At 35.9% G+C, this 137,680-nt stretch overlaps 8 protein-coding genes and 1 pseudogene across 18 annotated transcripts; 3 read left to right on the plus strand and 6 right to left on the minus strand.

Annotated features, from left to right (window-relative positions):
* The first annotated feature begins 1,073 nt into the window (after positions 1 to 1,073).
* Positions 1,074 to 6,309, plus strand: LOC148306591 (uncharacterized). Its single transcript, XM_088264689.1, has 4 exons — positions 1,074 to 1,433; positions 2,711 to 3,049; positions 3,646 to 4,758; positions 5,398 to 6,309. The coding sequence occupies exons 2-4, from the start codon at positions 2,743 to 2,745 to the stop codon at positions 5,790 to 5,792; spliced, it is 1,815 nt and encodes a 604-aa protein (XP_088120815.1). The 5' UTR covers positions 1,074 to 1,433; positions 2,711 to 2,742; the 3' UTR covers positions 5,793 to 6,309.
* A 3,357-nt stretch (positions 6,310 to 9,666) lies between these two features.
* On the minus strand, positions 9,667 to 13,343 carry LOC148306592 (uncharacterized). Its single transcript, XM_088264690.1, has 2 exons — positions 12,365 to 13,343; positions 9,667 to 11,902 (listed from the first exon to the last, which is right to left on the minus strand). The coding sequence occupies exons 1-2, from the start codon at positions 12,759 to 12,761 to the stop codon at positions 10,926 to 10,928; spliced, it is 1,374 nt and encodes a 457-aa protein (XP_088120816.1). The 5' UTR covers positions 12,762 to 13,343; the 3' UTR covers positions 9,667 to 10,925.
* Positions 13,344 to 15,925: 2,582 nt separating this feature from the next.
* On the minus strand, positions 15,926 to 17,790 carry LOC148306593 (uncharacterized). The gene is made up of 2 exons (XM_088264711.1): positions 17,511 to 17,790; positions 15,926 to 16,627 (listed from the first exon to the last, which is right to left on the minus strand). Exons 1-2 carry the CDS (start codon positions 17,680 to 17,682, stop codon positions 16,074 to 16,076), a joined length of 726 nt encoding a protein of 241 aa, XP_088120837.1. The 5' UTR covers positions 17,683 to 17,790; the 3' UTR covers positions 15,926 to 16,073.
* Positions 16,684 to 17,465, plus strand: LOC148306594 (uncharacterized; annotated as a pseudogene).
* A 2,553-nt stretch (positions 17,791 to 20,343) lies between the features above and the next one.
* LOC148306595 (uncharacterized) lies at positions 20,344 to 23,944 on the minus strand. 3 transcript variants are annotated; one of them, XM_088264700.1, is made up of 3 exons: positions 23,802 to 23,944; positions 23,225 to 23,614; positions 20,344 to 21,561 (listed from the first exon to the last, which is right to left on the minus strand). In XM_088264700.1, the coding sequence occupies exons 2-3, from the start codon at positions 23,604 to 23,606 to the stop codon at positions 20,513 to 20,515; spliced, it is 1,431 nt and encodes a 476-aa protein (XP_088120826.1). In that variant the 5' UTR covers positions 23,607 to 23,614; positions 23,802 to 23,944; the 3' UTR covers positions 20,344 to 20,512. The 3 variants fall into 3 exon arrangements, with proteins under 3 accessions (XP_088120826.1, XP_088120823.1, XP_088120825.1); XM_088264697.1 differs by having other exon boundaries at positions 23,225 to 23,646; XM_088264699.1 differs by having other exon boundaries at positions 23,225 to 23,658.
* A 578-nt stretch (positions 23,945 to 24,522) lies between these two features.
* On the minus strand, positions 24,523 to 27,957 carry LOC148306596 (uncharacterized). Of its 4 annotated transcripts, none has more exons than XM_088264710.1 (3): positions 27,733 to 27,957; positions 26,787 to 27,324; positions 24,523 to 25,794 (listed from the first exon to the last, which is right to left on the minus strand). In XM_088264710.1, the coding sequence occupies exons 2-3, from the start codon at positions 27,319 to 27,321 to the stop codon at positions 25,211 to 25,213; spliced, it is 1,119 nt and encodes a 372-aa protein (XP_088120836.1). In that variant the 5' UTR covers positions 27,322 to 27,324; positions 27,733 to 27,957; the 3' UTR covers positions 24,523 to 25,210. The 4 variants fall into 4 exon arrangements, with proteins under 4 accessions (XP_088120836.1, XP_088120835.1, XP_088120834.1 ...); XM_088264709.1 differs by having other exon boundaries at positions 24,524 to 25,794; positions 26,787 to 27,379; positions 27,733 to 27,956; XM_088264708.1 differs by having other exon boundaries at positions 24,524 to 25,794; positions 27,492 to 27,956.
* Positions 27,958 to 28,658: 701 nt separating this feature from the next.
* Positions 28,659 to 31,273, minus strand: LOC148306597 (uncharacterized). Of its 2 annotated transcripts, none has more exons than XM_088264705.1 (3): positions 31,137 to 31,273; positions 30,286 to 30,945; positions 28,659 to 29,846 (listed from the first exon to the last, which is right to left on the minus strand). In XM_088264705.1, exons 2-3 carry the CDS (start codon positions 30,860 to 30,862, stop codon positions 29,230 to 29,232), a joined length of 1,194 nt encoding a protein of 397 aa, XP_088120831.1. In that variant the 5' UTR covers positions 30,863 to 30,945; positions 31,137 to 31,273; the 3' UTR covers positions 28,659 to 29,229. The 2 variants fall into 2 exon arrangements, with proteins under 2 accessions (XP_088120831.1, XP_088120832.1); XM_088264706.1 differs by having other exon boundaries at positions 30,286 to 30,916; positions 31,137 to 31,257.
* A 2,090-nt stretch (positions 31,274 to 33,363) lies between these two features.
* On the minus strand, positions 33,364 to 38,412 carry LOC148306598 (uncharacterized). 4 transcript variants are annotated; one of them, XM_088264703.1, is made up of 4 exons: positions 37,862 to 38,412; positions 36,274 to 36,899; positions 34,917 to 35,316; positions 33,364 to 34,503 (listed from the first exon to the last, which is right to left on the minus strand). In XM_088264703.1, exons 3-4 carry the CDS (start codon positions 35,299 to 35,301, stop codon positions 33,614 to 33,616), a joined length of 1,275 nt encoding a protein of 424 aa, XP_088120829.1. In that variant the 5' UTR covers positions 35,302 to 35,316; positions 36,274 to 36,899; positions 37,862 to 38,412; the 3' UTR covers positions 33,364 to 33,613. The 4 variants fall into 4 exon arrangements, with proteins under 4 accessions (XP_088120829.1, XP_088120830.1, XP_088120827.1 ...); XM_088264704.1 differs by lacking the exon at positions 36,274 to 36,899; XM_088264701.1 differs by having other exon boundaries at positions 34,917 to 36,899.
* A 1,535-nt stretch (positions 38,413 to 39,947) lies between these two features.
* Positions 39,948 to 87,012, plus strand: vlc (disks large-associated protein 2). 2 transcript variants are annotated; one of them, XM_088264696.1, is made up of 6 exons: positions 39,948 to 40,153; positions 71,861 to 72,792; positions 75,473 to 76,524; positions 78,430 to 78,526; positions 78,627 to 78,784; positions 80,824 to 86,873. In XM_088264696.1, exons 2-6 carry the CDS (start codon positions 72,063 to 72,065, stop codon positions 81,061 to 81,063), a joined length of 2,277 nt encoding a protein of 758 aa, XP_088120822.1. In that variant the 5' UTR covers positions 39,948 to 40,153; positions 71,861 to 72,062; the 3' UTR covers positions 81,064 to 86,873. The 2 variants fall into 2 exon arrangements, with proteins under 2 accessions (XP_088120822.1, XP_088120821.1); XM_088264695.1 differs by lacking the exon at positions 39,948 to 40,153 and adding an exon at positions 66,142 to 66,671 and having other exon boundaries at positions 80,824 to 87,012.
* The last annotated feature ends 50,668 nt before the right edge of the window (positions 87,013 to 137,680 follow it).

Here is a 137,680-nt window from a genome sequence, read left to right on the forward strand (position 1 = left end):
AGAGTAAAAAAATAATTATGGCATTTTCCCATTCATCACACTTTGATTTATTTATGTGTTATTTGTTTACAAAAATACACGTATTTCTGTATGGCAATGAGTCCCACATAACCTTATATCCGTAATCGCAGATTTTCATATTTCATCTAGTTAGGACAATTCCATACAAAAATAAAAATCAGGCCTGTCCTCACTCCGTGTATCTCATTCCATTTAAATTTGCCTTCACCGTGGATATTTGAATCGTGCTTCTAGAGCATGGGTCGGCAACCTGCGGCCCGCGAGACATCTTGGTGCGGCCCGCGAGATTCTCGCCGCAACGCACATGACGGACGATATCATACACAATCGAGTGAAAGGAAGCGAGAAAGGGAGCGAAGGGAATCTCATTGATTTTATTAAATACAATAAATGTCGTTAAAATATACACTTAGCGTTTTATTTTTAAAACTAAAATATTTGTACATAAATATTGTAAGTATACTTACTGCAAGTGCGGCCCGCACTGATCCCCATGAAAAATATTTGGCCCTTTTACAACAAAAGGTTGCCGACCCATGGTCTAGAGTGTTGTCGATTTACTGAAGAATGTGATTATTTGAATACGATGAAAGTAGGGTACAGGGGGGTAACAACCATCCTGATTTGTTTTTTTGTATGAGCTTTTCGTTGCCTGCACGAATTTTAAAAGCATGTTTAAACACGTACAACATTATTTGTGTGGGTATGTGTGTTTATAATATACTATATAAAGCTAATTATAATAATGTTTATACGTAAAAAAAGGTACTGTAAAAATTACATAACTAGTGCCATCTGTGTCGATGCAATCAAACCTTAAAGTCAAAGAATCGAACCGAAATGCTGTAATATTTGGGAGGTGTCAGAATCCGTCTCAAGGGGTGCTTTTCACACTTAAAATTTATCGCCTAGCAATCAGCCTTAAGAATTTTAAAATTCAGGTAAGTACTCTGTTTGAGAACTGGATAGGTACCGACTTAGATTCTTCCAAAACGGTGTAGTATTGTCTATGATAACTATTTTTTGTTTTTATAAATTAGCGTCTGTGATCTGTCAGTTGAGCTCACAAGCTCATTGTTTTATTATATTTAGTATTTCAACATACTAAGATTATTATTGAAATAGATACAGGGCTCCTTCTCATGAAGAAGGACTTTAAAAGTACTTGTGCGGATACACAATAACAACTGAATAAAATAAATTCAATACAATAACAATGTTTGTTAGAGCCAAAATCACTTGCAAACGAGTGTATAACATAAATAAAAAAAAACTCTGAACAGGTTTTAATGGCATGCACGTAGTATTAAGATTAACTGTTAAATCGTATCTGTTTTAACGTATGCGAGACGTGAAACATATGTGGCCAAATACGTGACGCGGATTCTCCCCTATAAATAAGAATTACAAAGGTAAGCGGTTCTTTCAACCTATCTAACGATATTTTTCAAAGTAGAGTCAATTTATTCCCTTTTATAGGCGAATAAATTGAAACGACGTGGTCATTTCCTATTGTATTATTTTCCGACATCTCAACATAAATGAAGGAGAATATGGAAGTCTGGGCATTTGCGTAGCTTACTGTGAAGTTATGAAAGGAACTTTCTATTTAGCAGAAACTCTTTTCTTTGTATTTGAAGTCTGAATCCTGGATTATAATCACATACATGAGAAACGCCAGAAAATATCCTTTTCATTTTGAAATTATGTCAGGTCCAAATGTAAACTGAAGATGAACGCTTAGCTTCCGAAACTAGTCGTCATAAAATAAACAAGTGGTAAAAAAACAAGTGTTTTCTTTAATAATTTCAACATGTCTTATCACAAAGTAAATGCCGAAACAATAAATAAAATATCACAATTATATAGTTAAAATGTAACTTTGTTTTAAAATCACTATAAATATTTTATTATAACATAATTATAATGTCAACCAGTTTCGAAGCTAACCGCTTCTTTATCAAGACTTAAGAAGAAGCGGTTAGCTTCGAAACCGGTAGACATTATAATTATGTTATAAAAAAAATATACAGTGATTTTTTAAAACAAATTTACATTTTTATTATAAAATGTAAAATCACAAAGTTAGTGCCTCAAATATAAATTATAAATAAAATATCCTGTTCATTTGATTATTTTAGCTTATAATTAGACCAGTTAATTCCTCTTCTTTGGTGTCAATCCTGGGGATTGGTCTGTAACAACAGATGACATCTCTTTCGCCATTCTCGCCTATTTTCGGAAGTACTCTTCAGCTCCTCATACGTCGAGCAGCCCATGTCTTCGTATAAGTCGCTTAGGTATTCGCGGCGTGGGCGTCCTCTGGCGTTTATTCCCTCGATCGTCCCCTCTTTTATTTGGTACAGGAAACCCTCCTGTCTCAGTACGTGGTCGATCCATTCGGCGCGTCTTTTGAAGATAGTCGTGAGTAGGGGCTTCCTTTCCTTGATCAATCGTAGCACCTCGTCGTTGGAGGTGTGGTCTCTCTAGGATATCCCGAGAATTCTTCTAGATCCACATCTCCAACACATTCAGCCTATTCAGTTTTTATGTACAACAATTTGAATGAGTCCAAATACTTGTACACAAATCTGGCTTGTCTCCAATTAACAGTAATCAATTAGTTCAGATGTCATAAAATAATATAAAACCACACTCAAAATGTATTTACTATTGTGTTTATTTGCAGGTTTATTGAATGACAGTTTGAAGATTGAACATATGATGGAGTTTGAATGCAAAACCGAACCAAGAACAGCCCATACTGGAGAAAGGACAGATTCTATAGGCAACAATGTGCCACATTTTACCATAAAGGAGGAGGTCATTTATACAGAGGTTCCTATTATCAAGACGGAACCGCATAGTAGTGATGAAGAAGGACACATTCTCTACACTAAACATGGTATTGCAACTAAACCAGAACCAGAGAGCAATGTTGAAGTTAAACACGAAGTACTGGATATTCCGTATCCTGAAGTCAATCAAGAGTGTGAACAGACCCCCAGTAATATTGATCGAGACTCTAGTAAGTATATCTGTCGATAGCTCTACTGTCCTTTCATATTTATTTTACCTCTGATTTATTTATATTCATATTTATTTTACCTCTGGTTTATATTTAGTTAGCAAACATAACAACTTGAGGTAAAATAACTGTAGATTCACTGTAGTGAGTGTTTTTGACTAGAATTTTCACTCATGAATTACATTAAACTGTAGTAACTTTTAACACAAAGAGTAAAGAGTCTGAGTTCTATTTAACATTAGAATCCTGACTGTCCATCAAACATCCCCCCTTAGTTTTTCCCTCTACCCCCTTCCTTAAACTTCCCATAAAGAACCTTGTCATCATCAGGGTTTAACATGTACTCTAAAACATTGTAATATTCATAGTTAGGTGAGTGGGCGAGTTTAAGAAATAAAGTTAGGTTTGGATTGAGAGAGGTGGGGATGTGGAATTTTTATTATTGTTATAAATTGTGAGGTTATTTATTTCATCAGATACATTTAAAAATATATAATTGTTAAGTTAGCTAAAAATCGTTGTAACACTATAAAATCATTAATACTCTAAATTGATTTATTTATTTCAATTTCATTTCACGTATTTCTTTGTTTTAGATGAAAGCCGCACCAGAAATAAAATTTCTAAAGACAAACCGTTCAAATGTCCAACTTGTGAATACAGATGTTCAGAGAACTATCGTATAAAAATACACATGTTAACTCACACAGGCGAAAAACCCTTCTCATGCTCAATTTGTGATTTTAGATGTTCACTAAAAAGCCAATTACAAAAACACACGATAATCCACACTGGTGAAAAACCGTTCTCGTGCACAAGTTGTGAATTTAAATGTTCTCGGAAAGCGTATATAAAAATACATATGTTAACTCACAGTGATGAAAAAAGATTCTCATGTGCAGAATGTGAATACAGATGTTCTCGAAAAGGGGATTTAAAGAAACACATTTTATCACATACAGGGGCAAAACCATACTCGTGCCCAAAATGTCAGTATAAATGCGCTATTAAAAGTTACATAAAGACGCACATGTTATGTCATACTAATGAAAAACCTTACAAATGTCCCGAATGTGAGTTTAGATGTTCGCAGAAACGATATATAAAAATACACATGACAACTCACACCGGCGAGAAACCGTTCTCATGCTCCAAGTGCCAGTTTAAATGTTCTTCGAAAGATAATTTAAACAAACATATGTTGACTCACAGCGTTGACAAACCGTTTTCATGTCCAGAATGTGCACACAAATTTTCACGAACGGGAGATATGCGGAAACACATTTTAACTCATACCGGCGAGAAACCGTTTAAATGCCTAGCATGTGAATATAGGTGTTCGCAAAGAGTATATTTAAAACGACACATGTTAACTCACAAAAGTGAGGAACCATTCCTGTGCTCTAGTTGTGAATTTAGATGTTCAGAAAAAGCAGAATTTATGAAACACACGTTAACTCACTCTGCCGAAAAACAAGAGTGTGATAATTTTACAAGGTGCATTGAAAGTGGTGGAGATGTGTTATTTTCTGCTGTAGATAATGAGATTTTACATCCAGAAGTTCCCATTATCAAGGCGGAGCCAGGAACCGATCCCGAATTAGGTGAGGTCTTCTATGCTGGAAAATACAAGGTGCCAAATACACCCGGGACCAGTACTGATCATTCTTTTCCAGATGTAAAACAAGAAACCTTGGAATCTCGTGACGGTAATATAAATTATATGTTAGATGTACTGTTTTTTTAAACGAAACAATGTAGATATTCGCATGTATATATTTTTAGAGAATGTTAGCTATTTTTGCAGATTACTATTTTAACAATTTTTCTTACTATTTCAAAGAAATTTACAAAAATATCTCAAGAAGGAGTTGTACATTATTAACAGAGCTGATCGAAACTTCGTTGGATCGATAACCTTCGAAGAATCGATAACCTTAAAAAAAGGTTTATCGAACGGTCAAAACAAATGATAGGCTGCAAAGGGGATCGATAGTAATCACCAAAACCTAAATTAGTTTAAACTTTTTTTAACATTTATCCAAAATTGGTTTTCTAACTATGAACAGTATTCATATTTTTACATTAAAAATATAGATTTTAATAATGTATTCCGTTACGCTTTAAAATTGTCATTATGTATTTAAGATATATGCATAAGTAATTCCTTTATTTTGTGAATGGTAAATAAACACCACATTCTTAAAGATCATCGATAAATCACTGACAAAAATAAAAAGGGACTTGTTTTTACTTCATTTACACATTTTGCACTTAAATAGTTGTTTGTCTAAAAAAAAATACTGTGAGAACTATTTTCCGTTGCATTGAAAGTTATCTTTTTTCAGATCTGAAGAGGACAATTAAAAAAATAACTGACGAGAAACCATTTTCGTGTTCACTTTGCAAATTTAGAACTTCACAGGAGGTTTATTTAAAAAGGCACATGTCGAATCATACTGGTGAGAAACCGTTCTCATGCACAAGCTGTGAATACAGATGTTCAGAGAAAAGAATTTTAAAAAGACACATGTTAACTCACACTGGCGAGAAGCCGTTCTCGTGCACAAGTTGCGAATCTAAATTTTCACAAAAGTGCCATTTAAAGACGCACATGTTAACTCACACTGGGGAGAAACCGTTTTCGTGCTTGCATTGTGAATTAAGATTTAAACAGAAAAGTCATTTGAAGATACACATGGAAACTCACCACGAACAACTGATAGCTGTTAAAAAGAATTGATACCTTTTTTATTTCTCAATTGAGATGAAGAAGAATATGGAAGTCTGGGTATTTACAGGACTTATGACCTGTCATAGGCTGGTTAAGTGATCACTTTACACACGTTTGTTATGCGAGGCATCACTGTACCACAAAATACAAATAGATATAACAAAATATTTTTAAACGAATGATAGTAAACAAATGTATGAGGCGAATGTAGTTGGTAAAAAGCAGAGGAAGTCCGAAGTAAACATGGCGTGATCAGGTATTTCAAATACTTGAAAGTGGTCGGAAAGGAGTCGGAACAATTGGCGGGTATGAATAAAGAGATGCATGAATGAAGAAGAGGCGAAAATTGTTTGCAAAGACAAATCGGTGTTCTATTCTCTCTGCCTAGCCCTGCGGAGAAGCGGTGTGATGGTCAGTTAGTTTTTCATTAGTGACATCATTAGGCATAAATTGTCATTATGGATTTGTATATACTTACTAACGAAATGGAATAAATGTAAGATATAATAAAGAATGAACCTGAAAAGGACCTTCTTTGTCAACTATTGTTAAATATAATTTGGCACGGTATGCTGCCCCCCAATAAAGAAAAAAATCACTTTCGGGGTTAGCTGCTAGGAAATAATTATGAAGGAATTTATAAATTAACTGTAATAATATTATGAGTATAAAAATGATATTACGAAAAATTCCACCGAAACCGTAGTATGATCCACTCGCGAGTTATTTTCCGACTGACCGTTAGAGTTTTGAATTACCTAAAGTCTAAGTGACTCTGAAATCTAGCTACGTCTTATGCAACACCGCTTATCATGGCCGTACTTAGGTTTCAACTTTATATAAGATTTAAGTTTTGTACTGACATTTATTGGTGGAACTGCATTTTATAGAATAAAATAACTATGTAATTTTTTCCACATTAATTTTAGTTGACCAGCAACCGAGTTTCGTCGTAACCGACATCGTCAGACTGGGGTCTTACGATATCGGTCAAATGAAATGGAAAAAAAATACATAGTTGTTATTTTATTATATAAGTTTTATGGCCCATGCCTACTTCTGGGTGGATTTACTCTTTAAGGTGGAGACTGACCGGAGCATTTCGTCGTAACATCGCTCGCGGCGAGCATCACCGAGCATCCGAAGCTATGGATGGAGCGCTCGGCTCGGTGTACTGATTGCCTGAATGCTCGCATCGTGACGTGTTACGTTACGACGAAATGCTCCGGTCAGCCTTCGCCCTTAGAGACCGACACTGTCGCTTGTACGTTGCGGCGAGCGGTACGAGACGGTTGGAGTGGGAGAAAGGCTTTCGGTGGAAATACACGGGTCTCGTTTGGTGGACCAATTAAATATACGAACAGTCATTAAATAAAGCAAGTAATCACTACAAGAAATCACTTTGGAAACTAACCACTCATTTGACTCTCATACACTTAAATTATTACACTCTGTTACAAATAAAATAATCAATATACTTGGGAGAGATGTGATGAAAGGTCTATTATCGATTATGTCGTCATTGACTCTAGATTGAGATCCGCCACAGTAGACACAAGAGTGTTCAGGGGGGCCGAAATGGAAACAGATCACTTTTTGGTAGTTTCAAGAGTGATTCTGTTCCAAGGGTGGAGGGCCAAAACGAACAAGGTGGCGGCTCCTTCTAGAGTCAAAGTAGAAAAGCTACAGAATGATGACATAAGAGTTAAGTTTGAAACAGACGTATGCAACAGGTTGATTGCGGAAGATGTAAATGAACTTAGTATAAATGAAATGTGGGAACATCTGAAAGGTAGTGTGTGTGAATCCGCAAAGGTAGTGTGTGGTACAGCGGTACAAGGAAGGAAAAAAGGCGATGCGTGGTGGGATGATGATGTTAAGGATTTAGTGAAAGAGAAGAAGAATGCGTGGTTAAAGTGTTTGGCAGTGAGGAATAAAAGCTCCGCTGAGTATGAATCGGTTAAAAAAGTATACAAGGATTGTAAAATGAAAGTTAAGCAAGGGGTGAGTGAACGAAAACGTTTGTTGAGGAAGGATGAAGGAGTAAAAATGACAAAAAATTTCCAAGAAAATATAAAAATTTTCTGGAAAGAAGTCAAAAACTCCCGAAGTCTAAGCTTGAATGTATGTACGAAATCGATTGCAGCGAAAGACGGAAAAATGGTGACGAATGAAAAAGATATAAAAGAGAGATGGAAAGAGTATTTCGAGGAGGTGTATGAAACACATACGATTAATAACGTTAGTGACGTAAGTACATTTCCCCGAATATGTGTGAATGATGTTTCAAGAGAGATAAGTATGGAAGAAATTAAGAATGCCACTAAGTCTTTGAAAAATGGAAAGGCTCTAGGATTCGACAATTTTGCCGCAGAATACGTCAAGAATGGTGGCGAAATAGTTCTCACATGGTTGCATAGGCTCTTTAACCGTTGTCTGGAGGAGAGTTATACTCCGGTGGATTGGAGAAGGGCAGTTATAATGCCTCTCTACAAGGGTAAAGGTTCTAGGGTGGAATGTGGGAACTATAGAGCAATCAGTCTATTGAGTGCTGTTGGCAAGATGTATGGTCGAATCCTTATTGAAAGAGTGAGAACCATAACAAAGGACAAAGTGTGGGATGTCCAGAGTGGATTTATGAATGGGAGAGGATGTACGGATCAAATTTTTGCCTTGCGCAACATTACTGAAAAGTTTTTGTCCAAAAACCAAAAGCTTTTCTGTGCTTTTGTGGATTTGCAGAAAGCGTATGACCGAGTTGATAGAACGAAGCTATGGAAGGTGTTATCTGAGTATGGGGTAAGCAGTAAACTTATCCAAGGCATAGCATCCTTGTACGAGGATAGCACTGCATGCATAAGGGTAAGTGGTTCATTTTCATCCTGGCTTAGCATCTCTAAAGGTGTTAAGCAGGGATGTGTAATGTCACCGTGGCTGTTTAACCTATACATGGATAATTGCATGAAAGAACTGAAAGATTTAAATGTTGGAGCCAGAATGAATAATTTGACTGTCTGTTGCCTTTTGTATGCTGACGATGCTGTTCTTCTTGCCGATAGCAGAGAAGACCTGCAGGCGTTGGTGACAAAAGTGTATAATGTGTGCAAGGAAAGTGACTTATTGATGAATGTTAGCAAATCTAAGATTATGGTTTTTGAAAGAGAAGAATGCAGATCTGAATGTGAAATATTGGTAAACGGAGAGATTCTGGAACAGGTAGATGATTTCGTGTATTTGGGTAGTATGTTTTCTAGGGATGGAAAGATTGATAAAGATATAGAAAGGAGAGTGAATGCTGGGAACAAAGTGAACGGTGCACTGAAATCAGTTATAGCAAATAAAAACCTATCAGCGGAAGCTAAACTGGCAGTGCACAACGGAGTCCTGGTTCCAACTCTAATGTATGGAAGTGAAACATGGAGTTGGCAAAAGAAGGATGAAAGTAGACTGAATGCAGTCGAAATGCGATCTCTCAGAAGAATGTGTAACAAAACGATGTATGATAGATGTGCGAATAGTGAAATAAGGAAAGAATGCAAAGCTGAGATAAGCATTATCGATAAAATTAAGAAAGGTGTGTTGAGATGGTTTGGACATGTAGAACGAATGAGTGAGGAAAGAACGGTGAAACAAATTTATGAGGCGAATGTTAGCGGGAAAAGAAGCAGAGGAAGACCGAGAAAAACATGGCACGATCAGGTATGCCAAATACTTGAAAGTGGTCAGGTTAGGAGTCGTAACAATCGGCGGGTATGTATGAGGAGATGCATGAACGTGGAAGAGGCGAAGAATGTTTGCAAGGACAGAGTGGTGTGGCGCTCTATTCTCTCTGCCTACCCCTGCGGGGAAGCGGCGTGATGGTTAGTTAGTTAGTTTTTGTTACAAATAAAGGTTAAGTGATGAAGAATTTTGAAATACATAAAAATTTTAATTAAGATAAAACATTAATTAATAATATACTGTTTCAAAATACGTCACCATTATTATCAATGTTTCCTTTTACCCCCCTCCCTTTATTTATTAACCTACAAATACACCTAAATACATTTTTGTTCGTTAGTTTTAATTTGTACCAGAAGATGAAAACATGTCGTCTTTCGAAACTAGTCGTAAATATATAAATAAAACTCATTAAAGTGGTTTATTCAAGTGTTTAATTTAATAAAATATTCACTACGAGCACTAAGAAACTAGCATAGCACCGGTCTCTGAGAAGTTAAAACCGAAGAGCAACGGAGCTATGCCAAGAACCGGTTTCTAGTGGCGAACACTTCAGAATAAATTTAAAAAATGAGTTTTATTTGTACATCACACCTGTTCTACACATCCATCTCGACCTTCGCTGAATCAAGCGGTCCTTACAACACTTCGCTCACTGCTTTCAAAAATATATCAAAAATCGTAAATTTTCAGTCGTGCATGTTTTCGGAATGCCCAGAAAATGTTTTATATCCCAGCAAAAGCGGCATATTTTTAACTTAATATATACCCGCTACAGGGCAGAAAGTGTTGTTTTTGCATAAAAATGGTTGGCTGAAGGTGCGGCGGTCTTCTATCAAGGCTAAGATCCCTTAGGATGGTAACTAACTCCCTTTCAGTATTACCTTAATGCACCACTAACAGGATCTTTGAAAACATAAGTAATCATTTTTATTCGAATTTGCGTGGTAATGAAAGTCCAGTTAAGAGCGCTTTTGTAATTATTATTAAAGATTTACAGTTTCACAGTTATAAAATTAATAACTTAAATATTTTTTTTAAAACATCTATGTATTCAACCGAAAATAATTTAATAAAGCATACATACTTAATCTAAGGAATTAAATTCAAACAATAAGGAATTGATTTTACTGACATCAATGGGAATCATAATTTATATAGTTTACAATACATTATTATTTTGATGAAAGCGTCACTAAGCAGAACCCGTAATGCGACGTAAATTTATATTTTTTAAAATATATATCTACGTTTAATAAATAACACGGTATCATTAATTAATTATTTAAATATCTGTTGCCTTTTGTATGCTCACGATGTTGTTCTCCTAGTCGATAGTAGATAATACATGCAGGCGATGGTGCCAAAGGTATATAAAATGTGCAAGGAAAGAGATTTACTGATGAATGTGTAGCAATACTACTACTTGGAATGAGTTAGCATGTGTATTTTAAAGTATCTCTTTTGAATGCATGTAAACTTACATTGTGAACATGAAAACGCCTTCCCAGTGTGAGTTGAAATGTGCGTTTTCAAATAGCTTTTTCTGGCACAGGTAAAACTACATCGCGAGCAAGAAAACGGTTTCTCGCCAGAATGTGTTATTATGTGCCTTTTCAAGTTGCTCATGTCGGAGCACGTAAACTTACACTTTGAACATGAGAATGGTTTCTCACCGGTGTGAATTAAACTATGTTTTTTCAAACTACTTTTCAGCGCGCACGTAAAACTACAATGGTGACATGAGATGGATTTCACATCGGAATGAGTTGTCATATGTCTGTCCAAATGACTTTTCCGTGCGAATGTTGATTTACATTGCAAACAAGAGAATGGTTTTTCCCCGGAATGCGTCAAAATGTGCCTCTTTAAGTATCTTTCCTGCGCGCAAGTAAATGTGCATTGTGAACAAGAGAAAGGTTTCACTCTAACGTGGGTTAAAACATGCGTTTTCAAATGACATTTTCTAGAGCTTGTAAAGTTGCATTCTGAACAAGAGAATGGTTTTTCGCCAGTATGAGCCAAACTATGTCTTTTCAATTGAGTTTTTTGTAAACACGTGAAATTACAATGCGCACACGAGATTGGTTTCTTGTCAGAGTGAGTCAGAATATGTACTTTTAAACGACTATGGGATGTACTTGTGAAATCACAATGTGAACAAGATAGAGGCTTTACATTGTGAGATAAAACATGTCTCTTAAAATTGCTTTTATCTGCGCTTGTATATTTACATTCTGAACATGCATGTAGTTTCTCCATAGACGGAGTAAGAATATAACATCCCAAGTCACTTTTGCTTGTCAACTCAGCGTAAGACGAAGACGATAAGTTATCTTGAGAATTAGATGATCGATTCGTTGTCTTATCAGAATATAATGGTTTCTGGTCCTTTCCACCTGAAACAATATAATGGAGTACACATGTAAATAAGATTTTCTATGATTCCCACATGCCTTACATTATATTGCATAACTATATTAAAGACACTTTCACACATAGAAAAGTAAAGTTACTTTAGTAAATACTGTAGTCAATATAATATGCGTTGTTGATCAATATCAGCGTAAGGGTGAGTACTTAAACATCATAATTATCAAAAACACCCCCTTCATTACATTTTTAATACTAAGCACATAGGCCGCCAGATGGCAGGTAATAGGAATAACTATGATAAGATGAGAAGAGACGGGGAGAATTTTAAAGGATTTGTTTTATATATAAGATACTGTAGACTGAGATAAATGCCCGAGACCGGATAGTTCAAACGTTCCCTTGTAACAATACAACATTGGAATTTTAGCGTGTGATGGAGTGCTCCATTCATTATTGGGTGTGGAAAAAGGATAAGGCGAACTTACTAGAGAGAGAAAATGCTAAATGTTCTTGTTTAACATCCGGATAAAAATCGTCTGCTTCAATGTTGTCCGAATCATTATGCATTTCCCCCACGTAGTACGGTGCTGCACTGGTTCCCGGTGTGCCTGGCTTCTCGGTTATGTATTTCCCATCGTTGAGAACATCATCGTATTCAGAATCAGAACCTGGTTCCACCTTGATGATAGGAACTTCTGGGTAAATAAACTCCTTTTTTACACCTTCGCCAGAGTGTGGAATATTACTAATAACGTCATCGGACTCTGGTTCACTCTTCAGCAGTATAACGGGGCATGTTGCCACCACGATGTCCCCAGTTCGGACGAATTCCCCTTCTACATCTCCAGATTCTACCTTGATCTGCTCTGTAGCGAGATCCATGAGTGAATGAACACTATGTATTTTTTTAATTACCTAACGTCCAGGTGACTCTGCTGAAATCTAGCTAAGGCTTAAGCAACATCGCTTATCATGACCCTACTCAGGATTCAACTTAAGATTTATAGCTTATGCCTACTCGTGAGCGGATTTACTTTTTATGTTTAAAGTTACTTTAATTTAATGTAATTCATTAGTGAAAATTCTAGGCGAAAACACTCGCTATCTCGCTAGAGGCATGAGTTTATACTAATGAACACTAAGAGGTGTACTCTGTACTATAGTATTGCGTTTGGACTACACTTAAAACCCGAACAACTATTATATTAAAGTGAAAAGCACTAATAACAATCACTTTAGTTATTTATAAACCATTATGACAACTGACACTTCAGTGTAAAAAAATACAAGTTGCCATAGACAATATAGCACCTACCTGATGGATTTCGGCACTTTACTTATTTATTTCGAAACATATTACATACCTAAATCATATATACATATAATATTCCCGATGAGTAATTTCTATTTCTCATTTTGGGACATGGGATTAAGGTTAACAAGACTGGAACACAAATAATAAAGTAACAAAAGTGTTTTTAATTTAAAATAATCAACATTATTTGCAGGGTAATCGAGATATCTTCGAGTTTTTTTTATGTTTAGTATAATCTAGATTTAAATCTATTCCTTAATTTTTTTACTACGAGCAATACTTACATGTCCCAGCTTATCTAAGTATCACTTAGTATACTTACATGAGCTGGGACATATAGTAAAATATATAAGCATATTCAATAACAACAAGTCTAAATTAAACAAACCATCATGCGGACATGGGTAGGCGATAGGCTGAGGGTAGAACCAACACCACTTAGTCTCTGTAAACATTATTCGCCTTGTTCACGTTCATTATACATACCCATCGAATATTCCGACTCTTCTTCTGTCATCATGCCAAGCCTTTTTTGCTTCCCAACTCCATTCATCTAATAAGGATGTTTTTAAACGTTTGTACTCACTCCTTCGTTCCACACATCCAAACCATCTCAAACCTTTCTGGGTTTGAAGCGATGATGAAAAATTATATCCACATAAACAAAGGTAGGAAAAATACTGTGGTATAAGGATCGTAATATATACATATCGTACCATTTACATTGAAAACTGACCATGTGTATATGTCGCTCACTCCTTTCAAGAACGTCATAAATCAAAAAACTAGATTTTTCAGAACATTTTTAAAATTTAAAAATATTATACAATAAATTAAAAATAAATATCAAGCCACTTATTGAACTTTTTAATGCGCAACAGATCTTTTTAGGTAAAACCTGAAGATTTTTTCTCCATTTGAAAAATATTTAGTATTTTTAAAAAAATAATAAAACAAAACATTTTCTTCAAAATGCAAAAACAGCACATTCTGCCCTGTAGCGGATAAATATTAAGTTAAAAATATACCTCTTTTGCTGGGATAAAGTACATTTTCTGGGCATTCTGAAAACATGCACAACTGAAAATTAACGATTTTTGATTTATGACGTTCTTGAAAGGAGTGAGCGATGTATGTAATAGAAAGTCAGAAAACTTATTCAAATTAAATAATTTAATTAATTCTTGTGATAAAGTATAAAATACTTTGTTCACGTTAGTAAACAAGTTATGATGAGAAGAGCATTAAAGATTTTAATAAAAAGTAATTATTAACGATAAAGATAAACGCAGTGCCTTATGGTGGGGACTGACCGCAGCCATTTCGCAGGTCGTAACGTAACACGTTACGATGCGAGCATTCGGACAGTCAGTACAGCGAGCCGAGCGCTCCATCCATAGTTTCGGATGCTCGCTGATGCTCGCCGCGAGCGATGTTACGACGAAATGTGGAGGTCAGTCTCCACCTTTATATATAGATCATTGAGATCGAATAGGGGGTTAGATTTTTTAAAGGTATAATCAATTGAAATGATGTTGCATTAATATAAATTTATTCAGTAAATACATAAGTATAATCATATTTATATAACGATAATGATTATTTTACAAACATTTTATGCTTGATATTTCTAAATAAACATATTTGATAATAACAACTTATTTCTAATAAAAGGAAACAAAAAAGGATTTTTATTTATACCAAGTACAAGAATATAACGTACACAATACCATTTAAAATTGTTCATTCCTAAACGTATTAATTTCCGACGTTTCGACATATAGTGCTGATTTTAAGATGTGTGAAAAAAGAATTTAAAAAAATTCAGAATCTACTCCTTTCCAAAATCGTTATATATGTATTTATTACAAGCAATGTATTCATTACTGCATCAAACTTTTATAGAGTGTAGTGCACAAAAGCGCTTGCGCACTACACGGAATTAGACTGTCCGGCAGTCTGTTTTTTACGTCCGGTGTAGCATGAAAAAACGGACGAATGGCTTGTGCACTTGCCCGTCTTTACGATCGTTTTTTGGATCGGTGCGGCGCAGTATAGGCGCTTGTGCACTGCACGGAATTTTACCGTCCGGCAGTCCGGTTTTTTAAAAATAAAAGCGACTACGACAATTCAGCGTGATCGAATTCACACGCACCGTGATCGCGCACTGATTTGAAGAAAAAAAAGACAAAAGCATAAGCCATTCCAAGCCAAGTATCCGTTTTATCATGCTAACCGGACTGCAGGACGGTAAAATTCCGTGTAGTGCACGAACGCCCTACAGCTCTCTATGAAACTACACATCACGCAAGCGTAATTACTCCTGCGTGACGTATGGTTTCTACGTACTTATGCTAGGAACGATGAGTTTCTTGGAGCGTCGGCAGTTCCTTGCTTTATTAAATATTTTAAATATATTCATATTTAAAAAGCATTCTGGGTTCATCCCCTTATAAATAAAAGGTATCTGACAGGGTCATTTTACATAAACTACAATAAATTGAGGCAGGACGGAAGATTTTATTTAAAAACTACTATCGGATGTCTACAGCTGCTTATGATTTTTGCTATGTTGCTTAAGCGCGTGGATCAAAACGCATGATACAAAATAAAGGCTGTGTGAACCACCAAATGAAATACTTGCTGTAACATTATAAGGTAAGTGTGTACAGTATTTTGAGTGAGCGAGAGGCGGAGTGAGTAGACTGGTGTACACGGCTAGAGTAAATAGTAGAGTACTCTACCTTTTTTTCTACAGTCTACGTTGGTATAGATTGTAGTATAAGTAGTACTCTACCCGTGTAAACTAGGCTTTTGCAAGATACATATCGCGTTTCTGGAATTAAGATATATAGTGTAAACAAAAAACTAACCTAAAATTAAGATTCAGGAAGCAATGGCGATGATGACGCAGAGCTGAACGAAGATGCTCGAATAGGATTCGTATATTTGCGAAGCAGCTGCATCACGTCGATTCTGAACTCTAGTCTGTCATCTTCGCGTATGCGTTTAATGGCTGGCAAAATAGACATCAAAAATGCTTTATCATCATCTTTATATTCATCCTTTCGTGGCTCATGACGTTGAAGCGCCTTTAACATCTCCACATCACATGGATTCAATATTCTTTTCCGGTTCTGAGTTAGTGACGTTACAGGCTGAATTCTGGATGAAAATGAATCATCTTGATAGGACCCTGGCGTAGAAATTGGTGGCGTAGAAATTAGTGCCGCTGGCATACCTGGTCTGGATTCGTTGTCACTATCTTGAGAGGAATTGTTAGAGATAGTCGAATCCTCTTTAATATTTTTTAATAAAAATATCAAATATTTGTGATAAATATATGGCTTTCTCTGGGCTTTCCCAGATTTCATTCTAAGAGATTTAATGAAATAGTCTCTCGTGTTATTCCATTTATTGATGATAGTATTAACTGAAATAAAAAAGTAATGAAATAATGTATTTGTTACAGGTACTTAGCCAAAGGAAATACGTTCAGCGATATGTTTTATAACTACCATTTGGTTATTAAAACAATAAGTGAAATAATCAGTTTAGTATGCAGTACAATATGGGATAAGTTAAGCAGTGAATTTCTCGCACCACTGAGTACAGATAACTGGAAATCAGTGGCAAGTGAATTTCAAGCCAAAGTAAACTTCTCAAACTGCTCAGGTGCCGTGGATGGAAAACACATACTAATTAAGAACTTACCCTCTGCTGGGTCTATGAATTATAACTATAAAGGCTACTATTCCTTAGTCCTTCTAGCAGTGACCGGTTATAACTATAAATTAGTGTTTGTCGATATAGGAGCTCATGGACTATTTTTCAGCTACGATGTTTAATAAGCTACTGACTGAGGGAAGATTACAAGTACCTAATCCAACTCCTCCGCATCCTTCTCTAAACTACAGCATGCCATACGTTTTAGTGGGCGATTAAACCTTGGACCTTATGGTGGAAAACATACCTATCGACTGTCTCGGGCACGCAGATATGTGGAATGTACTATTGGTATATTGGCAAAGTAGTAGCGCATACTTCATCGTCCACTAAACGTATCGAAATAATTTAGTGAAGACATAGTCAAAGCATTTTACACAATATTATTAGTGAAAGAGATTAGTACACACATAATGACATGTTCGTACGTGTTAATCACAACGGTTTGCAAGATATTCCCATCGCTACCAATAACGCCCAGGCGGGACGAACACCTAACGATATAAGAAACAATTTCGCAGAAGTCCCGCTGGATCCGTGCCATGGCAAATGTCAAAAATTTAAAACAAATTAATTAAATAAGTACTTACGTATGTCGTCTTTCTTTCTGTCATCAAAGCCCTCGTATTCCGGTTCGAAGAATAAACAAATTTCTCGCCATGCATCGTTTCTCTTATTTCTGTTTTTATACGCATCAATAGTTTTATCCCATAAACATGGTTTAGATTCAACAAGTTGAATAAGCGTAAAATTGTCGTACATGATTGTGAACTCGATCGCGCCAAACTGTCAAACTTCGTGGTCGCTTTTATTTTAAAGAAACGAGCGAGGCGTGCGGCGCGAGGGCAGGTTGTTGAGGAAGTGAGGGAAGGGGCAACGCAGTGTCCGGTCCGTGCGCCCCCCTCCCCCGCACCCGCCCCGTGAAATCGTAAGAGTAAAAACCGGTCCGGAATGGGGAAAAGTAAAATTCCGTACGGTAAATTTACGTATAGTGCTCAAACTAGTATATACATTTATATGGCGTGCCATATCGGACCGTAAAAACAGAACTGACGGAAAATTCCTTGTAGAGTACAGGCGCCCTAAATGTGCATTGGCTGGCTTATTACTAAGAAGCAATATCAACCTACTAATAACAAACAATGACACAGGTCAAAGTTTATATCACAAACGAGTACAGTTGTTCGTAATTATGGGGCAGATGGTACTTGTATTTAAGTAAAAATGATAAAATTATATATTGCAATGAGTAGCAGTATGAAAACTCAATGAAAATAAGAAGAAAAAAACAGAAACAGCGATCATGTGTGGTATTGAGGGCGGAGCGGTGGTGGAAAACAAGGAAGGTATGATTAAATGAACAGTTAGGGTTTTAAGTGGTATTTCAGGACTTTCTTGAAGGTGTCGTTTCTGCGAAAATATAGTCACAACTACTGCATGAGAACGGTTTCTCAGCTGTATGAGTAAACATGTGTATTCTCAAGTGACCCTTTTGTGTACATCTAAATTCACAGTATGAGCGTAAGAACGGTTTCTCCCCCGTATGAGTCAACATGTGTATTTTTAAATGAGTTTTTTGTGAACATCTAAATTCACAGTTTGAGCATTCGAACGGTTTCTCACCCTTACGATTCAACATGTGTATTTTCAAATTCTTTTTCCTTCTTCTTCTTCTCCTTTTTTAGGACTAAGTCCTGTGATTCTCCGGTCCGCTCCTGGGAGGTGGAAGACCAGCTATCCCTCCATCGTTTAGGTGGTCTTTCTGGGGGTCTGATTCCGCTTATGCTGCTGTCCGCTGCTATCCTCACCACTCGATCCGAACTCGCTCTTCCCACATGATTTCTCCAGAAACGTCTTCTTTCTCTTCCCCATCGCACAACATCTTCAACATCGCAGATTTTTCTTATTTCAGAGTTTCTAGCTCTGTCGCGAAGTGTCAGGCCTGCAATGGGTCGAAGAGTCTTCATTTCAGAAGTCCTAATAAGGCTTTTTGTTCTGGCGGTGTCCGCTTTTGTTTCTGTGCCGTATGTCTAGATCGGTCTTACGCAGGTCTTATAGATTCTCACCTTACTCTCTTTCAGCATGTATTTATTTCTATATACAAATTTTTTAAAGCATCCAGCAACAGCAGAATCCTTTTTTGCTTGCTCTCTTACTTCATTGAACAGGTTATTGCTGCTGAACACTTCGACACCATAATACTTATTTTACGAATTGCATAACTTGCTCCATGATTTCATTATTAATTGCAAGTTTGCATCGTATTGGATGTCTCGTATTATCCTGAATTAGATGAACTGGAAATGGTCCCACTGTTCATTAGGCCAAAGTGTTAATGGGTAACTAACTATGTATTTGGAAGTGCAGAAATGCAGAACTACTTACATTTATAATCATTCTTCGTAAGTGAGAATCATTCACTAATAACAACAACCCACATGATACGGACAAAGTTTTCTGGATCATGAACCTATATAATCGAAATTCTTAATTAATTCTATATTGGAAACTTAAAGCCAAACACGATCTGCAACTTTTGGAGAAAAACATACTACAGTAATACTAATAAAATATAATACATAAACATAAACATGAGACAGTAATACTTGTCATAGACTTCATAGTCATGTATCCTCATAGTGGACCTACCGCCAATAATTCAGCCTAAAATGGTAAATAAAAAAATGCTTTCTAATGATTGTATTGTGTAAGAATTTGGAGTAATATCAATTAAATTTAAAGTAGTGGTTATAATGTTTTCAGTTTTATTTTTATTTTCTCTCTTGATCAAAGTAATGTACAATGGTATGATGTAGGTATAATGAACATTGGAAATCTTAAATAAAAACATTATTCATAACTTATCTTGTTTCCGTAACATCTGGTTGAAAGAGATTATTGCCAGATAAGAACGAAAACGATGGATAAAATAGGTTGTGAAAGATAATACAGTAGGAAGAATTAATGAATAAAAAAGGAGAATATCAATGGCTACGCCATTCAGGGTTGAATTTCCATACAAGATCATATACATTGTATTAAATTAAGGTACCAATTTTGTCCGCCTCCGTAGTGTAATGGTCAGCACGCTCGGCTACCATTCTGGAGGTCCTGGGTTCGATTCCCAGGGGGGTTCAAAAAAATACAAGTGATTTTCTCACTCTAATATTTATTTAATAATATACTGGACTGGTACCTGAAGCGGAGGGCTGATCACCTTTCCTTCATGTGTAAACGATCAAGATAACACTGCGTTTATATGAAGCAGTGCCCTATGCACCATTGGGGTGCGGATAAGGGTTTTATATTTTGTATATATTAAGGTACCAATTTTAATTAACAATCACCAAAATACATATTTTTTAAATAGTCGAGACCATAAAAATATGTGCCCATGAACGGCAGAAAATAAAACCAGTAAAATATTATGGAGATTTTATTAGTAAAACACATTCAAAACTTTGGTTCTTTTATCTCAAAACAGTCACTCTTAAACGTAACATTTCAATAGGGTTTGTGTCGAAATACTTAATCGAACATTACTCCTTATTTTTTGGGAATTTTCATTCAAATGGGCTGCATAAAAACGGTTCTACGAGTCTTGGTGAATTAACATGTGAAATCTTAAACTCCCTTTCTGTGAAGATCTATAATTACAAATTGTGCATGCGAAGGGTTTCTCACCAGTGTGAGTAAACATATGCCTTTTTAAGTCGCATCTCTGTGAACATCTGAAATCACAATCAGAGCACAAAAATGGTTTCTCACCAGTATGAGTTAACATATGTCGTTTCAGTGTTCCCTTCTCTGTACATCTATATTCACAATCTGCGCATGAAAAAGGTTTCTCACCAGTATGAATTAACATGTGTCTTTTTAAACCTCCTTGGTTTGAACATCTATATTCACATTGTTTGCAAGATATTGGTTTCATTTTAATTTTACTTGACATATCTCCTTTCAGACTACCCTTATGTGAACCTTTTAGTTCATGTTCGATGGATTTGAACGGTTTTTCGCAAATGTGAGTTAACATGTGTCTCTTTAAATCACCCTTCTGCGCACATCTAAAATCACAATCTGAGCAAGAAAAGGGTTTCTCACCAGTATGCGTTAACATATGTCTATTTAACGTTCCCTTTTCTGAAAATTTATATTCACAAATTTCACATGAGAACGGTTTATCACCACTATGGGTTGACTCGTGTCTTTTCAAAGATCTTTTTTCTGAACATCTATATTCACATTTTGTACAAGAAAATGGTTTTTCTCCAGTATGAATTAACTCGTGTTTTTTTAGTAGGTGTTTCAAGGAAAATTTCAATTCACAGATAGAGCATGAGAGCGGTTTATCACCAGTATGAGATAACATGACATGCCTTCTTAAATCACCCCTTTGTGAACATCTAAATGTACAATGTGAGCATGCGAAAGGTTTCTCACCAGTATGAGTTAACATATGTCTTTTCAAAGAGCCTTTCTCTGAACAAGTATATGCACAATTTGTACATGAATACGGTTTTTTGCCAGTATGAATAAACGTGTGTTTTTTTAAAGATCCAATGTCTGAAAATTTACATTCACATTCTTTGCACGGGAAAGATTTTTCGCCAGCTATTATATTTGAACATCTGTTCATATCTAAAAGAAAAACATTCATTAAAATGTGAACACGATACATAAAATTCATAAGCGATTAAAATCTCACATTTTCGAAACGATTCAAAATCAGTAAGATATGATATCATGCGATTCTTCAATCTCCAGTGCGAGCGGGTATGCAACCTATAGCGACTATTCCCCATTGCTTGCATATCATAATGTAAGCAATGAAGAATAGCAGCTTTTAGGTTGCAGATTGCCTTATGCATATATAGCGTCATTAATTAACAGTGGTCATTGAATGGTGCAAACGCATTTAGAAAACTTAATATATACCATGGAATATCGTTTCAGTTTCTTATGAACATATGTGTAACAGCGTATGACCGAGTTGATAGAACGAAGCTATGGAAGGTGTTATCTGAGTATGGGGTAAGCAGTAAAATTATCCAAGGCATAGCATCCTTGTACGAGGATAGCACTGCATGCATAAGGGTAAGTGGTTCATTTTCATCCTGGCTTAGCATCTCTAAAGGTGTTAAACAGGGATGTGTAATGTCACCGTGGCTGTTTAACCTATACATGGATAATTGCATGAAAGAACTGAAATATTTAAATGTTGGAGCTAGAATGAATAATTTGACTGTCTGTTGCCTTTTGTATGCTGACGATGCTGTTCTTCTTGCCGATAGCAGAGAAGACCTGCAGGCGTTGGTGACAAAAGTGTATAATGTGTGCAAGGAAAGTGACTTTTTGATGAATGTTAGCAAATCCAAGATTATCGGTTTTGAAAGAGAAGAATGCAGATCTGAATGTGAAATATTGGTAAACGGAGAGATTTTGAAACAGGTAGATGATTTCGTGTATTTGGGTAGTATGTTTTCAAGGGATGGAAAGATTGATAAAGACATAGAAAGGAGAGTGAATGCTGGGAACAAAGTGAATGGTGCACTGAAATCAGTTATAGCAAATAAAAACCTATCAGCGGAAGCTAAACTGGCAGTGCACAACGGAGTCCTGGTTCCAACTCTAATGTATGGAAGTGAAACATGGAGTTGGCAAAAGAAGGATGAAAGTAGACTGAATGCAGTCGAAATGCGATCTCTCAGAAGAATGTGCGACAAAACGATGTATGATAGATGTGCGAATAGTGAAATAAGGAAAGAATGCAAAGCAAAGAGATAAGCACTATCGATAAAATTAAGAAAGGTGTGTTGAGATGGTTTGGACATGTGGAACAAATGAGTGACGAAAGAACGGTAAAACAAATTTATGAGGCGAATGTTAGTGGGAAAAGAAGCAGAGGAAGACCGAGAAAAACATGGCACGATCGGGTATGCCAAATACTTGAAAGCGGTCAGGTTAGGAGTCGTAACAATCGGCGGGTATGTATGGGGAGATGCATGAACGTGGAAGAGGCGAAGAATGTTTGCAAGGACAGAGTGGTGTGGCGCTCTATTCTCTCTGCCTACCCCTGCGGGGAAGCGGCGTGATGGTTAGTTAGTTAGTTAGTTATATGTGTAACAGTATCTCGAGTGAAATGTACCCTGACAAAACTCAATGAGGGCTCGTAATTGAAAATTGCAATTTTTAATTGTGTGTTTGATGAGAAATAAATTAATAAAGTGACTTTCAAAACTATGCTTCGTAAATGCAATATGTTATTTATAGATGTTATCTGATGATTATTCATACAACTTACTAGAGTTGTTTTCGGCGCAACGAGATTTCAAGCATTCTTGTTTGATGTCAGGTATCTCAATTTCAGTGTAGTGTGATTTTGAACTAGTCTCTGGCACAGCCGACTCCTTGTTCCAGTATTCCCCAGCGTAGTGAATATGACCATATTCAAAAACAGTTCCTGGCTCTGCCTTGATAATAGGAACTTCAGGGTAGATAATAGCATTTTCTTTAGAAAAATGTGATGCATCTTCACCAGAGTGTGCAATATTACTAATATCACTATCTGGCTCTGGTTCGCACTTGACTATGACGGAGAATGTAGTGTTCTCAGTTCGGAGAATATCCTGTTGTTCATCGCCAGTTCCGAGTTCTTTTTTTACTTTCCCTCTCACTAGCTCCATCTGTTATACTAGATGATACAAATATAAAATCTTACTGCACCTGGAAATTACCCTTAATTTTTTAAACCATTACGGCGTCAGATTTTTATCGATAAATATATATGAATTATAAATAAATATAATTATTTGACAGTTTGAGATCTTCTTGCAACGTCATTAAATCTTGTGTGAGGCACTATAATGCTAAAGATATACCTTAATGGTTCTCCTTCAAATACAGGAATCTTTAATTTATTATAATAATACTCGTTGCACAAATACTCGTCCCGAATAATATCAAAGTTAAATTATTACATTCAGGAACAGTAAGCTCAACCGACCGACGCCATTTTGAAAGGAACTCATAGACAATATCCGCCATAGTCAATAATCCTTCATTCCAATTATCAAAGTAGGTACCTAGATATTTTTTCGTAATATCAACCTATTTATTATTGCGATATATAATTTGTTGACAGACAGGATCTTCCTATTAAACCTGCTATATTTGGATCCTTTATGGTGGGGACTGACCGGAGCCATTTAGTCGTAACGTAACACGTTACGATGCGAGCATTCGTATAGTCAGTACAGCGAGCCGTATCACATCGTTTTAAAATTGGAACAAGAGAACGCTTTCATACTAGTATCATTTACATCTAAAATTACAAACATAGCACGAATAACATTTTTCACGAGTCAACATGTGTCTTTTTAAATGCACTTTCTGTGAAAATTTTGATAAACAATTTGAGCAAAAGAATGGTTTCTCACCAGTATGAGTCCATATTCACCATTTTCACAATATAAACGTGAAAATGGTTTCTCGCCAACATGGGCCAGCGCCCGTCTTTTCAAGTCCCCTTTCCTTGTACTTTATTCGCAAATAATACTTGGTTTAGTGTACAAGGAAATTCCCAGTTATTAATTAAATGTTCTTAGCTAAAAAAAATGCAAATTACGTTTAATATATTATTTTATAAAATTTACGTTCTAACAATAACAATGTGATACATTCTAACGCCGGTAACATCTCCCAACAAAAGCAAGTGCACTTCGTTTTAATTTTTTTAAGTGAAACTTTTTAGGCGACGATTCGATAATTGGACGGAAATAGGAGTGAAATTTGAAGAATTAGTCGCATTTAGTCAATGAAAGAGAAGAAAGATAAGTTAGGCAAAAGAGAGCGCCACAACGTAGCAAAAAATAGATAGAGGTTGTAGACGTACATGTCAGACGCTATATATGAACACTGAAGCATCACGCGTTGTGTAAGCAATATTTATCATGGTGTTTTAACAACCCGACGAATCAACAACTATTTAGGAACTACTATGGATGCAATTTTTACCCTTTATACCGAAAATATCTAATTACGGACATACATCTCTATTTTATTTATCACAAATAATTGATATCAGTATTACCAATAGAAGCGCTAATCAATGACAGCGTAAATATTGAATAAACAAAATATTTTTTTATTCAAAATGTGTTTTGTTGTATTTATTTTTAGATGCCATCTCTCACTTTCTTTATCTGACTCTCGCGCTAAATCTATTTTTTATTTTATTTAAGAAGTATCACTTTATTACGTGTAGAGTCTATGCGCTCCGCATTGTTAACTACGTGTAGTCGATTGCATCTTGAGATACTTCTTCAAGCACAACTAAGTCATCGTCACATGAATGAGTTGTATCGTTCATGGATCGTTGATTGGTCGCATTCTTCAAAGCTTTTTTCCGTTGTCTGTAAGCGCGAGCGCGTTCCGCTGGTGTTTTAGCGGTCTTTTTCGAATGTCTTCTCACTTTTTGGTTGTCGGATTGCATTTGCATAGTACTAGTTGACGGAGCCTCCGAAACCACAGGCAAATCTTGTTGATTTGCACCAAATTGTCGCTGATTGTCTCCCGCTTTCCGTTCATCTTGACTGCTCTGTCGACTGAGGGCCTGGTAAAGGAGCGAACGTTGATTTTCGGGCATATCAACTTGGTTGTCTTCTAGATTTTGTTGAGACGCTGTTTGAATTGATGTAACCTCAACATTAGTTGCAGGTCCACCCGCAGTTACATTCTCAAGAGCCCTTATTCGCGCTCTGTATTCACGAACGCGCTGTGCTCCCGTTTTCGCTACTTTTCTCACCTTCGGGAAATTTTTTCCTCTTCGATTCCTTCGGGGTCGTTTGATTACTTTTTTTGGCACGGCGAAATCTAAGGAGTAAAAAAACGCATGTAAAGGTATGTCCTTTCATTGTATGTTATATATAATTGTATATTAGTGAGAAGTTTTGCTAAAAAAGAGCAGTTTATTATGTCATATTAAGTTCAAGTCGATTGACGACGGTAAAACTATCAACGCAAAACGATCACATCTACCATTAGTTTTTGTTAGTGCGATGACCATTCACAAGTATCAGAGTAACACGCTTTGAAGTTGTTACGAATATTAATTTATTATTAGATTAAAACCAATATTTTTAGCTTTTCCACTTTTTTATTTGACCAGCGACCGGGTTTCGTCGTTACCGACATCATCAGACTGGTCTGATGATGTCGGTAACGACGAAACCCGGTCGCTGGTCAAATAAAAAAGTGGAAAAGCTAAAAATATTGGTTTTAATCTAATAATAAATTAAAAATGCAATTCCATCACGAAGTGTCAGTGGATAATATAAATCTATTGTTACGAATATGTATTTTAAAAAAATCATTAGTTCAACTTGTTTTTATCACGTGTCGCTTATATTGAAGGATTATGAATTATAACAGATTGAAGTGATTGTACAAAAATGTAAAATGATAAAAATCATGGTCGAAGAGTATCTGTTCACGAAGTGTTATATGAATATGTAAATATGACAAATAAAACAATAAAACAATCAACGCAAAACGATCTTCCATTATTTGAAAATAATATTTTTATTGTTTACTTTTTTATTTTCTTTCGTTTATTTTTCTTAAATTGTCAAATTATTGTAGGTGACATTAATGGATCCATTTCAACAAGAAATAATCCTTTATCAATTTCATTATTTGCTAATGATAACGATATTATTTTCATAGTAAAGGCACCTTTAGCAAGTCTTATTATGTCTGTTTACTTTATTTTTTAAGAACTTGCACTAATCAACTAATAAAGCCTCCATACGTCAACGATTATGAATGGTTTTATTAAGGAATGGACAAAATAACACTAGAGTTACCTTTGGCGTTGCGAGATTCCAAACATTCTTGTTTGATATTGGGATAAGTTATATCAATTTCAGTGTACTGTAGTTTTGAATTGGGTTCCGTAACAGCTTTCTTCTCCCTTATGCGTTCCTTAATATAGGGAGAATCATGGTATGAGGAATCAGCTCTTGGTTCCGTCTTGATAATGGGAACTTCTGGGTAGATAATCTCCTTCTTTACAGCAGAATAAGATACATTTTCAACACAGTGTGAAATATCACTAGACTCTAGTTCACTCTTGATTACGACAGGACATGGTGCCCCATTTTCAGTCTGAAGACGACCACCTTCTTCATTTTTTATCTCTTGTTTAGGTTTATTGATGGGTAAAGGGCAAATAACCATATAATTAACATCATTTTGTAGATAGGATCGTGGTAAATTGCAGCTACTTATGCCAGGTGTGAGTGTATTAGGATATGGTGCCTCCAGTTCATTGCGAAGAATATCTTCTTCTCCATCGCTAGTCTCAATTTCAGTCTTAACATGAACTGGTCTGTTATTCATGTTCTAAAAGCGTTAAATAAAAACCGTATAAGTATTTATTTCACTTTTACGTCATAACCTGCAATTCAACAAACTCTAATTTAAACCATGGTTGTGAGCAAAGATGTTTATAACCGATACAGCTCACTATTAGAGGGTAACTAGTTGAATAAGTTACAAATTTCAAATACCTGAGATTATGGATCAACACGGAAAGCTCAGGCAAAATGACACGAATATGAATGTGAAATGAAATGGAGGGGAAAACATTCTTCACGAAGAAAAATGTTCTCAAAACCCTCTTCGTGGATGCGAGACGTGGACGCCACACATCGCCGTCATAAACGGCTGGTGGTATGTCAACATACTTTTAGGCGGATTGACAAAATAACGATGATTAAATTCCTTGCCAGACTCTATTGATAGAACTACCTTTAAAATCCTTTTTGATTAGCGTGAATCCTTCATTTATTATAACACTCGTGACAAGAGATCAACATTGGTTTTAAGTTAAAATACTGCTTTTGAAATGTAAACAGTTGCGTCAATCGACAGACGCCATTTCACGAGAAACCATAGACAATACTACCCAAAGATCCTGGACGTACCTAAGTAGGTACTCATAGTACTTACCCAGTAGTAATTTATTTAAATTATTTCCGACACAGTGGAGTAATATCTAAACGGCATTACAAAACAACTTAAAGTTTTTTCTACCTTTTTTATTTCACTGGGTTTCGTTGTTACCAACATCATCAGATTGGTAAGAGGTTAGACAAAATTTTATTCATTTTTACACGAAAAAGATGATTTTACACAAACAAAATGAATGAATTGAAGAAATGTATTTTAATAATAAATACTAAACTGAAGCTCAACCGTTGTGAACAGCCAGTTTAATTCAGGAGTTGTATTTTATAACACAAAATGGCCGGCCCAAAGGGCTCATAAATTTAAATGGCACCTAAATACAGAGTGATTGGTGAATAATTGAGATGCCAAGTGATAATGCCATATATTTGTCTAATAATAACCTATTAATGAAAACCTCGAAACAAGGTGACAAAAAACGAAACAGGTCATGGATATGTGATTCTATCGCAACATATCTGGCCAGTTACCCACCTCAAACAAGCTAGAGAGCGTAGTGTATCTGGACACACCATGAGATATCACAGATACCAACGTATCTTGGAAATATTGTTGAGAAAATGGAGGGCATGTTGATAAGGTAGTGGTACAAAGAGTTGGCCTCTCTGCCCTGAGGAAGGATCAAGATATAACAGACAACAGCCAACTGGGTTTGATTTGAGAGCCACAAGTAAAATATTTAAAAGAAGAAGATAATAAAAGTTTGATGATTTTCAAATTGCTTTATTTTATTTCTTCAAATAAATCATATGTAAAGTATACCTACTTAGTTGAAAAAATACTAAAAAAAAACATGTTTTAAGGTAATTTGAAATGATTGAAACTTAAAAACATTAATTTACAAAATTAAACTTTATTTTATGTATGTAGAAACTTGAAATATACTTTAAAAAGCGGTAGACGATATTCCTATTCGATGAAACTGGCTTTAGAATTCATCCGTAACCATTTCCATCTTTGGGTCAAGTTTTGTCTAATTTTTCGGATTCTTTCTAAATGAAGACCTTTTTAATTTTTCCTAATTATTTGTGAAGCATGTCTCAGTGTAATTACCGACTTAAAAAAAATCTCCAGTTATTGTATTATTTACACTCAAATTTTACTCATTTCGTTTTAAGAAACCAATAAATATACAATTTTGGATAATTTGTAAAGCGCCATTTTCGTCAAACACTACATCAATGGCGCTTTGATTAGAGGGATGCAGATGATGTTCTTTAAAATTCGTAGGAGAATAACTGGCTCTTAAAAACTAAATTTAGCGTGTACACGAGTAGCTTATTTAATAGTATGAGTCAACATGTGTCTTTTTAAATGTCCTTTACTTGAATATTTATGTTCACAAATTGTGCATGAGAACGGTTTCTCACCAGTATGACTTAAGACGTGTATTTTCAAACCTCCTTTCTGTGAACATCTGAAGTTACAGTCAGAGCAGGAAAACGGTTTCTCTCCAGTATGAGTGAGCATGTGTCTTCTTAAATGCTCATTCTGTGAAAACTTTGATTTACATTCTGAACACGAAAACGGTTTTTCTCCAGAATGAGTTAACATGTGCGTTTTCAAACCCCTTTTCAGTGAACATTTAAAATCACAATCTGGACACGAAAAGGGTTTCTCACCAGTATGCGTTACCATATGTCTTTTTAAATGTTCTTTTTGCGAAAATTTAGATTCACAATTTGAGCAAGAGAAGGGTTTTCCACCGGCGTGAACTAGCGTGTGTCTCTTCAAATGTTCTTTCTGTGAAAACTTGGATTCGCAACTTGAACATGAAAACCGTTTTTCACCAGCATGAGTTAACATGTGTCTTTTTAAACCTCCTTTTTTAGACGACCTATACTCACATTTTGTGCATGGAAACGGTTTTTCTCCAGCTGATATGGTCTTTAAATCTAAAAAAAATGAAAATATTACAGGAAAAAGGTTACATGGATTTTTACGGCCACGCGGCCTTGGGTTCGAATAATTATATTAAATATATTCGATTAAAAGAAAAATTGTTGTAAGCAAATGTTTGACAATTGGCTTGTGGGTGTGTCTGCAAAACAACAATTTATCATAAAAATATAAATTAAACACATTTTAAAGGTTGAAACGTAACTTTGGACAAAGAATATGGTTAAAATGTTTTTATATATTCTTCCACGAAAGTTTCATTCACCTTTACAAGAGCATTACACGTGTATAAAAACGTGCGACAATTGTGCGAAACTGGATATGTCAATACCCTCTATCGACGTCAAAACATTTTTTTTACGATTCAAAATAAAATGTATCTAATATCTATTCCTTGTGTTTAGCTACTAAAAGTTTTATTGAATTATTACTCACTAGTGTTATGTCCAACTTCACGAGATTCCAAGTATTTTTGTTTGGTATTAGGATAAGGAATGCCAAAAGAGTAATGCAGTTTTGCGCTGGTCCCTGGTACATCTGGCTCTTCTTTGATATACGAAGTTTCAGTATAGTAAATATCACAATCTTCGGAATCAGTTCCTGGTTCCGACTTAATAGGTACTTCTGTATAGACAACCTCCTTCTTTACAGCCGAATATGATACATCTTCTCCACTATATGGGATATTACTCATAACGCCACCGGACTCTGGTGAACATCTAATTTTACCGGAGTAGTGCGTACCTTCACCAGTATGGAAAATATTATCATATTCAGAATCAGTTATAGGTTCCGCCTTGATAATAGGAACTTCGGGGTAAGTACTTTCTTTTACAGCGGAATATGATGTATCTCTATCACAGCGTGTAATGTCACTAACGCCATCGAGCTGCGGTTCTCTTTTGACCGTGAAAGGACATGGCGCCTTCATGGTGTCACCAATTCGGAGAATATCACCTTCTACATCGGCAGACCCGGGTTCAATTTTCACCCTCCCTCTTGCAAACTCCATCTGTTTTTCAATTCTTCAATACTCTATGATTAATTCATTAAACAAAAATTATTTCTTTTTTTCCGACCGTGCCAACCAGAAACCTGGAATGTTTCGATCATTAATAATAGAAGACTGTATGTTTTACGTTTGAAACTACATAACAACTGAAAAATACGTGTTTATAATGCCTTATTTCTCTTTTCACGTGCCAAAACAGATACAATAACATTTGACAGTTCTTGCTTTTTGACATCTTAATATCATTTAAACTAGTATTAATGAACAAGAGTACCTTTATAAAGCTTCATCATGAGCGAAAATCCTCAAGTAGTTACAATAATACTCTTAACAAGAGACAAACACTGTATTAGAGTTTAAATACTAGTTTTTATGTATGAGTAAGCTCAACCGACGCGACATACAATTAAGTAGAATTACATAGACAATAATATTTCATAGACAACGTGCCTTGATTAAAAGTAGGTACTCGGAAGGAACTTATAGAACTTTGAATTCCTACTCAAAGGCCCAAAGGACGAGGAATATGTTTTCAATTGTCCAATACTGTTTGCCTTATCGCAGATTACATGTCGATAGGGTGATAAGTCCTGGACTCCGTATTTCTGAAATGGAATATATTCGATGGGATGTAGATAAGCTATGTCAAGGCGTTTAGGGCATAAGACATCATTGCTTTATAGAAATTAATAGTAATGCAGGATATAAACAGGAATCTAGGAGCAACGGCTATGGAATTTGGGGATGCATATCCGTAAAGATACCGTTAAGTTGTAAGAATCCCTTAAATAGGGTGACTTTACGAGATCTCATTTCGCTGGTTGTTTTCTAGAAGTATTTTTCTCAGTAAAATGGGATGATAAATTAAGGTTTTAAGGTAATTTCATATTTGTTTAACTTTAACTTTAAATAACCATCACGTCGCTTCCTTTTAGGGGTAGGCAAAGAAAACAAAAACACCACACTAATTTCCCTTTGAGACAAAAACTTTTCAACATTTATGCATACCTTCGTACATACCCGCCGATTATTCAGATTCGTGACTTGACCACATTCAAGTTTTTTTTTAAATTGAACATTTCAAGTTTGTTTCGATATTTTTCTGCTTCTGTTACCAACTAATTTCGCCTCAAAAAATTGTTGTACTGTTCTTTCGCCCAATTTTTATATTTACTAACAGGGTTTCTCCATCGTCGAGTAAAAAAAATCAGCTAAATAATCTACTGCCTGCACCATTACTTTTCAATCTACGATTGGTAACCATAAGCGTTGTAGGACTATCTATTACTCACTGAATAATGATTCAGATGGTGATATTTTAAAACTAATTCGCTGTAATTCTTAAAATTATACCGCTAAGTCCGCCAGTCGCTTGATAAACAACCTGTAATCGACAAAACCTTTTCTTCTTCTCCATCTTATTCCTCATTACTGAGGGTTGCGACCATTGTGGAAGCAATGACTCTTCTCCGAGGCGCGCTCCGACAACCGAAGTACGTGCTGCTGACTTAACTTGATCGGTTCATCGTGAAGGGGATAATAAAAAACCTTTTACTAAAGTATAAATGCCATTTTCTTATATCTTTTTAAACTCTTACCCGAAATCAATAGTGCATACGGACTGTATCGTATCGACTCAGTATTTTCTGGATCGTAAAATAGTAGTGCTGCTCTTCCGGTTAAATATCTTTAGTGTTGTCCAATTAGCCTTCATGAGTTAAAATATAAGATTTTACCATCAGGAAAAGGTATCAACGGGGTAAATAAAACCCACCATTTTAACGCTTTAACGTAGTTTATACAGTGCATGAAACAGATTTGTCAGAAAGCTTAATATGCGTATAACATGAAATTTTATAATAGAAAAAAGATGGGGTGATTTAAGTGATAACAGTTATGTATTAAGTAAAAACACTCATACACATATTATTATTTAATTGCCATACACACTTAAAAATTACTTAGTTATGTAAGTTACCGAAAATTGTGCTTCATAAATTATCCAAAATTATTATCAAATTGCTGAATAGCATATCCAATATGTCGTGGGTGTACTGGCAAAAAACGATAACTCGAAAATATGCAATTTTGACTTAATGATGCATACTATAAAGTTTTCAACGTTTTATAAACGAGGAAAATAGACTAAGTAGTTTAAAATGTCACATATGTGTGGTTCAAAAGTAAATTCAACTTTAAGTTTAATAGCGGATATTTTATTCAGGCTAAAAGATTGAAATAACAAGGATTACTAAAACAGGGATTTTAGAGTTAACGTTTTTTACAGTATACCCACGATATGAATAATCTTCTTAAAATCAAAACATTCCGGGACTTAAAAAAGTACAAACTATTATTTTCGAATTTATTATTAGATTAAAACCAATATTTTTAGCTTTTCCACTTTTTTATTTGACCAGCGACCGGGTTTCGTCGTTACCGACATCATCAGACTGGTGATGTCGGTAACGACGAAACCCGGTCGCTGGTCAAATAAAAAAGTGGAAAAGCTAAAAATATTGGTTTTAATCTAATAATAAATTAAAAATGCAATTCCATCACGAAGTGTCAGTGGATAATATAAATCTATTATTTTCGGATAAGAAATATCTCATGTACACTATGATGACTTTCTTCTTCTTGCCTTTATGCACACCGAATAGAACATAGGTAACTGCACCGTGGCGAAGCAGTAATTTTGTTCGTTAAATATATGAACGTAGGGTGATCAAAACACGTGACGGTGATTTTTCACTTTTGAGGGTTATTGATGTGAATAGTTAACAGGTGTTTATTCAAAATACGTTTCCGAGAGCATTTGAAATCGCATACTGTGCAAGAGAACGATTTCTCGTCAGTATGGATTGACATGTGTGATTTTAAACCCCCTTTCTGTGAACATTTGAACTCGCAATCTGGACATGAAAAGGGTTTCTCGCCAGTGTGAGTCAACACGTGAATTTTCAAATATGCTTTCTGCAAAGTTCTAAAATTGCATTCCGGGCATGTAAACGGTTTCTTACCAGTATGAGTTGCCATGTGCTGGATTAAATTACTTTTAACAGAACATTTAAATTTACATACAAGACATGAGAACGGTTTCACGCCAGTGTGAGATAAAATGTGTCTCCTCAAATCCGTCTTCCGCAAACACCGATATTCGCATTCTGAACACGCGAACGGTTTCCTATTAGTATGAATTAAAATATGTTGATTTAAAATACATTTAAGCGAACATTTGTATTCACATACTGAGCATTTAAATGGTTTCTCAAGATCGTGAGTTAACATATGCCTTTTTAAACATCCTTTTGTTGAACATCTATATTCACACTGTAAACATGAGAACAGCTTCTCACCCGTATGAGTTAACATGTGTGCTTTCAAATGATGTTTTATTGCAAACCTCGATTGACACTTTGAGCATTTAAATGGTTTCTCGCCAGTATGCCTTAGCATGTGTGTTTTTAAAGTAGTTCTAGCAGCACATTTGAAATCACAATCCGAACATGAGAACGGTTTTTCGCCAGTATGAATGAACATGTGTTTTACTAAATCCCCTTTCCGTGAACTCCTGTGCTCACATTCTGCGCACGAGAATGGTTTTTCAACCGTCATTATTTTTTTGGTCGTCTCCAAATCTGAAAATAAAACTTACAATGAGATTTAAATTTAGAGCTATACAAACAATCGAAAAGAAAGATTAACGTGGACAAATGAATTGAAAACATATTGTTACTTTATTATGTAAAGTCTGTAAAAAAATTATTAACGAGAAGAAATAAAAAAAATCAACCTAAAAGATTGTTTGAGCTAAGCATTGTTTAAGCTAAGTCCTGAAGTTTCTTTCAGTAGAAAATAGCAACTCTTCGACTAATTCTGTCAAGAAATGCTTCGTAATTTATTTATTTCACAATACCAATGACAAAAAAACGATAGGGGAGCTGATGGAGCCTCGAAGCAAGCATGGAGAGAGGAATATATAAATGTAGATATCTGTGCTGTTTTCTTTAAGAATAATCATAAAATTATAAATATTACTAACTAGAGTTACCTTTAGTACTGCGAGATTCCAAGCATTCTTGTTTAATATCGGGATAAGTTATTTCAATATCGGAGAAGTGTAATTTTGTACTGGTCCCTGGTAAGGCTGGCTCTTCCTTTATGATTTCCCCAGTGTGCAGGATATCACCACACTCAAAATCAGTTGCAGGTTCCTCCTTGATAATAGGAACTTCTGGGTAATAAATCTCCTTCTTAATAGCTGAATGCGGTACATCTCCACCATGTGAAATAATATTAATAACGCCATCAGACTTTGGTTCACTTTTAAGTACATTGAGACATGGTGATCCCGTAGTATCCTCAGATCGGAGAATACCCCCTTCCACATCGCAAGTCCCCAGTTCAACCTTTACTATCCCTCTTACTAGCTCCATCTATTCTTCAATACTCTACAAGAGTAAAATACAAATTGGACATTTATTTATCTTGTATATCAACAACCCGAAACCGATTAAGGTTTTTACGAACGTTACAATGAGGAAAAATTTAACAATTTATTAATTTCAGGATCTTAATGCTTCGTTATTAAAGCATTAAAAAAATTATAGTGGTTTTTAAATAGTGGGACCATTTATTTATTCCAATAATACTCCAACCAAGGAACAAACATTGGTTTTGAGCTGAAATACGATTTGGGACGGTGAACTCAACTGACAGACGCCACTCCGCGAGTCACGTAGACAATAATATTTGTCATAGACAATATACCTAGTATATTACAATCCCAGTAGTAGGTACTTACTCAAATTATACATAATATGCGTACCTTCGTAACTACAAATTGACTGTTATTTATTGAATTTGATTTATTTCAAGATATTGTTTGCAAAAATCTCATATATAATATTCCCGAAGAGTAATTTCCATTACTCATTTTAGGACATAGGGATTAACAATGGCTGACGGAAGTTAGAGGTCAAAATAAAGTATGGAATAAAGGCAAAATGTAAACTGGTAAATGATCAAGTGTTAATTCTATGAAAGTTGTAAAAAAGTTTATATTCTCAATTTTCTCTGTCTTTTTTGCATGTATATTGGGTTAAAATGGATGTAAACAATAAAAAATGTATTTAAAAAGAACTCCAACGACAAGACACACACGGTGGCTTGGTGGGTCTCCACAAAAAATATTTTATTTGTTTTTAATTGTTCTATAAATAAATGTAAACTATTTATGTAAATAATTGTTTTTAATAAACACTGAAAAACAGATAAGACAGTAGGTAACAAATAAAAAAAACACAGGCACAATGTAAAATACAAAGAAATAAAAGGTACAATAAATAGGCATATAAAAAAGCAAAGTAAGTAGTATATTAAAGAAAAAAATTTAAGTAATCACTTACACAAATATCTTTCCATAAAGTTTTTTTTTTCAACACCCTTCTTATCATCCACTATTCACTTTGTATAATACCACTTTTATAAACTCTTATTCGTAACTATCGGTTTCAGAAAATCAATATTTATTAAACACATTAGGACATAATTCTTTTAGGTGGAGTCTACTGAAAATCCAATCAATAATAGATATCGACCCGTATGTCCCTTGAGTCTGGAGTCCGAAGTAGTTCATCGACAGTCGAAGTTGGAAAACCGGGAGTGAAGTGCAAGTGTGTCTCCAAAACACGAGGTAGCCAGCGTTACGTAATTATTTAATACGTTACGTAATAATTAAATTATGTTACATTCATCATCGTAGACCATCTAGGAACGCCAATGTATGCCAACCATGGCCGCCCATCCTTCCAGACGCGGAGAAGCCGCCACATCTTGGACATCCATCGTCACTACGGTACGCCAGGATCCTGCAACTCAATGACCGCTGTCCGTCTTCCGATGGGACTGAATCCCGGGACCCCTCCAAGGTTCCAATCGTAGATCATAGAGTATATCCCCGCCCAGGACATCTCGAATTAACAAACGACCCCCAAGTCTTTCAGCTGGCTGCCTTCCAACGGGCCGCCAAAGGCTAAAATCATGGTTCATCTCTTTAATACTGAAAACGGTTTTTCTCGAGCATGTGTCTGTTGAAATTCCGTTTCGCTGAATATTTGTAATCACACTGTGAGCAAGAAAATGATCTATTATCAGTATGAGTTAATGTGTTTTTCGTTAAATTCCATTTCGCTGAGAATTTATAATTACAAACTGAACAACATAATGGTTTCTCACCAGTGTGAGTACACATGTGCAACTTAAACCTATTTTCCCGTGGACTCTTATAATCACACTTGAAGCAAAAGAATAGTTTATTTCCAGCATGACCTGACATTTTATGTAACTCTGTATTCCGTTTATTTGAGCGCGATGTCGTTTTCCCGAGAATATTTAAAAGAGATTTACTTGTGAATTCTAAACATGTTGGTTTTGTTGACACCTTGTAGGCACACACAGCTTCCATAGGGGATTCTGATGGGTGGTTATCATTTGTATGGAAACCATATAGAAAACATGTTGGCACGCACAGCGTCCATAGGGTTATTTTAATGAACTGTGATTTTAAATACAGAAACCATGTTGACACCTTGTAGGCACACACAGTGTCCATAACTTAACACTGCACTTTTAACTTAATCTGAAAACAAAAATGGGATTTTTTAGTAAGGTTTGGAAAAAACAGGTGTTATTCAGATCTGGACCGTAGAACCGATCACCTCGCCTTCCTATAACTAACGATCCATGAAGTGCCTTATGCACTATTTGTGTGGGTTAATAGTAGTAAATCAAGAGGATTTTGTAGCCGAAAAGATGGCCAGTATTATGTAGCAATCGTTTAGACTTCATATCGAGAGATCATTTAGATCATATATTTGATAAATTTCATGACTTGCTGAATAAATATTTGTGGAGGAGAAGAATTTAACTTACTATTGATGTAGCTACAACAAAGATTTTTTAAATTATTATTTGCTGCACAGTATTATTACTTACTTTTATCGACATCATGTCTGGTTAAAGAATCCATGCATTCTTGTTTAACATCAGGATGGTCAATATCTATCTCAGTGAACATCATGGTATTGCTATATTTAACTTTGTATTGTAAATCAGCACTGATCCCCGATATATCTGGATCTTCGCTCATGTGTTTTTCAGTATGCAGAATATCAATGCTTTTATCATCCTTCCTGATTATTCCTTCGGGATCTCCCTGGTAAATAATCCCGGAGTACGACAAGTCGGCAGAACACTGTTTTACCTCTTCCCCGACAGAGAGTAGGAGAGCATCCTCTTCTGCATCATCCGGTTCAGCTTTGGCAAAGGATGAAATGGGCTCCACCTTACAGTGGAAAAAGATTTCTCGACAGGAAAAAGATTCATGATTATTCTCAATATGCTGGAACCAGTTTCAAAAGAACACTTATTGTCGTGGAAAAACAATCGTTTTCTAGATGGAAAATGTAACAGTTATTATGAACTTTTTAACAATGCTATGATTGTTCTAAATATTATTAAAACAATGACTTACATATGGTAAGCACAAGGCCACACAGCACAAACCAAAGATTAAGTAATGAACGTGATGGACCAGAGACAATACAGAACCAGCTCCGTCTGTAGCTGCCATAGACCACAATCATCTTGCAACTTAAAAAGAACATATCGATAAAACAGGTGTCTAGAAATCTTGCAGACGTAAGTTCTTTGTACATCTCTTTTATTTTATATAGTGCGAGTAGTGATGGCAATACTACAAAAGAAAATTACATTTACTCGTGTTACTGACAAAAGGCTATAAGTAAAAAATCATAAACGCGTTATTTGACGCAACCAACATTTCTGTAAACGCGGAATTTACTTACTTTGATCGTTAATTTATAAAGATTATCGATCCTTCTTCCAGATTCTTATATGAATGCGGTCACGAATTTTGTTAATATTGTGTTCATTTATTTTAGTTTAAATTATTTAATAAACAAATTATGTACCCTCATCCAAATAGTACATTGACGCCAGGTTGATTTAATCTTTATAACATAAAGGCATCCAGTACAATACATTTTACGAGATATAGTTTATTAAACAGATGTAGTTCAGGATGAAGGACATAAGTGTTATATGAAAAAGGAAAAAAAGACAATACTTTTAAATGGTAGTCGATGTCCGGGGGACCTGACATGATACGAACAGAAGAAGAAGAAACAGAGGAGGAAAAGTGCGTTGGGAAAGAAAAATATCAGTAACGGCAATAAGTAACTTGAGTTTTTTTACACAAAAAAGTAACAATACTATATTTTATCATTTCAACGAATTATATAAACAAAGATTGTAATCACGTAAGCACAAACACTGGGTCGTCTATTTTTTTTTTATGAGATATATTTTTTAATCTCTGTGAATAAAAGTGTCGGGGCGCCGTTCCAACGCGTTACATGAAAAAAAGTCCCAATTCTCAAGGTTGCATATCCGTTCTCGTATTAGCTCATATAACTTGTACACAGTTAAGGTGTACCTTTAATTAAAATTGCACGTTCATCGTCATAGAATCATAATTTTTATTGATATATGATCTATTTTTTTTATGATATATTTTTTTTAATCTCTGTGAATAAAAGTGTCGGGGCGCCGTTCCAACGCGTTACATGAAAAAAAGTCCCAATTCTCAAGGTTGCATATCCGTTCTCGTATTAGCTCATATAACTTGTACACAGTTAAGGTGTACGAGTACCTTTAATTAAAATTGCACGTTCATCGTCATAGAATCATAATTTTTATTGATATATGATCTATTTTTTTTATGATATATTTTTTTTAATCTCTGTGAATAAAAGTGTCGGGGCGCCGTTCCAACGCGTTACATGAAAAAAAGTCCCAATTCTCAAGGTTGCATATCCGTTCTCGTATTAGCTCATATAACTTGTACACAGTTAAGGTGTACGAGTACCTTTAATTAAAATTGCACGTTCATTGTCATAGTATCATAATTTTTATTGATATTTTTTTTTACACCAATTCTCTAGTAAATCGCAATATATTTGACTTAACGCTCTGTTTCAGAGGCAATCGAACAGCAGTTCCGAATTCCAAGATGGCGGAGAGCTAATATTTTTGACGTGTGATCGGGCGTGCGTGGACGTGTTTTATTCGTAAATTGGGCGTGATTTTTGCAACAACCGATCGGTTTAAAGTTAAATTGTGAAAGTGCATAGTTAAAATGATCTTATGAACGAGAACTTGTGCTCGCAGTGTGTTTATAATCGGATTTATTCGTGAAAACATTCGGTAAGTTCCGACCTGAGTATCATCGCATAACACCAATGAATTTACCTTTTCGGTCGAATATTTCTTTTATTTTGTTCTATTTGATGTATATATTAAATGTACGCACTCGTTCGGAATGTTTTATGTATATATTTATATTTTCACTGCAGACATTTGCGTCTTTTTGTATCGAATTGACACAGATTGTCCAAATGAACGGTCCGAAAGCAAAAAACGTCACAAATTCTACTTTTGAAAAGAAGTCAATAAACTTAATTCAATACTTTTATTATTTCGTCAGTATTGTAAATAACTCCTACACTAAAATATAGCCGCTATCCCAATGGTGCATAGGGCACTGCATCGTATGTATGCGGTATTTTCTTTAATCGTTGATAACCAAAAAGGTAAGGTGATCAGTTCTACTCGTCAGGTATAAGATAATAAATGCAATATATGAAAATCCGCCTCCGTAGTGTAATGGTCAGCACGCTCGGCTACCGTTCTCGAGTTTCCGGGTTCGATTCCCAGGGGGGGGGGGGGTTCAAATAAATATGAATGATTTTGTCACTCTAATATTTATTCAATACTACCCTGAACTGGTACCTGAAGCGGAGGGCTGATCACCTTTCCTTCATGTGTTAACGATCAAGATAAGACTGCGTTTTTATGATGCAGTGCCATATGCACCATTGGGTGCGGTAAGGGTTTGAATGAAAAAAATAAAAACTTGTATGAAAATATTTTTTGTATACATTATCACCGAAAGTTATAACTAGCAGTACACAAAGGAGTCCCGGTTCCAACCCTAATGTATGGAAGCTAAGCATGGAGTTGGCAAAAGAAGAATGAATGTAGACTGGATGCAGTCGGAATGCGATCTCTCAGTGCTGCAAAACCATGTATGGTAACGTTCCGATGGTGATATAAAAACGGAATCCAAAGCTGAGATAAGCTTAAGTTTTGGACAGTTAATTTTGTCACGATATTAATTATCATGTGTGTTTTTTTTAAAAATAAAATACAACTTAGTAGACTCAAAAAATCTTTTTTTTATTTAAAAATTCATACATACATTCTATATTCTTCTTCATCTATGTTGAGATGTTAGAATTTGTTGATGTTTCCGTTCTGTTACCCCTGCGTCCGGTGAAATGATCGTGTCGCACTATTTCTACGAAATTCTATTATCCACGAAATAATTCATTTTTACGTTCATCTTTCTTACGAATAAGTACAGTTAAACCTCAATATAACGGACTAAATTGGTGGAGGGGGTGTCTGTTAAAGCCAGTCCGTTATATTAAAATAGGTTTAAATAAATCATTCATTGTAACTGCAGACAGTTGTTAGAATTCCACTTAAAAATTTTGGGTAATATATTTAAAATTAAAGCAGGTTATTGGATTGAATTCTACTTTTATTTACATATATAGGGTCCGCCAAATAACTTTTTTTTTTTGAAAATGCTATAAAAAACATCGAGTGTAGCTTCGGCTGTGTGGCACGTAGCGCCGTCCTGTTGAAACCAAATGTTGCCAATATCCTCCTCTTCAATTTTTGTGAACAAAAATCCGTTCAACATGGCCCGATAACGATCGCCATTGACTGTAACGGCCACTCCTTGCTCATTTTCAAAGAAAAATGGCCCAATTATGCCTCTGGACCAAAATCCGCACCAAACAGTGACTCGTTTTGGGTGTACCGGCTTTTCAATGTATGCGTGCGGGTTTTCTGTGCCCCAAATACGACAATTTTGCTTGTTTACATACCCGCCAAGATCAAAATGAGCTTCATCCGAAAAGATGATTTTTTTGGCAAAATCGGCATCTTCTGTAAGTCGATCGCAGGCCCACTCAGCGAAGCGAAAACGCATTGGATGGTCAGTTGGCTTCAACTCCTGAACCAATTGGACTTTGTATGGCGTCATACCAAGGTCTTTATGCAAAATTCGTCTCAATGATGTCTCCGAAATGTTCAATTGTTGAGAACGACGGTGAATTGATGTTGATGGCGCTTCACGCACACTTTCTGCCACAACATCGATATTCTCGGGTGTACGCACTGTTTTTGGCTTTTCACGCTTTGGTTTATCGATGAGGATGCCAGTTTCTTTCACTTTTTTCACAAGATAACGAACATACGGAGCTGACGGTGCTTCTCTTCTTCCAAAAACCGTACGCAATTTTCGCACACATTCTGCAACATTACCATGATTTTCAAAGTAATGTCGCAATATTTCCCAGCGTTGTTCAAGCGTATACACAACCATATTCGCTCAGCGGAAGGATAAAACTAATTATCTGTCAAATCAGACATGAGCTAAGTGTTACCATTCACGAAATAAGCACTAGTTGAAAAAAAAAACTTTAGATGGCGGACCCTATATATGATAATATGTGACGCATTTTGTCTTATTATTTTGTAGTGTTTGATAATGCCCAAATACTTGTTCACATATCTTGTTTTCATCTCACCAATAGATGTCTCTAGTGAAGTTCTAGTGATTTTTAATTAATGTTTTACTTAGTAAATACCACTATTTCTTAAAATCTTCTGTGACACGTGTTTCGATGCATTCCGCATCATTTTCAAACACCGTATGATGCGGAATGCATCGAAACTCGTGTCACAGTAGATTTTAAGAAATAGTGGTATTTACTAGGTAAAACATTAATTAAAAATGGATAGATTTTACCACAAAGTGACTGCCGAATCAATTAATGAAGTTCTAGTGATTCAAGAACAATGTTTCAAAATGGGTTCATATACTTATATAAAACTTTCGAGAATTTGAGTAGTGTGGCTGTCAATAATGGGTAGAATTGGTGAATGTTACACGTGTGTAAAGTGATCACTTAAACCACCCTATGACGGTCGTCAGGCCCGTAAATACCCAGACTTCCATATTCTTCTTCATCTTTGATGAGATGTCAAAAAATAATGTCTTAAAAAGACGAAACGTGTCACATATTATCATATATACTCTCTTATGTAAATAAAAGTAGAATTCAATCCAATAACCTTGTTTAATTTTGGTTATATTATGTCGGGTTGTGGTCCCGTGGTTAGTATTGCGGACTCTTGAATCAGAGTTTCTCGGTTCGAACCCACTCTACCACAATTTGATACCTATTTCTAATAATGAGCCGCTTAGGCTCACATACATAGTATGAAATTGAAATATTTGTGTAAATAATAAAAAACACAAGTATTTCTCTTTTTAATTTAAAAAATAAATTAATAATATTACCCTGGACTGGTACCTGAAGCGGAGGGCTGATCACCTTTCCTTCATATGTTAACGATCAAGATAACACCGCGTTTATATGATGAAGTGCCCTATGCACCATTGGGGTGCGGATAAATGTTTGAATTAACTAAAGGGTGACAACTATTTCAATTTAACAAAAAAATTATCATCGAGATTCTCAAACGATTTTTCTACTCCAAAATGCAACACCGAGCAATTTCAGCAAAACTTCAAATATTTGCCAATCAAACATTTCAATAAACTCCCTAAAGAAATAAAAAAATAGATGATATAAAAATACTTAAGAAAAAATTAAAGCTCTATACATTTAAATCTAAAAAAATATATATATAAAAAACTATAATATCTTTTATTAAGTATATAACATTAAACCACGAGTGTAAGTCCCTCTCCAAGCACAAGAGCACAGACTCTTTTATGGAGAGGCACAGCGAATCGAAATATAAACGTTCTCCATATGTATAAATGATTCAAATGTATTATGTTATAAATAAAAATGTAAATATATTAGATGAATAAATAAAAATAAAAATTGGAAAAAAAAATACGTTTGACCAGATTTTTTGATTGTTATATCTGAAGTTCGTTGAAAAGAGGTCCGTTATATCGAGGTACGACTGTATCATTATTATTATTCTAGTAAAAGGCAACTAAAATTCAAAGCCCGACACAGCCGTTTCACTTAAAGAGCTCATCCATGGTAAATCCATTCATTAATCTTTCTCTTCATCATCGTGTGAAGTGAACAGATAAGATGTAGAAAGGAGAGTGAACGCTGGGAGCAGAGTGTGTCCAAACACTTGTCCACAAATCTGGTTTATCTTCAGTGGGGTATTATCGCTCGGGAGGAATATCTGAATTAACATACTCAACCTATAAAGGATTGATAACAGTCGATATAATCAATATTTTCATTCATCATTTTCTTTTGCAAAATTCGCCTTCGTAAACACGTTGTTTTCGTAAGTTGGTAACGAATGACGTCGCATAAACAAGTCCACACTGCTACTATTACAGCTCCACATAACACACGCGATGACGTCAAATTTTATGACGTATAGCGGTGTCCGTTCTTCGTTTTATTGAAATATCTAAAGTTTAAACCTCCATATCTCCCTTAGTTCTTTACAGATTTCAATAAGAAAGTTACCGATAGACTTGTGATTTTTCATATTAATTTATTACCCAATAAACCAACATCGTGAGAAAAATCCATTAGATGTAGGAGCTATTTTTTATATTATTTTTAATAATTTTTTTTCTTAAAGTTTTGAACTGAAATTTCTTATATCTATGTAGTTTTTTTCCACATTCATTTTATTTGACCAGCAACCAGTCTGATCATGTCGTTTACGACAAAACCCGGTTGCTGGTCGAATAAAATTCATGTGCAAAAAATTACAATACATAAGTAGTCGTTACTTTTTTATGTCGAACTAATAATATGTAAAATAACTCATAATTGGAGATAATCCAGATTTGTGAACAAGTATTTGGACACACTCTAAATGTTGTAAATAAATTTTCTGTTCTAATTATGAGCTAAAATAATAAAATTAAAATGATATTTTCTGAAGTAAATAATAATAAAACCCTTATCCGCACCCCATATAGGGCACTGTGTCATATAAACGCAGTGTTATCTTGATCGTTTACACATGAAGGAAAGGTGATCAACCCTCCGCTTACCAGTCCATGGTGATATTGAATAAATATTACAGTGAAAAAATCACTTATATTTATTTTACCCCCTTGGGAATCGAACCCGGGACCTCCAAAACGGTAGCCGAGCGTGCTGACCATTACACTACGGAGGCGGACATGAAGACTAAGGAAAAATTAGCATAATCAGATATAAGGATATCAAATACTAGGGCATGGTTAGGTCGGGTGTCGGAGTATTCGGCGGGTATGTACGAGTGCGGAAGAGGCGAATAATGTATGTATATATATATATATATATATATATATATATATATATATATATATATATATATATATATATATATATATATATATATATATATATATATATATATATATATATATATATAAATATATATATATATATATATCTTTGCGAATTATTAGCGCAGGATGACGGGCGGCACCCTGTTTAGCCTACCGTAACGAAAGTGCCATTCTAAGCGGAGGATAGACTGCCACACCCTTTCTGATGCTTCTACTAGAGGCAGTTATGCCCAATTCGCAAGTTCGCGTCTCGATGCGACATAAAAATATTCATATATATTTTTTAAATATACATATATACGTACATATCGGTCACTCCTTTCAATAGCGTCATATATCAAAAAACAAAATAAAAATGTTAAAGATTAAAAATATAATTAAACAAAACTAATACATGGCAAAATATAAAACAATAAACAGGTATAATAAATGGGCATATAAAAAACATAAGGTAAAAAGCATATTTAATAGAAACAATTGAAAAAATATAAATGGGAAAAATTAAGAAAGGTGTTTTGAAATGGTTTGGACATGTAGAACGAACGAGTGAGGAAAGAACGGTAAAACAAATTTATGAGGCAAATGTTATTGGGAAAAGAAGCAGAGGAAGACCGAAAAAAACATGGCACGATCAGGTATGCCAAATACTTGAAAGTGGTCAGGTTAGGGGTCGTAACAATCGGCGGGTATGTATGAGGAGATGCATGAACGTGGAAGGGGCGAAGAATGTTTGCAAGGACAGAGTGGTGTGGCGCTCTATTCTCTCTGCCTACCCCTGCGGGGAGACATCATGTCTTTGCAAACATTCTTGGCCTCTTCTACATTCACGCATCTCCTCATACATACCCGACGAATATAACGACTCCTGACCACTCTGTCCTTGCAAACATTCTTCGCCTCTTCCACGTTCATGCATCTCCCCATACATACCCGCCGATTGTTACGACTCCTAACCTGACCGCTTTCAAGTATTTGGCATACCCGATCGTGCCAAGTTTTCCTCGGTCTTCCTCTGCTTCTTTTTCCAACTACATTCGAGTCATAAATTTGTTTAAACGTTCTTTCTTCACTCATACGTTCCACATGTCCAAACCATCTCAACACACCTTTTTTAATTTTATCGATAATGCTTATCTCAGCCTTACATTCTTTCCTTATTTCGTCATTCCAACATCCATCAAACATCGTTTTGCCACACATTCGTCTGAGGGATCGCATTTCGACTGCATTCAGTCTACTTACATCCTTCTTTTGCCAACTCCATGCTTCGCTTCCATACCTTTGGCTAGGTTAATAAATGTCGCTTGCACTGCTTTGCCTCTGAGCCCTGCACGCCACCTCCGTTACACTGACCGCCAAAATGGCGTTCACATCTTCCATCAAGGCCACTCGATCAAAATTCAGTTATTGGGCTAATTCAGCTATGTATGTCTCGACAGTCGGTCTACGCGATGACTGAGCATTCTCTGCAAATGTCCGTGCTGGTCGGGGCTGTGGAGGCGTCTGTATGCCGGCCAACATCGGACTGCCAACAATGACTGACTGAACTAACTAGCTACTGACCAATAATAATCCATTATAATCCAGGATTCGGACCTCACATAATAATAAAAGAGTTTCCGCTCAATAAAAAGCTTCTTTTCATCTCACCAATAGATGTCTCTAGTGAAATTCTAGTGATTCAATAACAACGTTTCTGAATTGGTTCATATAAATATAGAACTTCCAAGAATTTGAGTAGTGTGGCTGTCAATAATGGGTAGAATTGGTGAATGTTACACGCGTGTAAAGTGAGCACTTAAATCAGCCTATGGCGGTCGTCAGCCCCGTAAATGCCCAGACTTCCATGTTCTCCTTCATCTTTGATGAGATGTCAAAAAATAATGTGAAAATGACTCCTGTAATTGGAGATAATCCAGATTTTGTGAACAAGTATTTGGACACACTCAAAATGTTGTAAACTACCGATTCCTTTCACTGCCTACACCGGGGCACTTCTAGAAACTTGGTGGTGGTTTCACAAACTGGTATATATCTAGATTGGCAGTGACAGAGATAATGAAAGCTTTTGAATGTTAATTCACAGTGAGATCTATCTGGACCTTAACATTTTATTAACCAACGAATTTTTTAAAGACTTAACATAAAAAAATAAAAATAAAACCCTCAACCGCACCCAATGGGCACTGCGTCATATAAACGCTGTGTTATCTTGATCGTTTACACATGAAGGAAAGGTGATCAGCCTTCCGCTTCAGGTACCAACCAGTCCATGGTAATATTGAATAAATATTACAGTGAATAAATCACTTATAATATTTATTTTACCCCCCTTGGGAATCGAACCCGGGACCTCCAGAACGGTAGCCGAGCGTGCTGACCATTACACTCCAGAGGTGGACCTAAAAACCAAGAAAATATTTTACTTACAGCTAAAAATACAAGCAATTAACAATATATTCATAATTTCTGTGCCAATCCTTTGATTATTGTGATTTTTATATGATCAACTATCAAAAACCGACTATTCGACTTTTCGCTACCAACCGTAAACGACCTAACACCAATTCGGCTTTTGGCAGTTAATGTACTAAGTATTATTTCGCTCACTCCTTTCAAGAACGTCATAAAAAAACTGGATTTTTCAGGAGAACGTTTTTAAAGTTTAAAAATATAATACAATGTATCAAAAATAAATATCAAGCCACTTATTGAACTTTTTACTGTGCAACAGATCTTTTAAACTAAAACCTGAAGGTTTTCCTCCATTTGAAAAATATTTAGTATATTTAAAAACATAATTAAACAATACCTTTTCTTCAAAATGCAAAAACGACACTTTCTGCCCCGTAGCGGGTAAATATTAAGTTAAATATATGCCGCTTTTGCTGGGATATAGTACATTTTCTGGGCATTCCGAAAACATGCACAACTGAAAATTGTCGATTTTTGATTTATGACGTTCTTGAAAGGAGTGAGCGATATATGTATGTACTTATTTGCATAAACTTTATTGGATTTTTAAAATATTGACACGTTTCTCCGTGGGTTTCGATGGTAAAATACATCTTTATAACCGGTTATCTAATTTTGTTCTGCATATTATTTTAATGTCGACAACTTCTTATTAACACACGCTCGCTAAAATGTCGAACTTGGTATTTAAAACTTGCGCGCTACCCATCATGACATATCGCTCACTCCTTTCAACAACGTCATATATCAAAAATCGTCAATTTTCAGTTGTGCATATTTTCGGAATGCCCAGAAAATGTACTATATCCCAGCGAAAGCGGCATATTTTTAACTTAATATTTACCCGCTACAGGGCAGAAGGTGTTGTTTTTGCATTTTAAAGTAAATGTATTGTTTAATTGTTTTTTTTTTAAATATACTAAATATTTTTCAAATGGAGAAAAAATATTCAGATTTTACCTAAAAAGATGTGTTGTACAGTAAACAGTTCAATAAGTGGCTTGATATTTATTTTTAATACTTTGTATTATATTTTTAAACTTTAAAAACGATCTCCTAAAAAATCAAGTTTTTTGATATTTGACGTTGTTGAAAGGAGTGAGCGATATGGGATCGAATGCAGAGCGGACACCGCGGTGACAAAACGCGCGCTAAGAGTGGCAGAAATGAAGAGTCTAAGAAGCATATCTGGCAAGAGTCTATTTTCTTTAAACCCTTATCCGCACCCCAATGGTGCATAGGGCACTGCGTTATATAAACGCAGTGTTATCTTGATCTTTTACACATGAAGGAAAGGTGATCAGCCCTCTGGTTCAGGTACCAGTCCAGGGTAATATTGAATAAATATTACAGTGAAAAAATTACTTATATTTATTTTTCTCCCCTTGGGAATCAAACCCGGGACCTCCAGAACGGTAGCCGAGCGTGCTGACCATTACACTACGGAGGCGGACTAAAAGGCAAGAGTTTACGAAATAGAATAAGGAACACCAGGATCAGGGAAATATGCGAGATGGAAGATGTCGTTAGGTGGGGAAGGCAACGAAGGAGACAATGATATGCGCGTGTGAGGAGAATGGAACCATCCAGACTCCCCACATTGCACTGCACGGCCAACCCCAGGGTAGAGATGGATTGACAGCTGGGAATCGACATCACAGGAGGCTAATCCCTCTTAAAAACAGGCCGCAAATTACAAAAAACAAAAAAAATCCCTCTTAAAAACAGGTACGTTTAGATATCAAAATGTAACTTATTTTATTATTGGTTTTTGCGCAACAGTGGGTCGCCCGTATAAGAAGAAACTTCGTCTCTATTTAGACGTGTCGTGTATCTTGATTATTATTTTTCTTCTTGGTGTAGGCCTTGTGGCCTGTTTTTGAAATGGATTAGCCTCCCGCGATGTCGATTCCCAGCTGTCGATCCATCTCTTTGGCGGTCTACCTTGGGGTTGGCCGTGCAGTGCAATGTGGGGGAGTCTGGATGGTTCTATTGTTTCACTCGCATACTGTTGTCTCCTTCTTGATAAGTGAGTTTGTTTATTCACGTCGATGACTGCATCCGAGGACTTTGCTCTTTGCGTCACTTTGCGTCATTTTCCACTCGGATGCGTCACATGACCTTAGAGCGAATGTCACCAGCTCCATTGTGCGCTGATAACCGGTTTCTGCACCATCCAGACACGCTCAGAGATTAGTGTAGGATCTGCAAACGGCGCGGTTGATTAGGAGAGAACAAAATATGACATCTCGACATGGATGAAGAAGAATGTGGAAGTCTGGGTATTTACACGGCTGGTTTAAGTGATTACGTCCGTAGTAGAGTGATCAGCGCGTTTGGTCACCGTTCTTGTGGTCCCGGTCTCTTTTCCTTGTAATATTCATTCAAGGCTGAGATATCAAACGTACAAATACAGAACGCGACCGGCCGTGTTTGGGAGCAAACGTGTCTCCTCCTCTTTTGAACTCTTTACCTTTCATATTGTTATTTTTTTCTATTTAAATTCTAGCGATTCAAGCCCTATGTTTCGAAATTGAACCATGTATCAAATAGAAGTTCCAAGAATTTGAGTAGTGTGGTTGTCAATCGTTGGTGAATTGGTGAATGTTACACGCGTGTATAGTGATCACTTAACCGAGCCTATGACGGTCGTAAGCCCCACACATGCACAGACTTCCATATTCTTCATCTATGTATGTTGAGATGTCAAAAAATAATATGAAAAATAATTCCTAAAATTGGAGAAAATCCAGATTTGTGAACAAGTGTGCCCAAACACACCAAAATGTTCCGTAGCTTTTTTTTTTAATTATCCAACGTCCAAGTGACTCTGAAATCTAGCTACGGCTTATGCAACACCGCTTATAATGACCCAACTCAGGCTTCAACTTTTTCATTTTTATAGCCTTTGCCTACTCGTGAGTGGATTTACTCTTTATGTTTAAAGTTACTATAATTTCATGTAATTCATGAGTGAAAATTCTAGGCAAAAACACTCGCTGCCTCGCTAGAGGCGTGAGTTTATACATTTCATTGATTCTAAGTTAGCAGGAAGTAAATTTACTTAGTTTCATACCTTTCCTTTCAATTAGTTTTTTCTTTACAACTTTTTCAAAATTTAAAAGGTGTAATATTTCTCGATTTTTTGTGAATTCGTGGCACTTATCGCCAAAAATGAGGTCACTGATACGACAAGGCTAGTCAGTGGCCCCAAGAATGGATCCATTGTGCGGTGCGGAGTTTCGAAATGGCCACGGACGCCTTCCCAAACCCACTCGCGCGGATGCATGCTTAGAGTCAATGTGAACCAACTCCAATTTCCCTAAAACATCTCCGAAAAAAAGTCATCCTCCTCTCCGCACGCGGTGATAGGGCACTTTAGATTCTCGGATCTAAGGATGAAAGCATACCGAACGCAGTAGGAATGCGATCTCTTAGACGAACGTGCAGCAATACGGTGTAGGATAGATGTATGAGAATGGTGAAATAAGGAAATAATGCAAGGCTGAGATGAGTATTATCCACCAAACCAAGAAAGGTGTGTTGAGTTGAATGGCATTGATATGATAAAAGTGCTGTGGTTTCAACAAGATGGCGCAACATGCCACACGGCCGGTGCCACCATCAATTTATTGCGAGAAATTTGAATTTGTAAATCTCTCAATAAACACCCGATATAAAAAAATATCGTGACAACATTTTGAGTGTGTCCAAATACTTGTTCACAAATCTGGATTATCTCCAATTAAATGAGTTATTTTTCACATTATTTTTTGATGTCGCAACAAAGATGAAGAAGAATATGGAAGTCTGGGTATTTACGGGGCTTACGACCGTCACTTAAACCAGCCTATGTAAATGCCCAGACATGTTTTCATTAATTGATTCGGCAGTCACTTTGTGGTAAAATCTATCCATTTTTAATTTAAGTTTTACTTAGTTAATACATTCCATATTTTTCTTCATCTATGTTGAGATGTCAAAAAATAATATGAAAAATATCGTAGTAGACTCAAACCAGTAGACAGTTTTTTTTTTTTTTTTTTTTTTATCAAATGACATGTCGAAAATTGTCGCCGATGGAGTTGGCGCATTTTGTCATCAAGCTCTTGAGATGATTCCCACGCCCGGAGAAAGTTATTGCACAAAGAACCAAGCCACGTTGGTTGGTCGTTTCTTCCTACGCTTTCAAATCACATGCAGAATATGGTGGGATGGATTCTTTTCAACATTTTGAGTGCGTCCAAATACTTGTTCACAAATCTGGATTATCTCCGCTTAAGAGTAATTTCTTACATAATTGACATCTCAACAAAGATGAAGAAGATATGGAAGTCTGGGCATTTACGGGGCTGACGACCGTCATAGGCTGGTTTAAGTGATCACTTTACACACGTGCAACATTCACAATTCTACCCATGATTGACAACCACACTACTCAAATTTTCGAAACTTCTAGATGTATTGATCAAACCTGTAACACAGTATGCGCGAGTTCACAGTAGCCATGTATGGTGGGATGAGGAAAGCTTTTATTAAGCGGAGAATCTGTCCATTGGCGAATGTTACACGTCTGTAAAGTGAGCACTTAACCAAGCCAAAGACGGTCTTGCGCCCTGTAAATTTCCACACTTCCATATTCTTCTTCATCTATGTTGAGATCAAAAATGTAGATCATTTACGATTTTGTCAAACGGCTGCAAGTTAGTGGGAAGAGGAGGATGGCAGTGGCGTCCGGGGCGCTCAGGGTTACATACCCAGATTAGTACACGCTCGCGTATGAATCCTTTGAAGTTTTTTATATTAAACTGCATCATATAAACGCATCTTGATCATTAACACACGAAGGAAAGGTGATCAGCCCTCCGCTTTAGGTACCAGTCCAGGGTAATATTGAATAATTACTAATGTGAGAAATCATATATATTTATTTGACTTCCCTGGGAATCGAACCCGGTATCTCCAGAACGGTAGCCGAGCATGCTGACCATTAAAACGCTATCTAGTGCTTTATGTTTCTACAATGTGATTTTTTATGTATGTATGTGAGTGTGTATTCATAGTTAAAAGTGTCCTTATGTGAGCGTGTGTCTATTATTACGCACTAAGGCTGCTTACGCAGTGTGACGTGGAATCGCTGATTGGTGGCGCTACACTAGAATCGCCACACAATATCACTTGCTATTTTCTCTTGTTTTTTTTTAGATGGGATAGCGTTTATTATTTTATTTTGAGAAATAAAAAGTCATTGTTTTTTTATCCACTCACATTTTTAGAAAAAAAACTAGTTTCGGCAACAACCTGTTGCCCCTTCAGGGGTTATTTTATGACCAAACTAAACCCTGTCATAAAATAAGCCCTGAAGATAGCAACAGGTTGTTGCCGAAACTAGTTGGTTTTTAAGAAAATTGTGAGTGGATCAAAAAATAAAGTCTTTTTATTTCTCAAAATAATATATCACTTTAATCCACAAAGTTAATGCTTTCAATATTTAAAATACTGCATTTATTGTGCACCTTGCTTATTATGTACAAGGTTTATAGATCATTAAGTGGATTTTTGTTTCTTCTAACTAAATAAATATGTTTTTATTTGAATCTGTGTTGGGAGCAGGAGGGATAATCTAGTGTGGGCCAGTCGGGAACTTGTCAGCATTTGCTCATTGCTGGGAGAAAACCACGTTGCGCTCCTCAGGAGAAGGCGGACTGCTGACTGTCATCAGCAGAACTTTCTTTCCACTAGAAAAGAGTTCGGGATTTTTTTCTCTTTTCAATTGCCCTCCCTCGTAAAATAGTAATTGTAAAAACTTTATGGGGTTTTAAGTGGTATTACGCAAAGTGAACGATGATTGATAAGGAGAACTTTATTTTACCATACCACAAAGTTAATAATAACTTACGAATTCAAAATATAATTCACTGATTTCTGCTGATTTCTACATATGTATAAGTAATTAGTACTTTTAACGGTGTATTAATGCCTTGTTTATATTAAAAATCTGAAGTTACATTGACAATAGATGCATTTTTATTTCTATGGCAAATGCCACGTGACATATTATTATTAAACCGTATTCGCTCCCTGAGTGGAGCATATGGAGTCCACAAACTGTCTCCAGGCTTTTCTGTCGGCTGCCAGCTCCCTTGCATCCTCCCAAGTCAGATCCGCGTCACAAAGATCTGACGAGAACTGTCATATTATTATTTTTATTTATTTATTTAAACTTTATGTAGAGAGAATTAAGTACATTGGCGAGCTTATTGCCAAAAAGAAATATTTTCCAGCCAATCAAAAATAGACTGTGATATTGATCAAAACGTTTGATACCATATATAGCTGTTCGCAATCAGAGGGTAGATAGTACTTGATCATTTAAAAAAAACATAAATAATTAATTGATATTAATAAGGAAGACAAAAGAAAAAAGGGAGTTTAGGGAAGGAGGTAGAGGGAGGAGGTTTGATTGACAGTTAGGATTCTAAGGATAAATAGTAATGTCTCAGACGTTTATTATAAGTTATTAGATTAAAGATATTATATAGAGAAAAAAATGGTACTCAGTCTCAAAAAGGTTCAGTATCCCTGTTCTTTAGTATGTTAAATGCGATATTCCTTCGCCGAGATGGTCGCGTCCCGAAATCGAGTGTCAGGCGACAGGAATGCGCCACCGCCATATAGGGCGGTGGCACCCGTCCGAAAAGGCGCTAAGTCCCACACACATGTGTGATAGAAACGGAAATAAAACAAATGCACTCCCCTCTCACTATTTATAGCGATCGAATGCCTCGGCGCACGCCGATGCCAGCGGTCCCCAAAAGGCGCTTTTTGCCAAGAATTTTCACTCATGAATTACATGAAATTATAGTCAATTTAAACATAAAGAGTAAAATCCACTCACGAGTAGGCATAGGCTATAAAACTTAAAAAGTTTAAGCCTAAGTAGGGTCACGATAAGCGGTGTTGCATAAGCTGTAGCTAGATTTCAGTCACTTGGACTTTAGGTAATTTAATCAAATACAGAAAAATCTTTTAAATGAGAAAATTATAAGAAAAACAACCTTTTTAATGTTTTTTGGAGTGAAAATTTTTGGGCCGCGATTCAATAATGGATCTTTGTCAGACGGGAGGAATATCTAATTTAACATACTCAACCTATAAAGGATTGTATTAGACTCGTGAAGTGTTTATAACAGCCGATATAATCAATATTTTCATTCATCATTAGCTTGTGAAAAATTCGCCTTCGTAAATGCGTTGTTTTCGTAAGTTGGTAATGTGTGACGCCACAGAAACGATGGAGTTATTTTAATATTGGTAACGTTACTAAATTATTGGCGGCTCTATTTGTTGATGTTTACGGTCCACCCTCCCCTCATATTTGTATAACACAAATGCTAGTGTAGTGGTAAACAAACAATCCACACTACTACTATCACAGCTCTATAAACCATAGCCAATAAACCATGTGACGTCATAAAACGTTCGATGACGAAAATTTGATGCCGTATGCGAGCGAACGCACGTTTTTCGTTTTATTAAAATATGTAAAGTTTAAACCTTCATATCTCCTTTAGTTCCCTACAGATTTCAATGAGAATTTTATCGATAGTCTTGTGATTTTTCATATTAATTTATTAGCCAATAAACCAACATCGTGACAAAAATCTATTCAGGCAAAGCTCGCGACATCCCGCGCCGACATTTGACAATGACTGGTATAGCGAGTAGAGGGGGGGGGTATGAGGGGGGGTGGCGACCTTTTATGACGTCATCAAAGGTAAATTAAGAGTGGGAATCAATGCTAATGCATCCGTCTATGCTGCCGACTGGCTCGAGTCGTCTATTTCAATCCGAATTATAGAATCCGCTCAAAGAAGGATGAAAGTAGACGGGATGCAGTTGGGATGCCATCTCTCAGTGCGGCAAGACCATGTATGGTAGATGTTCCAATGGTGATATAAGGAAAGGGTGCAAGGCTGAAATGAGCACTATCCAGCAAACTAAGGAAGGCGGGTTGGGATGGTTTGGGAAGGATGAGAGTAGACTGGATGCAGTCGGGATGCCATCTCTCAGTGCGGCAAGACCATGTATGGTAGATGTTCCAATGGTGATATGAGGAAAGGGTGCAAGGCTGAGATGAGCACTATCCAGCAAACTAAGGAAGGCGGGTCGGGATGGTTTGGGAAGAATGAGAGTAGACTGGATGCAGTCGGGATGCCATCTCTCAGTGCGGCAAGACCATGCATGGTAGATGTTCCAATGGTGATATAAGGAAAGGGTGCAAGGCTGAAATGAGCACTATCCAGCAAACTAAGGAAGGCGGGTTGGGATGGTTTGGGAAGGATGAGAGTAGACTGGATGCAGTCGGGATGCCATCTCTCAGTGCGGCAAGACCATGCATGGTAGATGTTCCAATGGTGATATAAGGAAAGGGTGCAAGGCTGAAATGAGCACTATCCAGCAAACTAAGGAAGGCGGGTTGGGATGGTTTGGGAAGGATGAGAGTAGACTGGATGCAGTCGGGATGCCATCTCTCAGTGCGGCAAGACCATGTATGGTAGATGTTCCAATGGTGATATGAGGAAAAGGTGCAAGGCTGAGATGAGCACTATCCAGCAAACTAAGGAAGGCGGGTCGGGATGGTTTGGGAAGGATGAGAGTAGACTGGATGCAGTCGGGATGCCATCTCTCAGTGCGGCAAGACCATGTATGGTAGATGTTCCAATGGTGATATAAGGAAAGGGTGCAAGGCTGAGATGAGCACTATCCAGCAAACTAAGGAAGGCGGGTTGGGATGGTTTGGGAAGGATGAGAGTAGACTGGATGCAGTCGGGATGCCATCTCTCAGTGCGGCAAGACCATGTATGGTAGATGTTCCAATGGTGATATAAGGAAATGGTGCAAGGCTGAGATGAGCACTATCCAGCAAACCAAGGAAGGTGTGTTGAGATGGTTTGGGCATGTGAATTGAGCGAATGAAGAAAGAATAGCAAGACAAATTTACGAGGCGAATGTGGTTGGTGATAGAAGCGGAGGAAGACCGATTGAAACTTGGCATGAAGTATTTCAAATACAACATGAAATTGATCAATGAGGCCAGGAGTCGGAATAATCAGCGGGTATGTATGGGGAGATGCATGTATGCGGAAGAGGCGAAGATTGCTTGCAAAAACAGATTGGTGTGGCGTTCTATTCTCTCTGCATACCCCTGCTTGGATGCGGCGTGATGGTTAGTTAGTTAGTTAGAATCCGTGCAGCGGTTGAGGTGTTTGGCAGCCGCGCTGAAGGTCCTGAGTTCGTATCCGGGCTGGTCAAAAGAAATATACGTAATAACATCCAAAAAGACATAAAATCGCTATAAGTATATATCTTATTAGAAAACTCTTCCTCTTTATCGTTCACTATGCGTAATAAAACTCTACTATGCGGAATAACCATTCCCTCATCAGGTCAACTATAGCAATAGCGTTTTTAAGTGGTATTACACAATGTGAACCATGGATAATAAGGAGAGTGCTATATTACCATACCACGAAGTTAAAAATGCTTTTTATAATACAATTATATATACACATAAAAATAGCTGATATGGCCAGGGCGCTCGGGGTCGCATACCTGCACCCGCACTAGCTTATGTCACGTGGACCCTGTTTACACTTCGAGTCCTTCGAGTTCAATGTATCGTTTGTTTAGCACTTTAAAAATAGACCAAAGTTTAATATAAATCTTGGCATTGCCACTTTTATCGCGTATCTTCGGCCATTTCCGTATTCACTCGTGCGTTTCCGGAAGTTATATTTATTTTTTTTATTTTTCAACGAATTCAGTTCGCCTCCCGCCTCTGATATAACGATCGGGTTCGAAATCGCGCGGCAGACATTTAGTTATATCATTTTTCCATCGATAAAATAAATTGTCTTAAATTTTATAAAATTAAATAACTTTTATATAAATTAACCACCTTTTTATTAATACAATTTAACCTACCGGTCTCGACAAGAACCTTGACATCGTCAGGGTTTATTTTAATTCAAAAACATTAAAATACTCTCACCAAAAAGTTCTACACTACTACTACTACTACTACTACCATCACGCCGTTTCCCCGCAGGGGTAGGCAGAGAGGATGGAACGCCACACTCTTCTGTCCTGACATACACTCCTCGCCTCCTTCACATCCATACATCTAGTCATACATGCCCTCCGATTACGCAGACTTTTGACACCGCCAGATTTTAGGTTCTGATTGATCTGATCGTGCCAAGTCTTTTTCGGTCGTCCACGTTCTGTTTTCCCTCTCACATTCGCCACACATATTTTCTTAGTTATTCTCTCGTTATCCATTCGCTCCACATGTCCATACCACCGCAAAGAACTCTTCCTAATCTTTTCAATTATTCCTCGTTCAGCCTTACATTCCTTTCTTATATCGTCGTTTTTAATTCTGTCATACAATGATTTTCCACACATTCGTCTGAGGGAGCGCATTTCAACACGCTTTAGGTTCTACACGCTCCGTAAAAATCCTAAACGTAATTTTTTTTAATTAAATAAAACATTTAGGATTTTTACTGAGTGTGTGGAAGTTTTTGGTGAGAGTATTTTAATTTTTTTAATATTTTTGAATTAAAATAAACCCTGATGATGAAAGGTTCTTGTCGAAACCGGTAGGTTAAATTGTGTTACTAAAAATGTGGTTATAACAAAGTTGTTGGGTAATATGTGCAAAATTAAACAAGGTTTATTTGGTTGAATTCTACATTTATTTATGTATATGTTAATACGTAACGCGTTTCGTCTTCTTAGGACATTATCAAACACTCGTGTTTGATAATGTCCTAAGAAGACGAAATGCGTCACGTATTAACATATACATAAATAAATGTAGAATTCAACCAAATTAACCTTGTTTAATTTTGGATATATTACCCAACAATTCAATATGGAATTCTACCAACTGTCTGCAGTTACACTAAATATATTATAACAAAGTTATTTGATTTTATAAAGTTTATAAAATGTGCCACAAGCGGAAAACATTCAAGAAATAAATTGTCTTACTTCAGCCTTCTTGTTGTGTCCAGTATTGAACAAACCCCTCCCTCTTGGACTTCCACAGTTGTCTGTTGGACGCGACTCTCAGTGCAGGCCAGCTACTCTCCTAATGCCAGCGGACCATCTTGTCTGCGGTCTTCCCACGCCTCTAGGCCTCCAGTCGAGTACCCGCTTCGTCCACCTATCCTCAGACATGCGTGCCACTTGAATTTAGCCTCAATTTGATAAATTCTAGATTCAGTTTTATCAGCAGCCAAGGACGATTTCAAATCGTCCTTAAATAACGTTTAACTCCATTTTTTTTTTTTTTTTTTTTTTATTCATTTAATATATTTACATTTTTATTTATAACATAATAACATTTGAATCATTTATACATATGTAGAACTTTTATATTTCGATTCGCTGTGCCTCTCCATAAAAGAGTCTGTGCTCTTGTGCTTGGAAAGGGACTTACACTCGTGGTTTAATGTTATATAATAAAAGATATAATAGTTTTTTTTAATTTTTTTTTTTTTAAAGATTTAAATGTATAGAGCTTTAATTTTTTTCTTGAGAATTTTTATATCATCTATTTTTTTTATTTCTTTAGGGAGTTTATTGAAATGTTTGATTGCCAAATATTTGAAGTTTTGCTGAAATTGCTTGGTGTTGCATTTTGGAATAGAAAAATCGTTTGAGAATCTCGATGATAAATTCTTTGTTAAATTTAAATAGTTGTCACCCTTTAGTATTTGAAAAACTGCGGTTTTTTTATAAATGGATTCTATATTTGGGACTTGAAATTTTTTAAATAATAATTTTGTTGGAAATATGTTTTTTTTTTTCAAGATGACTTTAATTATGGTTTTCTGTACTATTTTCACTGAGTTCAGTATGTTGTTGTATGAGCCTCCCCATGCAATAATGCCATACTGTAGTAGTGAGTGAACGATAGCATAGTAAACTCTTTTTAGGTTGTCGATGGTTAGTATGTTTCGGATTCTAATGAATATATATATGCATTTTCTTATTCGTTTTACTAGTTCATTAATGTGACTATGGTATTTCAAATGTTGGTCTATTATTACACCTAGATATTTTATTTCTTTTTTTGGACATAAAACAGAACATAAGTTTTTGCAATTTGAATCCCTGCAGTCACCATTGTGAATTGTAATTTTTATATTTGTCGGTATTTTGAGTTTATGGATACAAAATGGGATAAAGAATGTTTTATCTGTATTTAGGGATAATAGATTATTGTCAAACCAGAATTTTAGGATTTTCATGTCCTTATTTGCGCGATCATTTACGGTATTCCAGTTGGGTCCGTTTATAACTATTGCGGTGTCGTCAGCATAGGATATTATGTTACCGCTGATGTTTTGGTGAAATATGTCGTTGACGTAGATGATAAATAGTAAAGGGCCTAAGACTGTACCCTGAGGTATACCGAAATTACTAGTAAGGGGTTGGCTATAGGCTTCATTGATTTTGACAATTTGGGTTCTTTCGAGAAGATAACTCTGGAAAAGTTTTAAGGCTTTACCCGTAATTCCGACAGATTTTAGTTTTAATAGAAGTTTATCATGAGAAATACTGTCGAAAGCTTTTCTTAGGTCGACAAAAATTCCTATGCAGTTGAGTGATTTATCGAGAGAATCTTGGATGATGTATGATAGTTTGGCAATTGCATCTTGTGTGCTTCTTTTTTCCATGAATCCATATTGGTTTTCATTGATTATATTAAATTTATTTACATATGTGGACAGTCTTTTTTTAATGATTTTTTCAATGATTTTACCTATGTTTGATATGAGAGATATAGGTCGGTAATTTGTGACTGATTCTGGATTTCCAGATTTGTAGATGGGGATGATAATGGCTTTCTTGTAAATTGAAGGGAATATACCGGTTGTGAGGCTAAGGTTTATGATGTGTGTCAAAGGTTTAGAGATTTGTTTTTTTATGAATTTTAATGTATTAACAGAGTGTCCGTCGTATCCCGGGGCAGATCCTCCTTTCATATTTGTTATGATTTCTTCAATTTCCTCCTGGGATGTTATTTGTAATGATGCTAATATATTATTGGAAGTTGGAGTATCTGTTTTGAAAATATCGGAATTAGTTTGAGTAGGGATTTTTTGCGCTAAATTTTTACCAACACTGGCAAAAAAATTATTAAACATATTAGCAGTTTTGTGAGGCATTTCTAAGCAATGAATTCGTGAATTTTCGTTTGAGAGGTACATTATTTTTTTTTGCTGGGGGTGTTTTTTATCAATTATATCATTTATTATATTCCACATTCTCTTACTGTCATTTTCTGCAAAATCTATTTTTGTTTTGTAATATTTTTCTTTGGTATTTTTGATGAGAAAAAAAAGTTTTTTTCTATACAGTTTAAAATATTTTTTTAGGCTTTCGTTTTCGGGATTTTTTCTAATTTTTTTTATTAGTCTTTCTTTATGTCTTATAGACACAATAAGTCCATGCGTAATCCACGGTTTTATTGGTTTGAATTTTGATGATTTTTTTCTGAAGGTTTGGTATTTGCTGGCATTCATGATATGAGAAAATTTTTCTTCGAATAATTTAAAGCATGTGTTTACATCGGTACATTGGAATAATTCTTCCCATTTCTCGGAGTTGAGTTTATTTAAAAGTGAATTATTTAATGCCGGTGCTGAAGAGGTTTTATTTGGTATGTTTATATTCGTTATATGTGTGTTCGGTAGGTTATATGAGTATTTAATTATTGTTGTAAAATGATCAGTAATAGAGGTGTGTATAACGCCAGCTGTTATATTATCAGAATCGAGTGCGTTACAGAAAATATGGTCTATACAGGAAGGTCGTTGACCTTGAATGTTTCTAGTGGGATTATTAATAAATGATGTGAAATTGAATTCCGCTAGAGTATTCAAATAATTATGTTTATTATTGCAGTCATATTCTCTGTCGATGGATAAATTTATGTCACCTAATAAAAAAGTTTTTTCATTTTTGAGATTGATTAAGATACATTTTAAATGTTCTATGAATGTTGTTATCGATGAAGAATGAGTTCTGTAGATTGCTAAAACATTGTTAATGTGACCTTTGTAATTAATTTTAATTTTTAGGATATTAACATTTTTTATTATTATTTCTTCGAAATCAATAACGTTATGTGTATTTGCTATGAAAATTGCGATTCCGCTATTTTTGTTGATGATGTTTTTTGTTGCATAATAAGTGTAGTTCGGAATGTGGTAATCGATATCATATGATGAGTGAGTTTCTGTCAATATAATCACGTCCAGTCTATTAAAACTATTTGTTACTACTATGAATTCGTCAAAATTTTTTCGTATACTTCGAATATTCATATGCAATATAATTAAGCTATTGTCAGGGTTTGGATCTATTATAGCATTTGTATCATTAACGGTATGAAAAGTTCGTTCGTCTATTTGGAATTTAGTATCTATAGAATTAATTAAGAAGTCAGTCATTAGAACTGAGAGAAGATATAAAGATAATAAAAATAAAATAAAAATAAGAATAGGTAAATGATAAGGAGAAAATTGCGGTAAGTGAAGTAATAATGTTTTTTTTTATGATTGTGTGGAAATGCATATATATACTCACTAAAAACAAAAAATACTTACTCATAATCTATTCGGTCTTTCGCTATGATCAACATTTTTTTTCTGTATTCACAGCAGGTATTATCCGCGCTGTGATCAGTGGAGTATTTCATATTGTAGTTGCGATTTTGCGAAGTGCAGTTAAAACAATTGGATTTTTTATCTAAATTTGTGCAGTTTTTTTGCGAGTGCTCTCCTGAGCAGTGACGACATGTAGGTGGTTGAGTTCGAGATAAGCATCGTAGAGCAGTGTGTCCATATTTTTGGCAGTGGAAACACTGAGTTAGAGGGTTGCAATCTTCTACTGTAATTCTTTGAAAGTTTATGTTGAGTTTGCCCTTTTCTATTAGAATTTTCCTTATTTTGCCTGAAGTTTGTATAATATAGTTAGTCGTGTCTCTATTGATTCCTTCTTTGTCATTATTTTTAAATTCTTTTAATAATTTTATACTATTTTTATCGTCTTCTTCTAAACCATTATTTTGCATAATGATGCCGTTTACTATTTCTTCTTCGGAGAGGTGGGTTTCTAGTCTTTTTAGGATGAGACATGGTTTCCTTTTTTGTATTTCTTCTGCATTAACGTCTCTTCCTAGTACATTATTGATTTCTTCTACTAGAATTTTCGTGTCCTCTTTTTTAGTGCAGTTGATGATTAGTTTATTGACTCCGACTTTTTTGATACCGTCGATGCCTATTTTTAGTTTTGGTATTTTAATGTTTTTTTTTATTTTATCTTTGATTTCTTGGGAGATTATGTTGTTTTTTCCTGTTATTATTATTGCATGTTTTTGTTGGGGTACAGGTGTTTTATTATTTGTTGTAAGTACTTGTGAGTACGTCCTCTTGCTGTTGTTTAAGTATTCTTCGATTTTTTTTGTGTAGGTTTCGTTGTTTTTTATGATTTTTTCTTGCAGGTTAATTATTTGGCTATGGTATTCGTTTTTTTCTTTATTAATTTGCTCTTCTAGCGCCTTTAAATTCTGTTCTAGAACATTTTTTATTTTCGAATCTTTAACCGTAGTGATTTTGTTTATTTCATTTCTGATATTGTTGATTATTGGTTCCATATTGGGCGTGAATTCGCGTCGCCCGTCCGGGCGTGCGCGGGTTTGTGTTTAGACGGTAGTTATCACGGCAATAAGCTATATGTAATTATCACTATACGTCCGCTCACTACTGCTGACAGAAGTGAAGTGATATATCCATATCTTCATCCTTCTTATAGATCCTCCTTCTTATAGAATCTCCGTTTTGTTATCTGTCTCTTATGATGTGGACTATCATCTATCGCTTCGTAGGTCTTCCGTGTGGTCTTGTTCCGTCTGGGGTCTCTTGAAGAGCAATTCGGGCCAGTCTATTTTCATGCATTCTGTTGATATGGGCATTCCAGAATCGTCTTCGCTGTCTTCCCCATCTGACTATATCCTCCGTACTTCACATTAGGGCCTATTTTCGTGTTCCTTATTCGGTCTTATAACGCGTTTCCGGTTATGAACCTCAGTGTCCTCGTTTCTGAAGTTCTTAGAAGAGATTTGGTTCTCGCTGTGTCTGCTCTGATCTCTATCCCATATGTGGTAATCGGTCTAACACGCGTCTTGTATATTTTTTATTATTTTTTTACTATAGATAACTTATTCGAAAAATGTGATCCACATCTTCTCTTCCTGATTTCATCCCAAATAATCGTCTTTGTAGACTGTTGGGATCAGCTCTCTTCGTCTTCAGGTTGTAGGTCCTTCTGTCATGGAGAACGTCATCTAGGTCATGCCTTTGAATCATGTTACCTCTCTGCAGAATCCACGATTTCTTTGGTCTTCTTTTAGATGCCTTTCGAGGAAGATCCATGGCGATCGCCTGGTTTACAATATGTTCTGGCTCATACCATCTCAATTGTCTCGATAGTATGGGCACATAAGACGCAGATAACCTCATATTGTGAACCAGGCAATCGCCATGGATCTTCCTCGAAAGGCATCTAGAGGAAGACCAGAGAATTCTTGGATGCTGCAGAGAGATAACATGATTCGAAGGCTTGGCCTAGGTGACGTTGTCCATAACAGAAGGACCTACAGCTTGAAGACGAGGAAAGCTGACCCCAACAGTCTACAAAGACGATAAGTTGGGATGGAGCCAGGAAGAAGAAGAACATCCATAAAATAATTTTTGATATTAATGATAAATAATTGGCTGTTTTGCGACTGGGGTTTATTTCGGAGATTGCTGCTTTCGTTTCTAGAGATGTTGGGAAGATAAAAGGAAGAATGTCAGCTGTCGGTAGCTTGTTTTCAGACTGTAGCTATTTGCGTTCGTGTGCGACAACCAATTGTTAGCGAACCGATAGGCCAATCCGAGCCGTAGACGAATCAATATACTCGTACATAGATCACGATTCAACTTCGCAACATTTTGGTTGTGTCCAAATCCTTGTTCATTATCTACAACATAAACAATAATAAACCCATAGTTGACAATATGACAATGACTAGAGCCTCCCCCCTGTTGTCTATGTTCCCACTGAGCAGCTCCTACCCCCTCTTCAACCTTCAAAGTCCCAAAGACACAACTAAAAAATTTGGACTTAGCTTCACATACGGTGTTTGCGGAATGATGCGGAATGCATCGAAACACGTGTCAGTAGATTTTAAAGACAATTAAATTTGTACATTTTGACATCTCAACATAGATGAATGAAGAATATGGAAGTATTTACAGGGCTTACGACCTTACATAGGCCGGTTTAAGTGATATACTCTAAAATAGAAAATATTATGTCGCCCACTCATTTCACGTCATAAATAAAAAATCGTCAATTTTCAGTTGTGCATATTTTCGGAATACCCAGAAAATGTACTATATCCCAGCAAAAGAGGCATAATTTTTACTTCATGTTTACCCGCTACAGGGCAGAAAGTGTTGTTTTTGCATTTTGAAGAAAAGGTATTGTTTTATTATTTTTTGAATATACTTACTTAATATTTTTCATATGGAGAAAAAACCTTCAGGTTTTACCTATAAAGATTTGTTGCACAGTAAAAAGTTCGATAAGTGGCTTCATATTTATTTTTAATACATTGTATTATATTTTGAAACTTTAAATCGTTTTTCTGAAAAATCAAGTTTTTTGGTTTATGACGTTCTTGAAAGGAGTGAGCGATATATTATTTTATCATAAAGTATACAACATGTAATACATTATGTACAAATTTGCTACGGCCTTTAATAAAGGAAAAAAATATATATATATAAATAATTCCCAATTAGACAGACCGAGACTCGTGAACAAGGATTTCGACACACTGTTGTCGTTAGTCTGTCGTGTGTATTTTACGCCGCTTTCTCCAACGAGCGAGCCGATACTTTCCCTTGAACTTGGTTGGGGAAAGGCAAAGTCTCCGTCCCTTCGGCTGGTATGAACTTGGGATTCCGTCTGCCATGGGTTATCTGCTCCCGTGATTCACTCTGGATTCGGGACGCATCCCGGTGTAAATATAGCGCCCGAGCCGACCCGAGCGCCGCTTCGGGCGTCTCCGCCGCGACGCGCGTCTCTTGTTTACAGCCCTCGGGCCAAATCACCTGAGCTTGTGACTCTTGGATCTTACGAATAGTGCCGCATTCCTGCGAGATCCAGACGGTCGTCGTTCGATCGCCGCCGATCCGAAAAAATCGCCAATCTAACGGAATTTCAGAAAAAAATATAGTGTGTTTCTCACAGGAGTGTGTCGGGTTGTAGTTGGTGTAGTTTCTCGGTTGAAACCCACTCTACCACAATTTGATACCTATTTCCAATAATGAGCCGCTCAGGCTCACAGAAATAGTATGAAATTGAAGTATTTTTGAAAATAATAAAAACATCAATTTATCGTTTCTTTAAAAAAAAGTCTATTTGCTGCCTGCAGTACAAATCGCGATGTTTCCGTTCGACGAGTGTGACATGACTGAATGTGCTATAGGACCCGAATGTTTCTTTTATTGAAAGTGGTCAGTTGCCCAGTGGTTTTTGTCAGCACTCGCCTCCGCCAATCGGAGCGAGGCTAGCGCGTCGGCGCCAGCATTTCGGGAGGGGCGCGGGCCGCGATTGGCCCGCTCGCTCGCTCGGCGTGATGGGGGGGCGGAAGAGAGGGGGGTGCTTCTTCAACTGGATACGGAGGTAGATTTTGAAATGGAGCGTTGGATTTTCCCAGTGTTTTGGAGGTTTTGATTTTTGTGCTTTGCCCTTGCCTTGTGTGTCGAATGTAACACTTTGTGCGTGTTTTTGAGTGTTTGTTTGTCTTTAAAATATTTTGCTAACGATCTTCTGTGTGTTTTTAATTAATCTTATTCTTCTTCCTCTTACTTACCATCATCCGCACCTAATAGCGTATATAATAAGGCAGTATATCAAATTGATGCAATGTTAAGTTGATCGCTAAGATTATATTATAAATAAACCCCTAGTTTTTTTTTTACCACTTGAATATTATATTTTAACGACTAGTTTCGGAAGCAACAGATGCTTCCATCTACGGTTTTGAATATAAAAAAAATTATATTCAATCCCGTAGATGTAAGCATCTGTAGCTTCTGAAACTAGTCGTTAAAATAAAATACTGAAGTGGTTAAAAAAAAAAAAAAAAACAAGTGTTTTATTTATAATTTAACCATGTCCACGAAGTAAATGTTGAAACAATAAATTACATGATTGCTAATGAAATGAAGGCAAGGTGATCAGTTCTGCGCTTCTTGTACAGTCCAGGGTGATATCGAATAAATATGGGAGTGAAAATCGTCCGTATTTATTTTGACCCCCCTGGGAATCGAACCCGGGACCTATAGCATGGTATGACCGCTATACCATGGATGCAAACAATTACTTTAAAATTCTATTTTTTTGGGGACCACCGTTACCAGGGGTGTGGAAATCGAGGCTTTGAGGTCGCTTGCGCCCACTTGACCCATTTTTTATTTCTTTAGACATGAAATGGTTTCTTACCCCTGCCTTAGACCCATCCGCACGTCTTCAAACTATAACTCTATTGTATCTCAGTCACCGAACGATATAGGTCATTTCCACTACTACCATCACGCCGCTTCCATGCAGGGGTGGGCAGAGAGAACGGAACACCACACGGTCTGTCCTGGTATCTTCTTTACCCATACATCTATCCATACACGCCCTCGGGTTACGTAGAATTGGTGAATGTTACACACATGTAACATTCACCAATTCTACCCATGATTGACAACCACACTATTCAAATCTTGAAACTACTAATTATATTGATCAATTTCGAAACCAACTGTTTGAATCACTAGAGACGTCTATTGTTGAGATGAAAGAAGCTTTGTATTGTGCAGAAACTCTTTCATTTGTATGTGTTGTCCGAATCCTGGATTATATTTACATACTCTAGAAACGCTGGAATATAACCTTTTCATTTTAATTTTTAGCTTATAATAAGTATTTTGACACGCTCAAAATGTTGTAACTATCTTTTTTATTATACCGTGCCGCACCACACGTGTCATTTGAATTTTCGAATTTCGAACAGCGCGTTCCATCTGACGGTCACGGTTGAGTTGGTGCCCAATGGCCGACGACGAGAGACGCAATCGTCGATGGTATTAGTCGACAGTTATGTCTGCTTTGGAATGCACGAGATGTAAAAACGCTCCATCGAGACTGTTGGAATGATAACGGAAGAGCGAGTACCATGTCTGTATCCGCAGAGCGATGGGCTGTCGCGAGGCGTCTGGCCGATATCAATTGCCCACAGATCGAATTTTTAGATTTTCGGCAGATCTCAGTAGATTTAAGTCAGTCTAGATATTTAAGCGCCAAATACAAATGACGTTTTTTAATTATTTGATTTATTTAGGCACCAAGTACAAATGACGTTTATTTATTTTGGCGCCAAGTATAAATGACGTTTATTTATTTAGGAGCCAAGTGCAAATGACGTTTTTTAATTATTTGATTTATTTAGGCGCCAAGTACAAATGACGTTTATTTATTTAGGAGCCAAGTGCAAATGACGTTTATTTATTTAGGCGCCAATTATAAATGACGTTTATTTATTTAGGAGCAAAGTGCAAATGACGTTTATTTAGTTAGGCGCCGAATACAAAGACGTTTTTTTTTATTCAGGCGCTAAGTACAGATGCTGTTTTAGTTTTTTTACGCTCATATGTGGCAATTAGGTCTTTTGGCGCTACGCACATAGGTATAGTGTTTACAAATGACGTCAAGGTTTTAAGGCGCTATTTAGGCCAGCTTTAAAGGCACAAAGTTTAAATGACGTAGAAGTTTTGGGCGCTAAGTACAAATGGCGTTAAGTTCTTAAGGCGCCAAGTACAAATGACGTTAAGGTATTTAGGCGCCGAGTACAAATGACGTTTAGATCTTTAGGCAATGCACTCGAATATGATAAGAGACACGAAACAATGTTTTAGAGAATCGCTACTAATTTTTAAGATTCAAACTTCCTAAAAATTGGTAGCGATCGGTAACCTAACGGTAGCCTTGCGTCCAGGCCGAGGCCGGAAGTGCGCGCCGTTCCGCTATTGCCGCGTATCCGCCGACCGTGTTACGTGGGCAACGCTACCAGCGAAGGAATGATCCTGACTCAATTGTATTTTTTGACATCTCAACATAGATGAAGAAGAGTATGGAAGTCTGGGCATTTACGGGGCTTACGACCGTCATAGGCGGGTTTAAGTGATCACTTTACACACGTGTAACATTCACAAATTCTACCCATGATTGACAACCACACTGCTCAAATTCGTGGAAGTACTATATATTATATGATCCAATTTCGAAACATTGTAGGTACTTGAATTACTTAGAATTTTACTAGAGACATCTGTTGGTGAGATGAAAGAAGCTTTTTACTGAGCAGAAACTATTTCATTCGCATGTGAGGTCCGAATCCTGGATTTTAATCACATACATGAAAAACGCCAGAAAATATCATTTTAAATTTATTATTTCAGCTTAAAATTTGACCAGATATTTATTTATGACATTTTGAGTGTGTCCACATACTCATGTCCAATTTCCAAGTATTTGGACATACTCAAAATGTTGTTTTAAAAGTAAATTAGAAGTAAATTAAAAGTTTAATAGCGGGTATTTTATTCAGACTAAAAGTTTTAAACAACAGGGATTATTAAAACAGATATTTCAGAGTTAACGTTTTTTGCCAGTATGCCCACGATACGCACTTAAAATAAGTCATGCCCACCTTCAAACTGGGATTACTAACTAATTAAAGTGAAAGAAAAATGCTTGAATTTTTTGTGTTTTTTATTTGAAATTTATTGTATTTTATTCACAGCTGTACTATAATAAATTATTATTTTTGTTATATGTATATCGTAGTCATACAGGAGAAAGTGACCAAGTGCATTTCATACAAAAACGTGATCATTGACTATTTGATATCTTACTAGCTTAATATTACCCTGAAAAACATCCAAAAGGATTTTAAACTTGGAAGTATAATATATTGACTTGGTAAAAATGACTAACTGCATTGATGTTTATTTTGTTGCCAAGCAAAAGTGACTTAAATGGCCCTCCTGAACATTTTACGTTTTGTTAGTTGGTCACTTTCTCCTGTACGACTACCATATATATTTTTTTTCACTTAGAGGCTAATTTTTTCCGTTTTAGTTTCCACGTATTGCGTTGCTTGGTGTTGTATTATTTACCAAATATATATATATATATATATATATATATATATATATATATATATATATATATATATATATATATATATATATATATATATATATATATATATATATATATATATATATATGTGTGTATATAAAAACGGTGTTGGCATAGTGTATTGTGTGTGGATTTTCTATCAACTTTCTCCCTTCATCTTTTCTGTAAGTATTTTTTTTTTTTTATTTTATTTTGTAAATATGTTCCCTTTAATTTCACCCATTGCTTTTTATTTTACTTTTCTAGCTTTCAATGCACTTTATTTTCAACTGTTTTTTGACTCTCTCTCTTTTATTTTTCTATTTTTAACATATTTTTGAAGATTGCTACTCTGTTTGCTGGTCACATTCATTCAGTAGAGTGATGTGTGCCTTCAAACTGCATATGTGATTGAATGTCGTATTTTGACTGTTTAGTTCTGACGGTATTCATTACTTATCTTTTATGATTTATTACTGACATCAGCGTTACTTATCTAACAGTATTCATTACGTATCAAACTATATTCATCACATATCTGACTGTATTCATCACTTATCTGATAAAATTCATTACATATGTGATATTATTCGTTACCTATTAAACGTTAGCATTACGAATCTAACATTATTCATTACTTATCTGATAGAAGTAATTATTTATATGACTTTATTTACTACGTATCTGATATTATTCATTACTTATCTGACAGTATTCATTACTTATCTTACATTCTTTTTTACTTATCTGAAATTAGCATCACTCATCTAACATTGTTAATTACTTATCTGAATTTATTCATCACTTATCTAACATTATTCATGACTTATAAAATATTATTCATTACTTATCTGACTTTATTCACTACGTATCTGACATTATTCATTACTTATCTAACATTATTTATTACACATCAGTGACACTAAGTATGCACAAAGTGTATGACAATATTCGTTACTTATCTATCATTATTAATTACTTATCTGACTTTATATGCTGCAGTGCCCTATGCACCATCGGGTGCGGATATGGGTTGAAGACATGAATGAAACAGTACATTATTGAATGTAAGGAAGTTGAATTGAACAGATGTCGCAGTGCCCTATGCACCATTGGGTGCAGATAAGGGTTAAAAGAATACTTGTCTTCTTCATCCTTTTTTCGCATCCTGCGGAGTAGCTTCTCAAAACAGAGAGTTGAAAAACTTAAAAGTGTCATTCAAAAATTGCTATGAATTATTTATGGTAATACAGTGGAACCTCTCATAACGTGTAATTCGCATAACAGAAAAATTTGCTCCCTTAACGAGCAAAGTCTCGCATATTGAGTTACATAGAAAGGGCAAGTCCCCTTTTCACGACATTCACGTGTGGTCCGGGACTTCCGCGCCAGTCTATACAAAGAAGGTTTCGCTTAACTAGTGTTTCGCTCAGCGAGTGTTTCGCTCAGCGAGTGTTTCACATTACGAGTGTTTCGCCTTACGAGTGTTTCGCTCAACAAGTGTTTCGCACAACAGGGTTTTTTGCACATGAGTTTTTCGCTTAACGAGTAAGATTCTGGAACGATATATGCTCGTTGTGAGAGGTTTCACTGTATAGGGGTGTTATTTTCTCTTTTTAATGTTTTTTTGTTTTCCGCAGTGACCTTCCCGATTCCGAAGACTCGTCGGCTTCCGTGGTTCTGTTGGCAGTGAGGAAAGCCCATTCGCCAGAGAGCCAGGCAGACGGTTGCCAGGACAGGACGGAGAGGCGTCGCCGGCTGCTGAGCCAGATAAACGACAGGTTCCGCAAGACGCTCAGCCTCGAAACGCCCCAACCGGGGGACTCGGTACGGCCCAAGTCCATGGTCCAGACCTCGTGCAACGCCATCCGGACACTGCCAGAAGCCGACAAGTCACCCAAGAGGAAGAGATTCAGACCGAAGTCGTTCTTTTCCCTGGAGAATTTCCTGGACTCCCGGCGCTCGGAGGCGTCGTCGGACGATTTTTCGTCTTCTAAATACTGCAAGTTTTACCTGGACAGCGCTGAGTCGTCTCCCGTCTTGAGGGGCTGGAACACTCCAGACTTGCTCGACACGCCGGGGATTTCGAACCCTGGGGAGTCCAGATGCAAGAAGCGACTCGACAAGCTAGAGAATCACTTCAATAAGATTCAGAGGCTGAAGGAGGCGAGTAAAGAACGACATCACAGCGCGTACGAAGACGTCGTGTACTGCGAGCCCATTCACTCCAGCCGGAGACAAGGCAAGGGTGACAGACCCGAAGAGTGTTTGGGAGACTTCGTGTACTGCGAGCCTCTTCATTCCAGCCGGAGACAAGGCGAGGGTGACAGGCCCGACGAGTGTTTGGGAGACGTCGTATACTGCGAGCCTCTTCACTCCAGCCGGAGACAAGGCGAGGGCAACGGACCCGAAGAGTGTTTGGGCGATGTCGCGTACGCGATCGACATCGCAGAAAACGATGTGCTGATCAACGAACGAACGAGAGAGTTGGTTGTGAAGAAAATGGACAAATCGGTGGACTCCATCGGGTCGTGTTCCCTGGACGTCGAAGCCGACACCACCGACTTCTCAGGTATTACGCGAGGATGCCGAATCGCGACCGCTCTTCTCACAGGATCTTAACAATCTCAACACGTCATCTATCACTCTTGTAGGCTCATTCTGTAACCGTTCCGTCAATGTTGGAGTACCGCAAGGTCCTGAGGTCGCCTGAGCACCTTTTTTTCTTTATTTCAATTTCTTTCGCATTACACAATTTATTATAATTACAAGTACAAAAAAATATATAAGTATAATACTAACCCTTTCCTCTCTGACCATTTTTTCTCATAACTGATCAGCTACTCTGATCAAAAAATGCGACGTTTTTCTACCATTAAAATAAATATTTCGGTTCCCTAACTTTGGGACACTCTGTCTGGCAATTCGTATGACCATGTTAAGCACTGGTAAATACACGTCTCCTTCACACACTATCAGCAAGCAGCGAGAGAGAGTGAAACACAACGTTTACATTTATCCATTATAACATGGAGAAGAAATGCTGAGAAAGTACAGACTTCAAGGTGGATAACAATATATTAAATAAATCTATACTTTCAAAAGCATTGGCTAACATGTGAAGCCGCGGAATGGGAGAGAACATGGCATAGTTTGCATTATGTACAAATACTGCCAATACAGATTTTTGCCGAGTACCTCTTGGACGCACGCTAAGCTTTATTTGATTTAGGAGATCAGGGCTGTCCAAAAAATTGTTAAGAATTTTATATAACAGGACCAAATCAGTAATTACCCTTCTAGCACTAAGATTTATTACACTCTTGTAGTGTACCCAGTGGGGTGCAGGTCAGGTTAGGATGAGAAGGAATCGAACCTAGATACTCCGAATCGGAGTCCGCTACACTATCCACAAGACCATGACTCAAATTGGCTCAAGATCTATGCTGCTCTGTCCAGAGGAGAATGAATTCAGCTCATGTATTTTTTCTTAAATTTACTTTAAACATTGACGGAACGCGTACGGAGTATCATGGAATGCATATTTATCGTAGCCATCACTACTGCTATCTTTCTTTAACACTTTATAATAAAAATCATTGACTTTTTTGTATGGTTTTATTTTTTTCGTATTATTTTCTTAGTGTGACGTAATCCTTCATGTATGTATGTAGTAGTCGTTGGATTTTTTCCGCAACTTGGTAAGTATATATATATTAATACGTAGACTGACGTCATAAAACAAAATGTACTCTATTCAACCTGTCCAGGAGTATGTGTTTTTTTTATTGTATATTTTTTACTTTTTATTATTTTATATCGTAATCGTCAATAATTTTGACATATATCATGTTTTGATATAAATCACGTCTCAACTCATGTTTTGTATTGGTCGTACATATACGGCTATATTCCTGGACAAGTTAAAAGTCAAATGTCTGGATTCCCTTCAAAGTATTCACTCCTCTCCGACGCACACACTTATCCCAACGCTGTTTCCAATTATGGGAACAGTCCTGGAACACTTCTTTTATGATGTCCTTTGGTTTCTTCGTCATACTTGCCTTGATCTCGGGAATCGTCTCAAACGTTCTTCCTTTCAAAGGTCTTTTGAGTTTGGGGAAAAAGGAGAAGTCAGAAGGAGCGAGATCAGGTGTTTAGAGTGAGTGGGGAAGAACAGTTATCGAGCTTTGAAACCTAAATGGGGTAAAGCTGATGAAACAGCAACGCTCCAGCCCATTCAGGTTTTAGAACTGCGAGTTTTCGGGCAAACACTTGATCACTGTTTATGACATCAGTCTACATTATCGATAACAAATATCGCTTTTCTCGTGCTGTTTGTAGCTGATGCAAAAGTAAGGTGTCTAACAGCTAATAATTTAAATATTCTGTAGCCATAAAATGCATTGATTTATATTGTACATAAATGGACAGATTCTACCGTTTTAGAAAAACTTCGCTAGTGACTAGTCTCGCAGCAGCAGTTAATACCGATTCGATAAATACTATCAAAAGCATCATACTCACTTACTTCAGCCTTCTTCTTGCGTCCAGTATTGAACAAACCCCTCCCTTTTGGACTTGCACAGTTCTCTGTTGGACGCGACTCTCTTCCAGTGCAGGCCAGTCTCTTTCCTAATACCATCGGACCATCTTGTCCGCGGCCTACCCACGCTTCTAGGCCTCCAGTCGAGCACCCGCTTCGTCCATCTATCCTCAGACATGCGTGCCACATGACCTGCCCAGTTCCACTTTAGTTCCGCGATTCTTTGAGCCACATCTGTTACCTTTGTCTTTTCCCTTCAAACATTGTTTTTTCATATGTTTTGTACATTAAAAGCATTGTTAACTTTGTGGTATGGTAATATAACACTCTCCTTCTCATTCATCGTTCACTTTGTGTAAAAGTTATTCAAGTGGTATTACGATAATTATGATATAAGGAGAGTGTTATTGTTTTTTCAATCCATGAGGGACATCGGCTGTCCAAACTCAAAACACAGTAAGGGACATTTTTTTCGTAGTACGTTTTTTTTTGCATTTTTGGACTAAGTAGACTCTACTTAGTCCAAAAAATGCAAAAAAACCTACTACAAAAAAATCCCTTACTGTGTTTTAAGTTTGGACAGCCGATATATGTGTAGCATCCTTCTCTCCATTGCTCTTTGTGTCAAAATGCTATCTTTCGAAAAGAGAAGAGATGTCCACGCAAGAATACGCAATGACCATTCGATGTTTTTCGTTTTGCGCAGATACCACGTCGGGCAGCCTCAACATCCTGACACCGTCCTCCGCGGGCAGCCACTACCGCGAGTTCACGGGGCGGCTGCAGGAGCGCGCGGGGGCCCTGCGCCCCCTGCCCGAGGAGCCGCGCAGCAAGCCCAGCTACCTCCACCTGGCCTGCTCCGTCAACGGGTACTCCGACATCACCGCGTACGGCTCGCAGCCGCGCCACAGGCTGGCCGGAGAGATGCTGCGCGACGAGCGCCCCGGCTGCCTCTTCAAGAGCAGCCTGTCCGAGAGCAGCATCGGACGCGAGACCAACGGCAACCGGACGGTCTCGGAGACCACACACACCTCCAGGAGCTTCCACATCATCAACGGCGGCGCCGCCGGCCCTTCGACCAAGTCCTTCATCCAGCAAAGAGTCGAAAGGCTCTACGGCCCGGGCGCTCTAGCGCAAGGCTTCTTCAACAAGCGCATCAAGACTAAAAGCCAGTGCGAAGACGAAAAAATAGCTCTCAACGGCGGGAAGGTCATAAACCATCTCAAGTCCCCGGAGATCAGCCGCCACGTCTTGTCGAACGGTTCGTCCAATGAGAGCTGCGCTAATGGAGAAAGCTGTGATCCAGCGCTGCCGGTGCTGAGGCACCTGCGGCCGGAGTTCAGGGCGCAGCTGCCCATCCTGTCGCCGAAGCGGACCTCCCCTCGCCCGGCGGGACTCGACACGGTGGACCGCTGCCGGCGACTGAGCCCCGAGGCGGCCAGACAGCCCCGCGTGACGATCATCCCCGTAGAGAGAGACGCAGTACTAACTCCGGCTCCCTCTTGCACCATCAAGCTAGACTCTGAGTTTGACAAACTGGACATTAGCACCAATGGGGTCGCCATAGCGGCGCCGGCCAAGGAGGGCCTGGACGACAACTGCAACAGGGTCGAGGCGAACGGTGACGCGGGGGAGGGTGCCTCGGCGGCGGGCGCGACGGAGCACGACGGGAACTACTTCCTGGTGCTGAAGAGGAAAGAGACAGAAAGACTGATCAGGCTGGCGGAGACGGCCGAGAGAGATTTGGACGAGTTACAAGTGAGTTGAGCTTTGATTTCTATTTTGAATAATTCTTCTCCGTCTTATTCCTCATTACTGAGGGTTGTGACCCTTGTGGAAACAATGACTCTTCTCCAGTTCGGCTGTCCAAGCTCAAAACACAGTAAGGGACATTTTTTTTGTAGTAAGTTTTTTTTGAATTTTTGGACTAAATTGATTCTACTCAGTCCAAAAATGCAAAAAACATTTTAACGTTTCTAAATGATAATATATAAAAACCCTATCCGTACCCCAATGGTGCATAGGGCACTTCTTCATATGAACACAGTGTTATCTTGATCGTTTACATACGAAGGAAAGGTGATCAGCCCTCCGCTTCAGGTACCAGTCCAGGGTAATATTGAATAAATATTACAGTGAAAAAATCACTTATATTTATTTGACCCCCCTGGGAATCGAACCCGGGACCTCCAGAACGGTATCCGAGCGTGCTGACCATTACACTACAGAGGCGGACAAAATGATAATAATTGTGGATAATTTATATAGCGCCATTTTTGTAAAATGCTACCTCAAGGGCGCTTCGCTGTGACGAAACAAATGGGTTTTTAATTTTTACTAAAGGTCGTCTCAATCCCACTATTTCTAATTGCTGGTGGAAGAGCATTCTACGCCATCGGTCCCGCAACAGCAAAGGCATGTGTACCAGATTTAGTGCGCTGATTTCGAGCTGGTAATTTATTCAATTTCAATCTCAATTTATTCAACAAAAAAATAATATATACATAACAAACAATATTCAAGGCGTATATATTAAAAGTGAGCAAGAAGACTTAAAGGTGTAGATGAATCCCGCTTCGGAAAACTCCTTCGGACACATGGAACAGATCAATATCCAATGTGATATTGTTCAACATAGCCGTAGCTCTTCCTACAGGCATAACCATCGGCAGGTTGGTCCTGTGTATAGGAATGGGAAACAATCTATGCCGACGCTGTCTTAGGTAACCATCGGGAACATACAGACCAATGCTCCGGATAATTTCAGGATATCGATCATACCGCGCAACAATCGATAAAAATGCGTAATCAAACACATTATCCGTGGCGTTGTTGCAGCCGATGTAACTGTGAGACGTCTATTAACCAATTCATATATAGCTATACAATTCTAGGTACTTAGGTAATAGTTGTAACATGTGCAGTAATAATTTACTGGGGACAACAATAGCTAATGGGACATGTAGGTACGCATACTTATATTCATTTTCGAGGAAAGGACCGTCAGTCCATTTAATCTTCACATTCGTTTGAAAATGCCATAACTAGGCGAAACAATTGTCACAAAATGGATTTTTTTGTATTTTATAAAGAAAAAAATCAGCGTTTGATTTAACATTTAATACACATATTAAACGTGCGACAAAACGATGTATGATAGATGTGCGAATAGTGAAATAAGGAAGGAATGCAAAGCTGAGATAAGCATTATCGATAAAATTAAGAAAGGTGTGTTGAGATGGTTTGGACATGTAGAACGAATGAGTGAGGAAAGAATAGTAAAACAAATTTACGAGGCGAATGTAATTGGAAAAATAAGCAGAGGAAGACCGAGAAAAACATGGCACGATCAGGTATGCCAAATACTTGAAAGTGGTCAGGTTAGGAGTCGTAACAATCGGCGGTTATGTGTGAGGAGATGCATGAACGTGGAAGAGGCGAAGAATGTTTGCAAAGACAGAGTGGTGTGGCGTTGTATTCTCTCTGCCTACCCCTGCGGAGAAGCGGCGTGATGGTTAGTTAGTTAGTTAGTTAGTTAGTTACATAAATTAAAATGAGTTCTACAAATAAAACGCCAAATCTATGAATAAAGTAAAGGTTGTTTGTAGAATTTGTGTATGTGGTGGACGCTAGTCGCTGACGTTGGTCGTTGTGACGTTCCAGGGTCGGGGAGACGCCAGCGAGGAGGTGCTCGGCTTCCTGCGGGCCGCCGCCGGCAAGGCGCGCCTTCTCGCGACCCAAAAGATGCAGCAATTTGAGGGTAAGTGTGCGCTTTGTTCTTACTTTTCTGTGTAAGATTGTGCGCATTTTGTGCAAGGCTGTGCGCACCCAGTTTTTAAGCTGCAAGTTGCTCGTTGCAGGGCTGTGCCACAACAACCTGAATAGGCGGGCGGACGAGCCGTTCCCGACCACGTGCTCCGACCTGCAGGGCTTCTGGGACATGGTCAGCCTGCAGCTGGATCACGTCGCGCACATATTCACCCAGCTGGAGGAGATGCGCGCGCAGGGGTGGACGCAGGTAACCAGCCGCCTTCACACCCTTTGCCTGGTGTACCTTATTATGAAAATATTTTTAACTCTTACCACTCTGTAGGCCAGACATTCTGACCCGTATGATTCTAGTAGGCAGCTCCGTGGGCCACAGTGTTTGGCCCGACGCAGGTATAAGTTTAATCACTGATTTCTCTATCACCCGAGTATATTCTATCAAAAAATATTTCAGATAAATACAGTTAATCTTAATTAAAATGGTCATACGAATTGCCAGACAGAGTGTCTCATAATTAGGGAACCAAAATATTTATTTTAATGGTAGAAAAACGTCACATTTTTTTGATCAGAGTAGCTGATCAGTTATGAGAAAAAATGGTCAGAGTGGAGAGGGTTAATAATACTTATTTTTTCTTAGAAAAACCCTCTGCTTTGTAATGTTGCGTTAACGCACTGTGGGCGGGAAAGGTATTTCTACCCCTTGGGTAGATTGATGCTTGAGGACAAGAAGGGTATATTTACCTTCTTCGCCGGCCTCTTTTTTATTACCTAACGCCTGAGTGACTCTAAATTCTAGCTACGGCTTATGCAACACCGCTTATCGTGGCCCTACTCAGGCTTCAACTTTTAATTTTTACTATGCCTACTCGTGAGTGGATTTACTCTTTATGTTTAAAGTTGCTATAATTTTGTGTAATTTACGATTGACCTCATTTCAAAGGCAGAAAAGAAGGAATTATCCAATTTCTTTATATGAATATTATGTACCAATTTCTTTGTTAAGGTCTTAACTACATGAACGTAATTATCGAATCCCGTCGCCAGCGGTCCACGGACTTAAAAAACACTTATTTTTATAGATCCTGAGGATCTTTCTATGCTGCCACCTGTCAGTCTTAGCATCTTAACTGCCAGCTATTTTTTTTACCTTTTTGGAGGTCTGCCTGGTGGTTTGCGTCCTTCAGGGTTTCCTTGAAGGGCGATACGTGGAAGTCTGTCTTCTGATATTCTGTTTAGATGCTCATTCCAGTATCCCCACCTCACGATATCTTCCGTCTTAAGCATGTCCGGATATCAGTATTTCTTGCGCGGTCTCGCAACGTGTTTCCGGTTATAGATCGAAGAGTTTTCATCTCGGAGATTCCAAGTCGAGATTTTTTCCTAGAAGTATGTGCTCTTGCCTCAATTCCATATGTGGCTATTGGTCCAACACATGTTTTGAATATCTTCATTTAACTTTCTATTCTCATGTGTTTGTTCCTCCACACTGAATTTCTGAGGCATCTTCACCATATTCAATTCAATTCAATTGAATTTATTCAATAATGATTTATATATGTATACATTACAAAGTAACATTTAAAGCGCATACATTAAAAACATACATTAAGAAGTAAGCAAGAAGAGTCTTGTTAAAGATGTAGAAGAATCCCTCTTGGGAATACCCCCTCAGGCACATGGAACAGGTATTGTTCAGCATATCTTCCTACAGGCATAACCATCGGCAGGTTGCTCCTGTATATAGGAATGGGAAACAATCTATGCCGACGCTGTCCTTAGCTAACTATCGGGAACATACAGGATTATCCATCATACTGCCCAACAATGGATAAAAATGCGTAATTCAACTCAATTTTTTTATTTCAATTAATATGTACATTACAAACTATAAAATTTTTTAATCGTTTACATTAAAAATACATCAAAATAAAATATATCCAAGAACTATTGCTAAAGGTGTAAAAGAATCCCGCTTCGGAAAACTCCTTCAGACACATGGTACAGATCAATATCCAATGAGATATTGTTCAACATAGCGGTAGCTCTTCCTACAGGCATAACCATCGGCAGGTTGGTCTTGTATATAGGAATGGGAAACAATCTATGTCGACGCTGTCTTAGGTAACTATCGGGAACATACAGACCAATGTTCCGGATAATTTCAGGATTATTGATCATACCGCGTTCATCAACATCAATCAATACACATTCCTTCCGGTCTCTAAACTATTGAATTCTCTAAACAATCTTTGTCGACGCTGTCTGAGGTCTTGTGTATGGTTCCAGGTGCCGGCAGACAGCCAGTCCTCGGAGCCGTCCCGGCCGGCTACTAGCGCGGCGGCGCCGCGAGCGCGCCGCCGGCAGCCCGCAGCGCCCGCGGACCCGGCGCGCGCGGCCCGCCGCCAGGCCGAGCGCCGCGCCGCGCTGGCGGCCGCGCGCGCCGCCCGGCTCGGCGCCCCCGGGGCCCCCGACGCCGCCGGCGTGGAGATCTTCGCGCCGCCGCCGCGCCCGACCCCCCACAGCTGAGGCCCGCCACTGCGACTCCAAACGCCATCTCAATACTACAACTGGGCCGTCGCTGTTGGCTAAATTTGCTTTGAGATGTTAAATTTATGTAATTCAGTTCATTTTAAAAAAATATATGTATAAATATATATATGTATACAGTGAAACCTCTATCGTTTTTATAGGGATCTATTAAATAAACTATGAATGTGGGAGTTACAGGTTGAGTCAAAAATCTAATGACAGGATATTTTACTGTTGGGTAAAATATCCTAAATTAAAAAGGTTTATTGGATTGAATTGTACATTTATTTATGTATATGTTAATTCATGACGCGTCATCTTCTTAGGAAATTATCTTATAGTTTGATAATGTCTTAAGAAGACGAAACGCGTCACGTATTAACATATACATAAATAAATCTAGAATTCAATCCAACAAACCTTGTTCAAATTTGGATATATTACCCAACAATTCAATATGGAATTCTAAGAACTGTCTGCAGTTACAATAAATAGGATATTTTACGACTGGGGAACGGGACTCAAATAATTCTAAGCAATCGGCGGGAAAATGTTGAATCCGGGTTTCACTGTATTTAACAAAATTACCCAGTACCAATTTGTGCTGGATTAACTCTTGACTCTTCAAGTCTCAACAGAGACAATAAAAATTTAAGACACATCAAAGTCTGGCTGGTGTAATTGATCTTCGCAAACCCTTTTTTTGCGGTTATTCAAACTGTCTGTTAGTGAGTTCTGCAGACTAAACTGTACCTGGGGGAGTGAGGTTTTATTCCATGAATTTTTTTACGTTTTACAATTTTATATCGTCAAAGCATGTGGCTGTATATATATTTTGGTATAATTTTGGACATCCCAGTTGTACTATTGAGATGATGGCACAAACGATATATATTTATATACATATATCTATAACCTTATGATATATTTTAGGCTGTGTCGTTTTGGTACATTTTAAATTAAAATTCCGTACATTTACGATGAAATGTTATGGAGTTATGTGAAATCATAGCGGTGTACAGAGCACTGTGTCGAAGAGATGAAATATGTGAGATTGAAGATGTCGCTAGGTGGGAAAGGCAACGAAGGTGATATTGGTATGATGCCTTTTGAGGAGAATGGAACCATCCAGACTCCCCCACATTGCACTGCACGGCCAACCCCAAGGTACAGATGGATTGACAGCTAGGAATCCACATCACAGGAGACTAATCCCTCTTAAAAATAGGCCGCAAATTAATGAATTTTCACAGTAGACACCTTCTCTGTGTTATCTCAACATATTGTTTGCGGGAAACGCTTAAAAGCATCTTTTCCACACTGTTGGTAGAGAGCGGGAGACGCTTGCGAGCGTTCTATTTGCTTACTTTAGGTAGAGCGCGAGAGACGCCTGCAAACATTGTACAGATGGGAATTGGGTGTTGCGGCTACTTGTGATTAGTATACTGAGGGTCGGGCGGCAGACTGCCAGAGTATAGTTAGGGTCCTTTTCCATACTGTCGGTAGAGAGCGGGAGACGCTTGCGAGCGTTCTATTTGCTTACTTTAGGTAGAGCGCGAGAGACTCCTGCAAACATTGTACAGATGGGAATTGGGTGTTGCGGCTACTTGTGATTAGTATACTGAGGGTCGGGCGGCAGACTGCCAGAGTATATTAGGGGTGGGGTCGATGAACAAAACTGCCCGATGACAATGTGTCTCCCGGTCAATTTGAATTATAACCGACCAGTGCTCTTGTTGAATTTCTGGGCTTTAAATCTTGGTTGATTTAGTTTGTAGAACGGCACAGCTTAAAGTACTGAGATTAAAATTTAAATTGAACGCTTGTCAAAACGATAATTCCAAATTTGTCATTCTATAATGTTGTTGTAATTGCGGCTTTTCGCGGACTCCTGACCCGCCAAAATGTATTCAAGGCGTGTCGAATTGATAAAACTATATGCGATGTTGATTTTTCAAATGATCTAATTGCCGAGGCGAAACGGCCGTCTAAACCAAATGGTCGCTCTTTCTCATCCGACGTTTAAGGCTAGACAAATGTTACCGTCCAAATATGATAAGTCTGGAGAGGTGATACGATTCCGGGATTCCGGCCGTCTCCCAGTCCAGTACTTCCCGGTATTCGAAGCTTTCGACTGGGATTTTCGGGATAAGATGTAATTTTTTTATACGAGTATTATTTACTTTAAATTGAAGCAATTGACAGCGCGAACTAAGCATGCTAATGAAAAATTATGTTAATTATTACAAGCTACCTGTATTCGGTCACGCGTTGCTGTGGCTCAGTCCGGTCAAATAGAAAATAAGAAGCATATATTTCAAGTATGTTGAATTTCGCAATGCTTTCAAAGCGATGAAAATATTACAGTCTAAAAAACAACAATGAAATTTGTTCAAAATATTGAAAATCCCGAGTGACAGCAGATGTCAATAAGCACACTGTCCGCCATGAGTATTGCTTAAGTTGCCGTTGCGTCAAACAGATGGCGCCGCCATTATGGCAAAAAAATAAAATAAACTATGACACACGTATATAAAATCATGCGTGTATTTTAATGCAACGTTGTGTCAAATTTTTTAAGCAAAGCAGTCTGTGAATATCTTTAAATTTAAGATTTTGAACAAACTAATGTTTACATTTTTATTTATATATATATGAATTTAAAACGAAAATGCTTTAAGTCATTGTCAGGCTCATTTCCCGGATCCCGGAATCTAATCATCATAGTATTATAATAAATCCCGGAATTGATTGCAAAAAAGACTTTGGGACCGCATTCCCTGTTCCTGTGAGAATATAATGTATTCCCACCAATTTATCTTTTTATTTCCCGGATGAGGAAGGATGAGCCGAGACGTTTCCTCGTCATCGGCACACTAACTGATGGCGAAATAGCCATCCCCGTTTGAATCAAATTTTGGTGGGATTTGTATATTGCATAGGATATTATGATATGTTTAATGATGTTTAAACGCGGTGATACATGTTTATATGGTAATATTACGAAATATATGTATTTTTTACCAGTCGGGGTTGTCATGAAGTTTTTCAAATCTTTTCTATTAGAATATATCGCGGATTCGTATCATTATTTATTTGAAAATTGACAATTTAACACTTACTGACTCTTACTCTCTACTTATAGCCGGTCGATGTACTGTCATACATAGCTTCAGGTAGATTTGAAATTAATGAAGAATGTTTAACCCATCGGCCTACCAGCCGCCAACCGTTGGCGGTAGATATGTTTTTACATTTGCAAATCAGCCGCCGTTTAAGCCGCGCCCCCATGCGTGGTAGTTCATATTATAAAGATACTTTCGTGTGACATCTACAAATCAGTAAAGAAAGCTTTTTGTAATGCATTATTTCTTATAATTTTAATACAAATTTATTGACGACACTTGATCAAAGATGTCCCTGTAAGGATACAATTATCCTTTTGCTTGAAATATCAACTAAAATCAGTGAGAAATCAAAACTTTACATCCCAGGAATAATGTTTTATTGAGTTATTTTTTCAAATTTTCATGTTAATTTATCACATTTCTGATCTAGACACACGATAAAATACGTGCGTAATAGTTATATGCACCATATTTATTAGTAAAACAGTAAAAGTTATAATTTTATGAGATATTATAACTTTATATTATAACTTTATATAAAATTGTGCTCTCAATACAAAAAACCTTTATAAAAAATATTTTTAATATCATACAATACTTAAACTCACTCAAATTAAATTAATTTCTCAATAAAATTATAACAAATCATGGTTATCAACTCCTGCCTTGTTTTATATATAACATAACAATTTGTATAGCCTCCCACCAGTCTGATGATGTCGGTAACGACGAAAATCGGTCGCTGGTCAAATAAAAAAAGTGGAAAAGCTAAGAATATTGGTTTTAATCTAATAATAAATTAACTTTTCCCTTACGGTGCTAAAAAACTTACGCATGCAACGGTGATATGTGTTTTGTACACCATATGAAAATGTGATTGAAAAATGGGAAAAATGACAATATTCCTAAATGTTGCTTTTATCGGCCATAGTTGAAGTTTTAAATGTCACAATTTTGTAAAGTTAGCTTTGGCAAGTATCTAAAAACTGAAAAAAATACATGGCAAGTAGCCGCAATAGCTGGCGTAGCGACACGACCGCCGCGTAAGATGATCTGCGCGCTACTAAACACGCTGTGACATGCGCATATACGCAAAGGACGGCACGCGCGCACATACTGAGAAACGTTTGTGTATCGGTGATTTTATCCTGGATTTTTTCACAATTTATTTATTTCCGTCGATGCAAATGAATAACTTTATATTAGAATACTTTCATGTAATACGTAATTATATTACGGAGGAATACAAAAATTGTGAGCCCGTATCTATTATATTTTATATTGATATTTTAATTTTTAAAGTCCAGTTGTAGTAAATACATATCACCGGGAGGGGAAGGTCAATTCTCTGTACAGGCAACTGAAGACTCGCTATGGTCTTGAACAAGCCACGTGTTTAATAATAATAATAATAATAATAAAACCCTTATCCGCACCCCAGTGGTGCATAGGATACTGCTTCATATAAACAAAGTGTTATCTTGATCGTTTACACATGAAGGAAAGGTGATCAGCCCTCCGCTTCAGGTACCAGTCCAGGGTAATATTGAATAAATATTACAGTGAATAAATCACTTATATTTATTTGACCCCCCCTGGGAATCGAACCCGGGACCTCCAGAACGGTAGCCGTGCGTGCTGGCCATTACACTAGGGAGGCGGACAAAGAAAGCTACGAGTTTAGTATGACAATACATCGACTGTGATATATAATTTTTTCACTATTATCCTTGCAATTTATCGCAATACATTCTATCTTCTCCTCTCTCAAGATTTTTCTATTGTGGACCATGAGACGCTCAACGTAGCCGCAAATATGCGTCATTTTAATTTTGTCACTATTTATGAATTTACTTTCCAAAAAATTCAAGTCTAATTAATTATTTTTAATAAAATAACGATTTTAATACTATGTTAACTAAAGGTATCGAAATTCACATATATGATACTAAAATATTAGTTGATTTAAAATCATTTTGACATCTCAACATAGACGAAGAAGAATATGGAAGTCTGGGTATTCACAGAGCTTACGACCCCACATAGGTTGGCCAAGTGATCACTTTACACACGTGTAACATTCATCATTCTACCCATGTTTGACAACCACACTACTCACATTTTTTAAACACTTACTTATATCATAAATCTTTATGTTTGAGTTTACGAGAGCCATCTGTGGTTGGTTTGTGAAAGCTTTTAGCAGATACCCTTTTATTTAGATGTACGCTAAATCCTAATCGGGTTATTTTACATACTGGGAGACGCCTGAAGACATGATTTGAATTTTTTATACAGTTTATAAATTGACCAGTTATTTTAATGTCAATATATATTGTGTAATAAAATATGTCAATCATGGGTAGAATGGTGAATATTATATATGTATAAGTGATCGTTTAGACGAGCGTATGACGGGTCTTAAGTCCTGTAAATACTAAGACATTATGTTCAAAAATTGATTTTTTCGCATGGTCGAAATTAGCATGCTTATTTCTTGCAAAGTATGCTACTAAGAATCAATTGCTCAGTAAAAGATTAGCGAATGAAAGATATCGCCGTGTGAATTTTGATCCTCATGTATAAAATTGTACAAAAAATTCCTTGTAACAATTTTTAGTCATGTTTTTTTTTATATTTTAATTATATGTAATTTTTTTAATACACTTTGTAATTTTTAAATATTATCTTTTATTATTTATAATTTATACTAATATAATCCTTTCCTTTATAACAATGTCCTATTTTTTTTTATTTGACTGCACCACTTCATTAAAATGTCTTTTATCAGCAAAAAAATAAATAAATTAAAACTGAACTGACTTTTTATTTACTTGTATTTGAATATATATATATATGTGGAAACCACACCAAAAAATTACATTTCCTATATGTATTACACAAAAAATTCTTTACAATGATTAAAGAAAACACTTGTTTTTTACCACTTGAGTTTTATTATAGACTACATGTTTCAGAAGTTTAACTTCCATCATTCAGGCCTGAATAACGTCCGCCTCCGTAGTGTAATGGTCAGCATGCTCGCCTACCGTTCTGGAGGTCCCGGGTTCGATTCCCAGGGGGGTTTAATAAATATAAGTGATTTTTTCACTCTAATATTTATTCAATATTACACTGGACTGGTACCTGAAGTGGAGGGCTGATCACCTTTCCTTCATGTGTAATTGATCGAGATAACACTGCGTTTATATGAAGCAGTGCCTTATGCACCATTGGGGTGCGGTAAGGGTTTTATTATTATTATTATTATAATAAGTATTCAGGTCTGTATAAGAATAATATAAGTTATTATACAGACCTGAATGATGGAAGTTTAACTTTTGAAACATGTAGTCCATAATAAAACTCAAGTGGTAAAAAACAAGTGTTTTCTTTAATCATTGTAACATGTCTTACCACAAAGTTAATGCCGAAACAATAAATAAAAATCCTTTAAATGCAAATCTATTCTGAGTACTGTATTCTATGGAAATCTTAATTAAAGTTGCGACAAAATGTGACCAATCCTGTGTTAAACCAGTATGAAATCATTCAGTCGCACCAAAACTTAACAATTTTACTAGAAGCTAGAATTCCTGATTACTTAAAATCATTTATTTATTGAACGGCTAATGCCTTTAACATAATACATATATACAATATCTAATATAAAAATACATTAATGAATACTCTAATAGAGAAACAAAAATTCTTAAACATAAAATAATAGTAAAATAACAAATAGTAAGCACTGGTCAATACACGTCTCCTTCACACACTATCAGCGAGCAGCGAGAGAGAGTGAAACACAACGTTTACATTTATCCATTATAACATGGAGAAGAAATGCTGAGAAAGTACACACTTCAAGGTGGATAACAATATAATAAATAAATCTATACTTTCAAAAGCATTGGCTAACATGTGAAGCCGCGGAATGGGAGTGAACATGGCATAGTTTGCATTATGTACAAATACTGGAAATACATATTTTTGCCTAGTACCTCTTTGGTGCACGCTAAGCTTTATTTGATTTAGGAGATCAGGGCTGTCCAATAAATTGTTAAGAATTATCACTATTTATTATGGAAATGTAACCTTTTGGTGAGGACCTTTACATGTGATTGTTTATAACAGTGGTAAGAAAACATATTAGCCAAAGAGCCAAATATGTACATTACAGCAATTAAAACATTTTCTTGACTCAAATCTGTTTTCTATTCTAGTACGTAATAATGCGGAATGCACCGAAACATGTGTCACAATAAATTTTATCATTATTAAACCATATCCGCTCTCTAGGTGGAGCATATAGAGTCCACAAACAGTCTCCAGGCTTTTCTGTCGGCTGCCAGCTCCCTTGCATCCTCCCAAGTCAGATCCGCGTCCCGAAGTTCTGACAAGAACTGCCGATGAATTGTCAGCATGGTCGGGGACCTGATGCCTTGTAAAGAGGCATGCGGAGTGCATGGCCAAGCTAACTAAACCGCCTTTTCTTGACGACACTTGTGACTTATCTCTTCATTCCTCACAAAGTCAAACCACCGCACGCCTAAAATTCTCTGCAAACACCTATTCTCAAAGCTTAGTACACGGCTGCTCTGGGCCCTTGTAAGGTGCCATGTTTCACAGCCGTATAAGAGAACAGAAGTAATGCAGGCATTGTATAGGCAGCATTTGGTCTTCACCGAGTATAAATCCGATCTCCAGACAGCCTTCATACTGTTAAATGCGGACCCTGCGAGTCCTAATCGCACTCCCAGTTCCTTTTGAAGGCTGCCATTTTCAGTCGCGTACACTCCCAAGTACTTGAAACTCTCGACCCTTTGGATGCGCTGGTTACTCAACGTCAAGGGTTGTTGGGCATCTAGGCATGAGCTGTTGCACAACACATGGGTTTTTGCAACATTTATTGTAAGCCCCATGTGCGCAGAGTACCTACCCTGAGTACCTACCTAGAGTATTTACCCTGTCGACATTAATGAAGAAGAATCTAAGAAGAGAGGTTAATGTTTACAACAACCAAAATAAAATATATGGGGAATAAATAACACATAAGAAATTTGTACATTTTGCTTCACATATCTTTATTTATTTATTGGACAATTTATACAGCATCGTTTTCGTGAAAAATCACAGCAATGATGCTTCACAATTTATATTCAACATTTAGAACACATAACTAAATTAATACTTTTCACATCAATATATAAAATATGATAATAATTATAAAATCATTTAAGTCATTAAAATGTTCAGTAGGGAAGAGAAAATTTTATTTATGTAAGTGCATTTGTGCACTACACTACCCTCCGGAAGTCCAGTTTTGAAAAATGAAAGCGTCTACGACAGTTTAGCGTGATCGAATTTTTATTTGCAACGTGTTCATACACCGATCAAGAGCACCGTTCCGAAGAAAGATGGACAAAAGCACAAGCCAATCCAAGCCGATCATCCATTTTAAATGCTAAGACGTGCCGGACGGTAAAATTCCTGTAGTGTACAAATGCCCTAAAGATCTTGTCGGAAAGTAGCTTGCTGAGTTGCTTGTCAATATGTATGGCTAACTATAATTGGCGGGAAAGATCCTGGTCTTCTTTTTACTTCTGGAAGTGTTGCCAGCGAACTCTGCGACGGCTAGGTACTTTATATATCTTCATATTTTTCATGGAATTTGCATTTTTTATTGAAACTGGAAACCTCACTGGGTTCAGTCCGCGTAGAGGCATTCATTTACATTATTTAAATTATATAGATATTCATTTTCAATCAAAACCATTTGCGGTATTAAAATTGGTATTTTGCTTTGATAAGGTGACGGTCTTGATACAGTTGGAGCATATCTCATTTTTTCCACCCAGCAATGTATGGAGCAGCTTGAGGGTCCGATGTTATCACTATCAACCAATATTTTTGAATATAATGGTGACTCATGTAATTCAGTCATGGAATGAAGTGGCGTTGTGATATTTAGCAAGTCATAAAAACTACAATATATAGTAGAGAAATGCACAAACTTTGTCAGAATTTTACAATAACTACAAAATGAGAGATTGTTTTGACATTCATTATTGATTTTTGTAAATATAACAAACAAACGCCGACGTTTTATTGGATCAAAAGATACGCGGAGCAAACGTCAAAACTCCTACATTTCCCTCCTTTACCGATGTTGCCATACCGTTCTAATGATTCCACATTCAACTTATGTTGCCTGCTGTAAAAATTAATAACAATACACTACAAACCAAGAGCGTGACGTATAAAATGACAGTTCTTGTTAACAGTTTTGATGTTTTTTCTTCTTCCTTTTTTGACGGCCGTAGCCAATTTGTACATAGTAAATAATTCAAAATATTTTGGCCGCTTGGCAAAAGAGATCAAAATTACTTAACATCCCTGATACCTTTTGACTGTGACTGTCAATCAACACAAAAAATAAAGCCAATTGAGATCTATCCAAGCTCCTTTGCCTAACCGTCAAAATATTTTGAATATTGTTAGGTAGATAGTGTTTTAGTATTAATCAGTCTTGATAATGAAGCGGTTAGCTTCGAAACAGGTGGATATTATAATTAAGTTTTAATGAAATATTTTTATTGATTTTAAAACAAAGTTATATTTTAATTATAAAATGGAAAATCACAAAGCTTTAGATATAAATTATAATTCGTAAGATGTCGAACCCATATTGGAACAATATAATATTATTCAATTATCAATTATCCTGGAAAGGATGAGAGTGGAAAATGAAATATCTAGTACAATATGCGAGACGATAAGTTGACAGTCACGGTTGGCGAGCATGCTAAAGAGGTATGGCTAGGCGCCCAACGCAATCACAGCGAGCATGCAGTATCGGGAATAATGGCACCGTATTCACAATTCTGCAATATTTACATAACGCAATATGCTAAATGTGACGACAAGATAGGGTCACCATTCCTCTCGATACGGTGGGACATCTCGCCGTCTTTGGCCGGCGTAAGTGATTATTTTATATGCAGTAACGTTATTATGTTAATATAGCCGGCTCGAACAAGGGTATCGAAACCGATTTTTAAATGAGCGAAAAATTTGTGTTTTTATTATTCACACAAATATTTCAATTCCATACTATTTCTGTGAGTCTAAGCGGCTCATTATTAGAAATAGGTATCAAATTGTGGTAGAGTGGGTTTGAACGGAGAAACTCTGACTTGAGAGTCCTCGACACTAACCACGGGACCACAACCCAACACTGTTGGTACACCGATAGAACGCTACAGCGTTCTATCATCTCTGCCTACCCCTGTTAGTTAGTTATTCAGTTTATAACCGACTCTAATTGAATCGTTTTGCTTCGTCTCAACACCTATGATAAATTAAAAATGTCAGCTGCCAGCTCCCTTGCATCCTCCTAAGTCAGATCCGCGTCCCGAAATTCTGACGAGAACTGCCGACGAAATGTCAGCAGTAGTCGGGAACCTGATGCCTTGTAAAAGAGGCAAGCTTGATGGCGGCTCTCAGGAGGCACGAGGAGTACATGGCCAAGCATACTAAGCCGCCTTTTCTTGACGACAGTTGTGACCAAGATTTGCTGCGTCCTACGCCTTATCTCTTCATTCCTCACAAAGTCAAACCACCGCACTCCTAAAATTCTCCGCAGACACCTATTCTCGGCGCTCAGTACACGGCTGCTCTGGGCCCTTGTAAGGTGCCATGTTTCACAGCCGTATAAGAGAACAGGAGCAATGCAGGCATAATACAGCTATGGCCATATATATCAGGCACCCCCTACATATTAGTTTATGTCTAAATACTGCAATTCTTGGTATTCTTGTAATCCCTTTAGATTCTATTATATTTTAATGGATTTTACCTACTACATTCTTTACATTTTAATGTAAAATAATGAAGGTTTAAAATAAAAGTATGAAAAAACGCACTTATTCACTTTTTATAATAAAGGGCAATGTTTCAAATAGAAAACTGACCCGTTAAATACAAAGGTAAAAAGAGTGTTTTTACATATATAAAATGTATAAAAATTATCAAACCTTTAAAACTAAATTTAAAAAATATATAAGACTCACCCCTACCTAAACTCCATACCGATGAATGTTTGAATTTATTTTTAATTTACTTTTTTTTTTAAAAATATAATTGTAATACGAACTTCCACTCAAAACACAAGTATTCATTTTATTAGAGAGGTAAAAACTTATATTTGAAATATTTTGTATATTTACTAACCATTTTGAATATTTACTAACTATCTTGTATATTTAAATATGTATTTTTTACAGTAAAAAAATCAATAAAAAATAATAATAATAGGTATATCGCCTGGTCACCCCAATAATTGGATAAGTAGATTTTGCAGTTGGTGGAAATCAGTAAATGCCAAAAGTAATGACGGATAAATAAGTTGTTGTATTGTCGTTACCCCATTATCTTGTTATACAGGGCGGCACGTAAGTGGGGGACATCATTTTATTATGAAAATTCATCGCTTCCTAACCAAATTGCAGCTACAGGGTGGTGGAGAACAACCGGAAAATTTGTAATCTTAGATGCCTGAGAGATTGTAAAATTAGATGCCGAAAAATTGTAATCTTAAACTAACTAACCATCACGCCACTTCTCCGCAGGGGTAGGCAGAGAGAATAGAATGCCACCGTTTTACCGTTCTTTCCTCTCTCATTCGTTCCACATGTCCAAACCATCTCAACACACCTTTCTTAACTTTATCGATAAGGCTTGTCTCAGCTTTGCATTCCTTCCTTATTTCACTATTCGAACATCTATCATACATCGTTTTATCGCACATTCTTCTGAGAGATCGCATTTCGACTGCATTCAGTCTACTAGATGCCTAAGAGATTGTAATATTAGATGCCTAAAAATTAATATCTTAGATGACTAAAAAAATCCATGGATATCCCATAGACCATTGCCAAAGTCCTTAGTCTATGGACCATTGTCCATAGTACTAAGACCATAGACCAAAATAAGTACATACTTAGTTCATAAACCATGCTCCATAGTTTCTATAGGCTATTTTCCATATGAAGCGGAGGACTTATCACCTTTCCTTCATGTGTTAACGATCAAGATAACACTGCGTTTATATGATGCAGTACCCTATAACCATCGGGTGCGGATGAGGGTTTGAAGAAGAACAAGAAGTTTAAAGCGATCACTTAAACCAGCCCATGACGGGTCGTAAGCCCTGCACCCAGACTTACATTTTTCATTAATTGATTCGGCAGTCGCTTTGTGGTAAGATCTATCCATTTTTAACTTAAGTTTTACCTAGTAAATACCACTATTTCCTAAAATACAGAGTAGACTTTAAGAATTTATTTACTAAGTAAAATTTAAACTAAAAATTAAATTTTTTCCTTCGTCTTATTTGAGATGTCAAATAGTGTAATTTTTTTTAAAAGACTTCTTGAACACCCCGTGATTCGGTATGAATGCACTTATTTCGAATTACCCTATAGATTGCCGGTAAATTGTCAACTGATTTGTGAAATAATGGATGTGTTTTCCCATCATACGACGATATTAAATAAATATACATCTAATTTACCAGTTATATGTACATAAACTATTTTTAACTAGAAAACTGTCTGAAGATATTTGTTTTAGCCGGCGCGAATTTGGCGAAAACGTGTCTAAGAATTATCATTGAATACATTTGTAGCAGGAATAGTCACCCCCTTATTAGGGTGATGCTTCTTAATGTACGATGCAACAGTTTCCCATGCTATTGTGCTAGAACAGGCCTAGCCAACCCGCGGCCCGCGGCGCCTTTACGTGTGGCTTGCGGTCATGTGATGATTTTTTTTGTAGATTATTTATTTTATGATGAAGTATATTATTGTATAAGAACTTTTTTGAAGTTGAATTTGTATAATTTCAACAGAAAATTTTCCGAATACAGGAAGATCTTCTTTTTGTATCTCTTGAATCATCAGACGAAGAAATTGAACCAATTGTTCAAGAAATTCCAATTCCCAAGCCCACAATTCAAGGTGCATTTGCCAGCTTAAAGTGCCTCTCAGATTTTGCCAATACACACGAGGTCAAAGGTCATTCACAGACTTTAAACTCTGTCCGCCATCAGTTGTGCAAGTACCAAGTGGAAAAGTCATAAATCAAAAAACGTCAATTTTCAGATGTGCATGTTTTCGGAATGCCCAGAAAATTTACTATATCCCAGCAAAAGAGGCATATTTTTAACTCAATATTTACCCGCTACAGGGCAGAAAGTGTTGTTTTTGCATTTTGAAGAAAAGGTATTGTTTAATTATTTTTTTAAATATAAGTACTTAATATTTTTCAAATGGAGAAAAAACTCTCAGGTTTTACCTAAAAAGATCTGTTGCACAGTAAAAAGTTCAATGAGTGGCTTGATATTTATTTGTAATATATTGTATTATATTTTTTAACTTTAAAAACGTTCTCCTGAAAAATCAAGTTTTTTGATTTATGACGTTCTTGAAAGGAGTGAGGGATATGTGTTTAACCTGCACCTTTGTTGTTTCTGTAAGCTTGTTGTGTTCCCATGTAATTGATGAAAAACATCAAAACTATTTGTATTGCACTGTATTTCGTTAATTGTAATATGTTTTTCATTGTTTGTGAACCTTAAATGAATAAAATAAAAAATAAACTCCATAAGCTCTTCGGTGGTCAGCTCTTGGCTGTACTCTTTCACAAGCTCTTCAATATCGTTGTTATCCACCTCGAGTGTCATGATATCAGCTAATGACACAATCTCGTTGACTGTAGACTACACAGTTATCCATCTGATCCTGGCGAGCAGGAACCCAATTATGTACAGACTGTTAATTGTTTTTCTGAAATTAAATGGAATACATTTATGGTGTATCATATTTTATAATTAAGAATTCAATTAACTTGACATTGGCAAATGCATTGTATTACATGTGCAACCCCATTCTATATTAACAAAAATGACTACACAGTTACTGTATCAAAATCACATTCAACTACACTCTCAGGCCAATGTTTTCCGAGCAGAAGTACGGGTCCTCTTGGTAACTCCTCTTGGTTATAGGTATAAGGTAGCAACTTTTTTTGCTCGCTATGCGAATTACTCGTTATGAGAGGTTCCACCGTATTTCACAAATACTCTTCACTGCTACCACTACTAGTGCTATTATCACATAAATACAAATAATACCTACAAATTGTTAAAACAAGTTTGTAGTTTAAGTTTCTTCTTCTTCTTCTTACCCTTATCAGCACCCAATGGTGCATAGGGCACTGCATCGTATTGACGCAGTGTTATCTTGATCGTTAATTGCATAAAGGCAAGGTGATCAGCCCTGCGCTTCTTGTACCAGTCCAGGGTGATATTAAATAAATATGAGAGTGAAAATCGGCCACATTAATTTTGACCCTTCCTGGACTCGAACCCAGGACCTCCAGCATGGTAGCCAAACGCGCTGACCACTGCGCTACGGAGGTGTTAAGTTTAAGTTTATTTGGTTAATACTACTTCCGTCACGCTGTTTCACTGTAGTGGTAGGCAGAGAGGATGGAACGCCACACTCTTCTGTCCCGGCATCACTCCTAGCTTCCTTCACATCCAAACATCTAGTTCTTGAATCACTAGAACTTCACTAGAGACATCTGTTGGTGAGATGTAAAGAAGCTTTTTATTAAGCAGAAACTCTTAATAATTCTTGTGATTCAAGAACAAGGTTTCTAAATTGGTTCATATGTATAGAACTTCCAAGAATTTGAGTTGTGTGGTTGTCAATAATGGGTAGAATTGGTGAATGTTACACGTGTGTAAAGTGATCACTTAAACCTGCCTATCACTTAAACCAGCGTCGGCATAGATTGTTTCACATTCCTATACACAGGACCAACCTGCCGATGGTTATGCCTGTAGGAAGAGCTACCGCTATGTTGAACAGTATCACATTGGATATTGATCTGCTCCATGTGTCCGAAGGAGTTTTCCGAAGCGGGATTCTTCTACACCTTTAAGTCTTCCTGCTTGCTTTTACTTTTAATATATACGCCTTGAATATTGTTTGTTATGTACTTATATATTTTTTTTATTGAATAAATTGAAATTGAAATTGAAAATTTGAAATGACGGTCGTCAGCCCCGTAAATACCCAGACTTCCATATTCTTCTTCATCTTTGATGAGATGTCAAAAAATAATATGAAAATAACTCCTATAATTGGAGATAATCCAGATTTTGTGAACAAGTATTTGGACACACTCAAAATGTTGTAAATAAATTATCTGGTCAAATTATAAGCTTAAATAATAAAAATGAAAATGGTATTTTCTGGCGTTTCTCATGTGTGTGATTATAATCCAGGATTCGGATCTCACATACTAATATAAGAGTTTCTGTTTAGTAAAAAGCTTCTTTACATCTCAAACGTCTAGTCATGCATGCCCTTCGCTCTTTACGAATTTCAGAAATAACTATTTTTTTCTAATTTTAAGTAAATTTCGATAATTGTTCCTCGTGTATACTTCGTACAAGCATTAACCTAATTGTTCCGTATACGACATAATAATAGAAAAATGGAGTATAATTGAAAATAATGATGTAACGACATCTATTAGCGAGTAGCATAACTAAATAAGTGAGTGATTAGTCTTTTTAATCAGTCGAAAACTTCACGATTTAGTGTGATTAGTTTACTTAAAATTCATATTGAAAAACAGAATGTCATTTTTACTTTTAATCACCGAAAAATATTGTTAGGGACCCAATTATGAAACATCGAAAGCAGTTTATGAAGAGGCGCATGAGTGTGGAAGAGGCGAAGATTGTTTGCAAAGACAGAGCGGTGTGGCGTTATATTCTTTCTGCCTACCCTCCGCCTCCGTGGTGTAATGGTTAGCGTGTTAAGCTATCGTGCTGGAGGTCCCGGGTTCAATTCCCAGGGTAGTATTAATAAATATTTGTGGTTTTACCCACTAATATTTATTTAATATTACCCTGGAGTGGTACCTGAAGCGCAGGAGTGTTCACCTTGCCTTCATGTAAGAAATGGTCACGATAACAGTGCATCAATACGATACAGTGCCCTATGCACCATTGGGTGCGGATAAGGGGTGGAATACTACCGTAAAAACGGTTAGTTAGTTAGTCAAAATTATTTTTCAATTTGAGATTTGAAAGCTAAACTTGTACACAATGGAGTCCTGGTTCCCTAATATATGGTAATGAATCATGGAGTTAGCAAAATAATGATGGAAGTAGACTGAATGCGATATCTCAGACAAATGAGCGGTAAAATGATGTAGAGCAGATGTTCCAATGGTGAAATAAGGAAATAATGTAAGGCTGAGATAGTATGTATGAGGAGATACATGAATGTGAATGAGGCGAAGTATCTTTACAAATACAGAGTGGTATGGCGTTATATTCTCTCTGCCTACCTCTGCGGAGAAGGGTCGTGATGGTTAGTTAGTAAGTTACAAAACTTTAATTAATATGAACATAAATCAATGCAAGATGGATGTTTAATGATGGCACAAATAGTGCACAGTTACCCAGTAAATACAGTGATCACTTTAACCATCCATGTTGCTGACCCTGAATGCCCAGACTTTACCATATCCCATACGTGTAAAAAGATTTATTGTAACTGCAGACAGTTGGTAGAATTCCATATTGAATTGTTGGGTACTATTTCCACAATTAAACACGGTTATTGGATTGAATTCTACTTTTATTTACATATATCGCTCACTCCTTTCAAGAACGTCATAAATAAAAAACCGTCAATTTTCAGTTGTGCGTGTTTTCGGAATGCCCAGAAAATGAACTATATCCCAGCAAAAGAGGCACATTTTTAACTTAATATTTACCCGCTACAGGGCAGAAAGTATTGATTTTGCATTTTGAGGAAAAAGTATTGTTTAATTATTATTTTTAAATATCCTAAATATTTTTCAAATGGAGAAAAAACATTCAGGTTTTACCTCAAAAGATCTGTTGCACAGTAAAAAGTTCAATAAGTGCCTTGATATTTTTTTTTAATACATTTTATTATATTTTTAAACTTAAAAAACGATCTCATGAAAAATCAAGTTTTTTGATAAATGACGTTGTTGAAAGGAGTGAGCGAAATGATAATATATGACGCGTTTCGTCTTATTAACACATTATCAAACACTCTAGAGTGTTTGATAGATTTGATAATGTCTTAATGAGACGAAACGCGTCACATATTATCATTTATATGTAGATAAAAGTAGAATCCAATCGAATAACCGTGTTTAATTTTGGATATAGGTACCATATTATTACCCATCAAGTGTAAAAAGATGCCTTGTCTCTGTTAAGGCGCATAATATTTCGACACTTATAAGTAAAAACATTTGAATTATAAGAACAGGTCATATTTATTAAATAATAGCCGTAATAAAGGTATCATTAAGCAAAATTACTACTCGATCAAGTTTGTTGGTTAGTTTCGCTACTCGCCGTTAGATGGCTCTAATGTTCAATTGAAGACTAAAAATATAGAAAAACGTAAATATAACCGTTAAGTATGTGTTAAATATTAATACCTCATGGTTTTATTTAGTTCATTTTTATTTATTTAGTCATATCAATTAGTTAAGTTAAAATGTTTTTTGGTAGTAGCGAGTAGCCTAGAATTTTCACTAGAATTACATGAAATTATGGTAACTTAAAACATAAAGAGTAAATCCACTCACACTATAAAACTTAAAAAGTTGAAGCCTGAGTAGGGTCACGATAAGCGGTGTTGCATAAGCCGTAGATAGATTTTAGAGTCACTTGCGGGAAGCAACGTGATATTTAGTTATTTTTTTAGTTGGTACCTACCTAATACTTAGTCCTTATTTCATCATTCGAACATCTATTGCACACCGTTTTGCCGCACATTCGTCTGCGTCATCCCTTTATCTAGAGACACTCAACATTTAAAATATGTAATTAAAAAAAAAAATGTCAGCAAAATCAAATTTCTAGTAAGTAAATTATTATCACTTACTTATTGCTTAATTTTCGGAATTGCTTTTTAACTGCTGAAAGTCGTAGGTTCGAGTATCGGATAAGCGTATTAATACCATGTCTGCCATCTGTCGGCAGCTAGCGGAGTTACGCGAACTAATTTGGGTAATTTTACCATCGCAATTTGCTTGTCAAAGTAATTTAATAATCACTACACCTGTTCCACTGCGCCCGATTAATAGTGATTCACTAACTCGATCTACAGTCTTTGTACTAATAATGGAATATTTACATTGTTTACTACTGATTCTCGAATATAATTGTAGTATTTAACGCCAGAAAAAGGTCCCTATTTTAGAGTGAAATTGGAGGACTTTAAATGATTATAATTCTGTTTCTACAATAGTTATAAGACATAGGAACACAGATAATATTGTACTCTAATTTATTGCATAGTTTCACGAGTAACCTGCTCCGCGCGTATTCACTGTATTGTAGTATTTAACGTTAGAAAAAGGTCCCTATTTTAGAGTGAAATTGGAGGACTTTAAATGATTATAATTCTGTTTCTACAATAGTTATAAGACATAGGAACACAGATAATATTGTACTCTAATTTATTGCATAGTTTCACGAGTAACCTGCTCCGCGCGTATTCACTGTATTGTAGTATTTAACGTTAGAAAAAGGTCCCTATTTTAGAGTGAAATTGGAGGACTTTAAATGATTATAATTCTGTTTCTACAATAGTTATAAGTAGTATAAGAGATAGGAACAAAAGATGCTTATCTAATGCATTGCCATCTTTCCACACTTCAACGATCATACATCGTTTTGTCGCACACCGTGTAGATATATCATTTTGACAAATATAATACATGTATGTTTATTTTAATTTTAAAATTATTAAACTGCAGCTGTGTTGAGCTGATCCTCCAAATTACAATTTAATTATTGTAGGATAATAAAATAAGAAATGAAAAATATTTTTTTGTACGGACCAACGCATGGCCATGTTGGTCGCTTGCCGCGGGCCTTTGGGGATCTAGAAGGAGATCGCGCGGTGGACTGACTATTTTTATTTGAACCTTTATTGCATTAAAACACTCTTGGTTTTGAAAAACACTTTAAAAAGTATGTAAAAAAATATATTTAATTGAATTTTATGACTATCGGTAAGGCAGATCTCGCGATGCCGTCACTACATGTCTCACACGGCATTGGCGACAGAACAACACGCCAGATTAAAAAACAAGATGGAGTTCGAAGAATAAAATATTATAGAAGATTAATTTAAATAATATAAGTTAAAGAATAAACTTTAATTGTCATTTTTTGACAACTGGGTTTTGCTGGTCAAATAAAATACACAAATGTGGAAAAATAGTATTTTATTTAGTGTTTCTGCATTCACTTTGTGGTAAGACATGTTAAAATGATTAAGGAAACACTATATATATATATATATATATATATATATATATATATATATATATATATATATATATATATATATATATATATATATATATATATATATATATATATATATATATATATATATATATATATATATATATATATATATATATAAATATATATGTATATATTTATATATATATATACTACTACTACTTCACGCTGTTTCCCCGCAGGGGGTAGGCAGAGAGGATAGATCGCCACACTCTTCTATCCTGACATACACTCCTCGCCTCCTTCACATCCATACATCTAGTCATACATGCCCTCCGATTACGCAGACTTTTGACCTGATCTTTGACCTTTTTGATCTGATATATATATATATATATATATATATATATATATATATATATATATATATATATATATATATATATATATATATATATATATATATATATATATATATATATATATATATATATACACATATATATATATTATATATGTATAATATATATATATATATATATATATATATATATATATATATATATATATATATATATATATATATATATATATATATATATATATATATATATATATATATATATATATATATAGCGCTGTCCATAGGTCTCAAAAATTACCCTAAATGAATATTTTTAGGTGTGCAAGAAATCAAAGTGATGTCACTCGTTGCATTTTATGATCTCCTTTTGATAGATCTGTAGATGCTGATGAGTGAGTTAGATGGGTGATTCCGAATAACCAAGTAACCGACATATTCTCCATATTCCTGTGTCCATCACGCCCCAGGGATATGTAACTACTCCCAGTTTAAAGGCATTCACGACTCTCAAAAAAATAGATCTCTAACTGCTATAGTCTCGATTTCTCGGTACAAAATCAACAATTTCTTCTTCTAACTTTTGCCAAATAGCCTCACCCAATGGTGCACAGGGCACTGCATCCTAATGACGCAGTGTTATCTTGATCATGACTTCTGTGAAGGCCAGGTGATCGATCCTGAGCTTCAGGTAATAAAAAAAGGTTTTTGAGTGAAAATTTTAACCGCCCTTGTAATCGAATCAAGGATCTTTGGCATGGTAGCTAAACGCGCTTAGCACTGCAATACGGAGGCGGACTAATTAGAGGAATCTAATTTAGAAACTATCCATCCCTGAAGAAAACAAAGTATTCGTCGAAACTAGTTGGAAATTTACCATATAAAAAAAGGTTAACAGCAAAGTAATTTATTGATTTTTATGAAGAATTAAAAGAGATCTGACTAACCATCACGCCGATTCCCCGCAGGAGTAGGAAGAGAAAAAAGAGCGCCACACTAATCGGTCTTTGGAACAATCTTCGCCTTTTCCACATGTATGCATCTCCAACTCGGTTTTTTTCCAACTTTTGCACTGGCCATTCCCTTCTTCTTCTTCTTCTTTTAGGACTAGGTCCTGTCATTCTCGGGTCGCTCCTGGGAGGTGGAAGACCAGCTATCCTTCCATCGTTTAGGTGGTCTTCGTGGGGGTCTGATCCCGCCTATGCTGCTGTCCGCTGCCACCCTCACCACTCGATCCAAACTCGCTCTTCTCATACGATCTCTCCAGAAACGTCTTCTTTCTCTTCCCCATCGCACAACATCTTCAACATCGCAGATTTGTCTTATATCTGAATTTCTTACTCTGGCCATTCCCAATTATTTACTTGATCATGCCTCGTTTTCTTCTGTCTTTCTCTGCTTCTACTACCAACGAAAACTACAATCAAGCATGGAGAAGAAAAGAGAATGATAAAAGTAGGCTGAATGCAGTCGGAATGCCATCTCTCAGTGCTGCAAAACCATGTATGGTAGATGTTCCAATGGTGATATAAGGAAAGGGTGCAAGGCTGAGATGAGCACTATCCAGCAAACTAAGGAAGGCGGCTTGGGATGGTTTGGGAAGGATGAGAGTATACTGGATGCAGTCGGGATGCCATCTCTCAGTGCTGAAAAACTATGTATGGTAGATGTTCCAATGGTGATATAAGGAAAGGGTGAAAAACTGAGATGAACATTATCCAGCAAACCAAGAAAGGTGTGTTGAGATGGTTTGGGCGTGTGGATCGAATGAGTAAAGGAAGAACGGCGAAACAAATTTATTAGAGGAAAATATCATCAATGAACTTCATTTGGTAGTACTATACTGAATACTCTAAGCCCGAAGTAATATAAATTTATACGTAGCTAAAAATTAAGGTGATTGATATGTATCTACCACCATATGAATATGTTTTAAAGGTCTTTATACACATATATACATAAAGAAGATACAACATTTTGAGTGTGTCCAAATACTGGTTCACAAATCTGGATTATCTCCAATTATAGGAGTAATTTTAATCTCAATGAAATTAAACAAATCCATCTGTATACAAAAAAATTGGCCTAGATATATTTGCATCACACATTTTATATAAATAAAAATATAAATACATTTTTACATCTCAACAAAGATGAAGAAGAATGGAAGCCTGGGTATTTAGGTACAGGCTATGGTTGTTTGATTAAGTGATCACTTTACACACGTGTAACATTCACCATTCTTGCCATGATTGACAACCAAACAACTTAAATTTTAGGGACTCCTACACATATTGATCAATCACATGACACAGTACATATGACTTCAAAACAGCCATCTTTGATTGGATTGAGAAAGCTAATTAAGCGTCTCTCCCTAAAAGAGAGACCCTTTTATTTCTTCTTCTTCTTCTTTCCATGTTCACTCCCGAGGTGGAGCATATAGCCAACACGAGACGTCTCCAAGTCACTCTGTCACGCGCCATCTCCTTGGCTGATGACCGTCATAGGCTAGTTTAGGTGATCACTTTACACACGTGTAACATTCACCAATTCTACCCATTATTGACAACCACAGTACTCAAATTCTTGGAATTTCTATATATATATGAACCAATTTAAAAACCTTGTTCTTGAATCACTAGAACTTCGCTAGAGACATCTATTGGTGAGATGTAAAGAATCTTTTTACTAAGCAGAAACTCTTATATTACCATGTGAGGTCACATGTGAGGTATTTGGACACACTCAAAATGTTGTAAATTTTTGAAACATAAATGTTACCCGGAGAATTTTGCATTTTTTTTGTAAAAACGACTTACCTACATGGATCTGGCGGATTTTTAAATTAGGCGACACATATAAGGAAAGGGTGCAAGGCTGAGATAAGCATTATCCAGCAGACCAAGAAAGGTGTGTTGAGATGGTTTGGACATATGAATCGAATGAAAGAAGAAAGATGTGTAAAACAAATTTATGAGGCGAGTGTGCCTGGTAATAGAAGCAGAGAACGACCGAGAAAAATTTGACATGATCAAGTATTTCAAATACTTAGGCGTGGTCAGGTCAGGAGTTGGAATAATCGGTGGGTATATGTATATGAAGTGATGCATGAATGTGGAAGAGGCAAGGAATTTCTGTAAATTCGTAAAGACAAGTTAATTCCATTGGTCATTTAATCAAATTAAAATTTGGCTAAAATGTTTTTTTTTCAATTTCCAAAATCTCAAAATTTTACTATGAGATTATAAAGATATTATTTTATTTAAAAAAAAAAGTAGTTAAATTTCTCCTAACCCTTATCCGCACCCAATGGTGCATAGGGCACAGCATCGTATTGAAGCAGTGTTATCATGAAGGTGTTATCATGTTATATTATCGTTATTTACGTGAAGGCAAGGTGATCACTCCTGCGCCTCGGGGTCAGTCCAGGATAATATCAAATTAATATAAATAATCGGCGGATATGTATGAGAAGATGCAAGAATGTGTGAGAGGCTAAATTGTTTGCGGAGACAGGTCGGTGTGGCATTCTATTCTCTCTGCCCACCCCTGCGGGAAACGGCATGATGGTTGGTTGTTTTTTTTTAGAAAAAAATAATCAAAAACAAAAATGACTTTGCGTGTTTGCTTTCATTCGCTTTTAGACGAAAAACCGGAGCGCAATTAAGTACCTCTATTAGTGTCGACGGAGGATAGAAGGCCTCGTGTGAAGTGTCTCCTCTCTGCCTACCCCGCGGGGTTGCGTGTGGCGGTGCGTGAGTACGCAACGAGCGAAAACGGACGTCGTGACAAAGGATGTGAGAATCCGGGCTACCAATAGAACGTCGTATGGCAGAAAATTGATAATTCGTTCATATATGATGAAAAAATTGTAACTTGTAAAAAAAATGCAATGCTTATTTAAATTCGTAGACGCGATTGATGCCGATGATGACGTAGATGATGATGATGACGATGATGATGGTGATGGTGATGATGATGATAATGAATAACTTTTTCATCATTATCATTTGATAATGATATATCCTTATCAAATGATAATGGTAATAATAAATTCTTATCAAATGAATTATCATTAGATAATGGTAGAGATATTGATAATGCTAATGTTAATGATAATACTAATGCGAATGATAATGACAATAATACTGATAATGATACTGATAATGATAGTGATAGTGATAATAATAATGATAATGATAACGATAGTGACAACGACAGTGAGAATGATAATAATAATGATAATGATAATGATAATATAATGATAATGATAATGATAATGATAATGATAATGATAATGATAATGATAATGATAATGATAATGATAATGATAGTGATAATTATAATGATAATGATAATAATAATGATAATGATAATGATAACGACAATGATAACGATAACGATAACGGTAACGATAACGGTGACGATAACGATGACAATGACAATAATAATGATATTTGTACTTAATTTTATTATATTGGTGACACATTGGTGGCAACAACATGGCCACAATCGTGTGCATACCCGCATACTCAGCCAAGCGAATTCTAGATTCGTCTCTCCTAGAAACCAGTCACTCTATTAGTAGCTCTAAGTAAAAATTGTTTATTACAAACCAAAGTCTAAGCGCATTACTGATCATATTTTACCATATTAGTACTTGACTTGGGTCGGGTGATTATTTAGACTTACAGCACTTTGCCAGTAACCCCGACGTAGCAACAGGCGCGTCCAGCAGAACGCGACGTTGCATGCCGAGCGGAGAGGAGACCGCAATGCCATAGGTACATTTGCGGTACCGAGTGTACCTTTTGCTAGGTAGGTACATTTGTACATACAGGTACATAAGTGCAGTGGGAAAACATAGATACGACTATTATTATTCATTCCTTATAGGGGAAGTCGGGCTATCATGGCACTGTACTATATTCATATATATATATATATATATATATATATATATATATATATATATATATATATATATATATATATATATATATATATATATATATATATAAATATATATATATATATATATATATATATATATATATATATATATATATATATATATATATATATATATATGTATAAATATATATATATATATATATATATATATATATATATATATATATATATATATATATAAATATATATATATATATATATATATATATATATATATATATATATATATATATATATATATATATATATATATAAATATATATATATATATATAAATATATATATATATATATATATATATATATATATATATATATATATATATATATATATATATATATATATATATATATATATATATATATATATATATATATATATATATATATATATATATATATATATATATATATATATATATATATATATATCGTAGTCGTACAAGAGAAAGTAACAAATTTAAAAAAACTAACTAACTAACCATTACGCCGCTTCTCCGCAGGAGTAGGCAGAGAGAATAAAATGCCACACCACTCTGTCTTTGCAAACATTCTTCGCCTCTTCCACGTTCATGCATCTCCTCATACATACCCGCCGATTGTTACGACTCCTAACCTGACTACTTTCAAGTATTTGGCATACCTGATCATGCCATGTTTTTCTCGGTCTTCCTCTGCTTCTTTTCTCAATTACATTCGCCTCATAAATTTGTTTTACCGTTCTTTCCTCACTCATTCGTTCTACATGTCCAAACCATCTCAACACACCTTTCTTAATTTTATCGATAATGCTTATCTCAGCTTTGCATTCCTTCCTTATTTCACTATTCGCACATCTCTATCATACATCGTTTTGTCGCACATTCTTATGAGAGATCGCATTTCGATAAACAAATTAACAAATTAACAAATTAACAAAATGTAAAATGTTCTGGAGGGCCATTTAAGTCACTTTTGCTTGGCAACAAAATAAACACCAATGCAGTTAGTCATTTTTACCAAGTCAATATATTATACTTACAAGTTTAAAATCCTTTGGGATGTTTTTCAGGGCAATATTAAGCTAGTAAGATGTCAAATAGTAAATGATGGCGTTTTTGTAAAAAATGCTCTTGGTCACTTTCTCCTGTATGACTATGATACACATATCGCTCACTCCTTTCAAGAACGTCATAAATCTAAAAACTACCTTTTTAGGTGTGCATGTTTTTGGAATGCCCAGAAAATGTGCTATATTCCAGCGAAAGAGGCATATTTTCAACTTAATATTTACCCGCTACAGGGCAGAAAGTGTTGTTTTTGCATTTTAAAGAAAAGGTATTGTATAATTATTTTTTTAAATATACTTAATATTTTTCAAATGGAGAAAAAACCTTCAGGTTTTACCTAATAAGTTCTGATGCACAGTAAAAAGTTCAGTAAGTAGCTTGATATTTATTTTTAATACATTGTATTATATTTTTTAACTTTAAAAACGTTCTCCTGAAAAATCATGTATTTTGATTTATGACGTTCTTGAAAGGAGTGAGCGATATGATAAAAATAATAATAATTTAGTAAAGTATTGGCCCATATTTTTTTAAACAACGATGTCGGCTGTAATGTTGTCAATGGAGAGCGCTACAGAACCATGATTACCTACTGACTTCTTCGTTCCTCAGTTAAATGGCGTTGATAATAAAAATTATTATTATTTGGATAATTTCTATAGCGCCATTTTCGTAAAATACTACCTCAAGGGCCCTTATAAAGACATGGATACTAATGATAATAATAGGATGATGATGATAATGATATACAAAAAGTAAATGGATTAAAACGTCGTCAATCGGTCTCGGGATATCGAGTCTGGAGCAGATGATGCATGATGTGACAGAGCTGTGGTTTCAACAAGATGGCGCAACATGCCACCTTTGTATACCTCAAAACACCCTTTGCAAATATAAAAATCATCTAGCATAACATTCTAATGTACATATTTATATTATGTTATATTATATTAAAACCCGTATCCGCACCCCAATGGTGCATAGGGCACTGTGTCTTATAAACGCAGTGTTATCATGATCGTTTTACACATGAAGGAAAGGTGATCAGCCCTCCGCTTCAGGTACCAGTCCATGGTAATATTGAATAAATATTACAATGAAAAAATTACTTATATTTATTTTACCCCCCTTGGGAATCGAACCCGGGACCTCCAGAACGGTAGCCGAGCGTGCTGACCATTACACTACGGAGGCGGACGAAACTACACTATATTATGTAAATAATAATAATAAAACCCTTATCCGCACCCCGATGGTGCATAGGGCACTGTGTCTTATAAACGCAGTGTTATCATGATCGTTTTACACATGAAGGAAAGGTGATCAGCCCTCCGCTTCAGGTACCAGTCCATGGTAATATTGAATAAATATTACAATGAAAAAATTACTTATATTTATTTTACCCCCCTTGGGAATCGAACCCGGGACCTCCAGAACGGTAACCGAGCGTGCTGACCATTACACTACGGAGGCGGACGAAACTACACTATATTATGTAAATAATAATAATAAAACCCTTATCCGCACCCCAATGGTGCATAGGGCACTGCGTCATATAAACGCAGTGTTATCTTGATCGTTTACACATGAAGGAAAGGTGATCAGCCCTCCGCTTCAGGTACCAGTCCATGGTAATATTGAATAAATATTACAATGAAAAAATTACTTATATTTATTTTACCCCCCTTGGGAATCGAACCCAGGACCTCCAGAACGGTAACCGAGCGTGCTGACCATTACACTACGGAGGCGGACGAAACTACACTATATTATGTTCCTAGGTTTTATTTTTGTATTTACAACTTTATTTATTTATTTCTTGTAAATTGTGGACCAGTTCTTTTCTGCAAAACGCCAATGACAGTTGTGACGTTATAAAATTTCTAAAGCGCGCATATGCTTGTCTGTGAAATAATCAATATCCATAATTAAATCAATATCCATATTTTGAAAGCGACTTAAAAAATAATTAAGCATCGTTCAAGACCAAAATTATTTAGTTTTAATTTTTATTTACATAAATTTTTGTTTGATAATTCAATTTTACCTGGGTTCCCCTTCATTGGAGTACTTCCTGCGCAAAACAGCACGCATGTCTCCCTACACACATCTCGCAGCGGCGGATAGAACGCCAAACCTTTCATTAACACAATTAGAGAGATAAAAACACAACAAAACAAGTTGTATTTACGGAAACCAATAAAAAAAACGTTTTTATTTTAATTTAACTAACTAACTAACTAACCATCACGCCGCTTCCCCGCAGGGGTAGGCAGAGAGAATAGAGCGCCACACCACTCTGTCCTTGCAAACATTCTTCGCCTCTTCCACGTTCATGCATATCCTCATACATACCCGCCGATTTTTACGACTCCTAACCTGACCACTTTCAAGTATTTGGCATACCTGATCGTGCCATGTTTTTCTCGGTCTTCCTCTGCTTCTTTTCCCACTAACGTTCGCCTCATAAATTTGTTTTACCGTTCTTTCCTCACTCATTCGTTCCGCATGCCCAAACCATCTCAACACACCTTTCTTAATTTTATCGATAATGCTTATCTCAGCTTTGCATTCCTTCCTTATTTCACTATTCGCACATCTATCATACATCGTTTTAATTTCACTTGGTAAATAACACTATTTCGGGAATTTCATCTGTAGGCAGTATAAAATGCCACACTACTCTGTCTTTCCATACCATTATTAGCCTCTTCCACATTCTTCCTGTACTGATTCACTCGTTCGATTCACATGCCCAAACCATCTCAGCACACCTCATAAATTTTATCGAATTTTTTTCATGATAGCCTTGCATTCTTTCATTATATCGCTCACTCCTTTCAAGAACGTCATAAATCAAAAAACTTGATTTTTCAGGAGAACGTTTTTTAAGTTTAAAAATATAATACAATGTATTAAAAATAAATATCAAGCCACTTATTTAACTTTTTACTGTGCAACAGATCTTTTTAGGTAAAACCTGAAGGTTTTTTCTCCATTTAAAAAATATTTAGGATATTCAAGAAAATAATTAAACAATAACTTTTCTTCAAAATGCAAAAACAACACTTTCTGCCCTGTAGCGGGTAAATATTAAGTTAAAAATATGCCGCTTTTGCTGGGATATAGTACATTTTCTGGGCATTCCGAAAACATGCACAACTGAAAATTGACTATTTTTGATTAATGACGTTCTTGAAAGGAGTGAGCGATATGTGTTACCATTCCAAAATTTTACAAACACAAATCACTTGAAATTGATGCAATTCTCCTTTCCTCCTCTATTTTCTTTCCCGCATGTAAAAACAGTTCCCATCTGCTTTACTAACGTCATATAAATATTATCAAATAAGCATCACTTCCAGATATTTAAACACTCTTCTGTCTTGTATAAGCACCTAGCTTCCTTCACATGCATACACCAAGTCATACATGCCCTCCGATTGCGCAAACTTTTGACACCACCAAATTTTAGGTTCTGATTGATCTGATCGTTCCATGTCTTTTTCGGCCGTCCTCGTTCTGATCTCCCGCTCACATTCGCCACATATACTTTCTTATTCATTCTCTCGCTATCCCATCGTTCCACGTATCCATAATACTTTTCAATTATCCCTTGTTCAGCCTTTCATTCCTTTCTTACATCTTCTTTTTTGAAATTCTGTCATACCATGATTTTCCACACATTCGTATGAGGGATCGCATTTCACACTGCTTTCATCCTTCCTTTGCCAGTTCCATTTTGCGCTTCCATACAACTTCCATGAAACTATATATGTATATATCGCTCACTCCTTTCAACAACGTCATATATCATATAACTTGATATTTCCGGAGATCGTTTTTAAAGTTTAAAAATATCTTGAAATGTATTAAAAATAAATATCAAGCGACTTATTGAACGTTTTACTGTGCAACAGATTTTTTAAAGTAAAAACTGAATGTTTTTTCTCCATTTGAAAAATATTTAGTACTTATATTTAAAAAAATAATTAAACAATACCTTTTCTTCAAAATGCAAAAACAACACTTTCTGCCCTGTAGCGGGTAAATATTAAGTTAAAAATACGCCGCTGTTGCTGGGATACAGTACATTTTCTGGGCATTCCGAAAATCACGCACAACAGAAAATTGACGATTTTTGATGTATGACGTTGTTGAAAGAAGTGAGCGATATGTGAAATATTTTAATAAAAAAAAAAATTACGGTAGCTACTACATTATTTGTCAGACTTCAAAGTCATTGAGTATAATTAACGATTACTTGTTCCTTGGTATGCCAAATACTTGAAAGTGGTCAGGTTAGGAGTCGTAACAATCGGCGGGTATGTATGAGAAGATGCATGAACGTGGAAGAGGCGAAGAATGTTTGCAAGGACAGATTGGTGTGGCGCTCTATTCTCTCTGCCTATCCCTGCGGGGAAGCGACGTGATGGTTAGTTAGTTAGTTTGTTTGTTCCTTGGATGTTGGTAAAGGTACATTAGTACATTTTCTGGGCATTCCGAAAATCGTGCACAACTGAAAATTGTCGATTTTTGAAATATGACGTTGTTGAAAGGAGTGAACGATATGTAGGTACATATATCCTACTAAGTTTCATTCGCATTTCAGTTATACGAGTAAGGTTGGTTGTATTGTATTTTTTCCTATTTGTATAATTGGGGTTCGAGCCGGAGACCTCGCAGTCCGTGTTGTAGGACGGCACCACCTCGGCTAATGGCTGTCGGTGATAAAAGGAAAGAAAAGGAAATACGTAAAAAATGTTGTGCCACGAATCCTTTAATTATGTTTCATTTTGTACTAAATGTCCCGGGGCAATTGTCCGACCGAATATTCGGGCATACAGGGTGATCGGGAACAACGTTTTGAGTGTGTCCAAATACTTGTTCGCAAATATAGATTGATTATCACCAATGTTTTTTTTAGATGGGTATTGCTTTAATTAGTTATTTCTCTAATAACTTTTAAGAAACGTTTCTCATGTATGTGTGATTACAATATAATCCAGGATTCGGACCTCACATACTAATATAAGAGTTTCTGCTTAGTAAAAAAGCTTCTTTACGTCTCACCAATAGATGTCTCTAGTGAAGTTCTAGTGATTCAAGAACAAGGTTTCTAAATTGGTTCATATATATATATAGAACATCCAAGAATTTGAGTAGTGTGGTTGTCAATAAGTTTCTGCTCAATAAAAAGCTTCTTTCATCTCACCTATGGATGTCTCTAGTGAAATGCTAGTAATTCAAGTGTTTCGAAATTGAACCACATATATAAAAGTTCCAAGAATTTGAGTAGTGTGGTTGTCAATCATGGATAGAATTGGTGAATGTTACACGTGTGTAAACTGATCACTTAACCAAGCCTATGACTTCCATGCCCAAACTTCCATATTCTTTATAAAATTAAACAACTTTTTTAAAAACACTTTTTTAGTACGCATTATTAGTACCTTTCCATATTCTTCTTTGTCTATGTTGAGATGTGGAATATAATGTATTAAAAGTATAATGTCAAGCAAATGATTTTTCCTTATTTTAAATTCTTTTGCATTTCACAATATATGATAATTATAAACAATTATAAAATATTAATACAAAAAAAGATCCCACAAAGGCATGTCCTGTGTGTGGGTGTACATTTTATTTTCTATTATAGTAAAGGGCACTGGCAAGAATACAATATATATCAGAAATAAAATTGGATTAAAAGTGCTAATAAAACTACAAATATTTTATTTTAATAGAAAACGAAAAGTCGAAAAGATAAAAATTTAAAAAGAGTTAGCAAATATCGCTCACTCCTTTCAACAACATCATATTTTAAAAATCTTCAATTTTCAGTTGTGCATGTTTACTATGTCCCAGCAAAAGCGGCATATTTTCAACTTAATATTTACCCGCTACAGGGCAGAAAGTGTGTTTTTTGCATTTTGAAAAAAAGGTATTGTGAAATTATTTTTTTAAATATACTAAATATTTTTCAAATAGAGAAAAAACATTCAGGTTTTATATAAAAAGATCTGTTGCACAGCAAAAAAATTCAATGGCTTTAATTTGTTTTTAATACATTTTATTTTATTTACTTTAAAAACGACCTCCTGAAAAATCAAGTTTTTTGATAAATGACGTTGTTGAAAGGAGTGAGAGATATGTACTTTTTAAAAACCCTTATCCGCACCCAATTGGCGCATAGGGCACTGTCATATAAACGCAGTGTTATCTTGATCGTTTATACATGAAGGAAAGGTGATCAGCCCTCCGCTTCAGGTACCAGTCCATGGTAATTTTGAATAAATATTACAGTGAAAAAATCACTAATATTTATTTAACCCTCCTTGGGAATCGAACCCGGAACCTCCAGAACGGTAGCCGAGCGTGCTGACCATTACACTACGGAGGCGGACAAACGTACTACACGCGATATGTACCTACTACATGAGTTAAATTGTAATATTTGTTATTATTATATTTAATAAATATAAAGATATATTCAATATTTTGTGTTCACCCGGTGGTCTAGTTTAGCCTAAGTCGGGCCGGTCTGCGGAGAGACGATTGATTGACATGCCGATGGCGCGAGTTCGTTCCCCGCGGCTAGGAGCGCTGTGCCTCCCCTCACCGTAGTACCGTCTTCTTCTTCCTATTGCCCGCTGACCGTCGGACGCCTAAGGGCGGGTCCCGCGACGGGGCGCGTTTGTCAAACGAAGTCCTCGGGGGAGAGAAATAGTGAGAGTTTAGGTAAAAATAAAAAGGAAGAGAGATTTAGTGTCAGAGATAGACAGCATCTCAAATACAACCATACAAAATATTAATTGAAAATATTCTTCACGGCATTTTAAGTGTGTCATGAGATACCTGTTAATTTTTCTACTATTTGTGAACGAGGATTTGGACACATCCAAAAACGTTATAAATACTAAAAAATAGTATCTTTCAATTCGTCATCTCGAAAAAAAAAAATATAAATAAATAATATATATATATATATATATATATATATATATATATATATATATATATATATATATATATATATATATATATATATATATATATATATATATATATATATATAAATATATATATATATACATAAATAAATATACATACATATATATATATATATATATATATATATATATATATATATACATAAATATATGACTCACTCCTTTCAAGAACGTCATGAATAAAAAACTTGATTTTTCATTTGGGCATTCTGAAAACATGCACAACTGAAAATTGACGATTTTTGATTTATGACGTTCTTGAAAGGAGTGAGCGATATGTGAAGTATTTGGACACACAAAATATATCACGGATCCGATGTCGGATAGGACTTCACCCAGTAAATAGTACCTAGTTGACCTATATTAACTACTACTACTACCATCACGCCGTTTCCCCGCAGGGGTAGGCAGAGAGGATGGATCGCCACACTCTTCTGTCCTGACATACGCTCCTTCACATCCATACATCTAGTCATACATGCCCTCCGATTACGCAGACTTTTGACACCGCCAGATTTTAGGTTCTGATTGATCTGATCGTGCCTGAAGTCTTTTTCGGTCGTCCTCGTTCTGTTTTCCCTCTCAAATTCGCCACATATAATTTTTTAGTCATTCTCTCGCTATCCATTCGCTCCACATGTCCATACCACCCCATAGAACTCTTCCTAATCTTTTCAATTATTCCTCGTTCAGCCTTACATTCCTTTTTTATATCTTCGTTTTTAATTCTGTCATACAATGATTTTCCACACATTCGTCTGAGGGAGCGCATTTCAACAGCGTTCACACTGCTTTCATCCTTCCTTTGCCAGTTCCATGTTTCGCTTCCATACATTAGTGTTAATATTTTTTTAAACTTAGCCATCGATTGAAAAACGAGACTCTCACAAATGGCGTACAAAGTCAAGCAGGTTATACCATTTTAGGGGTGTTGGACTGTTCCTATGGCGTGTTGTGGTCAGGAATACAAGGGGTATGTTTTTCATCCCTTTGTACGAGTCGGCATCAACAGAACGTCATATTTTTTTAAACGTAAAAAATTGGATGTCTATAATGACAGTATCCGGACCTTCGTTAAATTATTTTTAAATATATATTACATATAATAAAATAACAACTATTTTGTATTTAATTGATTTATAGACACTAACAGGAAGGTAGAGGAAATGCAATTGAGATGGTATGGAAAATATAGGATGCAGAGATCCTGTGGAATATGTAGTTAACCATGCGATAGAAATGGATCTTCTTAGAAAGTTATGTAGAGGAAGACCAGAGAATTCATGGATGCTGCAGAGAGATAACACGATACGAAGGCATGGCCTAGGTGATGTTGTCCATGACAGAAGGACCTACAGCCTGAGGACGAGGAGAACTGACCACAACAGTCTACAAGGACAATAAGCTAGGATGTAGCCAGGAAGAAGATTTAGCTTATTTATAGATTTGGATTCTAATGTATGGAAGTAAAACATGGAGTTGGCAAACTAAGGATGAAAGTAGATTGAATGCAGTCGAAATGCGATCTCTCAGAAGAATGTGCGACGAAACTATGTATGATAGATGTGCGAATAGTGAAATAAGGAAGGAATGCAAAGCTGAGATAAGCATTATCGATAAAATTAAGAAAGGTGTGTTGAGATGGTTTGGACATGTAGAACGAATGAGTGAGGAAAGAACGGTAAAACAAATTCATGAGGCAAATGTTAGTGGGAAAAGAAGCAGAGGAAGACCGAGAAAAACATGGCACGATCAAGTATGCCAAATACTTGAAAGTGGTCAGGTTAGGAGTCGTAACAATCGGCGGGTATGTATGAGGAGATGCATGAACGTGGAAGGGGTGAAGAATGTTTGCAAGGACAGAGTGGTGTGGCGCTCTATTCTCTCTGCCTACCCCTGCGGGGAAGCGGCGTGATGGTTAGTTAGTTAGTTAGTTAGTTATAGATTTGGCGTTTAATTTCTAGAACTCCTGTCAAAATCAAAACTGGTTTTTCGAGTCCGCTAAATTGTATTTTATTTTTAAAAATACTAAACATTAGTTTGAAAAAGGTCATGATAATGCGAAACAACTGTGACAAATTTTATGTTTATGTGTTTTTAAAAATAAAACACAATTAAATAAAATCTAAAAATCAGAATTTGATATTATTTTTTGACATCGCATCAAAGTTGAAGAAGAATATGGAAGTCTGGGCATTTACGGGGCTTACGACCGTCATAGGTTGGTTTAAGTGAGCACTTTGCAAACGTGTAACATCCACCAATTCTACCCATTATTGACAACCACACTACTCAAATTCTTGGGAAGTTCTATATATTTGAACCAATTTTGAAACATTGTACCTACTTGGATCACTAGAACCTTCACTAGAGACATCTATCGCTAAGATGAAAAGAAGTTTTTTTTTGAGGTCCAAATCCTGGAATCACACACATGAGAAACACCAGGAAATATCATTTTCATTTCAATTATTTAAGCTTATAATTTGACCAGATAATTTATTTACAACATTTTGAGTGTGTCCAAATACTTGTTCACAAATCTGGATTATCCCCAAATACAGGAGTTATTTTCATATTATTTTTGTCAAAAAATAATATGAAAATAACTCCTGTAATTGGAGATAATCCATATTTTGTCAACAAGTATTTGGACACACTCAAAATGTCGTATATGTATATATATATATATATATATATATATATATATATATATATATATATATATATATATATATATATATGTATATATATATATATATATATATATATATATATATATATATATATATATATATATATATATATATATCGTTCCCCTTAGCATCCCTGGGCTTTCGATCTGACATTTGGCTGGTTTAAGGGATCACTTGACACACTTGTGTTTCGTTCACCATTCAGCCATTCTGGAACATCTACATATTATTAAAAAACGGTAGTTAAAGTGTCATTTTCGGAGTATTGTTTTGGCGGCGCACATTCTTCGCGCGATATCAACAAAACCTTCATGGTAATTGCAATGCAATAGTAATGAGTTTGGCCCGAGGATAGAGCGCCACAGCTACCATCTTCATTCGGAACATCGGCCCGAGGCGGCGGGCTACCTCGCTGTTCGGGAAAGTGAGAGGAAAAAAATATGTTTTAAGGATGTTTGGAAGGAACACGCCTCGGCGCCGACATTGTGGCAAAAAGAATAAACGAAAAATACGTGGCTAAAAAAATATCTTTAAACTAGCCGACATTTTTAGTAACCTGTTAAATGCGAGTCGTTATTATAATAATTATTTTAAAAAAATATGTAAACGATGTCTCTGAAGAGATGATGCAGTATATGGAAGTCAGGGATTTACAGGGATTGCAACCTGTCATACGCCATCCATACAATTTTCACCCGTTGATGAGAATATAAGTTTAGAGTACCTAAGGTCCTTGCAATATGTATGTTTTAAATGATAAATCAAATACAGACTTTTTGAGTAAACTAAGTTGTATTTTATCGTTAAAAAACACATTAAAATCACATAGTTTCACATTAGTTTGATAATTCCATAACTAGGCGAAACAATTCATGATTTTTATCTACGTATATTATATACTCCTCCGTAGTGTAATGGTCAGCACGCTCGGCTACCGTTTTGGGGGATCTGGGTCCGATCCTCCTGTGGGGGTCAAATAAATATAAGTGATTTTTTCACTCAATACATAAACACAGTTCTGTTAAAAAACACACAAAAATCACATAGTTTCACATTAGTTTGAAAATGCCATAACTAGGCGAAACAACATATGTTTTTTTAACAATAAAAAACAACTTTTCATTCAAACCCTTATCCGCACCCCAATGGTGCATAGGGCACTGCATCATACAAACGCAGTGTCATCTTGATCTAACGATCAAGATGACATGTCTTCCTTCATGTCTTAACAGACATGAAGGAAAGGTGATCAGCCCTGTGCTTCAGGTACCAGTCCATGGTAATACGGAATAAATATTAGAGTGAAAAAATTACTTATATTTATTTGACCCACTAGGAATCGAACCCGGGACCTCTAGAAAGGTAGCCGAGCGTGCTAACCATTACATTACGGAGCCGGACAAGAAAAAATCAGTATTTGATTTGACAATTGATGCATAAATTAAAATGGAGTTCTACAAATTTAACGCTAAATCATAAAACCCTCACAATATATTGCCTATACGAATGTATGAAGAATGGAAAGAGTCTGAAAGAATTTAAAAATAAATGTTTTGTTTACTGTAAGAAGATGTAAATATATATATATATATATATATATATATATATATATATATATATATATATATATATATATATATGATGTAAATTAAGCGTAAATAATAGTTTATATAAGAACATTTTGAGTGTGTCCAAATACTTGTTTACAAAATCTGGATTATCTCCAATTACAGGAGTCATTTTCATATTATTTTTGACATCTCATCAAAGATGAAGAAGAATATGGAAGTCTGGGCATTTACGGGGCTGACGACCGTCATAGGCTGGTTGTGATCACTTTACACACGTGTGACATTCACCAATAGATGTCTCTAGTGAAGTTCTAGTGATTCAAGAACAAGGTTTCTAAATTGGTTCATATATACAGAACTTCCAAGAATTTGAGTAGTGTGGTTGTCAATAATGGGTAGAGTTTGAGAATGTTACACGTGTGTAAAGTGATCAGTTAAACTAGCCTGTGACGATCGTCAGCCCCGTAAATTCCCAGACTTCCATATTCTTTTTCATCTTTGATGAGATGTAAAAAATTAATAGTTTATATAAGTGTAATACATTCAATATAATAATTAAAGAAATAAATTAATTAAAAAATTAAAAATACTTAAAATAACCAGCTGCCTGGCATATCGCTCACTCCTTTCAAGAACGTCATAAATCAAAAATCGTCAATTTTCAGTTGTGCATGTTTTCGGAATGCCCAAAAAATGTACTATATCCCAGCAAAAGAGGCATATCTTTAACTTAATATGTACCCGCTACAGGGCAGAAAATGTTGTTTTTGCATTTTGAAGAAAATGTATTGTTTAATTATTGTTATAAATAAATTAAATATTTTTCAAATGTAGAAAAAACCTTCAGGTTTTACCTAAAAAGATCTGTTGCACGGTAAAAAGCTCAATAAGTGGCTTGATATTTATTTTTAATACATTGTGTTATATTTTTAAACTTTAAAATCGTTCTCCTGAAAAATCAAGTATTTTGATTTATGTTGTTGAAAGGAGTGAGCGATATGTGTACTAGAACCCAAAACGTATGAACTGGAAAAATACTTTATGGGAAGATATTTGTGTAAGTGATTAGTTATATTTTCTCATTTGTTCCCTTCAAACAGGCTTCTTCTTTTATATTTTTTATATGCCTATTTACTGTACCTTTAATTGCTTTAAATTTTACATTTTGCCCTGCGTTTTCTTGTTAGTTACCTTTTTATTTGTGTTTCAGTCTTGTTGACCTTAATCCCATGTCCCAAAATAAGAAATGGAAATTACTCATCGGGAATATTATATATCGCTCACTCCTTTCAACGTCATAAATCAACAAACTTGATTTTTCAGGAGATCGTTTTTAATGTTTAAAAATATCATAAAATGTATTGAAAATAAATATCAAGCCACTTATTGAACATTTTACTGTGCAACAGATCTTTTTAGGTAAAACCTGAATGCTTTTTCTCCATTTGAAAAATATTTTGGATATTTAAAAAAATAATTTAACAATACCCTTTCTTCAAAATGCAAAAACAACACTTTCTGCCCTGTAGCGGGTAAATATTAAGATAAAAATATGCCGCTTTTGCTGGGATATAGTACATTTTCTGGGCATTCCGAAAATATACACAACTGAAAAATTACCATTTTTGATATACCTATGAAGTTGTTGAAAGGAGTGAGCGATATGTGACTTATGTATATAATATGTTTTGAAATATTTTAATAAAAATGAAAAGATTACGGTAGCTACTACATTATTTGTCAGACTTCAAAGTCATTGAATATAATTAACGATGACTTTTTCCTTGGAAGTTGGTATAGGTACATTGTATGAACATCATACAAAACATATGGACATACAATTTATGCATTTGAGAATTATTAGGTACTCTCACATGGCACAAGAAAGCACCTCACAGCAAAGCACACATATCACAATTAGCACACTTCACGGTAACGCACATAGAACCAAAAGATCAGTAACACATCAAAGAAAACCTAACACATATCTCTTCAGGCAAAATATAATATATTTTGTAATTTTTTAAATTCTATTTTATTTATTAAGTAAGTTAACTAATATACACTAAGTATTATTTACACATAATTTACATAATATATATATATATATATATATATGTATATATATATATATATATATATATATATATATATATATATATATATACATATATATATGTATATATATGTATATATATATATATATATATATATATATATACATATATTTATTTTTATATATATATATATATACATATATATATGTATATATATATATATATATATATATATATATATATATATACATATATATATGTATACACATATATATTTACATCTCGTAAAAATGAAATGAGATCCCTCAGACGAATGTATGGCAAAACGATGTTTGATAGATGTTCGAATGATGAAATAAGGAAAGAATGTAAGGCTGAGATAAGCATTATCGATAAAATTAAGAAAGGTGTGTTGAGATGGTTTGGACATGTGATGAACGGTTAAACAAATTTATGAGGCGAATGTAGTTGGAAAAAGAAGCAGATAACGACCGAGGAAAACTTGGCACAATCAGGTATGTCAAATACTTGAAAGCGACCGGGTCAGGAGTCGTAATAATCGTCGGGTATGTATGAGGAGATGCATGAATGTAGAAGAGGCAAAGAATGTTTGCAAAGACAGAGTGGTGTGGCGTTCGATTCTCTCTGCCTACCCCTGCGGGGAAGCGGCGTGATGGTTAGTTGGTTAGTTAGTTATTTACATCTCCTTACAGTAAACAAAACATTTATTTTTAAATTCTTCCAGACTCTTCATTTTTTATACATCCAGGCATCTCATCATACATTTTCAAACCCTTATACATTATACAATTTTGTGACTCGGTTTTTTCAACAATGGCAGTCTTATTTTATCCTTATTTCTAGTAATATAAGAAATACAAACTAATTACAAATTACTGGTCAAATTATGAGCTAGAATATAAAAATGAAAAGGATATTTTCTGACGTTCCTCATGGATTCGGACCTCACATACTAATGAAAGAATTTCAATAAAAAGCTTCTTTCAGGTCAACATAGATGTCTCAAGTGAAATTCTAGTGAGCGCTAAACATTGGTGTGGCATTATATTCTCTCTGCCTACCCCTGCGGAGAAGAGGCTTGATGGTTAGTAAGTAAGTTAGTTATGTTTATAATATTTACGTAGTAGCACGTTACCATGAATAAACATTCAATCAGTCCTAATCAGGACCACTTCGATGTTGAGCGACTAACTGAAGGTTGAATGGCCAATTTCATGTGATTTACCCTATATCACGAGTAGTTCTGTAGTGTTCTTTGAAGGCATAGGATCGGATGATGAAATTCCGGGTTTATGAACCGCTTCTGGGAAAGTCCGCATACAATCGGATGTGATGAAATGATTGGTCCTTTCTGGGATTTGAAGCGAGGACCCTCGACTCGAAACACACTCATCCCAACTATTTAAGGTCGAAAGGACCTATACTAGAATGCAAACTGCAAAAAAATCTGTATATATCTGTATGTCCGCCATCGTGGTGTAATGGTCAGCACGCTGGGCTACCGTACTGGAGGTCCCGGGTTGTGTCCAATAAATTTTAGCGTTTTTTTTACTGTTATATTTATTCAATACTACCCTGGACTGGTAACCTGAAGCGGAGGGCTTAATAAATAATACAGATGTTTCGTATATTTGGCAAGTATGTTATCTAGGGATGGAAAGATTAATAAAAATCTACTACCGAAATAACATATTCTTCTATTACAAGCTCTCATCCCGCACTCGATGGTGCATAGGACACTGCATCATATAAACGCAGTGTTATCTTGATCGTTAACACATGAAGGAAAGGTGATAAGCCCTTGAGGGTAGTAGATAAGGAATATATATAGAATATATAGAGTGAAAAAATCACTTATATTTATTTGACCCCCCACTGGAAACCGAACCCGGGACCTCCAGAACGGTAGCCGAGCGTGTTGACCATTACACTACGGAGGAGTATATAATATACGTAGATAAAAATCATTGTGCGTCCAAACTGTTTGAATAATTATTAATTGTGTATCAATTAATTGCTAAATATATATTATTTTTTGACATCTCATCAAAGATGAAGAAGAATATGGAAGTCTGGGCATTTACGGGGCTGACGACCGTCATCGGCTGGTTTAAGTGATCACTTTACACATGTGTAACATTCACCAATTCTACCCATTATTGACAACTACACTACTCAAATTCTTGGAAGTTCTGTATATATGAACCAATTTAGAAATCTTGTTCTTGAATCACTAGAACTTCACTAGTGACGTCTATTAGTGAATGTTACACGTGTGTAAAGTGACCACTTAAACCAGCCTAAGACGGTCGTCAGCCCCGTAAATGCCCAGACTTCCATATTCTTCTTCATCTTTGATGAGATGTCAAAAAATTATATGAAAATAACTCCCGTAATTGGAGATAATCCAGATTTTGTGAACAAGTATTTGGACACACTCAAAATGTTGCTAAATATATGTATATATTTTTTAATAAATAGTGTGTTTTAATTATATATAAAGCTACTCATAAACAAAATAAAACCTACTGTTATGAGGTCAGATAGACCCTTGGATAGTCATCGTGTAAAAATTATTTCGAAAGGTTAACATTTAAATGATTAAAAAAGACGGATGATCTCAGACATCGGGTTCCTAGTATTGAGACCCAGAGTGTGGTTAATTTTTTCAGAATATTGATTATTAATATGCAGGTATATTAATAGTATGGTTGAATTTCGTTATTCGTTCACACATACGAATACCGAATCGTTTAAATATTTTTATTATTGAATTATTCCATCATTTTAACAATGTCAGACATCCTGACAATGAAAAATTTTATATTTGCTCCATTTTGACTTCTCAACATATGTGAATGAAGAAGAATATGTAAATCTAGGTATTGCAGGGCTTATAACCTGTCGTTTGTCGCCCATTTGACAACCACACTACAACAGTTTTTGGAAATCCTAGATATCTTCTTCTTTTTCTTGATGTAGGCCTTGTGGCTTGTTTCAAGAGGGATTAGCCTCCTGCGATGTCGATTCCCAGCTCCATCTCTTTGGTGGTCTGCCCAGGAATCGTCTACCTTGGGGTTGGCCGTACAGTGCAATGTGGGGGAGTCTGAATGGTTCCATTCTCATATTTATTTAATTTTTAATTTAATTTATACAAAATAAATATGATTTTCGAAGATTGTCAAAACTAGCAATCATTGTTGTAAAAAAACCTACCATTACGCCACTCTCCCGTAGGGGTAGGCAGAGAGGATGGAACGCCACACTAATCTGACATTGCGTCTTGTCATAAATACTCGTGCGTTTCCTCGTGCATCTTCTTCAAACCCTTATTTGGACCCAATGGTGCATAGGGCACTGCATCGTTAAATACAGCCGGTGATCAGCCCTCTGCTTCAGGTAACCAGTCCAGGATAATATTGAATAAATATTAGAGTGAAAAATGGCTTGAAAGTAGGGGAAAAAATGTCAAATTTTACGAATTGAGAATTGTACGAATATCGAAAATCTACCCTAAACTAAGGTTAGTAAAAATCATAATTTAACCGCAATCTTTAGTTTGAATTATGAATCATTGAGGGAAATAGGTAAATATCTTTAAAAATGAATATTTTGTCATTTTATCGATATCTCAACAGAGATGAAGAAATTATTCCTAAGATATTATTGGAATCTAGGCATTTGAGCTTACAATCAGTCATTGACTGGTTTAAGCGACCACTTAACGAGACGTTCACCGTTCTACATAAGTAGGTAGGTATTATTAACAACCTAATAAATGTTGTGAACTCATATGTACTGTGTCATGAGAATGATCATATATATAGGAGTTCTAAAAATTTGAGTAGTGTGGTTGTCAATAATGGGTAGAATTTGTGAATGTTACACGTGTGTAAAGCGATCACTTAACCAGCCTATGACAAGTCATGAGCCCTGTAAATATCCAGACTTTCGTATTCTTCTTCATCTATGTTGAAGAATAATATGGCAAAATGTAAAAACAAATATAATTTTTTGACATCCCAACAAAGATGAAGAAGAATATCGATGTCTGGGCATTTACGGGGATTACGACCGTCATAGATTGGTTTAAGTGATCACTTTACACACGTGTAACATTCACCAATTCTACCCATGATTGACAACCACACTACTCATATTCTTTGAAGTTCTATATATATATATATATATATATATATATATGTCCGCCTCCGTGGTGTAATGGTCAGCACGCTCGGCTACCGTTCTGGAGGTCCCGGGTTCGATTCCCAAGGGGGGTAAAATAAATATAAGTGATTTTTTCACTGTCGTATTTATTCAATATTACCCTGGACTGGTACCTGAAGCGGAGGGCTGATCACCTTTCCTTCATGTGTAAACGATCAAGATAACACTGCGTTTATATGACGCAGTGCCCTATGCACCATTGGGGTGCGGATAAGGGTTTTATTATTATATATATATATGATCCAAATTCGAAACATTGTTCTTGAATCAATAGAATTTCACTAGAGACATCTATTGGTGAGATGAAAAGAAGCTTTTTATTGAGCAGAAAATCTCTTATTGAAAAATATCTCCTACTATTGGAGATAATCCAGATTTGTAACAAGTATTTGGACACACTCAAAATGTTGTAAAAGAATATTTGTTACTTATAGGACTTAAAACACAGTTGTTAATAAAATTTAACAACCGTGTTTTAACCACTTTTTTATTGATTACATATAAATTTATTTTATAGATTACATTTATTTTATTAATTTAATTTATAAATTACATTCCCTTACCAAAAACTAAGTCCTAAATGTTAGGATTTAGTTTTTGGTAAGACAATGTAATAAATTGTGAGTATTTTAATGTTTTTAATGTTTTAGAATTTGATAAACCCTGATGACGACAAGGTTCTTGTCGAAACCGGTAGGTTAAAGTGTACTAATAATTAAAAAAAGTAGTTAAAACAAAGTTAATGTATTAATTTTAAATCGAACACAGATTTTTTGAGTCTACTAAGTTGTATTTTATTAACAAAAAACACATAAAAAATTATACTGTGACAATTGTTTCGCCTTGTTAGGGCATTATCAAACGAATGTTGTTGACATTCGTTTGATAATGCCCTAACAAGGCGAAACAATTGTCACAATATAATTTTTTATGTGTTTTTGTTAATAAAATACAACTTAGTAGACTCAAAAAATCTGTGTTTGATTTAAAATTAATACATAAATTAAAATGGAGTTCTACAAATTAAACGCCAAGTCAATAAATAAAACAAAGTTGTTTAATTTTATAATAATAATAATAATAAAACCCGTATCCGCACCCCAATGGTGCATAGGGCACTGCGTCATATAAACGCAGTGTTATCTTGATCGTTTACACATGAAGGAAAGGTGATCAGCCCTCCGCTTCAAGTACCAGTCCAGGGTAATATTGAATAAATATTACAGTGAAAAAAAAATAAAAAATTATAAATATCGTAAAATGTGCCATAAAGTATCTGCGAAAAACATTAAAGAAATTTGTAAGGACAACCATTTTTGTTCATTCAAACGCTTTTGGCAAATCTTTCTATCGGCTATTTTCTACTTGGAATCGAACCGGCGATAACAGATCGCAATTTCCTTGTCTTAGCACTGTGTCATTATAACTTCTGCCGACGATTCGGCAAACGCACGCCGCCAAAAGTCCGGCGCTCGGGAAAAGGTGTGTGTATCCTTTTTTACATCTTTTTGTGTGTTTTTATTGAGAACGGCGGGCGCCAGGAGACCGACGTATCAATGGTGGGGCGTGGCGACGCGCTAATGGCTCAAATCACCGCGTCTCGGGTTCAAATCCCGGCCAGGGCAGACGTACCCTTAGAGTAATGACATAGGCAGAGACTTGCGTACCAATTAGGCGCTAGAAACGCGACAGAGGTAGAAAAATCATTGTATTCTAGATGTACCTGCAGTCGGAACGAGTGTGGAGTGTAGGGGAGGATTATCCATAGTGTGGAGGTCAGACTACTCCCTGAATGGTAGAACAGTGTGTGTTAGATGTACCTGCACTAATGTGCAAAGCCAACTAGCCGTAACTCAAGTTGCGGCTGTTTGGCATAACACGGCGCACAGCATTCTTACAACTAGCCTCTATCATACACTAACTAACTAACTAACCATCACGCCGCTTCACCGCAGGGGTAGGCAGAGAGAATAGAGCGCCACACCACTCTGTCCTTGCAAACATTCTTCGCCTCTTCCACGTTCATGCATCTCCTCATACATACCCGCCGATTGTTACGACTCCTAACCTGACCACTTTCAAGTATTTGGCATACCTGATAGTGCCATGTTTTTCTCGGTCTTCCTCTGCATCTTTTCCCGCTAACATTCGCCTCATAAATTTGTTTTACCGTTCTTTCCTCACTCATTCGTTCTACATGTCCAAACCATCTCAACACACCTTTCTTAATTTTATCGATAATGCTTATCTCAGCTTTGCATTCCTTCCTTATTTCACTATTCGCACATCTATCATACATCGTTTTGTTACACATTCTTCTGAGAGATTGCATTTCGACTGCATTCACTCTATCATACACAATCACAGATTTTGCTGTATTGATTTCCTTTACCGAGATGTTCATTATCCAAATAGCCACAAAATTGTATTAATTCGATACATCGCTCACTCCTTTCAAGAACGTCATAAATCAAAAAACTTGATTTTTCAGGAGAACTTTTTAAAGTTTAAAAATATAATACAATGTATTATAAATAAATATCAAGTAACTTATTGAACTTTTTACTGTGCAACAGATCTTTTTAGGTAAAACATGAAGGTTTTTTTTTCCATTTGAAAATTTTTTAGTATATTTAAAAAAAATTGTGAAACAATACCTTTTCTTCAAAACGCAAAAACAACACTTTCTGCCCTGTAGCGGGTAAATATTAAGTTAAAAATATACCTCTTTTGCTGGGATAAAGTACATTTTCTGGGCATTCTGAAAACATGCACAACTGAAAATTAACGATTTTTGATTTATGACGTTCTTGAAAGGAGTGAGCGATGTATGTACTTATTTGCATAAGCTTTATTGGATTTTTTAAATATTGACACGTTTCTCCGTGGGTTTCGATGGTAAAATACATCCATTTGAAATTCCATTTGAAAATTTTTTAGTATATTTAAAAAAAATTGTGAAACAATACCTTTTCTTCAAAACGCAAAAACAACACTTTCTGCCCTGTAGCGGGTAAATATTAAGTTAAAAATATACCTCTTTTGCTGGGATATAGTACATTTTCTGGGCATTCCGAAAACACGCATAACTGAAAATGGACGATTTTTGATTTATGACGTTCTTGAAAGGAGTGAGCGACATGTGTTGGCAAAAAGCATCTTTTTACGGTAACTATAAACGTGTTTATCTCAAAACTATTGTTTTAAACTTGCGGCTATTTGCATTTGCACATTAGTGCAGTCGGAATAAGTTAGATTACATGTCCACAGAATGGAGATTTTGTGAGAAAAAACAGTAAAATAAATAGGAAAAATACTGTGTTTTATGTATTTAAACATCCAATATTTATTTTTTTTTACTTTTATTGCAGTCTTTAAATATAATAAGCCTAGTGTGAAAATCACTAATTAAAACAATGCATCATAAAGATATTAATATGGTTTAGGGTCCTATGTCCAAATCCCGACTAGAAATATACCCTCACGTCTTATCGGTCGAATTACAGCAGCCTACCCAACACGTGAATACAGAAGAAACTGAATTATAATAATTTAAAGTCCTTCAATTTCACTCTAAAATAGGGACCTTTTTCTAACGTTAAATACTACAATACAGTGAATACGCGCGGAGCAGGTTACTCGTGAAACTATGCAATAAATTAGAGTACAATATTATCTGTGTTCCTATGTCTTATAACTATTGTAGAAACAGAATTATAATAATTTAAAGTCCTCCAATTTCACTCTAAAATAGGGACCTTTTTCTAACGTTAAATACTACAATACAGTGAATACGCGCGGAGCAGGTTACTCGTGAAACTATGCAATAAATTAGAGTACAATATTATCTGTGTTCCTATGTCTTATAACTATTGTAGAAACAGAATTATAATCATTTAAAGTCCTCCAATTTCACTCTAAAATAGGGACCTTTTTCTGACATTAAATACTACAATACAGTGAATACGCGCGGAGCAGACCTCCATATATGTTTTCGCAATTCTAGCTTCCCGAAGGTTTTTGAAATGATCGTAAAATCCATACCTGTTTAGAAAAAAAGTCCAACAAAGGATTTCCACGCGCTGGTCTTTGTATAAGGTCCTAATTGATGAAATATGAATGTTTAAATGAGGTACGAAGGATTTTTAAAGTCAATATTATTAATGATTTTATTTTCTCACATAATGAGGTATTAGTGTGGCGCTGGATGTTCCCGAATTACGTACTAATTGGTTCCATAAGTGGATGGACGACATGTATATTTATAGGGTATATATATTTTTTTTTTTGGAATTATACAGCTTGTAAGTACAAAAAAAATAGTTAAATTTACAATGATACGAGTCAATTCAATAATTCCACATATCTCTCACTCCTTTCAACAACGTCATATATCAAAAATCGACAATTTTCAGTTGTGTATATTTTCGGAATGCCCAGAAAATGCACTATATCCCAGCAAAAGCGGCATATTTTCACACAACATTTTAAGTGTGTCTAAATACTTGTTCACAAAATCTGGATTATCTCCAATTACAGGAGTTAATTTCAAATGCACTATATCCCAGCAAAAGCGGCATATTTTCACACAACATTTTAAGTCTAAATACTTATTCACAAAATCTGGATTATCACCAATTACAGGAGTTATTTTCATATTATTTTTTGACATCTCATCAAAGGTGAAGAAGAATATGGAAGTCTAGGCATTTGCGGGGCTGACGAACGTCATAGGCTGGTTTAAGTGATCACTTTACACACGTGTAACATTCACCAATTCTCACCATTATTAACAACCACACTACTCAAATTCTTGGAAGTTCTTTATATTTGAACCAATATATTTATATTAGCCCCGTAAATGCCCAGATTTCCATATTCTTCTTCATCTTTGATGAGATGTCAAAAAATAATATATTAAATAAATTTAAAAATAAAAAGAAATGTCTAGAAGTTTAAAAAATTTGAGAATTGTGGTTGTCAATCATAGTGAATGCTGCACGTGTCGCTCACTCCTTTCAAGAACGTCATAAATCAAAAATCGTCAATTTTCAGTTGTGCGTGTTTCCGAATGCCCAGAAAATGTACTATATCCCAGCAAAAGCGCCATATTTTTAACTTAATATTTACCCGCTACACGGCAGAATGTGTTGTTTTTGCATTTTGAAGAAAAGGTATTGTTTAATTATTTTTTTAAATATTCTAAATATTTTTCTAATGGAGAAAAAACATTCAGGTTTTACATAAAAAGATCTGTTGCACGGTAAAAAGTTCAATAAGTGGCTTGATATTGATTTTTAATACATTGTATTATATTTTTAAACTTTAAAAACGTTCTTCTAAAAAATCAAGTTATTTGATTTATGACGCTCTTGAAAGGAGTTAGCGGTGTGTAAACTGATCACGTAACCAGTCTATGACAAATCATATCCCCACTTCCTCTATATTTACTTGAAAAAAAGCCTAGTTGTGTTAAAAATATTTTTTAACATTTTTTAAATTTATTTCAGGTGGTCCGATGTCATTTTGAGATAGACTTCGAAACACTTGTTGAATTAAATCAATTTACACCGTGAAACACATTTTTTTAGCCGGCAGACCCAAGAACACTGAACAAATCCCTTGTTAGCCGTCACATTACCTGCGCAGGCGCCAACGAGATGCCGACAAAGACACCTCTTAAGTCAAGAAAAAACCTGTCGTTTTTTTACACCCATCCTTTGTGATTCCCGGCTGGACGCACAAAGAAAGAATAGTAAATATGTAATTATTTGTACTAATATATCTTTCCGAATGAGCAGTAGTGATAGTTTGAATGTCGAAGAGGAGATGTAATGGGCTTAGGTCATCTTTATGGGGTGTGATTGCCTATAGAGTGACATTATGGGAGTTTATGGGGGTCTAATGTACGGTAGTGACATAGTTATCGTCCATAGAAGATATATAACATTAAAATAACTAAAATAACATACAACATTTTGAATGTATCCAAATCTTCTTCTTCTTCTAAACCTTTTCTGTACCCAATGGTGCATAGGGCACTGCATCATATAAACACAGTGTTATCTTTAACATTTATATGTTAAATTTTTAAAAAATACCGCTTTAGGTTGCCAGTCCAGTTCCATTATTGAAAAAATATTAGAATGAAAAAATCACTTATATTTATTTGACCCCCCCTGGGAATCGAACCCGGGACCTCCAGAACGGTAGCCGAGCATGCTTACCATTACACTACGGAGGCGAACGAAAAATAGAAGAAATATAACACAACTAAAATAATATATATGCATCATTTTAAGTGTGTCATAGTAATATATTATTAGATTAAAACCAATATTTTTTGCTTTTCCACTTTATTTGTATTTGACCAGCGACCGGGTTTCGTCGTTACCGACATCAGCAGACTGGTGGGAGGCTATACAAATTGTTATGTTATATATAAAACAAGGCAGGAGTTGATAACCAAATGTTGATAACAACTCCTGCCTTGTTTTATACATAACATAATAATTTGTATAGCCTCCCACCAGTCTGATGATGTCGGTAACGACGAAACCCGGTCGCTGGTCAAATTAAAATAAAGTGGAAAAGCTAAAAATATTGGTTTTAATCTAATAATATATTAAAAATGCAATTCCATCACGAAGTGTCAGTGGATAATATAAATCTATTAAAAAATGTGTCATAATACTTATTCACAATTCTGGATTATCTACAATTATGAGTTATTTTATACATTTCTTTTTGACTTCCAGTCTTCCATATTCTTCTTCATCTATTTATACTTCAATCTGTGTTTAATTTAAAAATTAATATTATTTTTTGACATCTCATCAAAGATGAAGAAGAATATGGAAGTCTGGGCATTTACGGGGCTTACGACCGTCATAGGCTGTTTAAAGTGATCACTTTACACACGTGTAACATTCACCAATTCTACCCATTATTGACAACCACACTACTCAAATTCTTGGAAGTTCTATATATATGAACCAATTTAGAAGCCTTGTTCATGAATCACTAGAACTTCACTAGGGACATCTATTGGTGAGATGTAAAGAAGCTTTTTATTAAGCAGAAACTCTTATATTAGTATGTGAGATCCGAATCCTGGATTATAATCATACACATGAGAAACGCCAGAATATACCATTTTCATTTTTATTATTAAGCTTATAATTTGACCAGATAATATATTTACAACATTTTGAGTGTGTCCAAATACTTGTTCACAAAATCTGGATTATCTCCAATTACAGGAGTTACTTTCATATTATTTTTTGACAAAAAATAATATGAAAGTAACTCCTGTAATTGGAGATAATCCAGATTTTGTGAACAAGTATTTGGACACACTCAAAATGTTGTAAAAATTAATACATATAAAATATTATTGTTAAGGCACCTTAGATGTTCTATAATTCTGATATCGAATTAACAAGGTGTTTTTCCTTTGTAAAAGGAATTAAATAAATAAGGAATTAGGTCGCTTTTAATTTATTTTCGTAGCACGTGCTAATTGTCAAATATTTCCTAAGATCATTTATATTAATTATATCATTTACTTAAACAAACCGTTTTTAATTTGGTTGAATTGTCTACCTGATAAGGTCGGGTCCTGAGTGGCCCCGAATGGCCGCGAGCGGTCCCGAGAGGTCCCGAGTCGCTCCGAGTAGCCACGAGTAGCCCCGAGTAGCTCCGAACAGACCAAAATGGACCCGAATGGCTCCGAATGACTCCGAGTAGACCCGAATGGCTCTCTTATCCCTCGAGCGGCCCCAAGAAGGACTCAAAGGGACAATTAGAAGTCCCAACAAAGGAAGAAAGCGACTTTCGCCCTGGGCGGGGTTGCCTGGCCCCGCTTCGAGCCCGAACCTCCGGGTTGGACCGCGGCGCCTTTACCACTTAGCCTGGCCTCTGAGAAAGTGCGAAAACCGCAAAAGATCCGTTTTTGCATAACTATTGTATTTTAAAATGCACCTTCCGCCCGCAACAGGTAAGTATTCTAAACCTTTTACTCACCCAATGGTGTATAAGGCACTGTATCATGTATGAGAGTGATTGGTACTGCTGGTTTAAGTGATCACTTAATGTAACAAAAATCGAACGCAATCGGTGAACAACTTTAGGTATAATTATAAAAGAAAAACACTTGTTTTTTTAACACTTGAGTATATTTTATTATGACGACTAGTTTCGGAAGCTAAGCTCCCATCTTCAGGTCTAAATATAAACTTAAATAGCTTCTAACTTAAATAAATATAAATAGCTTCCGAAACTAGTCGTCGTAATAAAATAAACTCGAGTGTTTTTCTTTTACAATTTTATCATGTCTTACCACAAAGTGAATGCCGAAACGGTAAATAAAATAACTTTAGATAATTTAAGAGTCGGAGAATGCGATAAAAATCCGTTCTCTCGGACGAATGTGCTGCAAAACGTTGTATGATAGATGTTCCAATGGTGATGTATGGAAAAGGTGCAAGGCTGAGATGAGCATTGTCCATCGAATTTGCGTTGATATGGTTTGGACATGTGGAACGAATAAGTGATGATAGAATAGTGCATGTTGGTCTTCTGGTCGACCAAAATCGCACGTGTTAAACATTTTGTGTAGTTTGCATGCTGTGGTAGTGATTGTCCTGACGAAGAGACGGGTACGTCTCGAAACTGGTAGACATAAAAATCTCGGTGAGTGGTTATATACTAATATTACTAACATTTTTGTTAAAAAAAATAAATAAATAAAAATGACTAACCACAAAGTAAATGCTTTAAATATTAATAATATTGATAATCTAATAATAAAATAATTTTGTGAGGCGAATGTGATTACAAATAGGAGCAAAGAGAGACTGAGGAAAACTTGGCATGATCAAGTACTTCAAATAGTCGAAACCGATCGGGTCAGGTTAAAGCCTAAAGCGCAAAGAAAGCTCTAAAAATTGTATTGGTAGCGAAATTCGACGTACGCTTAGAGCGACGTAGACTAGACGAGCATTAAGTGCAACCAATTCGTGGGAACGGCATTTACAGAAGCTGTTCACCTGACTAGAGCACAATGGCTTGATGGACATCTATTGTATGTTATGTTCTGATATAATATATAATAAAGATGTGGACTTATGAATGAAAATATAATATTACGAGCCGCCAGTATATACATATATATAACATATATGTACACATATATTTTTTTTTCACTAAGATAAAATCGATGGGAATCCCAGTGGCGTTCGTGAATAGTTTTTTTTTTAATTAATGATACATATTTAATAATAATAAACCCTTATCCGCACCCCAATGATGCATAGGGCACTGTGTTATATAAACGCAGTGTTATCTTGATCGTTTACACATGAAGGAAAGGTGATCAGGCCTCCGCTTCAGGTACCAGTCCATGGTAGTATTGAATAAATATTACAGTGAATAAATCACTTATATTTATTTTACCCCCCTTGGGAATCGAACCCGGGACCTCCAAAACGGTAGCCGAGCGTGCTGACAATGGTCAGTGTAATGACACTACGGAGGCGGACATATTATATTAATGTTTATAAAATAAAAACTATTGCCTTTAAGTTATTAATGATTTGTCAACAACTTTGTGAAAAAACATGATGATTAAATATACCTAATATATTAATAAAACACTTGTATAGGACCTCTTTTGAGTATATTAATGTAAATACGACTAGTGTCGAGAACTACAGATGTTCTCATTTACTGCTGAAAATACATCCAAAGTTTGTTATAATATGTACTTTATTTAAAACATTATTTTTTTCCACATTAAATTATTTATTTACTACATTTTGAGTGTATCCGAATACTAGTAGACAACATTTGGATTATCTCCAATTACAAGAGTTATTTTCATATTACTTTTTGACGTCTCATCAAAGATGGAGAAGAATATGGAAGTCTGGGCATTTACGGGGCTGGCGACCGCCATAGACTGGTTTAAGTGATCACTTTACACACGTGTAACATTTACCAATTCTACCCATTATTGACAACCACACTACTCGAATTCTTGGAAGTTCTATATACGTGTATATGAACCAATTTCGAAACGTTAATGTTGAATCCTTAGAACTAAATTATAAGCTTAAATAGTAAAAATGAAAATGATGTTTTCTGGCGTTTCTCATGTGTGTGATTATAATCCAGGATTCAGACCTCACATACTAATAAAAGAGTTTCTGCTCAGTAAAAAAGCTTCTTTTCACCTCACCAATAGATGTCTCTACTGAAATTCTACGTGCATAAAGTGATCACTTAACCATCCTATGACAGGTCGTAAGCTCTGTAAATACCCAGACTTCCAAACTCTTCTTTATCTACGTTGAGATGTCAAAAATATGATATTAAACGTCAAATAGTTTAACGCCAAATTATATGTGTCATGAAATGCCAAAAACATTTTACTATACATTTAATTTGACCAGTCATTTTTGACCGATATTTTGAGTGTGTCCAAGTCATTGTTCACAAATCAGGACATTTTGACAAAGTCATATTATAGATACTGATTTTTTTCTATTAGTTGTGACATCTTTATGAGTTTTCTCACACCCTTTCCTTGGAGGCCAGTCGGTATTCGCTACGCCAGTGGCTGCCCAGTCTCGAGAGGTTGCCATGGGTAGGCCAGTCGCGAGCGGCTACTGTTTTCGGCCCCGAATGTGATGAGTCATTTTATATTTTAAATTAATTACTAAAAGTGATGACTTGGCACTTTCCGAACGTCAGAAGTATTAACCCAGCTATGGGCGCCTAACGCGGCTGTGAGCTTCGGCCTCCTATCCTCGAGCTACAGAGATATACGTATATTTTGACATCTCAATATGGATGAAGATGAATATTGTAGTTGTACAGGAGAAAGTGACCAACTACCAAAACGTAAAATGTTCAGGAGGGCCATTTAAGTCACTTTCGCTTGGCAACAAAATAAACATCAATGCAGTTAGTCATTTTTATCAAGTCAATATATTATACTTCTTAGTTTAAAATCCTTTGGGATTTTTTCAGGGCAATATTAAGCTAGTAAGATATCAAATAGTCAATGATAACATTTTTGTAAAACAATGCACTTGGTCACTTTCTCCTGTATGACTACGATATCTTCCAAGGATTTCTTGAATGTTTTCCGCAGATACTTTGTGGCACATTTTATAAACTTTAGAATTTATAAATTTTATAACTTTAACTGGTTTCGACAATACCTTGTCATCATCAGGGTTTATTTTAAATCAAATACAGTAAAAACATTAAAATACTCTCACCAAAAACTTCCACAGACTCCATAAAAGTGCTAAATATATATCTTCCAAGCAATTTACGTTGCTTAAGACCGTCAAAGGTTGGTTAAAGTGATAATTTTACACACATGAAACATTCACCAATTCTACCCATGATTGACAACCACACTAATATTATTACTACTACTATTACTACTACCATTACGCTGTTTCCCCGTAGTAGGCAGAAAGGATAGAACGCCACACTCTTCTGTCCTGACATACACTCCTGGCCTCCTTCACATCCATACATCTAGTCATACGTGCCGTTCGATTACGCAGACTTTTGACACCGCCAGATTTTAGGTTCTGATTGATCTGATCGTGCCAAGTCTTTTTCGGTCGTCCTCGTTCTGTTTTCCCGCTCACATTCGCCACTTATATTTTCTTTCTCATTCTCTCACTATCCATTCGCTCCACATGTCCTAATCTTTCCAATTATTAAGCCTTACATTCCTTTTTTACACGTGTCTCGATGCATTCCCGAACATGCAACACCGAAAATGATGCGAAATGCGTCGAAACACGATCACAGTAGATTTTAAGAAATAGTGGTAAAGTATGTGTTTATACAAATCTATGATTTTAAGTTAGCAATTGAGATTCATGGGTGTATGATTTTACATGTTAATTTGCATAAAACATGAGTTTTCTTATATACTAGGTGTGAACTATCTCTTCTTTTAAATTTAAATTTTACTTTTAACATTTATAAAAAAAACTTTATAACCCTTTAATAGGTATATATATATATATTGATATATCATCCGTAGGGTGAAAAGCTAGGTCTATGATGATAAAAAATTCGATTTTTAAATTTAAGTTTTACTTGGTAAATACCACTATTTCTTAAAAATCGATTATGACTCGTTTTTCAAACACCAAAAATGATGCGGAATGCATCGAAACACGTGTCACAGTGGATTTTAAGAAACAGTGGTATTCACTAAGTTAAAGTTAAATTAAAAATGGATAGATTTTACCACAGAGTGACTGCCGAATCAATTAATGAAAACCAAAAAGTGTTAACCATATTTTGTAATTTATGTTTTTTTACAACATTTCTCAAAATGTTGTAAATAAATTATCTGGTCAAATTATAAGCTTAAATAATTAAAATGAAAATGATATTTTCTGGCGTTTCTCATGTGTGTGATTATAATCCAGGATTCGGACCTCACATAGTAATATAAGATTTTCTGCTTAGTAAAAAGCTTCTTTACATCTCACCAATAGATGTCTCTAGTGAAGTTCTAGTGATTCAATAACATGGTTTCTAAATTGGTTCATATGTATTTATAGAACTTCCAAGAATTTGAGTAGTGTGGTTGTCAATAATGGATAGAATTGGTGAATGTTACACGTGTGTAAAGTGATCACTTAAACCAGCCTATGACGGTCGTCAGCCCCGTAAATGCCCAGACTTCCATATTCCTCTTCATCTTTGACGAGATGTCAAAAAATAATTATTATTGTCTTTGTATGCGCCCTTGAGGTAGTATTTTACGAAAATGGCGCTATACAAATTATGCAAATTATTATTATTATTATTATTGATATTCGCTTAACGAGTAAGATTCTGAAACGAATTACGCTCGTTACGAGAGATTCCACCGCATCTTGTCCGTCAATTTTATTTATTACTTTTTGCATATTTTGCCAAATTAGCTCGGTGATAGGAGCTCTTACCTCACACAGGCGCCTTCTACGGATAGAAGTATTTTTTTGTAGATTTTCGGGCTACCATGTATGATTTAGTTGCGTCAGTCGAGATGATTTTCAGCTTTATTCTCTCACATAACTAGCTAGAGTGGCGATG

The sequence above is a fragment of the Brachycentrus maculatus genome, unplaced genomic scaffold, assembly GCF_059751285.1.
Source record: "Brachycentrus maculatus isolate JH-2025_06_01 unplaced genomic scaffold, ASM5975128v1 h1tg000236l, whole genome shotgun sequence".
Classification (NCBI taxonomy): Eukaryota; Metazoa; Arthropoda; class Insecta; order Trichoptera; family Brachycentridae; genus Brachycentrus; species Brachycentrus maculatus.

What these genes read in the sequence shown, in the direction of transcription:
- LOC148306591 (XM_088264689.1), top strand. Translation starts at nt 2,743, where the DNA reads ATGATGGAGTTTGAATGCAAAACCGAACCAAGAACAGCCCATACTGGA. An exon ending in TAATATTGATCGAGACTCTA is followed by an intron (nt 3,050 to 3,645) that starts GTAAGTATATCT and finishes TCTTTGTTTTAG; the next exon opens with ATGAAAGCCGCACCAGAAAT. An exon ending in AACCTTGGAATCTCGTGACG is followed by an intron (nt 4,759 to 5,397) that starts GTAATATAAATT and finishes ATCTTTTTTCAG; the next exon opens with ATCTGAAGAGGACAATTAAA.
- LOC148306592 (XM_088264690.1), bottom strand. Translation starts at nt 12,761, where the DNA reads ATGGATCTCGCTACAGAGCAGATCAAGGTAGAATCTGGAGATGTAGAA. An exon ending in TTTAGCATTTTCTCTCTCTA is followed by an intron (nt 11,903 to 12,364) that starts GTAAGTTCGCCT and finishes ATATTGTTTCAG; the next exon opens with GTGGAAAGGACCAGAAACCA.
- LOC148306593 (XM_088264711.1), bottom strand. Translation starts at nt 17,682, where the DNA reads ATGTACGACAATTTTACGCTTATTCAACTTGTTGAATCTAAACCATGT. An exon ending in CAGAAAGAAAGACGACATAC is followed by an intron (nt 16,628 to 17,510) that starts GTAAGTACTTAT and finishes TTTTTATTTCAG; the next exon opens with TTAATACTATCATCAATAAA.
- LOC148306595 (XM_088264700.1), bottom strand. Translation starts at nt 23,606, where the DNA reads ATGGAGCTAGTGAGAGGGAAAGTAAAAAAAGAACTCGGAACTGGCGAT. An exon ending in TTGCGCCGAAAACAACTCTA is followed by an intron (nt 21,562 to 23,224) that starts GTAAGTTGTATG and finishes TTTTTCTTTTAG; the next exon opens with ATATGAACAGATGTTCAAAT.
- LOC148306596 (XM_088264710.1), bottom strand. Translation starts at nt 27,321, where the DNA reads ATGAATAACAGACCAGTTCATGTTAAGACTGAAATTGAGACTAGCGAT. An exon ending in GGAATCTCGCAACGCCAAAG is followed by an intron (nt 25,795 to 26,786) that starts GTAACTCTAGTG and finishes TTTACTCCTTAG; the next exon opens with ATTTCGCCGTGCCAAAAAAA.
- LOC148306597 (XM_088264705.1), bottom strand. Translation starts at nt 30,862, where the DNA reads ATGGAGTTTGCAAGAGGGAGGGTGAAAATTGAACCCGGGTCTGCCGAT. An exon ending in TGAAGTTGGACATAACACTA is followed by an intron (nt 29,847 to 30,285) that starts GTGAGTAATAAT and finishes CATTTTTTTTAG; the next exon opens with ATTTAAAGACCATATCAGCT.
- LOC148306598 (XM_088264704.1), bottom strand. Translation starts at nt 35,301, where the DNA reads ATGGAGCTAGTAAGAGGGATAGTAAAGGTTGAACTGGGGACTTGCGAT. An exon ending in GGAATCTCGCAGTACTAAAG is followed by an intron (nt 34,504 to 34,916) that starts GTAACTCTAGTT and finishes TTTTATTTTCAG; the next exon opens with ATTTGGAGACGACCAAAAAA.
- vlc (XM_088264695.1), top strand. Translation starts at nt 66,625, where the DNA reads ATGGGGGGGCGGAAGAGAGGGGGGTGCTTCTTCAACTGGATACGGAG. An exon ending in GAGATTTGGACGAGTTACAA is followed by an intron (nt 76,525 to 78,429) that starts GTGAGTTGAGCT and finishes GTGACGTTCCAG; the next exon opens with GGTCGGGGAGACGCCAGCGA. An exon ending in GCGCGCAGGGGTGGACGCAG is followed by an intron (nt 78,785 to 80,823) that starts GTAACCAGCCGC and finishes GTATGGTTCCAG; the next exon opens with GTGCCGGCAGACAGCCAGTC.